The 144179-nt window shown below is 34.3% G+C and overlaps 8 protein-coding genes across 25 annotated transcripts; 2 read left to right on the top strand and 6 right to left on the bottom strand.

Moving 5' to 3' along the window:
• Window positions 1–5918: 5918 nt before the first annotated feature.
• Window positions 5919–14097, bottom strand: LOC132279422 (plasma membrane ATPase 4). Its single transcript, XM_059781395.1, has 16 exons — window positions 13733–14097; window positions 10551–10670; window positions 10214–10450; window positions 9204–9965; window positions 8968–9090; window positions 8752–8856; window positions 8520–8664; window positions 8258–8422; window positions 7910–8148; window positions 7789–7821; window positions 7616–7697; window positions 7310–7470; window positions 7044–7214; window positions 6670–6852; window positions 6396–6577; window positions 5919–6317 (listed from the first exon to the last, which is right to left on the bottom strand). The coding sequence occupies exons 1-16, from the start codon at window positions 13787–13789 to the stop codon at window positions 6221–6223; spliced, it is 2862 nt and encodes a 953-aa protein (XP_059637378.1). The 5' UTR covers window positions 13790–14097; the 3' UTR covers window positions 5919–6220.
• A 31950-nt stretch (window positions 14098–46047) lies between these two features.
• On the bottom strand, window positions 46048–57174 carry LOC132279417 (lysine--tRNA ligase). The gene is made up of 17 exons (XM_059781384.1): window positions 56940–57174; window positions 56750–56825; window positions 55810–55881; window positions 55526–55691; window positions 55334–55427; window positions 50364–50449; window positions 49005–49117; window positions 48856–48918; window positions 48640–48765; window positions 48240–48522; window positions 48063–48159; window positions 47786–47942; window positions 47096–47239; window positions 46927–46995; window positions 46692–46835; window positions 46468–46519; window positions 46048–46298 (listed from the first exon to the last, which is right to left on the bottom strand). Exons 1-17 carry the CDS (start codon window positions 57029–57031, stop codon window positions 46285–46287), a joined length of 1848 nt encoding a protein of 615 aa, XP_059637367.1. The 5' UTR covers window positions 57032–57174; the 3' UTR covers window positions 46048–46284.
• A 1620-nt stretch (window positions 57175–58794) lies between these two features.
• LOC132279418 (homogentisate phytyltransferase 1, chloroplastic-like) lies at window positions 58795–72596 on the bottom strand. 9 transcript variants are annotated; one of them, XM_059781388.1, is made up of 12 exons: window positions 72216–72590; window positions 68600–68886; window positions 68399–68482; window positions 68209–68283; window positions 67310–67393; window positions 66305–66394; window positions 62189–62314; window positions 61249–61344; window positions 60555–60626; window positions 60227–60322; window positions 59868–59972; window positions 58795–59054 (listed from the first exon to the last, which is right to left on the bottom strand). In XM_059781388.1, exons 1-12 carry the CDS (start codon window positions 72295–72297, stop codon window positions 59010–59012), a joined length of 1242 nt encoding a protein of 413 aa, XP_059637371.1. In that variant the 5' UTR covers window positions 72298–72590; the 3' UTR covers window positions 58795–59009. The 9 variants fall into 9 exon arrangements, 8 of the variants coding, with proteins under 8 accessions (XP_059637371.1, XP_059637373.1, XP_059637372.1 ...); XM_059781390.1 differs by having other exon boundaries at window positions 62213–62314; window positions 72216–72589; XM_059781385.1 differs by lacking the exon at window positions 58795–59054 and adding an exon at window positions 59079–59414 and having other exon boundaries at window positions 72216–72593.
• A 2418-nt stretch (window positions 72597–75014) lies between these two features.
• On the top strand, window positions 75015–85435 carry LOC132279416 (adagio protein 1). The gene is made up of 3 exons (XM_059781383.1): window positions 75015–75235; window positions 75351–75604; window positions 82913–85435. The coding sequence occupies exons 2-3, from the start codon at window positions 75384–75386 to the stop codon at window positions 84519–84521; spliced, it is 1830 nt and encodes a 609-aa protein (XP_059637366.1). The 5' UTR covers window positions 75015–75235; window positions 75351–75383; the 3' UTR covers window positions 84522–85435.
• A 3622-nt stretch (window positions 85436–89057) lies between these two features.
• Window positions 89058–95331, top strand: LOC132279414 (pollen-specific leucine-rich repeat extensin-like protein 3). 2 transcript variants are annotated; one of them, XM_059781381.1, is made up of 4 exons: window positions 89058–89605; window positions 90035–90132; window positions 94728–94788; window positions 94989–95331. In XM_059781381.1, exons 1-3 carry the CDS (start codon window positions 89329–89331, stop codon window positions 94770–94772), a joined length of 420 nt encoding a protein of 139 aa, XP_059637364.1. In that variant the 5' UTR covers window positions 89058–89328; the 3' UTR covers window positions 94773–94788; window positions 94989–95331. The 2 variants fall into 2 exon arrangements, with proteins under 2 accessions (XP_059637364.1, XP_059637363.1); XM_059781380.1 differs by having other exon boundaries at window positions 89059–89605; window positions 94872–95331.
• A 1396-nt stretch (window positions 95332–96727) lies between these two features.
• On the bottom strand, window positions 96728–110955 carry LOC132279413 (uncharacterized). Of its 3 annotated transcripts, none has more exons than XM_059781377.1 (9): window positions 110705–110955; window positions 110538–110604; window positions 108714–108781; window positions 107639–107711; window positions 106576–106733; window positions 105927–106498; window positions 105763–105841; window positions 97714–97832; window positions 96728–97627 (listed from the first exon to the last, which is right to left on the bottom strand). In XM_059781377.1, the coding sequence occupies exons 2-9, from the start codon at window positions 110548–110550 to the stop codon at window positions 97399–97401; spliced, it is 1311 nt and encodes a 436-aa protein (XP_059637360.1). In that variant the 5' UTR covers window positions 110551–110604; window positions 110705–110955; the 3' UTR covers window positions 96728–97398. The 3 variants fall into 3 exon arrangements, with proteins under 3 accessions (XP_059637360.1, XP_059637362.1, XP_059637361.1); XM_059781378.1 differs by having other exon boundaries at window positions 97427–97620; XM_059781379.1 differs by lacking the exons at window positions 105763–105841; window positions 105927–106498; window positions 106576–106733; ... (2 more) ...; window positions 110538–110604; window positions 110705–110955 and adding exons at window positions 98363–98520; window positions 99426–99498; window positions 100500–100567; window positions 102321–102387; window positions 102488–102739 and having other exon boundaries at window positions 97714–98285.
• A 2329-nt stretch (window positions 110956–113284) lies between these two features.
• Window positions 113285–119282, bottom strand: LOC132279412 (uncharacterized). 5 transcript variants are annotated; one of them, XM_059781374.1, is made up of 7 exons: window positions 119032–119282; window positions 118865–118931; window positions 117023–117090; window positions 115948–116020; window positions 114885–115042; window positions 114236–114807; window positions 113285–114143 (listed from the first exon to the last, which is right to left on the bottom strand). In XM_059781374.1, exons 2-7 carry the CDS (start codon window positions 118875–118877, stop codon window positions 114089–114091), a joined length of 939 nt encoding a protein of 312 aa, XP_059637357.1. In that variant the 5' UTR covers window positions 118878–118931; window positions 119032–119282; the 3' UTR covers window positions 113285–114088. The 5 variants fall into 5 exon arrangements, with proteins under 5 accessions (XP_059637357.1, XP_059637354.1, XP_059637355.1 ...); XM_059781371.1 differs by having other exon boundaries at window positions 113285–114150; window positions 119032–119281; XM_059781372.1 differs by lacking the exon at window positions 119032–119282 and having other exon boundaries at window positions 113285–114150; window positions 115948–116018; window positions 118865–118930.
• A 2237-nt stretch (window positions 119283–121519) lies between these two features.
• On the bottom strand, window positions 121520–128423 carry LOC132279410 (uncharacterized). Of its 3 annotated transcripts, none has more exons than XM_059781368.1 (9): window positions 128149–128423; window positions 127982–128048; window positions 126117–126184; window positions 125043–125115; window positions 123914–124071; window positions 123263–123836; window positions 123113–123174; window positions 122412–123035; window positions 121520–122320 (listed from the first exon to the last, which is right to left on the bottom strand). In XM_059781368.1, the coding sequence occupies exons 2-8, from the start codon at window positions 127992–127994 to the stop codon at window positions 122919–122921; spliced, it is 1065 nt and encodes a 354-aa protein (XP_059637351.1). In that variant the 5' UTR covers window positions 127995–128048; window positions 128149–128423; the 3' UTR covers window positions 121520–122320; window positions 122412–122918. The 3 variants fall into 3 exon arrangements, with proteins under 3 accessions (XP_059637351.1, XP_059637352.1, XP_059637353.1); XM_059781369.1 differs by having other exon boundaries at window positions 123113–123155; window positions 123262–123836; window positions 128149–128422; XM_059781370.1 differs by lacking the exons at window positions 125043–125115; window positions 126117–126184; window positions 127982–128048; window positions 128149–128423 and adding an exon at window positions 124430–125002.
• Between the last annotated feature and the right edge of the window lie 15756 nt (window positions 128424–144179).

The raw sequence follows: 144179 nt of genomic DNA, 5'->3' as shown, positions 1-144179 counted from the left end.
TTTTTAAATTAGTACAAAGATGTCGTGAGCATGAAGAAGTGAATCTGATTGTTAGTAAAACAATCTCTTTTAAGAATGAATGAGTCCATTTTTGATGCATAATCAACTCCTTCCTAATCTAGTTTTCCAATTTCTGTTCTCTTGTGGACGTTGGACAATTCATTTTTTACTCTGGATTAATTGGATGTAATACCTTCTCTGGCCACCTACTCCACTATGTAGATATTGTTGACTTTGTATATTTTTCGTACTCACAATTTGCATATTGAGAGACATTAAAACTCACGAGTGTCAATAACTCCTCCCCAAGCGATATGAGACGTGGTCACGTACACTAGGTGTCTTATGAAAGGCTATATGTATTATTTGGTGTCTTGGCCGGTGGAATGGTTTCTGCTTTCCTAGACATAGATATTGGTCTTTGCTGTGGGATTATTTGGAGTCTTGTTGAAGTTGTGGTCCTCCTTGTAGGCCTCTGTGTTCTCCTTTTAGCGTTTTGTTTGTTTGGCCTCCTTTTGGATGCTTTTTACTTGGTGGCATTGGAGATTCCATATGACTTCTTTAACTTAAGAGGGGTATGTATGTCTCTCTTGTTTCTCTATAATTTGCCTCTATGATCTTATATTGGAATTGTTTTGACTTTCAAAAAGTAGTGAGGCTGCATCAGCCATGATAGAGACCAACACTAGTAAAAAATTGCCATTTGATGAGAAGATTCTAAGCTTCATTCTTAAAAATGGAAATCACTTTGGTTTCATTCAGTTCCCACATTCAATGCATCAGATTCGGTGTATGATTAAGACTTTCTCAAACAAATTAAAATAGGGTTTTTTTAAGAAAGGATTGGGTTTTAGAGGACCAAAGGAATCTCTCATTCCTTGGGCCAAACCTCACTTTCTCTTGATCCAAGACACTCCCCATTTTACAATCATATCCACAAAGCACGTTGTTCTATTCCTTCTTTTATATACAACATATATAATATTATACATACAATATTGTATACATAAACTATATCTGTATCTTCAATTATTGTTCTTAGTGTTAATTTTTAAATCCAAAGTGAAAGCCAGTGAATCAACATTTAACAGATCGGTTATGGTGGAATTTGGAGTCATTAAGACACAAAACGTATAGCTTGTGATTTAGTACTAGTAGTAATTATTATGCAATTAAATGCATTAGTTTTATTCAGTCTTTTATTATATGACGATTTGTGAATAACTGAGATCAAATTATTTCAACCATCTAATAATTTCTGAAGTAATTAAGACGAGCTAAGTTGTTCTTAGAGGGACAGCATGTTGTGGGAGTTTATTGATTGATTTCGCATGATTTGATAATTAATTCAAATTATCAAATATTATAAACATAATCGCATTGCTTACAAATCTATATTATAAGGGATTATTTTATGAAGCAGAGTTTGGTAGCAATCCTCGTATGATCTATTTACCTCGAGCAGATGCACCAGCATTATATACCTATTATATATATATATATATATATATATATATATATATAGAGGTCATTCGTTGATGGGTTCCAGCTTCCAATTTTCAATTAATAGAAAGTGCAATTGCATAATAAAGACAAGTTGTAATTCAACCATGACATCTCTGCTTCTTAAAATAATTAAAAAAAAAAAAAAAATCAAGAATTAAAATTCTCAACAAGAAAAAGTGAGTGTGTTATTTGTCACTTTAAAAAAATTACCAGCTTCTTAGGAGTAAAATTGACAAATGTTTGGAAAAACTCTCTCTCCTTCACACACACAAATGCAAGTCCTTGTGTAGTTACTTCGGAATTATCTTTCTAAATATTATCATTACACATAGTCATCGTTTCGATTTCATTCCAAAATTTTGGTAATGGATCTTGAAATAATATCCTAAGCCGTATGAAAATTCAAACGTGATAGCAATTATGAACAAAGATTGAATTTTTTTTATTGTGATACAAAATAAAATAGCTCTAATCTAATGCGTGTGTTTCAAATGAATTTTTTATTCTGATCACTTCAATTGTGACCAAATAAGGAATTTATTTAAGCACAATGCAAATTCATATGTGTAGGCTCTAGCTCAACTCAAAAGCCCAAAATATGTTGGCAAAGTCCATTATTAGACATGACTTGGGCTTTGGAGAACATGGGTTTGATATTAATTAATTTAAGTATTTTGTGGGCTGTGTCAATCTTAGCCCAGCCCAACCTCAACCTACACCCCAACTTACACGCTCGCCAATCAAACAAGAAAGTGAGCTCACATGATTAAAACCATATTTTTATGCTAATGAGAAAAGAGCTTTTTATTTTTTTTTCCTTTTTTTTTTTTTGACCTTTTTTTGATGGCATATGTGAAATAAATAAGTGACCTATTTTTATGAGCCTTGATATCTATAGAAGCTAGTCCAAGTACAAAAGATATGTAGTGCAATGAAAAGTTTGGTATTGGGATGGAAAGTTACTTTCACTGTAACTAGGAAGAAAAAAAAAAAATGGTGGTTACTTTCACTGTTCTCGATTTGTTTGAACATAAAATATTTTTTATGTTGTGAATATTTGATTGTCGTAAAATATTTAGAAAGAAAAAAATATAAAAATTTAATAAAAATTAAAATAAAACTATAATTGAACCAAAATTACTTGTTTTAATTTAGCTGAGGAAAATTTTGGATTACCTCATGCTGCCCTGCCCACTTAAATTGGGTTTGATCGGAATTATTGAAGGATGTGTTTCTTATCTTTAGGAAGATACTTTTGTCATAACATGGGACGTGTGCAAGTTGGGCTGGCCCAACTCAGCCCGGTCCCAACCCAACCTCAACCCGAATTTGGGTTAGATTGGGTCAACCCGAATTGTATCCAACATGAGTTGGGTTATAATCCGAACCAAATATTTTCGGACCGGTTTGGTCGGGTTCACGGGTTGATTTATTTTTTATTTTTTTCTTTTTTCTTTTCTTTTCTTTTCGTCTTTTTTTTTTTTTTTTTTTTTTTTTCACACCTTATAATTTTTTCTACCATTTCTTCTAAAAAGTATTTATCCCCAATAATTATTGAAATTTGAAAAAATAAATTTATTGATTTAGTCTCTGATTGGTATAATAATTGAAAAGTTGAAGCATGGAAGAAGTTTTCAGTACTTCTTGAATTAACAAAAGTCATTAGTATTACTATTATATGTCTCCCGAATTAAATAAATAAATAATATTAATAATTAAACTGAAAATTATTAATAAGAACCAGTAATTAATTTGAAACAAAAGAGGCATAACCGGGTTTGCAAAATACCCAAACTCAGAACAAAAAAAATCTCAGTGTGTGTGTTCTTGTTGATCGCTCTGGTCCTTTCCTTACTCTTTCGCTGGCTGTGACTTGGTCCGACCTAGAAACCATGGACGATCTGGGAGCACTTGTTCTTGATCCAACGAAACCCATCTCTCAAAGAAGCCTTTACTCTGCCTTCAACAGTATAAACTTTGTATTTCGCTATTCGCCTCCTCCTCTTCATCTTTGGATCACAAAAAAAGGATCTTGTCGTTCCGTCCGAGTCCCTCCGGTTTAAGCTCAGATCTCGCCGGCTTCTATGGATGGTTTAAGCTCAGATCTCGCCGGAGTTGCATTTTGTTCGTCAATATGAACTGGGTTTCACAAGGTAGCAGTTCTTGATTTCTTAATTCAAGTCTTGTGGAAGCTTGTTCCTGCCTTGTGAATTGAGGCTTTCAGCTGTTTTTTATTCTAAAAATGGTGGCCATATATTAATTGAAATCTAGATATAGAGAGAGAAGAGAAGGATGAGGAGAGAGAAAGCTAGGGTTTCGTTTATCATGAATTTTTTTTTTTTTTTTTTTTTTTTTTAATGAAATGTTTAATTTGGGTTTTCGGGTTGGGTTCGGGTTGAACCCAGCCCAAACCGAATAAGGTTGGGTTTTGAAAAAACTCAACCGATTGAAACCCGAATTGTGAATTTATATGTTCAGATTTTAAAATTTATGGGCTGGACTCGGGTTGGGCTGGGCATGCCCGCCCAAGTTGCACCCCTAGACGTGTATTATCGCACGAGGCCTTTGGATTTCTCAAACAATGATGGAACTTTATTTGCTATTTTCTGCAATTTAAAGGAGCAAATATATAGGTACGCCATATTTTACAATATTCCTCAATTTTGTGATGGAGCAGTATCTTGCTTGGACAGCCTTGTTTCACCCAAATATTTCCTTTAACCAAAAACTATAATTTTACTATTTTGTTGCTGCCGTTTTTGTTATTGAATTTTTATATCATATGTGCCTACTTCATGTTCTTATCGATTACTTTATTTTCCTCATTCTCAACGGTATATGTATATATATATATATGTTTGCTTTGTACCATATCTTTCAGCAGATGAAGAAACTATCAACTTGCTTTTTGGTTGCTTTATTTTTCCATGTAATTGAATGCAGATTTTTTTTTTTTTTTTCATAATGTTGTTTTTGTCATTAAATTTTCATACCATAATGATCTTTCATTGAGGCCCTTGTAAATCCTAAACACTTGGGTTGTCCCGATCTAAGTCACACAATTTTTCTCAATAGGTGTCGTTCTCACGCTTCAAGCGCGCTCCCGCTCTCATGCTTCACGCGCGCTTTCGCTCAAATTCTCACTATTTATAACATAATTTTGCCGCTCTAACACTCTCGCTCTCAAATTTGCCCTCGCTCCCGCTTCCACTTTATGTAACTTAGGCCCCGACCCTACATACTCGTCACCCTAAGCCTACAATGTCCCAAAAGTAATCCTATGAAACCTAAACATCCTGAAACACATTTCCCCATATCATAAAACACATAATGCACGTGGAAAAATGAAGGGTAAAAACAAAAAAAGAAAACCGGTCCTTACTATTCTAGTAGACCTCACAGATCGTTTTGGTTCCAAATTTTGTGGTTGTGTTAGGACCAGTTTGGTCCCAAAAAACTCACAAATCGGTCCGAATCGAACCACCTCCACCTCCACCTCCACCTCCACCTCCACCTCCACCACTACCACCATTGACCACCGATTTCTACCACTGCCACTGTCTTCCACCACTACCACCTTTGACTACAGCCACCTCCATTGCCTTCTACCACCGTCACCATTACCGCCACCACTGCCACCATCGCCACTTCCATTGCCTTCTACCACCGCCACCTACACCACTGCCTTCCACTATCATCATTGTCATCGCCATCACTATCGCCGCCTTTAACCATCACCACACCGACACCACCTCCTCTGCATTTCACAACCGCCACCTCCACCTCCACCTCCACTGCCACCACCACCACCACCACCACCACCACAGCCGCCGCCTTCTACCACCGCCACCTTCATTGCCTTCCACTACTATCACGATTACCCCCACCATTGCCACCTTTCACTGCCGCCACCTACACCACTATCTCTTTCCACTGCCAACATACTACTGTCACTGCCATTGTCTTCCACCATCATCACCTACACCACTAATGCCTTCCACCACTACTTCCACCACCCTTCGACCAACACAATTATGGCCTTCCGCCATCGCCGCCTTCCAACACCGCCACTTACACTGCTGTCGTCTTCCACCTCCACCACCATCATCACCACCATCCACCATCGCCACCATTTCTTTTTAAAAAATTATAGAAGAATGCTATATTTTTGTTAATTTAATTTACTTCTCCCTAAGTGTTGTATTTTGGATAATTCAATATTAAATTCATTCCGTTCTAAATTTTAAATTGGTCCAACCAAACACTAGAATGGATTGTTTCATTCCCTGCACATTTCATATTTGTAACCAAATAATAGAATGAGAATGGCCACTCCATTCCATTTTCACTCTCACTCGCATATCATTCCATTACTGCATATCAAATGCACCATAAGGGTTAAGAAATGGAGATAAATTAAAGTAGGAACCATTATAAGAAAGCAAGGAAATTATAGTGTGGATGAAGTGGAAAATCCGTTATACAAGAGAAGTTACTTCGGCTTGCATTAGATCGCGAAGAAACCAAACACAACTTTCTTCTGGCAATTGAAATTCATAAGAAAGAAAAGTAAACAGATGGGAACTTATATAGCACAGAAATGTTCCCAGTGTCTTAATAGTGTAGTCTAGTTAGGCCTTCTTTCCCTTCCTCATTTGGTATATTTGTTGAACCATGGCCCTTTCCCTCTCAAGTTATATAATCTTCTGCTCCTTCACACAGTATAATGCTGTTGGATAGTGTCGATGTCCAGCCCTTTCAGCTTCACCACTGACTCGACATGACCCTTGAGAGTGTGCAGCTCCCGAAGCCTACAACAATGGATGAATTTGTAAAAACAACAATAACTTATAAACAACATTGAAAGGCCAAAGAAAGTATCTGTATACCTTGCAACTTCGGCTCGTCTCTTAGCCTGCTCAGCAATTTCAGAGAGCTCTCTGTAGCTGCTCTTGTCATTGAAGATGGTAGATGGTTCAGCTGGTTGAAGCCCATGTAAAGTCCTTTGAGCAAGAGCCCATTGTGCCTCCCTCTCCTCTTTGCCATAATCTTTCTTAGTGGTGAAAGCAGTCTGTCGTCAAAAGAAGAAATGATGGATGAGTAAATAAAAACTAAGAGAGCAATTCTAGTGTTTGGCAAAATTCAGCTTGGAAATAAATATACCTTGTTGTCTAACAAATTATGCCAAGCCTTTCCACTTAATATGTAACGAATGGAGAATTTCATTATGTCGAGTGGGAAATAGAAGACAATGCTGTATATCCAGATGACACCAGCCCATCCCCAGCCAATTCCTTTTATTCTTGCGAAACCCCAATTAGCGTATACAGCTATCAGAGTAGCCACCTGTGAAACATCGGAATTGTTTTAGCAATTTAGACCGAACTTTTCTTAGCTTTTCAACTACGTGGTAACAAAATTTGTCATCAAGTCGGGAAGAAAGAGAGCTGTGATTAGCCTAAGATGGAGAAAATGTGGGCGATGTTAAGGTCAAAGTGAATGTTCTGAAGTGAATAAACACACAGTATAATTCTTACCAGCTGTGCAATACAGAAAGCACTCATTAGTAACAATCCAGGGCGTTCGACGAAGGACCAGCTGCGTGATCGAGTGACAAAAATCAGAGCCTGGCTTACAATACTCACTTGAAGGTATAATGCAGCCATCAACTCTTTCTCGTCCGTTAGATGTTTTACACCAAATTTATCCTGCGTCATCAGGAAAAGAATGAGAAAATTTGAAAACAAAAGAGAAATATAAGAAATGGTTACTCCGTAAATATGCAAGAAATAAGACTTCTTACAGAGAAGAAGTGTGTGTCCTTCATAATCCAGAAGAATATGACAGTCAACAATGCCAAATAACCTCCAAGCGCAACACCAGTAGCAAAGATCTCTTTCAATTTCCAGCTATCAGGCAATGGAGATGGCTTCACTCGATCTTTCGAAATTGTCATAATGGTTCCTTAAATTCATAATATTTCATTTTGTCAATACTCGGTAAACATTAAACATGAATTAGAAGACGAGGAACAAAAAAAGTGTGTTTGAACTATTTAAAAGAACGAGAAGAGAAAAAAATAAATAAATAAATAAAATGGAAAGCTTACCATCATTTAAGATGGCAATGATCAAAACCATGAATGGAGAAAAGTCGAACTTCCATATCAAAGCAATAAGCATGAAACCAAACTACATAATGGGAAATGAACAGGAAAACAAATTAGTCAAGAGCTGCACATATTATAACCATGGCACTTTCTAACTGCGACATTTAACTTACCACAATACGGATTGTGATGGAGACTGCATATATCTGCAAAAATAAAGAGGCATATAAGTCGTAGGTTAGTTTCAATCAAACACACAGGTCTTACTCAAAGTAGAATAAAAGAGAAACTAACCGTGTAATTTTTCATCCTCTGAAAAATAGCTCTACTAGTCAGCACCGCGCTGATGATGACACTAAGCCCGGGTTCTGTGAGCACAATGTCAGAAGCACCTCTTGCAGCATCTGTTGCATCAGCAACTGCAATTCCAATATCTGCCTTCTTCAAAGCAGGGGCATCATTCACACCATCTCCCGTCATTCCACAAATGTGCTTCCTCTCCTGCAACTTCTTGACGATTTCGTATTTATGCTCTACACAATGAGGATAAAGAACCAAATGTTAGGACTATTGTAATTAAAACAAATTATTGAAGGTCATTTAACATATTTCTCTTTAGCAAGCACAAACACAAACACCCACCTGGAAATACACCAGCAAACCCATCTGCCTTCTCAATCAACTCTTCAACGGGAAGGGCAGCTATGGATGCATCCTTGTCTTGGCCGAGTAAAGTAGAAGATGGATACATGTTTGTTCCCATTCCAAGTCTTCGACCAGTCTCCTTTGCAATGGCAAGTTGATCACCTAGACATTGAAACAGCAGTGAGAGATTAACCAAAGAAAAAGAAAAAAGAGTACGACAATTGCATATCCAAGGAAAACAAAAGACTAAATTAAATACCAGTGATCATCTTGACATTTACACCAAGATTTAGAGCCCTGCGGATGGTCTCTGCACTATCATGCCTGGGAGGATCGAAAAGTGGCAACAATCCAACAAACTGCCAAGGACTTCCCAGACTTTCTTTTGATTTCTCAGGAACTTCCTGCAAACACAAAAAATATATGTATACATAAATAAACACAAAATTGCAGCTCACATCTACATAATGCATCAAGAATAATATTCATACTTGTCTTCCAACGGCCAGTGACCGCAGCCCACGTTCAGCAAACTTATCAATAACAGAATGAGCCTTTCTCTTAACATCTTCCTTGCAATTGCAAAGAGTCAAGATCTGATGCACAAAATTAGTGAGTAATTACATAAATAATCAATCTCTGCTACTTCATGCAGCTCTAATTCAAGAAAATAAAAAGTAAATAAATAACAAAAATAAAATGATTACCTGTTCAGGGGCACCTTTGCTAGCTCGATGCCAGTTGCCCTGACCATCGATGTAAGTCAAAGCAGTCCTCTTGTCCACGGGATTGAATGGGAAGAAATGCACCTCTCTAATGCCAGCTCGTGCCTAAAATTGAATAATTTATCTTAGCTGAGCCCTCATTCATGATTTTCATTTTTTTTTGTCCAGAATAAATTAATAAAGAACTAAAAGGAAATAGGATGAAAAGAGAGTTATACCTCTTTTGGATCTGCAAGCATCCCAACAATGGCAGCATCAATGGCATCCTGATTTTCAGTCCTAGAAGCCCTCGCAGCAAGCAGTAGCACGTGTTCCTTATCAACACCCTTTGCAAAAACCTCAACCAAGTTCCTATCAACACTCAATTTGTTAAGGGTCAATGTCCCCGTCTTATCACTGCAAAGGACATCCATTCCGGCCATCTCCTCAATAGCTGTCATTCTCTTGGTGATGGCACCTTGTTGCGACAGTCTGTGTGATCCAATAGCCATTGTCACGGACAAAACAGTGGGCATAGCAATGGGAATGCCTCCAATCAAGAGAACTAGGAGATTGTCAATTCCATCCCTGTACTTCCTGTGTTGAATCGGGTACATGACAACCACCTCGACCAACATTCCAACAGCAATGGAACAAATACAGAAGTTCCCGATTGCAGTGAGCACCTTTTGGAAGTGTCCAACATTGTTGGTGCTGTCCACAAGATGTGCAGCCTTCCCAAAGAAGGTATGAACACCGGTGGCAATTACAACAGCTTCTATCTCACCTTGTTTGCAAGTTGAACCGGAGAAAACTTCATCGTGTGGATTCTTGGTTACTGGGAGGGATTCTCCTGTAAGAGCAGATTGATCAATCTTTAACGGATCACCCTCAAGAAGACGAGCATCAGCAGGAACGATATCTCCCAATTTGATACTGATGATGTCTCCTGGAACCAAAATCGCAGCTTCCTGCTCACTCCATCGACCACTCCTAAGAACCTACAGATACACAATCATGAAACATAAGCAAAACAAGCTCATATATAAATTTTGGCATTTAAAGCCACAGCATGGATTCACTACATTCATTATTAAGCTCAAGTTATAAACCTACTAATTTTGAACAGTAACACTTTTTTTTTTCCCTATCTTTTGCTCTATATATGTGCATTATATTTGCCTTGTTAGCTAGTAAACTTAAAAATACGAAGCCCCTGTAGGTGCTGTGACATGTATGATTCTTGTACCTTTGTTTTGGGAGCAAGGCCAGCCATAAGAGCTGCAGCGGCATTTCCAGCATTGTTTTCTTCAATGAAACTGATGGTGGAGTTAATTACGAGCAAACAAATGATACCAACAAAATCTTGCCAATCCGGGGGCTTTCCATCGCCATTGGCCAGTGCAATTGCCATAACAGCTGCAGCTTCCATGACCCATGAGAGTGGATTCCACATAAACCCAAGAAACTTGAGAAATTTGCTTTCCTGTTTGATAGAAGAAAATGAAATTAACCATTGCAACCTAGGTGTTATGGTTGTTTATACACACACACAAAAACCATTGATCATGAAGTAAAAAAAAAACCTTTTTCTCTTCCAATTTGTTGGGTCCAAAGATTTCTAGCCTGTTGGTTCCTTCTGCGTCGGATAAACCTTCCCTGGAACATTTCAGCTGCTCAAACACTTCCTCAATAGGAACTTTTTCCTGTAAAATAGAGTAAAACCACAATTGACTAGCTCAGTACCAATGTACATTTTTATCTTCAAACTTTTAAATAAATGCACCATAGAAGTAACAAAAATATGGATTCAAAGAAACTATTGAAATTTGTACATGAATAGTTATACTAACTGGAGTTGGAAATTAGTTACTCAACACTCGTGATTATTACAGAAACTACTTTTTGTATCTTTTATATAAACCTTCTAAAATTTCATCAACCTTAAGTATAACTCAATCCGTGAGTTGTTTGGTCCCAAGATATCATGTTAAATTAACAATGAAGATAGGTACTATTTAGACCCCATAACTACTGGTTGCTGGTTAACTAATCAATTTACAAGATAAATGGACCATTCAAAGTATTTAATGAACCTGTATCCTCTCCCCTACTGGAAAGTTCCCGTGCACAATCAATGGTGGTGATTGGCGCTATAAAGTGGGACCTATCACTATGTATAACGTGGTTTGCCAATCACCACCATTGGTTAGTGCACCGGACATCTCCACTAAAAGAGAGGATTTTAATTCTTATTTATTCGATAAATTCAAGCAAATACATTGAATCCTGAAATATTTCAGATTGCATTTACAAACATATGGTCAATTGTACTAAAATCAAATCAAATAATGTCACGGTCACTCAAACTCTCATCATTTACTATTGATCCCAGAGTAGTGTAATAAAATGTTTTATTTACTAAATTTTGGATTGAAGGGATGAGAAACTCGGCCCTCCATTTGGATGTGATGTAAGACAGTAGTAGGTTTTATATTACTTTTATTTTGATTTTCACTTTTATCCCTTCGCTACATTAGGATTAGCCTAAGCTGCTCAAAGAGGCCTAGTGAGTTTTGAAAGTCTATTGAATATATTGTAGTAATATTTAATGACTTTCAAAGCATCCCTAAATATAATTATTACACCTGACTTGCAAGTAAATATTTTAAAATTCTTTGTTTACATGTTAAATGATAAGATGTAATAATTTATAGCCCACTCATGGACAGAGCCACTAGTCCCACTGAATTTTTTCTTGTTTTTTTCCAACTATATACCATTAATTTTTTATTTTAAATTATATACCTATAAAATTTTCAATTTGCCCCACTTAAAATTACAAAAAAAAAAAAAAAAAAAAAAAAAAAAACTAAATTCATTTCCCCCTCTTTCCTGGATCCGTCCCGGCCCACTTCACCGATCCGGCTTTAAAATTATTTTCATATATATACCTAAGAAACCAATCAAGCTTACGGTTATACAGAATTTTCAAACTGGTCGAACTATGGCTATTGGCTATTGAATACATCGTTGTTGAGCCCACACAAACACGTCCAACGGTTTTAACTGAGTCCGTATATGGTGGTTGAGCCAACACAAATACATCCAAGGGGTCTGAGTCCGTACAACTTTATTTTCTTGTTCGAAATATTTTTATTCCATAATTTAAAAAGAATAAAAAAAAGAAAATTTCACTCCACTCAGAAGTTGTGAAGTTGACCATCCCCACTCAGTAAGTGGACCCCATGAGGAGAGTGGTGCATGTGAGTGCCATCAGATCCTAAAGCCTAACTGTGGCGATAGGAAAGTGCTATACATTTTTCAGGTGGTGAAATCGTGCGTGCAAATCACGCGACACAAATAGTTAACCTTACATATTACCTGCCTTATATATGCGTGTCACACACATATATGTAGTACACTATGCAATTGTGTATTAGAGGGGTATATTGAGGAATTAAACAAACGAAATGTGTGACTTGTCACAACCGGTCAGACCATCATTACCCAAATTAAATTAGGACAACGAGCAATCCCGCACACAAAGGTGAAGGTACCACGGAAAGTACGCTATATTTTCCAAACTACCCAGACAGACGTTAAAAATAAAAAGACACAATTAATCTTAATAAGAATCATTTTACCCTCAATTAACTAATTATTTTGTGTTTCAACTTTTCAGTTTTCAAGCGTAACCTTGTCTCATGCGTAAAACAAAAGATCAAAAAATTGAAAAAAAAAAAGAAAAAAAAAAAAAAAAACCGATGACTTTTAATTATAATATATATTGTCAAGTTGATTTGATGTAATTATATGAGCATGACATATGAATGGAAAAGATGGAGCTAAATAATAAAGGCGTATTTAATTAGTTATGGACAATTTTTTAAAAAAATTAAAAATAAATATTAATATTTTTTGTAGAAGATAGCTTTACTTTTTTAATCGCTATTTGTACCCGAATTAATTTTTTTATATATTTTATGTAAAAAGGTCGCGTTTATGGAATAGTGGAATATGAAAATCTTTCAAATGTGAGGAGGAGAAAATTTGAGAATATAAAGCTTAGTTAAAATAATTGAGAATATGAACAATATAGTGTGCAACTATAAATATATATATATATATATATATGAGAATATGAACAAAATTAGAGTCACGGGACAGTATGATTATACACAAATGTTTCTTAAATATTACTTAACCCACTATAAAGGAAGTGGGAGAAAACCAGAAAAGTCATTATACAATACTAGGGAATAAAAATAAATAAATTTAAAACTCCTTTTTTTTTCTTTTTTCTTTTTTTCTTTTTTTGGGTGTCTGATCTGAAGTGGTTGATTTAAGAAACAAGTTTGAGTGATGAAACAATGCTCCTCTGATCAATAGACCACATGACTTTTTGTGTGCAATTTGTTGGTTCATAACTGTTTGGTTACGAGATTAAAGCAAAAAAAGAGACACAGAACTTCAGAAATACTATGAAAGTGGAAAGCAAAGCATCTTCACATGCACGGAAATGAAAAAGTTATCCTACCAAACACCCAAAAGAGACACATAGTCTACAGATGATTCCCAGAAAATTAAAGAAATGAAACATATATAAGTGAGCTAAATTTAATTTACACAAACATAGTCCATATGGATCTCATTTTCTGAATGCATTTTCCGGGAAAATCAAAAGGAAAAAAACCAACAAGATTCCAAAATAGATGAACAAAACAAAAGACATAAACGATTGACAAGAGTACGTAGGATTGATTACCAGATCAACAGTCTCATTTTTGATCTCTTCAAGACTCAGAGCCTTATCACCACCCATCTTAACCAACTCAGAAGCAGAGCAAACAACACACGGATTTGAGTTTATATACCCAAGTAGATCACCAGCATCGAGGAAAGAAAAGAGCTATATATATATTATATATATATATATATATGTAGAGAGAGAGAGAGAGAGAAAGATACAGAGATGTATTAGTGATTCATTGAATGAATCTCTTCTCTATCCCCAAGGAAACTAATGAGGAGCTTCTCAGCTTACCCTCTGTGCCACTTTTTATACCTCACCACACCTCTCGTTGATACCCGTCCTCAACCCACTCCCTCAACTTGCTCTCTCTTTCTCTCTCTATACATACACTTTCTCTCTCTCTATCTCTATCTCTATCTCTATCTCTATCTCTATCTCTATAATCTGCATTTTCTCTCTCCTCCTACCGGTGACTTGTCGGTTGCATGAGCCTTCCTCCCTTGGGGTGCCAACCTTTCCCCTTCACACGCCGTCCAAAATGCGGTGTCCGGAGGGTCCCACACCAAAAAAAAAAAAAAACACTTATGCTGGTCAACTGAGCAACGATTAATGTAACAGTTACTACCTCAATTCAACTATTCAAGTAATATATATATATATATATCTGTGCACACATGTTGGGCTATATTAATAATTTAATGTATATTAACGAATTAGATGTTTATACTGCTCTCCCAGATGTTATTGACAAATTATTAAATATATTTCATACAATGAATCTTATGCATAATACATTAAAAAAATAATAATAATAATTTAACGTCATTTAATTATTAGCACGATAATTTTCTCTTTAATTCCAGGTAGGTAATTAATAATTTTTCACATTCAATCAAAGAAAGAAAAAAAAGTTGTAAATAAATTTGATATATGCTTTTTTTTACTAATTTTTTTCTGTGTGACCGAAAAAAAATTAACTGCATAAAAATTCTTAATTTTTATTTTCAGGCAATGTTCTTTATATTATAATGCGGAAAATGATCCTTGTTTCTTGTTTTAAATGTCCATAATAGATGTCACTCATTTTTCTTTACAAAGGAAAACAGTTTAGTGGTTGCTGTAAATATTGTAGGTACATATCCCCTTCGTATAGTTAAAATGTCATAACCAATAGGATCATAATTTGAAATTTAAAAGTTGAACAAGTCCTATAGAATCATGTGTGTTGTGTTGACGTTATTATTGACATTATAATTACATCAGTCTCTATTCACATAAAAATTAATCGAATTTGTTTGACTGTCGGACTCATCCAAATCGTATTATTAATCTATTTAATATAATTACAATAAGTAATAATGAGTTAATCGGATATTATTTATCTTTCTTTTTATTTTATTTAAAAAATAAAATAAAATAAATAAATAAAAACCTAGATTTATATTGGTCTGAAGGCTCGATGGAAATGAAAATATATTTAAATAATATTTAATGATACATATTATATATACTATTATATTATGATACAAATTATATATAATATTATAATGATGGGTAAATAAAATAAGTTGAACAAGAAGAAGAGTACATGCTGTTGCAATGATTTTTTTTCTAATATAAATCTAGGTTTTTTTTCTTGAAATTTATTTGCTATATATATATATATATATTTGAGAATTATATTGTGCATTCATTTATTTGGTTTTAATTTTCATTTTATATATATTTTGAGAATTAAATCAACCCCTTTAATAATTAATTCACGAAAGTTAGTTAAATCACCCCGCTCTAATAGTTAAGGGGGGATTTTTGACAAAAAAATAAAAATAAAAAAGGGAAATTTAATGAAAAATACAGATAGAAAAGGTAAATTTATTGTAGTTCACCCTTTAATAAACAAAGGACCAAAAGTATATAAATGGATGTGTGAGTATATTTGTTGTAAACTTAAAATAAAGATAAATAAAATTTAAAGATAACGTGACATTAAATGCAAGAAAAATTTACCTCCTTACATTAATTGTATAAGGAAAATAATAAAGTCGGCCGCGCATGCACTCCATGATAATTATCCATGAAAGACGTATCTAAACTTTTAACTAAAACATCAACTCATTAAAATTCATAATCTTAGTAAACCATAGTTGAACTGTTTTATTTATTTATTTTGACAAAAGAAGTACGATGTTTATTTAAAATGTTTCACTCCACCAACTACGCCCTAAAAAGGCATACTCATACACTATGCATACCGGGCAGAGCTGACCTACACCAGTGTGACATTTGAATACTAACCAACATGCCTATCCACCGTTGAAAAAAATCTGATGTTGTGATTATCCATTGAAGCCGCTCTGATTGGGGCCCACTTCTGTACTATATAAATATTTTATTAATTTAATTTAAATTTTTTGGGTTAGACTGTAGCATATTATAAACATATGGTCAGTGTACATACGACGTTTGCGTTCGATCTAATTGATTGAAAAAGAGGTGGAAGTGGTAGTGTTTATTTTTGAGAGGGAGAGAGAGATTGACTTTAATCCAGTGGGGCCCGCAATCAATCCAAAAGTCGTCGCTCCTCGGCAGCCTAAACGAACAGCCACGATTAGATTTTAAGCAAATAATAGAGGATAGAGAGAGGGGTTGGTGGGCCCGACTAATGGACCACTCGCATAAAGGGAATGCAACTTGCCCTAGCTCACCTCCTGGCCGTTTGATCTCTTAAAAGCCATACAATGGGATAAAGGGAAGATAAGGGGGCAAAGCATAAATAGCCCATCAAAGAGTTATAGAAGTTTGATTTTGTTTTTGTTTTTTATTTTTATATGTTTTTTTTTTTTTTTTTTATTTAATTTGAAAAGAATTTGGCTGTACACGATGCGAGTGTAAAAACACTCATTTGTGCACAAGCAATATGAAAATCTAACCTTTTGAAGTGCACAAGCAATATGAAAAACGTTTTCAATGATTTGAAGTCATGTCAAGAATGTGTAAAGTGGTAAAATATAATATTGGTGCAAATTTCCTTTCAATGATTTAAAGTATTTAAAGGGGTAAAACAATAATATTGGTGTAAAATCAAATTATATAAATTTTATATCCATGTTCCACTTAATCAATTCACGTTCTATCGTATTTTTCTTTATTACTTGTACTTAAGTTAATTTTTGTTTTTCTATTTTCCTAGTATTACCCCCTAACATGGACTATCTTATTTTTTCTAACTTGATACACTTAAAAGTCTTCTTTGTCCATATCCAAACCATCTCAACTTATTTATCTTCAATTGGTGCTATTCCAACCATTTCATAAATGTGAGTATTTTTAATTCTATCATTTTTAGTATCACCATCAATCTTAACATTTGCATTTATGCTATACTCAATTTATGCAAATGTTATTTCCTAACTGTCTAACGGGTACCATATAGTATGACTAATCTAATAACCATTCGATAGAAATCCCCTTTCAATCATACGGTATAGTTATCGTAGAATATAATAGATGCACACCTCCATTTATCTACCCAATCTTGATTTTTTTATTAACGTCATCTCCAATCTCCCCTTCATTATGAATAATTAAGTCACAATACTAGTACGAACTTAATGTTGAGTCTGCTGACTCTTGATATAATCTTACAATAATTAAGAATTCGCTTAAAAAAAATCCAAAAATTATGAAATTAATTAGAGATATTTATTAAAATTTAGACTGACTTGTGGTAACAAAATTTTATAAAACTGATTTGGTCCTTACAATTGAAAATTTGGCCACCTCTTATTTTTGATGAAAGGGCAAGATAAGGCAATTCCTCCTTCGGTCTCGATTGAAGAGTTTGGTTTTTCGGTAAATACGTTGGATTGAAGAATTTGTAAGATTTATTTATTTATTATTATTATTATTATTGTTTTTTTGGTTCCAGCTTTGAGAATTGTTAAACTGATTTTTAATAATTTAATCCCCGACTCGTTTTTTTCTTATTTTTTTGTGATTTAAAAACGAAATAAACAGTTATCCTCTTCTCTGTTTTGCATTCAATCAACAAAGTCAACCAACTGAACTTAATTAATTTTCTCTGATTTTATCAATCGACAAGTTAGCCCATTAAAGTAATATTCAATCTCGTGAAAAGGACTAAAACCCAAATATGGCATGACATGACTATTATAAACAAATAATTTGGGGCTCTGGCTACGAATTGCATGTGATCATCAATTATATATAATTATATAGTATGATTAAAAATTAAAATATTTATACCACCTACTCGACAGTTAGAAGCAATGACACAAACCCATGGTGCACAAATTAATAGAATAAAACAGTAAACGCCAAGTATAATACAAGATTTCGAACAATTTTGAATTCTCCTCAAATAAAAAAATACTAAACCTCTTGTTTCAAGAATAATTCCTAATTATTAAGGTTAAATTTTGATCTAAAAGAATACAATTTTTGTTTGGTCAATAACTACAAATTCAAATATACATATATTGTGGGGTGGATATACATACTCTAATATATATATAGTTTTTGATATATTACAAAACATAGATTTATAAAATCAGCTCTCATTTATTTATTTTTTTTTATTTTTTATTTTTTTTGAAAATTGACTACAGTATGAAATTTCCAAATTATTTATATTTTTAGTTAATTAGATTAAAAAAAATTTCTAAAGTGTTATTTAATAAAATTGAAATTTCCCGAGTTATAATTTATGGATAAATGATCTCTTCCTCACCTGTGGTGAGCAGGAAACTCGTCCACACTGAGTATAGTGATTATGATTGCAATGTATTTTTTGGTAATTATTTTTTGAACAAGATTTGTCTAGTCACCGGTAAGTAGGTCATTCATGCTGATGATTGATGTAGTCCAATAAATAATCTGTAATTACAAAATCTAAAAAGTAATAAATAAAGAAATTAGAAAGAGTGATTGAATTTTTTCTAAAAAAAAAATTATTATCCTTATTTATCATTTTGTAGATTTTGTAATTACCAATTATTTGTACATTTGTGATTAGATCACATTAGCTATGAGTATGAATGACCTACTCACATTTAGGTGGTCAAGTCTTGACCCTAGTATTTTTGTACTTACATCACATCCAACATCATTATGCTTTATGCCGAGAAAATCTCTTGCTCGTTAGTGAGTAAGAATATTTTTTAAAAAAATATTTTAAGTATTGAAATTTTTTTATGTGTTTTACAAATTTAGAATTTTTTTGATACTTTTGAAATTTTACGTAAAGAGTGATAACTAGCCATGGTCCTCTCCTACAAGAACACAAGTAAATTTAGAATGCCAACACTTTTATGTATTTTTTGATATTCACTACTTAATTTTAAATAGATTTAATAGTTATTTAAATTTTGAATAGATTTAACACTTATTTAATTAAGTGCTCATAACAATATCATTTTAAAGAGTAAGTTGTTGTTTGATAACTTAATCTAGTATTAAATTTTTAACGAATTAATCACTTATATAAAAATGATACAAATCTTGGATAAGAATCTACAATGCATTAGAACACCTTATTGATGATCCTTTACTCCAACAGCATCTAAGGTTCCTCGAACAATGTGATATCTCACACCCGGTAAATCCTAAACCCTTCCCCCTCTTACTAAGACTACATTATGTTCTTGTGAATTATGGTCAATACCAGGTATATAAGCAGTGATTTTAAATCCAGAGGTTAGTCGTACTCTAGCAACTTTACGTAAGATAGAGTTTGATTTTTTTTGGGGTAAAAGTGAAAAAGTTGACATATAAGCAGTGACGGACCCAGAAAATTTGGTGAGGGGGGGCGAATTTTTAATTTGTGGGTACAAAATTATATGATGGGTTTATTTTTGTAATTTTAGTAGGGTTTTTTTCATAAATTTTAAAAAAAATTTAAGTATAAAATGAAAAAAAAAAAATCAGTGGGGCAAATTATAATTATAGTGGGGCATCTTCATAAATTATCAAAATTTGAAGTATAAAATGCTAAAAAAAAAAAGAATCCAGTGGGGGCGAATTGTAATTTTAGGGGGGGTCATTTTCATAAATTTTAAAAACATTAGGGTATAAAATGAAAATATTAAAAATTCAGGGGGGGCATCTGCCCCCCCTAGTCCCCTGCTGGGTCCGTATATAAGTCTTCACTATTTGAATATTTCTGAAAATGGTAAACATCACCTAAAATAAGATAAAATTTTAAGTGATAAAGAAATCACTTATCAATAAATGCTAAACCGTCACAATTAAAAAAGATATCAAAAAAATATTTATTTTTAATTACCCCCTTAAATACTTCAACACCTAAAATACAACTCTTTAATTTTTTAATACTTAATTTTAAATTTTATCAAACACCACAATACTCTTTAAAGTAGGATAAATTTTGAAATGATGGCAACTTCACTTGTCTGATTGCTGACTTAAAAACATGATAGTTTTATAAATAGTTGCTTGACACATGCAATGGTTATTAAATTTGAACACTCAAAGATTTTGTAAAACCTTAAAAATATATCCTTCCTATAAATAATGTGGTTGACAAGATAAAATTAAAAATAAAACATGGCACTAAAATTTTATAAAACCCTAATATTGTGGCTTTTCTGTAAATAAGTTAACAATGTCCTTTTCAATACCACCTTAATTTGAACTTTTACGCTTTACCTACTGTTAGAGAATAGAGTCCACGTTTGGTGGGAAAAAAAGGTCTACAAAATTTATGCACTCAATAAGTTATAATCTTTTTTATTTTCTTTGGTGAGGGCAATTTAATCTACTATCACAAAGTATTATTAACACTTCTTCTGTCTTTTTTTTTTTGCAAATATATCTTTTTTTAAGAGAAAGATTTTTATTATGTCAATAGTGATTATATTATTAAATTTATTCCTAATAGGCCTACAATGATGTGATGATTTATGTTTTATAAGTTCAATGTAAGAAGGTTATATCGGTAATATTAAAATTAAAAAAAAAATAATACTTTAACTTTCAAATATTATACTTCTTTAAGATGAATAAAAATATAAAAATGGACGCCTTATTTTGGGACGAGTATAATAATAAGAAATAAATTTATAATCAATCTCGACATCTAATTTCTTCCTCTACACTTATTCTCTCCTCATAACAAGTATAACTCCTCAATCAATCTAAAAAAATCTCAAATTTTGAGATAGACATTCCAAAACTTCTAAACAAATATCTAATCACTCCAACTAAACAAAATTATATTAAGTCCATAATGAGCCGAATTAGGAGTCTCCAAGCTCAAACACCAGTTTAGACCTTTTTGTCCCGGGAAATTTGCAGGAACACTGCTCAACTTTTGCACCAATTAGTCAACTCATTCACCCAATATAGTATATATAACTGTGTGTGTGTATATATATATATTCAATCATTCAATCAATTGGGAGTAATTTTAGATACAATCAATCCGTTTTTCACTCCCTAAAATATTAAATTGTTTTTGGTAGTTTTCAAAGTTTCAGACATTGCGTGAGCCGTACGAGTGCAAACACAAACACATGCTCCATTTTTATTCTATATTTCTTTTTTTTATATAAGACATGATGGTATCATTACTTACTTTGAATTTGTAACTCAATTATTTCTCACTACTACTTTTATTTTAGTCCTTCATATTTATGTATTTGTAAATTTTATATTCTAAATTCTTACGTTTTACTTCTTATTAAATGGTATAAGCATGATGTTTACATTTTGTGCACGAGAAGTAAAAAAATAAAATAATTTTTTTTTTTTTGGTCAAATGACATGAACCGTGACTTAATGGGGTTAATTATTGGACAAAAATGAAGTCACGAAATAACAAGAGAAACCATATTGGGCACGCATTGCTTTTAATTAACAATATCATTAATAATGGGGTTGATATATATGACTATATGTATATGTATATATATATATATATAGGATCATTATTTTTTCACCACAGTGGAATGACGAAACGTGTTTGAGAGGACACTTCACCTTATGACATATGGTTTTACTAATGTAATGGCGTATGATGTTGCGTACAAATTTTTGTTACCATTAGCATGATTAAGTGCGGCTTAGTGATGTGAATTGACATGCCTAAGGACTTCAAATAAATTGGAGTTCAACTCTTAAAAAATATGGAAATACCTACCAAAACAGTGAATGTACCCGTTTCCATTATATCTCTATATATACATATAAATAATGATTTATTCAAATGAGGTTGAATAATTTATCCTTAAAACATAATTTCTTATAACTTTCTCAATAGGACACCTAAAAGCATTTCATACTTGGCATACTTGCAAATTAGATCATGTAATTCTCTTATCCCAAAATAGTTTTCATAAACAATGAAAATTGCAATATAGGTTTTTTTCAGAAATTATTTAAAAGAATAGAAAGTAAAAGAAAAGAAACTCAACTAAGTAGGAACGTAGTCAAGATACTAAGTGAGGGGGGCAAAAGTAATTTTTTTTTGTTTTTTTAAATAATTTGAAGGTAAAATTTTAAAGGTATATAACTGAAAATAAGAAAAATTACAACTGAGCAATGGTAAAATTTCAAAGGTATATAACTAAAAATAAAAAAAATTACAACTACCTAATGCTAAAAACAAAAATCCCCCCACCTCCTCATTCCTCTTTAGGTCCATCCTTACAACCAAGTAAAAATTTGGTGTGATATGGGCGGTGCAAAGGTGGTTAAGTTAATTTAGTGAAAGACAAGCGACGGGTGGAAAATAGGTCTTCCTACTTGATTTTTGTGATTAATTAATTATCATGATGAATTATAATTAAATATTCAGTCAATAACAAAATAAAACAATAAAATCAAGCGGAAATCCGCAAGACAAAATTAAGTAGACTAGTTGTATCAAGCGAAACAATCCATTATCTCGAAGCAAAATATAAAAGGCTCACACCTACTCTACTTTGCCAAATGCCAATTATTAGTAGTTAAACATCTCATACTTGTTCCTTCAACTTATCGTCCATTGCTGGAGACTTCAAGCCAATTCCTCAATCCTTGCATAAGAACACAATCATTCCACAAACAATTTGTCCCCTTCATAGCGATTGATTCACTTCCTTTCAAAAGTACGAAGAAATTCATTGTTTCTAAAAATCTTTCTGATCTGATAAAGAGCATCGCCCTAAAACACTCATTTGAAGTTTACCAAAACATGAAACCCACGGAAAAGTGTAACCAATTGGATTTTCAGGATTTGGAATTTTTTTCAAGAAAATCATACTTTTCGTATGTCTTAACTACCAAATTTGAAACATCAAGTGTCCTCATTCACATACCTGGTGTGAGTGATATTTCATCTAACTGCAGTGTATTGAGGCACTTTCAATTCAACTCCAAATAACAAGACTCAAATAAATCAAAAATTACAAGTTGATCAACAAATTTTGACAACAAAATTTGCCAACATAAAATTAAATATATCACATTTGGAATATTGGTTTGCACTTCACAAAAGTACTGTCACACTTTACTTAAAATAACACAATTGTCTTTAAAATTGAGTGAAAATAAAAGAAGAGTTAAGTACCAAAAAAACCATTCACTATCAATATAGTGTAGAAAACCTCCTGTGGTATAAAACAACACCACACTTTTAACTTGGTGCAAATATTCCTTTAAGGCTTAAAATGACAATAACGCCTTCATGTCAATAGAATAAAATAATTATTAAAAATGCAAGTCATGGGAAATGATTGTTTTATCCAATTTTCAAAGAACAATTTAAGGACCAAGCTTAAAAGAGCTAGTTGCTTAATTCACAAAAACAAAAACAATAAAAATATATATATTGGGAGGAAGGGGTTTTATACACATAATGTGAGGGGGGCGAAATGGGAAGGGAAAAGAGCAAAATCGGGTTTATACACATTTATTTTTCGTCAAAAAAGTGGTCAAATGTGGTTATTTGTACTTTTTTTTTGAAATATAGGGACTCACATACATTTTATTCAAAAATTAGTGACGGATAAAGCTAACTTTTGAAAACGAATGAGTCATTGTATACAAAACCTACAGTGTACGAAGGGTTTTTTTGACTTAATAAGAATGCAAAGTGTGAGAGTGATTTTTAATCCATCCTGAAAAAACAAGAGTGATAAATGAGATCAGGTGGTAAGATTAATCCATTTGGTTAAATGGAGATATTGATGACGATTTGATAACTATTTCTTCTTGAAATCTCTCCCAATCTCATGGCGGGTAGATTTTCATCTGATTGTACTTTATTGATACCGTACCGATGCTAATCTCATTTGTCAAATGTTTTTTTTCAGGAAAATTGTACTTATTTGACTACAAAAAAAAATAATAATAATAATAAAAAATAATAATAATAAAAATAAAGAAGAAGAAGAAGAAGAAGAAAAAATAATGTATAATAATAAAGTGGGAGAATAAATCTCTAAAGTGCAAATGTTATTTTTCATAAATCTTAGGGTTAAATCCAGAAAATCCCACTATTCTTAAATTTTGATCATAAAACGCTAATCTGTTTCTGAAAACTCCTACAATTTTAAAAAGTGATCACATTGCCCTAATATCGGTGTCCGACCCGTTAACCGGATTATAAAATGAAAAATTTAACCTTAATATTTAATGTTAAATTAAAAATAAAAAATTATTTTTAAAAAATAAAAAAATACCCTTTAATCTTTTTTCACCCCCTTCCTCTCAAAAAATTCCCCTGAATCCCTCTCTCTCTCTCTCTCTCTCTAAAACATATATTGCTTTAATTTTCAAAAAAAAAAAAGAAAAAAACATATATATTTTTTTAATTTTAAAAGTTATTTTTGTAATTTTGAAAAATAATTTTTAAAATTATTGTAGAATCATTTGACATAATGTTGCTTTAAAATAAAATAAAATAAAAAAATTGACCTAAATTAGAACATTGAAGTTAGAGCAAAACAAAAAAAAGTTGGAGCAAACACTATTATTATTTTTTATATTTTTGGTGGGTATCTTTTTTACTCAAGTAAAATAATGTCAAGAGGAAAATTATCACCTTAATAAAGCAGTATCATAAGAATTACATATAACATTTTTCGCACAAGTTATATAACTAAAAATTTAAACGACTCTATTGGTCTCAAATTAAACGTTCTTTTTGAGAATTTAATTTTTTAAGAGAATGAGTTTTAGTTTTTTTATATATATATATTATTATTGTAGTAGTAATGTGTGAACTACTAAGGCTGCGTTTAGTAATGAGAAACGTTTCTTGTTTTTTGTTGTCAACTTCTAAAAAGGTAAAACGAAAACAAAAATTGCGTTCATTAATATGTTTTTGTATTTCATTAATAAAAAACGTTTTCACTTTTTGTGAAGAAAAGAAGAAAAATAAAAAAAAAATGTTTCTTATATTTTCGGCATTATAGCACAAAAACGTATTCACTATTGTTACTACACAGACACTATTCAGTTAAAAAAAAAAAAAAAAAAAAAAATCATATTATTTGTGTTATATACTAAGTTGCATATTAAATGTTAATAAAAATATATATTTTTAATATAAAATATATTAATATTGTACATTATTTTTTATTTGATAAAAATATATTTTAATATATTATATATTAAATAATAATGTAAATTATTTTTTGTGACAAAATAATTTTTGATATAGAATATAATGTTATTAAATTATTATGCAGTAGATATTTTGTATTATTATATACCATATCTATATTATATTATATGTAAATATTAAATTACAATTAATTTACAATATTATAACACAATATATATTTTATTACATATAAAATATATTATTTAACATTTTTTATTCATAATAAATTATCATATGCTAAATATATTATATACCACATAATAAAAGTATACATCATGCATATACATATATTATATACATAATTGGTGAGAGAGTTTGTGTGATACCCCCGAATTTCTGAATGCGGGTTGGCCAGGCCCACGCCCGAATACCCGAGGATATCAAAACAAATTGATAATAAACGAACACAGAGTACAAAAGAATAAGGAAGAATAAATAAAATGCTGACAAGAAACTAAAATGATAACCTACTAATAAACCTCATAATATATTTCCATTAATTAATAAACTCTTCTGATACAACTGATCCTCCAAAATACAACTCGGGAATCCATACTGTGTGGACCCCTAGAAAATCCAAACTAAACAAATGACAGTAATCTAAAACAGGAAACTGAATCATAAAGGAACTCCTATGTAGCATCGGAAGAATGAAGTAGACTAATCCCCGCTCAGCACGAACAACCTCTACTCGTGACGAACACCTGAAAAATAATGGTGGGTCAGGCCCACAAACAAGTTTTACTCTACTACAGTCCAAACAGAGATCCGATACACGTATACATCCTAGTCAATCCAACAGTAACTAGTAGTCTGTATATATATATATACACACTAAAGGAACCTCATTAGACTATAGGGTTGTCACAACCTGAATAGTAGGCAACATGCAAAACGCACATATAGTGGGCATGAGTACCTAGACCTACCAGGGTACACAATTACACTATATCTAGCTACACATCCCTGGCGATATACGCGCCCTAATCATTGATCCTGAGACTCAAGCTCATATCATGGCACCATACTTATATATATATAATCTAGTAACCATCCTATCCAGTATAAATTATGTCACACCCCCAACATTTTTCACGCATAAGTTGATCAGGCTTATACACGAAAAACGAGGGATATCAAAAACAATTGGCAATATACAAGCATGGAATACAAAATGATGATAATAAAAGAATTTAGACAGGAAAGGAACACTAAATAATACAACATCCATCCATCCTTTATTTAATACCGTACTTCATTACAACTTGGAAATCCTATGTCAAGGATCCCTAAATATAACCCTGAGAGTTCAACGTCAAAAGTAAATAAAAAACTGAAACTGAAGTAATATATAAAACTTCTACCCTGAACTGGATCGTAAGAGTAGATGAGTTCGGATGGTGGTCCCACACTGCTAACCTTAACCTTGGAACGGGTACTGACCGTATCCTGAAATAACAACAATGGTGGGTCAACCCCACGAGCAAGTCCTCTCTACTATGACCCAAATCAGAGAATCAAATAAATTAATCATTATGAATCGGATGAGTACTATATCTGTATACATCCTAAGGGAACTATCCAATGTATAACATGACCTCAACCAGAATAGACGGTGATCACTTAGACTCACACTAGGTGGTTAAGTGTCGCCTTTCCCTACCCGGGAAATCAGCTATTATACATGGTGCACGGTACTGACAACACAGACTATAACGAACTACACAGTGATAACACCTCTCAAAGTACTGATGAATATACTGAGCATATCAATTAGGCAACACATGCCAACAATATTAATAAATATACCGAGTATGTCAATTAGGCAACACATGCCAATAATATTAAACCACATACCCCGACAGCCACACATCTATTTATCGCAACGAATGCATAAGGTATAAATGAGTCTAAACTTATTAGCCAGCTCATATGGTTCTATATGGCAACACATCCATATAATATAAATGCGACATAATTAAACAGTCCATTTATTTCCTGAAATGCACACAGCATAATAATCATGGTTTATATATCATTTAACAGTATAAACATCCCATAAGATATCATGGATAATTTATCTGACGAAAACCATGGCATTATTTAATTTAACAGTAATGTTTGATACCATTTAATAAGATAATAACACTATTTATATTTAACAATGTCGTTAAATAAATCACATTAGTATCCGTACTGTGAACGAGCCAATAAATGCTTAGAAAAGATTAATCGGTCATAAGAATAAGTAACGGGTATTAAAATAATAATTTTGTGGCCCGTTAAACCCGTAAATACCAACACAGTACCTAAAAATCCAAGTTTAAGGTTCTGGAATTTACAAAACAGGCCTTAGGGGTATTCTGGAAATTTTCAGCAGCTGTAGAGACCCCACACGCGCCCTCACGCGCCTCCCAGAGCCTCCCCACGCGCAGCCCAACCTTCCCCACTCTCCCACACGCCTCCACGCGCGTCTGGCATCAGCCACGCGCGCGCACGCGCTCCCACGCGCATCTGGAGAGTTCCACGCGCGCGCACGCTCTCCCACGCGCGCGTTGATGGCTTCCTGCTGACGTGGCGTCCTCCGGTTGGTTGGCTGCATCAGGTTTCCTACATGCGCGCCACACAGGATCAATCCACCTACCTTCCCTCCATCCAACGCTCATGGATCCGAGTGTACCGCGGTAACATGGACCGCGGTGCACCGGATCAATCGCTACTGTTTAATGGTCCAGATGCGCGCGCATACCCTCCTATGGTGCGCCGCATCACACCGGATCACTCCGGTCATCTCCCCCATTGCCGGCGACCGGAAAACTCGTCGGAAGGTCGCCGGAAATTGCAGAAAAGCCCCGGAAAAATCTAGAAAATTCTAGAAAAAAATCCCTAAAGCTTTATTTAATTATTTTCGGCCATTATTAATTTCATAGGATAATAAATAAATATATATCATCCTATATAATTAAAATTTCATTAATTTAATAAGATAAAATTTATAATATAATAATCTACTAACCTTGGCTCTATGCATACAAATAAACTAAACAATTAATTTATTAATTCAAAGGGGAAAAGTAGATAATAACTTGCCTTTTTGGATTTAAAATAAATCCGCCGGTTGCGCGTAGTCGGGTAAATTTTTCCTACACCAGTCCAAGCTCCTTTCTTTCTTTCTCTTCCTTTCCACACTTTTACAATGGCTCACAAGAATTTATAATTTGTTTCTAACTCCCTTTCTTTCCTTCTAAGGTAGGCTAGCTAATTTATATACAAATTATATAATATAAATATTACAAATATCTATTTTTGTATTTAATTAACCACATTCCCAACCATAAGGCTTTAAGTCTACCCATATACATTAATGAAATCATATCCTAATCTCTAATTTCATCATGACATTGTGATTTAATACTATTATTATTATTATAACTATTATTATTATTATTACTAATATTATTATTAATAAACTTTTATAATTATTATTATTATTATATTATTATTATTATTATTAAACTATTATAATTATTATTATTATTATTACATAATAATACATTATATCATCATAATACTTTATAACACAAATATAATACTTTAATTAACTAATATTGCTTAATTAAACATAATCAACAAATAAAATTAATTATAATAATACATGCACAATTAAATGAATAAATTTACTATTTTAACATACACAATTAATTTACATGCACCATTAAATAAACTTAATATAACAATGTAGCATGCACAATAATAGGTAAAGGAATCCACACATAATTGAATTTAAATAAACTAAACTCTTTAATAAAATACGGGGTATTAAAATTAATCCTCCATAAGTCATTCAACTTGTTCAGCTGACCTGACTTGAATATAAGTAGGACTTAACATTTTAGTTAATCCATTCCCTTATATAATAAATTAATCATCCATAAGTCATTCAACTTGTTCAGCTGACCTAACTTAAATATAAGTAGGACTTAACATTTTAGTTAATCCATTCCCTTATATAAAATAAGTAGGACTTAACTAATAAGTTAATCCATCCCTAGAATGCCACCGTCCCATACCGGTACATTAAACCACACAATCCAACAATTGATGTAACAATTAAGGAAATACATCAAACATTCCATAAATAACTATGATAAATATGATATCAAGTTATCACATAATAGGAATGACTTATTATTCCTTTAAACTTCCTATATCATATGTCCTACACAAACTGAATCTTATACATGATGATATTTTATTATACCGTTAAATAAGGATTCTCCATATCCAATTCATCCTACACATTTAATCTCAATTGCTAAAATATTTTAAAAGATTAAATCCATTCATTTGTTTAAAACATTGAAATAGCAAGCATCATTATGATTGAGTTTATTTAAATTATTAAAACCCAAACCTAATCCCAATTTAATGTTCAGGAATCTTAGGCATGTTTCTACGTTCCATCTTTCCACAGATATGAAAAATATATAATTTAAACATGTAAAAATTCACATAAAAAATCAAATTAAAATCATGCATTTTATCAATTCATAACACAAGAACAGATATGAACCAATTTTATAAAAACCTATATTTTAATCCAATTAAACATAAATAATTATTTAATTTTATGTGTTTAATAAATCCTGAAATTTCCTAAGCATATACAGAAACACGAATCAAAGGGAAAGAGATAGAAGAAGAACTTGCCTTAAACTTTCGGACTGAAAGTTAAACTTCTTCTTCCTTGATCTTCTCTCTAAATGGTTTTCTCCTCATTCCTTCCTCTTTCTCTTTCTCTCTCTAACTCTCTCTCTCTATAGAATATATTACGTGATATATTTTCACTCCTTTTTCAACCTACAGTTGTGTATTTATAGGCTAAATAATAACCATATTCATTTTCCCAATCCAAGTCAACTTAATAAAGAAAAATATATATATATATTAAAAAGGTAACTTAAAATATGTTACGTATATAATCTATGTATATCCTTATTAATTAAATAAAATATATACATTAGATTATTTAGTAATACTAAAGTTACTATAATATTAAAAGGTAACTTAAAACATGTTACGTATATAATCTATCTATATCCTCATTAAATAAATAAAATATATACATCAGATTATTTATTTATACTAAAGTTACCATAATATTAAAAAGTAACTTAAAACATATTACGTATATAATCTATCTGTATCCTCATTAAATAAATAAAATATATATATCAGATTATTTATTTATACTAAAGTTACCATAATATTAAAAAGGTAACTTAAAACATGTTATGTATAAAATATATGTATATCCTTATTATATAAATATATAAAATATATACATCAGATTATTTATTAATACTAAAGTTACCATAATATTAATATATTACTTTCCTTTTTATATATATATATATACATATATATCTATATATATACATATACAACTATCCATGGGTAATTATCCATACCCATCCAACCTCCTATCCAAGTAGTCCATGGGACCCAATTAGTTAACCCATTACCACTAACCATAACCATAAAATAAAATAAAATAAAATATTTAATCATTTAATTTACAATTAATCAAATACATTATTTAAGCACACAATCTAATTAAACAAATAATACAAATAACACCTAGACAAAATACAAATAACACATAGATAAGTAGCCAATTAATCAAGTAACACTTAATTCAATTACACACATAAACAATTAGTCAAATAATCAATTAAATAATTAAAAAAATACAATAAAAATAAAAAAATAAATACCGAGACTATCCTTTTAAAATTAGGGGTATTACATTCTTCCCCCCTAACAAAAGGAATTCCGTCCTCGGAATTCGCCCTTACTTCCTTCCATTATTCTTCCATTATGCTTGGAAACTGTGAGCGAAAAACATCCTCCTATTCCCAAGTAGACGCAACCTCACTTATAAGGGCTCCACTTAACTCCAATATATCAAGTGGTAGACAAGGTTCCTATATTTTAAGAAACACAATAATCATACGATGCGTAGGTTGTATCAAATAACAACGTAATCCTCCCATGTCGACAAGGGAATGATCTACATACCTCCAAGTGCCATAGAATATACACACAAACTCCTATGCACCCAGAGCTAATAATTTGGTAACGCTAATTCAGAAGCGACTGCCTCAATTGCGAAACACAATCTTCTAAAAATCAATGTAATAAGTAAAATTTACCTTTCTCCAAAAATCGACTTCTTCCTACATAGAAAACAGAACGAGCAAACTACTCCTTGATAGAAAAACTTTAGTATACGAGTTCAACTATTTACAACATCCTGCTGTTGCCTCCCAACCGCGCGCAGTTCAATATAAAGGGAAGTATCTATTTCCGACATATTTTTAAATGAAGTCGAGGTCTGATTGTATAACCCTTACTTTCATTTCCAACCAACAAATGAGAGGTATGCATTGTGAAAGATACAAAACCTCCAAAGTTGTCACACTAACCTCCTTGTGCCAACAATATCACAGACAAAATTTCGACAAGTGAAGTAAACACTTCCAACAGTCCATGGAAATCTAGGATATACGCCTCAAACATATCCTTTATGGTCTAATTTAATCTCTCAATTAATTCCTCCGTCTATATATATGAAGTAGAGCTGCTGCTCCAAAATCTTCATAAAGCTCCTTCGAAATAGCACTTTGCATCCACTAATATGGACATCCACATGCTATAACACCACTATCACTGAACTATATAATTACTATGAAGTTCTAAAATAAGCATCACTCAAATTTATATCCTCAAGCGATCTTTCTCAATCCACCACTCGGATTCTATATGGAAAATTAAAATTCCAAATCAATGTCGATCCTTCCCACCAACTATCACTCCTGTTTAGTTCAACTTCCATATTTGTTATAGGAAGTGGCTAAAGATTCCTATGATATCTAATGATCAACTTTCTACCTTTATAGCAGGTTTTACACTTAGGGCAATTATATACACGTCCCTATCCGTACCTGTTCACCAAAACTGACATTTGATGTCGTGATGTACCTTCTAACCGTCTGGGTGTACCAAGAAAAATTATAAATTTCCATCTCAGTCGCCCGACAGTCATATCACTATTTATGGAAACTACGAACTCCTCCTTCAATACCTTAAACTCCATCTGAGTAAGGTAACACCTTCTCTAGGGTCAGCTCCGATATTCAAAATTGACCTCCTAAACTACCTTGGTAATAACAAGTGTTATTATTCACACTGTGCATCCATCTAAGCCGTCTCGTGATCCGTTATATTCGTATGAACTGATATCTTACCAGCTCGATCAAAATAGACAAAATGAAACTGATTTAATTTTATCAGTCAACCAATATCCCATCTAGAATCCTAACCCTTGTGTAAAATCAGAAATCCCGCAACTAAATTCGTAAAATGCTCTCTCATTTCCACTTTAGTATAGGAAATGGCTACAAAGGATCTAGTGATTTTTGATGATCCATCTCTACTATCTAATAAATATTAGACTTGGAGATAAATTACTATGTCCATTCTCCTGCCTATCATGAAGCATCATGTTTCCACCAGGATGAAGAACTAAAAGTTGTGAAACTCAGTCCGTGCATCCTCCATCCAATTTGTCTATAGAAAGTACCGTTAGTCTGGTACCACCATCTTTCGTATGTACCCAACTTTTAAATTCGAGTATCTTCAAAAGCGAATTCTGTAACTAAATCTATCCACTACTAATTCGTGATAAACTTGCCGATATTGAAAATCAATCGGTTATTCCATTTATCAATAGTCAACTATGACTTTAACTAAACAAAAGTCAACAAGCTACGACATTTCCATACATACCATGCACCTCATCTTTATATAAGTATTTGGTCTCACCATCTTGTCTTTGACACACCCTGCTTCTTTAAGGCAAGTTAATGACAATCCGACTTCTTTGTCTAACGTCAAAAGAATATGAAATCTTCCCATCCTCTACATAAGTCATCAATTTCCTTGCAACAGCTAATTGTTGCAAATTGTGACTAAAAAAAATAATTCCATTTTATTTATGGAAATGAAGAGACTTAGTTTCCTCCTCCATGTGCAACACCGGCAAATTCCTCCCAATGACACACCCTCTTGAATAAATTCTTGATTAAGAATTTACTGATGAATATTTATTCAGTCTCCTATCCTCACTCGGTGTCATTCCAATAAGTACTTAATCCAGTACTAAATCCTCCTTCTGACTTGGTAACAACTTCTGAAATTTTCAAGAAGATGTTCAGCAAATCCAGCACCTCTGATATATCATCATGGCATTTTAGTGATCTTTATTTACCACTACCTCACGCATACCGAAACATTAACAATCACCAATATCATAACGTTGTAATATGATACGAATCCATACCTAACGTAAAGTATATCAAATTAATCGTTCTAGATTGTTAGACTCGTAGTGATGGTTTAATTATCCCATCCCAAAATACACCATAATGACACATGTCCAGGTCCAATAGATTGGTTAGATTTATGTGTATCTACCAAATCCTATGACCGTATGCTCACAAATTTAGCGTAAATAGCGCTATGACTCCATGTTATTAAAACAATAATTGGTTGATCACACACTTATATCCCCAACTAAACCACATACCAAATCCTGAGTAATTAACAAAAAATAAAATAAAACACGTATGATAAATACAATAGAACAAAATATACTCTTACTTATGATATCGTTCTTTCTAGAAAAGAAAGTCTCCTTTGAAATCAACCTTACTAGATTGTTTCAAAATTTCCTTTTATAGTTTCGTAAATAATCATTCAACATCGAAACATATTCTTTAAAACATCGCTTAAAAGTACAAATGTTTTCCTAAGCAAATACTAAGGGCTTAACCCTCATCCTCCTTATATACGGAATGTAAACTGTCTTACTTGACTTTATAAATCGAATTAGAACGTCACAACATAATACCAATGCCTTTTTTGTATGTGATTTAAAAATTATGTATTTTGTTCTGATAAGAACACATCCGATCCCCAAACTCCTGAACAATACTTCTTATATATCTCTTTTAGAGATGATAAGAAAGATTTAATTATTTGTAGATTGATCAACCCCAATTCTACTAATAACATTCGCTATACTACTAGCAACTTAGATCACCTCGCGCAATCATCCCTCTTCAAGATTTAGTACCCTCTATATTGGATACACATAAATCTCCTTCATTAGGATCATCTTCGGCTCTTACTCCTTGCTTGTCTCCTTTTTGAGATCAACTGAAGTCGTGTTGGTCCCAATATGCGGTGACCTATCACGTACACCTAAATCCTTCCTTGGTTTATACTTTTAAAGTAACGCCAAACGAACCTAAACCGTCAATCCTTAACTCTGCCTTCTGGCAACGAAATCGATAACATACTCCTCTACTCCTTTGGGTCTTTATTACTTTCGCCTTGAACCCATCCTTTTTCTAGTGCCAACCATTCTATGACTACAGAATATAATTGACATCAGCTCCTCCAAACAAACCGTAAATAAAGTACAACGAATCCTAATATGGGCTCTAAGTTTTAAGAGACGCAACGCGGAAATCACATAACGAAAGACACTCCTAAGGACACTTGAACCTGGAGTGCTCTGATACCAACTGTGATACCCCCGAATTTCTGAATCCGGGTTGGCCAGGCCCACGCCCGAATACCCGAGGATATCAAAACAAATTGATAATAAACGAACACAGAGTACAAAAGAATAAAGAAGAATAAATAAAATGCTGACAAGAAACTAAAATGATAATCTACTAATAAACCTCATAATATATTTCCATTAATTAATAAACTCTTCTGATACAACTGATCCTCCAAAATACAACTCGGGAATTCATACTGTGTGGACCCCTAGAAAATCCAAACTAAACAAATGACAGTAATCTAAAACAGGAAACTGAATCATAAAGGAACTCCTATGTAGCATCGGAAGAATGAAGTAGACTAATCCCCGCTCAGCACGAACAACCTCTACTCGTGACGAACACCTAAAAAATAATGGTGGGTCAGGCCCACAAACAAGTTTTACTCTACTACAGTCCAAGCAGAGATCCAATACACGTATACATCCTAGTCAATCCAACAGTAACTAGTAGTCCGTATATATATATATATATACACACTAAAGGAACCTCATTAGACTATAGGGTTGTCTCAACCTGAATAGTAGGCAACATGCAAAACGCACATATAGTGGGCATGAGTACCTAGACCTACCAGGGTATACAACTACACTATATCTAGCTACACATCCCTGGCGATATACGCGCCCTAACCATTGATCCTGAGACTCAAGCTCATATCATGGCACCATACTTATATATATAAAATCTAGTAACCATCCTATCCAGTATAAATTAATCCTCCATAAGTCATTCAACTTGTTCAGCTGACCTGACTTGAATATAAGTAGGACTTAACATTTTAGTTAATCCATTCCCTTATATAATAAATTAATCATCCATAAGTCATTCAACTTGTTCAGCTGACCTAACTTAAATATAAGTAGGACTTAACATTTTAGTTAATCCATTCCCTTATATAAAATAAGTAGGACTTAACTAATAAGTTAATCCATCCCTAGAATGCCACCGTCCCATACCGGTACATTAAACCACACAATCCAACAATTGATGTAACAATTAAGGAAATACATCAAACATTCCATAAATAACTATGATAAATATGATATCAAGTTATCACATAATAGGAATGACTTATTATTCCTTTAAACTTCCTATATCATATGTCATACACAAACTGAATCTTATACATGATGATATTTTATTGTACCGTTAAATAAGGATTCTCCATATCCAATTTATCCTACACATTTAATCTCAATTGCTAAAATATTTTAAAAGATTAAATCCATTCGTTTGTTTAAAATATTCAAATAGCAAGCATCATTATGATTGAGTCTATTTAAATTATTAAAACCTAAACCTAATTCCAATTTAATGTTCAGGAATCTTAGGCATGTTTCTACGTTCCATCTTTCCACAGATATGAAAAATACATAATTTAAACATGTAAAAATTCACATAAGAAATCAAATTAAAATCATGCATTTTATCAATTCATAACACAAGAACAGATATAAACCCAATTTTATAAAACCTATATTTTAATCTAATTAAACATGCATAATTATTTAATTTTATGTGTTTAATAAATCCTGAAATTTCCTAGGCATGTACAGAAACACGAATCAAAGGGAAAGAGATAGAAGAAGAACTTGCCTTAAACTTTCGGACTGAAAGTTAAACTTCTTCTTCCTTGATCTTCTCTCTAAATGATTTTCTCCTCATTCCTTCCTCTTTCTCTTTCTCTCTCTCTATAGAATATATTACGTGATATATTTTCACTCCTTTTTCAACCTACAGTTGTGTATTTATAGGCTAAATAATAACCATATTCCTTTTCCCAATCCAAGTCAACTTAATAAAGAAAATATATATATATATATATATTAAAAAGGTAACTTAAAATATGCTACGTATATAATCTATGTATATCCTTATTAATTAAATAACATATATACATTAGATTATTTAGTAATACTAAAGTTACTATAATATTAAAAGGTAACTTAAAACATGTTACGTATATAATCTATCTATATCCTCATTAAATAAATAAAATATATACATCAGATTATTTATTTATACTAAAGTTACCATAATATTAAAAAAGTAACTTAAAACATGTTACGTATAAATATATGTATATCCTTATTATATATATATATATAAAATATATACATCAGATTATTTATTAATACTAAAGTTACTATAATATTAATAAATTACTTTCCTTTATATATATATGTATATACATATATATCTATATATATACATATACAACTATCCATGGGTAATTATCCATACCCATCCAACCTCCTATCCAAGTAATCCATGGGACCCAATTAGTTAGCCCATTACCACTAACCATAACCATAAAATAAAATAAAATATTTAATCATTTAATTTACAATTAATTACAATTAATCAAATACATTATTTAAGCACACAATCTAATTAAACAAATAATATAAATAACACCTAGACAAAATACAAATAACACATAAATAAGTAGCCAATTAATCAAGTAACACTTAATTCAATTAAACACATAAACAATTAGTCAAATAATCAATTAAATAATTAAAAAAATACAATAAAAATAAATAAATAAATACCGAGACTATTCTTTTAAAATTAGGGGTATTACAGTTTGTGTCTTAGTATATCAAATTTTGTATTTACGATGTATTGGGTATTATTAATATTTGTAATTTTAAATTGAATTTTATAGATTTATGGCTTTTTTATATTAATGGTTGGGTTGAGTGGTTAGTTGTTCCATGTGTTTAAGACTCTGTGCTCAAGTCATTTATCCTCCCCTCCCCTTTAATCACTAACTCCTAAAATTCTTGCTAAGAAAGTAAAATCATATTTCTATTTTATTAAAATTGCAAAAAAAAAAAAAAAAAAAAAAGACGGAAACGTTAGTAAAAACACTCTAAAATATTTTTAGAGATAAATAATTTTTTTTTTTTTTTTTGGGAGGGCATAAGGAGTATTTTTCACCAAACATAAAAAAGAAGAGAAAAAACCTCACTGAGAGGCATTAAAATCCGACTGATTTAAGGCTGACTGAGAAAATTTATTTTGGGCTTGATGGGGCCCACTTGCAGGTAACTATATTTACCGGATTCCAAGTTTATCGATCCATTTGCCCAGGCCACTGTCTCAGCCTGGCCCAGCTTTTGAGTGAACTTAACGGCCGTTATTCAAGACCGTTAGGTGGGTTGTCCACCTCTCAGTGACAGCCTAACAGCTCTGTTCCTATGTATGTATGACCTTCACCATCCGACACGTGTCACAAACAAACGTTGTATTCAGTCCCTACCCAGACAGTTATAAAATACTGTATCAAAATGGAAAAGCCATCCAAACAGTCCCCAATTTACAGTTTGTACGTGAAAACTCAAAATTCAAAACTTAATCGATTAATTACTTATTTAATGAAGTTCATAATCTGATTATTATTTTAAAAAGTAAAGTGTCACTTCAAACAAAGTAAAATTTTAAGTAACAGAATCTTCAGATTTATTACTAAATATTGAATACTTAAATTTTAAAAATATATATTTAAAAAAAAACTAATTTTAATTACCACTTAAAAACATTCTTAAAATTCAACTTTTAAATTTTTTATTACTTAATTTTGTGCTAATCACATAAATTCTTGGAAAATTACCATCAAGTCTTTTTTTTTTTTTTTTTTTTTTTTTTTTTCATTTTAAGACATTTGAGGACCAATAGGTCTTAATTTTGAAATTTTTTCTATTTAAGTTCTAAATCACTAAGTTTTCCATTTAAATCTTGCTAAAAGAAGTGAAATATTCTAATTATAAATTAATTCAAAATTAATTTATAATCTATTTTTTTAAAATATATTCTTTTAAGTTTTAATGAATTAATGAATATTGCATTATGAGTTTAAATAGTAATTAACTAAGTTTAAATACAATTTTATAAAATCTGGTGTAAGACTTATGACTTTAGTACAAAAAAATAAATTAATATTTTATAAAAGAAGTTATTTGCTCTTTGTCAAAATAAAAATAAAAAAGAAGCATTTTTGGTTTTCTTTTTGGGTCCAAATAAGGGGTAACTTAGAAGTATTCTTTAAATATTATTAACAATAAGGAAATTGAAAAATTATCAAAATCATTCCAAACACGGTTGGTTCTAGTCTCTATAAATTTTTATTTTTTGAGGGCAGAAATATTATATTAGAAAATAGAATTGCTAATGGTCGAAATTGAACTCCTAAAGAAAACAAAAAGCAACGCAGTCGCTAGGCGACGAAGGCATTCACCTCCTATAGTAATGGTTAATAGTACTATTTTAAAAATTGCAACCCTTTATGCTACTAAATATAGTAATAAACCATAAAATTATTAGATAATTTATGCTTTAGCCTCTTATTGATCTCATTATAGCAAAACATTTATTGTAAAAAATATAGAGAGTTGAAACCAATATTGTCCTGTTCTTTGGGCCCTTTTAAAAAGCTAACACAAGTAGTGGTGTTTGCCTTCTCACCATTGACGTACAAAACACTTGTTTTATTATTTGACATTTATTTTTAAAATGCCTTCTTGGCATAGCCCTTATAGCATTCGACATTAAATATTCAAAATAAAAAATAAAATTGGATTTTTTTTTTTTTTTTAAAAAAAGAGAGTCCATAATTTGAAAAGAACATCTATTATTTTGTTTTAAAAAGAGGATCCATAATTTGAACATAAGTGGTGGGGAATCTTTCACACTACAATGATACCAAAAATGTAGGACCATTTTCTCTCTTAATGTCAACCAGGTTGCAAGTACATGTGCTTAGGGAAACTAAATATTTAGGGGAAAAAAAAAGTTGTTTGGCATGTGAATAGAAACTTTTATGTATGGACAAGAAATGCCACAATATATATATATATATAGAGAGAGAGAGAGAGAGAGAGAGAGAGATTTGTAGGGTTAGAAATAAGTAAGATAACATAAGCATGTTGATTTATTAAGGGTAAAGTATGAAAAAGTCAGTTTGAAGACGAAAAATGTTTTTTTTTTTTTTTTAAGTTAAAGGGTTAGCTGCTAAATAAAAATACTCTTAGAACAAAATAAAAATAAAAAATATGGATTTCATAAAACACTGATTATTAAGATTATTTTAGAGTTTTTATATAATAAAAAATTGATTAAAATTATCAGTCTGAGGGACAATTTGCACATATTTTAAAATCTTAGGAATTATTTATCTGCACATACTAAATTAGAAGGGTATTTTTTTACACATTTTTTATATAGCATGGTTTTATTTACACTTTAATCATTGTTTTAATTATAACATACATCAAAGACAAAGTGTATTTTTATTTACAAAGTTTCTTTGATTTATTATATATACAAAATCTTACCCTTTTCCGCAAAAAAACAAAGTGCATTTTTCTAGCATTATCACATGTACTGGAAATATATATATATATATATATATATATATTTTCTATAGCTGCTAAATACAACTTTACCATGTTTTTAATAAAGTCCAAATTATTTTGTCATTAAATTAAATCATCAACGAAGATTGACACTAATGAAAATGAAATAACAACAACATCCATGTGACTAATGAGTTCCGTAGGAGATCGAAAAACCGTCTTGTCCCCCAAGATGTGTCTCTTTTGCATTGTCATTTAACTCAAATTGTTTTTATTTTTTTATTATTATTATTTTTTTTGGTACTGTTAAAGTACCTCTTGATAACAACAATCATAATAAAAATGTAACAAAACTAATATCTTTTGATTACACCAATGGATTACTCGACCTCAGTGGCACGCGCCCGCTAACTATTGCTTTCACAATTATTTATTTATTAATTCTTATTATTATTATTTTATATATGCGCATAATTTAAAGTTGAATAAAGATTTTTTTTTTTTTTAAAAGGGCCCATTGATTTAAATCAGAAGCATGAATATCCAGACAATTAACAGCACTAAAAAATAAAACAAGTGATGGGGTTCGACAAACTAACATGTCAACACGTGATATTATTGATTTCATGTTAGCAGCATCTTACCTTAATGTTCACCTAGCTGTTTGTGTGTGTATGTGAAGCCTGTGAAGGGTTGGACGATATGCAAGGACAATTAGACAGTACTGCTATTATTTCTCTGAAGAACCACACCAACCACAAACTAGATCGGACCTACCTGCAACCCAAACATCCCTTTTAATCATTCTTCTACTACTTTAGAGAAGACGACTTGCAGTCTTACATTGCTATTATATATATATATATATATGTGTGAGTATATATATATATATATATATATATATAGTCCTGATCTCTTACTTTTCATGGAACAAGAAAATTAATCCATACTTGTTATATCTACGTATGGCCTTTCTTTTTAATAGAAAACCACTTTCACCTAATTTTTAATTTCTATATTTAATTTTATCGTTACCACTTACTATAACAATAAAAAATAATTATCAACCATCTCTCAATTTCTTCGTGCATGGCTAAATTTGAATCCATGGACAAAAGTAACAAATGATTTCTCTCTATGGATAAGGTTGTGAGAAAAGTTTCACCCATTTTTTTTTGAGTTACCTTGTTATTTCTGAGGTGGATTCTAGCCTCAGTACATCATCATCATCTAATAATCAAACTCACATATTCAGAGATTCAATAATGAATTTCACCAAATGCCCAACTTCAAATTGAAATATAAAGAATTTTTGTTCAAACTTTAAATGAAATTTTCTTCAATTTCAATCCCAATTAATCAATTCGATATTCCAAAATGCAATATTACCGTATATTTGTTGGTAAATTTATTTATACTAGAGAAATATATTATAGTTGCAAAATTGATATATCTTAAGAAAATGCTATAATATCATACTGCTGTTGCAAAATTGATGTTTCTTAGAAAATTGCTATAATATCATACTATTGTTGCAAAATTGAAAGATACGGATAATAAAAACAAATTTTTAGTAAAATATACTGATATTATTTTTTTTTCAAAGGTTTATATTTTTATTTTGATAATTATCTTTTATTATTATAGTATGTGGTAATAGTAAAATTAAATATAGAAACTAAAAATAGGGTGAGAGTGATTTTGTGTTAAAAGGAAATGTTATAGATGAGTTTGAAAATTGACCGTTAGATTTAATCTAACAGTCTATTATAAAAGTGTGGATTAATTTTTTTGCTTTACAAAGAGTAAGAGATCAAGACTATATATATATATATATATATATTGCCCCAATGTTAATTCACATTACCCCAATTGTCTACTGCCCCAGCACCCCCCGCCATTTTGTTACCCAAAATTCAATTTCATTTTCCTTAAATGCTAGCATGCCATGTTTAAGTGACGCTGTGATGTTATAGTTTGAATTTTGTTTTGGTCATTAATTACTGAATTATTATTTTTTTATTTTTATTTTTATTTTTTGGACATTGTGTTCATGTTATGTAATTCTTATATTTTTATGGACAGTCCACCTGACTCTAGCATATAAGAGTGTTTAGGATTTAAAGTATGTTACGAGAGAACACTAGTAGCTGTAGGAGAGAGAGAGAAAGAGAGGGTTTGGAGCATGGTTCGCCGTATTGACAGGTTCGTAATCCTTTTTTAAAGGTTCGATACCTTTGCACACCCCCATAAATTGCTCGATTTACATTGTTATTCGCCGAATCCATTACACTGTGACCACGAACTATGATTTAGAGTTGAAACGTATAATCTTTTCTAAATTTTACATCAAACCACTTAAATTTTTATATTCGGATGAAGTGTGAGTTTGCTTTTCTATCGATTCCCTGATTTGTCATGATTTGCGGTGTAAGCATCGACAAATGAGTGGATGAGGGTGAGCCGGTGAGGGATGGGAGTAAAGAGTCGAAGCCTAGAAAAAAGAGAGAGAATAAATACTCGTTGCACTTTTGATAAAGTTGTTCTCGGTATACTGTTAACTGTTATAATTGTTTAGTTCCTCAAAATTCACAAGAGCAAATAATTATTAACCTTTTTGAAGAGAATTAGATTAAAAAACATCAAATTCATTTATTTATTTTCGTTTCCTTCGTTATTCATTGCATAACATTGGAGAAGTTGGAATTTGGAAGGCTAAAGATGTTTCCATTTCATAATAAATAAAAATAATAAATAAAAAAAAAGTATGAAAGGGAAAAGTGAAACCAACAAGAGTAAGAAAAATTACATGAAAACAATTTGGAGATGATTAGGTTTTCTGTTTCGAATACATGACCTCATAATAAATTAAGAGAATGATCAAGGTAGATTGAGACGACACTTTCCTAGTGGGAGACAACCCCATGAGTTTGGTTCAATTATTTTTGCAATCTTATGCTTTGTTGACAAAAAGGTTGCCTATGAGACAATTTTACTGCTGAGAATTTGTGTATTGGAACTTTGAGGCGTCCATAATTCGTTGTCCATAAAACATTAGGGCTATATATATATATATATATATATATATACATACACATATATATATAAGAAAAAGTGTTTGGAGTGAATGATTACCACTAAAGAAACCATACCAACCCTTCTAGGGTTTGTATAGGTGCTTGCACCCACCCTTTGATGTCCAATGCTTTTATGGTTGTGTGCTTCTATTACTCTTGTGCCATGATGGAGATTCTTGAAAATGGGCAATACCTTTTTTTGAAGAATTTTGGTGAGAAGACAGATAGGGAGAGAGAACAAAAAGAAATTGCCAAATTCTTCAGAATCGTTTGGTTGGATTCTTTGTATCAAGTGTATATATCCTTAAGTCATATAAATCTCATGGAGAGTGGAAAGTGTACAAGGTCCACTTATTCACTGTGACTTGGTCGTTTTGGTGGATATTGTTATCTATTGGCCGTGGCCACTTCTTTTTTGTCATTCTTATGCAGCTCCTCTCTCTCTGTCTCTCTCTCTATATATATATATATGTAGATATACATACATATATCTATCATTTATGTATTTCTTTGATGTAGTATGATCCTAAGAGTCACTAGTATGGTTTGGAGACACAGCAAGTGGTACCACCGAAAGGAGAATCAAAAATTGCTTTTGACATACTAGGCCAGAGGCTCTAACTGCAGTCACTAGTACGTTTGGACATATATATAGCAAGTGGTATCACCAAAGGAGAATCAATAATTATTGCTTCTACAAATACATTCATGTTGCTTTTGGAGAACTGAATTGGCGCTTTAGAATCGAAATTAGAAAAAAAAAAAAAATTAATTAATTAATTCAAATTCTTGAACTAAATTTCCTCGAATTTCAATTTTAAAGAGTCGATTTGGTGTGCTCCAAATGCATGCAGAATGATAATCCATTTCAATGCAGTAACCGGGTGGAAGATGCCCTACCAGATTCTTAGTTCATTTGATGAAAATAAAGTGAGTGAAGAGTTGAAATTTAGAACATCATGTATGGCCAATGGCTTATGGCTATGGGGCTCTCATTTGTAATCTAATAGTAAAGGTCAACTCTTGTTCATAAATTCAAAGAAGCATAACAGAGTAACTATTATACAAGATGAAACCAAAAAGACAAACTATCCGTTAAATTAGACATCATGGTATCAATTTCGATATACTGTGCTTCCAGGAAGCACTCAGATGTATTTTGATCTTCGAAATCGGGTCGTCGTATCAAAAGGTTAAGGTTGAGCATCAGATACACCAGTACGCTGCAGCCCCTATCTAATTCTTGTGTGAAAAGTGGAGCCATGGTTATTGTTGATAGGTTCATCATCTACAGAAGAGTCTCAGAGAGGACAATCTAGATTGTAGAAGATATGCCGAGAACTTGTATGATAGACTTTAATTAGAGGCTGCCCATAATAGAATTTTGATAAAAAGAGGCGGCAATTTTATTCCCGACATATTTTTTTGGGTATAAACAAACTTTATATGATTCTCATATTACAAGCTTCACTGTTATTAAATTGATCATGATGTTCTTAAAAGGAAATGTACTGCAGTTGCTTTAATTGTTTATAATTGAAAGAGAGTCCATTCTGTATCTTTCAACATGTTTGTTGAGTAAAAGATTGTAACTTCGTAACATTCTGGAATCTGCATGTACTTCGAGTTCTATAATATTCTTTATCTTTATATTATATAAGATTTTGAGGTTCTACAATACTCGATCTCGTCAACCTCGACTTTAAAGGACCTACTCGTCCTCATCTCTGGGTTCATAGGCTGAGACATCCCGGTAGTGTCTTTATGATTTATTCTCTTCAAGAGAATAAGAGCAAGAAGCTCAATAAGAGAATAGAGAATGACAAAAGATACTTTGACAAGAGCAGGAACTGAACTTTACAGTGGCAAAAGCAAAACCACTCCTCTCATCGAGGACTTCCTCTCTTCGGTTCCAGTTCCCATTAGTCGTCACAGAGCTTATAATAACGTATCAGATGGATCTAAGGGAGTAAAACATGGGAAGAAAATGATGAACATAAAACCACTCGATCAACACTCGCGGCCAGAACTACAAATGGTGTTGAACAATAATACTAAAACCGGTTGGCACATCCTATTGAAGTTTAAACTATTCACACTTCTATTGGGTAAAGCTATCAAATAGCGAACCATGTCTTTCCCCAACCTCGATGTCAAGAGAGCCTAATAAGATCAGTAATTGGAGAAGAATATAAAATGTATCGAGGAATAAGTGTCCCAGCTTATTCACGTTTCAATCAAAGTTTTCTCAAAATTACTTTTTTTCATTTGGTTTTATATTTATAAAGCATGCTTTTTCCTCCTACGCGTTCAGGAAAAGTTGACAACAATCCCTTGATGACATTTCAATCATAAGCTTACCTTTCCACATTTTAAAATTGCTTGGCAAAATTATCTATTTAATTACAACTCTCCTGAGAGTGTCCAAGCCCAAGACTCTATCCTAAAGGAGGTAGGGGCACCCTCCATTACCTAAAAATATAAGTAATTACAACTATTGCATGCACACACATGCACAGAGAGAGGGAGAGAGAATCTGCTTCGAACAATTGTCCCAACCGCATTTCAAATAAAAGAGAACTCCATTGCAAAGAATATTGTGGCGAATATTAAATTTAACATGGCACTGAACCCATGAGAAAGAGTCGATTCATCAAACCCAATTATGGGTTGGTATAATTAGTTTATGCCCAAATAATTAACATTAACTTTCATAACAAAAAGCTTTTTGACTAGAAATGAACAGCGGTCCAACCTTTCTTTCAAAGTCGAAGTTGCATGATTTGAACTTCCAATATTATTAAGCTGTTGCAGCTGCCAAAGAATGTAAATTAGATGAATTACAGTCAAATTCATCTAAGCAGAAGGAAAACAGAAATGTCAAAGAGAAATAATTTGGGGCACAAATTCTATAAATTTTGTATACTGCTCATGGCCAAATTCTAGCATCATTAAAACGAAGCAGGGCACATTGAATACATACCTTTAATGGGAGGTTCATCCTGTGGTCTCATAGCTGGAAATAGTAGAACTTCCTGTTCCCCAACAACAAACGAAAAGATGAGTGGCAGCTACAGTGGAATATTGAATAGAGAAATAGAATATACACATTCCAAAACAAAACTTCTCACTGAAAATGGAACCCAAAAGACGGAAAAATTGTAAAACACACACGACATACACAAACCATACATGTAACCCACAAACCTTAATGTTCTGAGAATCTGTCAACAACATTGTAAGTCGATCAACACCCAGACCCCAACCACCAGTTGGAGGCAACCCATACTCAAGAGCCGTACAGAATGTTTCATCCAAAGCCATTGCTTCATCATCGCCTGATTGTCGGTCCTGAAAATTTTAAAACAGAACCTTTCATCAAAATTCCCACCCATCATAACAGAGATGCCAAAACAACGCACTTCCCCATGATGTGTGATACCTTGAGTTGATCAGCAAAACGCTGACGTTGTACAACAGGATCATTCAATTCTGTGTACGCATTGCAAAGCTGAGAAGTTACAGAAAAAGCATGCATTAGAAAAACATAACTCACACACACGCTCAGAGAGAGAAATAAATAAAGAGGACATCCTTAGACAGTCACATACTTCATGCTTGTTGACAAACAACTCAAAACGTTCAGTCAGGCCTGGTTTTGACCTATGCCACTTTGCCAATGGACTCATTATTTCTGGATGATTAATAATGAAAGCAGGGTTGACACATGTCTCTTCCAGAAAGTGCCCCACAAGCTGCAATTACACAAATGTAATAATGATCATAAAAACTGTAAAAACAGGACAACAACTTATGAACTGCAACAAAAATCACTCACAAAATACAATTCTTTTATGAATTGAGAACCTATACAAGAGGCACCAAGGAGTACAACAAAGTAGACAAGTACATAGGACTGAAAACAGAAAAGGCCAAAGAAGCCCCCTAAGCATAAAAAAACCTACATCTAATAACAATCCATCTCGCTGAAAAGTGACAAAAAAGCACCAGGAGTTCTCCTTCTCAAATACCTTGAAACAGTGATACTAACATACCAAATAGGACTTCAAAAATAATATCAAATGGAAGAGATACAAAAATCCTAATTAATTTCATTTATCCTCTTGGTAAACTTAAAACTAAGAGCCTAAGTTCCCACCTGATCTCTCATTCTGCTTGGGAAGTTTTTTTTCCTAGTTGATACGCAACCCAAAACGCAGGCTATTAAATATTTTATAGTCATGAAATATTACAATGGGAGAATTATTTCACAAAGATATTTAAAAAAGAAAAGGATTTACTTTGTCCAACAGACGAGTAGTTGTTTGGGGAGGGGGACATTTGATATCAAACTTCATGCATGCATCTGCCAAATATTTGTTAGCCTCATCACTCGAAAAATCCTTGGGTATGGTGAGATTCGCCATCTTCTCCAACTCCTCAACCATATCAATAATTCTGCAAAGAATAACAACCAGATGAGTTTTTCTAAATGACAATTTATTTTTATTTTTTTGACAAGTAAATGACATTTCCACAGAGGTGTAGGGGTAACAGGGTGATATTATTTACAGAGACCTGAAAGGAGGAGTGAAGTCAATCTCAATTGGATCATTGTCTAACCCATTGGAATGGTATTTAATTTTATAGCCACCAGTGAGTTCCAAAACCATCCCTGTTTCAATTTAACTTTGTCAGTAAAAATACAGAAGATAAAATACATTAGAATGTTAGCATCCAAAATATCATACTTACCACTCAACATTTCCTCTGTAAGTTTCATCAAGTCATTGTAGTCTGCAAAAGCCATATAAAATTCACATGTAGTGAATTCGGGATTATGTGTCAAGTCAATTCCCTCATTCCGGAATTGTTTTCCTATCTCATAGACACGGTCCAGCCCACCAACAACTAGCTCCTTAAGGAAAAGTTCAGGTGCAATGCGCATGAAAAGCCTCATGTTCAGGTCATTATGATGAGTCACAAATGGACGAGCAGCTGCTCCACCAGCAATCATATTCATCATGGGCGTTTCAACCTTAAGGTGAGGAAATTACAAAATGAAACAGAGGAAGAAAATAAGCTGAGGTCATCAAAAGGATTAATACCATGAAAACAATGAGAAATAATTAGTATAACTAGCCAAATGACTTACCTCCAAGAAATCACGACTGTCCAGAAAGTTTCTAATATATGAAATAATTTTTGATCGGGTCTTAAATATTTGTTGAACCTCTACATTCAACATCAAATCCAAATAACGCTGACGATATCGTGTTTCCTAACATGAGAGAGAATAATATAATCCCCACATTTAGAGAAAAAGAGATAGAGAGAAGACATAACAAAACTAATCGCAGTTATTCAATACCTGATCCTTCAAAATGTAACTTTCAGGATTCCTGGCACTTCCTGGGACCCATACATCAGTTCTCTGTATAATAGAAGGAGTATTCATGTCAATAAAGAACCCAAAGAAGCATTAAATTTGTCAAAAAAATAAAATATGTTCACCCTCACGTTAGCATTCTCCGAAACAGTAGCAGCTTTTTGCCTTGGCATCATATGTAGACAATGAGATAACACCATAAAAGATTTTGGAAAGATACTCAGCTCTCCCCTTTTACTCTTCCCTAAAAGCAAGTACAGAAGAGACTTACATATGCACATGTATAAGTAAAGAACTCTTAAAATAGATTGAGAACAAGTCTAAAACACACACACACACACACACACAAAAAAAAAAAAATAGAAATATTATTACAATTTACAAACAGTTAACAAAATGCATGAATGCACAAATACGCACATATAAATTTGATAATGCAACTCAGAAGGTAGAACCCTAATGCCGTGCAAATTACAAGGAAGTTTGTACATTGGAAATTTAAGGTTTAGAACCTTCTACAGTCATTTTTTGCTATAAATTGTTCTATAATACCAAATTTACTTTTCAAGCCAGCCAAGAAAATTCTATAACACTGTCTACCATATTACCAATTAAATACACCATAACAACAATTTTTTTTGACATTAGGATTAAAATCAGTCCAATTCACAAAAAAATTGAAGTATGAAAAAAGAAAGAACAAATTATCAGAATTTCTGTATACCTGAATGATCAGCTGGCACAATGCTACAACAATCCTACAGTGGATCCTACAATCCTATGGTAGTCATACCACAATCTTACCCCTCAGCGATTTTTAAAACAATCCAGGTCAATTTGGAAAGGTTAAATAGTAGGATCGTACGATCTGCATAGGCAATCGTTGATAACCATGAATAAAAGTAACAATGTGATAGGAAATGTTTCCATAAAATGAATTATATGCCCTTCCATCGTCATAGATAGCTAAACTAAAAAAGACCCTTTTGGGGGGGGGGGGGGGGGGGGGTTGGAAGACAAATTAGAATCCTCCCTAGTGCTCATTCACAAATCAGTACAAGCAGGGGGGATATTAGTTGTTTCCCATGTACTTTTTATTTATGGGACAATAAATACCAAAAAAATTTATACTAAGTAGAAATTTGTCATCAAGGTAGTAATTGAATTGAGTTTCAACCAGCAAAGGCAATGCACATTAATTTGGTTCAAATTCTTTGTTATCAATGAACATGGAAATTCAGGAAAAAATGATATCTGATATCCAGTTAACCAACACATATACACCAAAAGCTATATCCAAATACACCTCATATAATAGTCATTTTTTTGTTCAGAAGGGATTGTGCTATTTCTGTTACTGCAGAAACAGATTTGGAACTCAAATATAAATTGACAGACCCGGGTTTTGGATAAGCAATGCAGAATGTGTAAGATATTGACAATAAACAGGTAATATTGTGTAAATTAATTACATCCGAAACATCACAAACCTGGAAACCCAATGATACCAACAATATCTCCACGCTTCACGCCAGAATGGAACTTGGAAAATTCAGCTTCATCCAAATCTGATCTCCTGCAGTAAGAGGTGAAGTTAGTATTTGCAATTGACTGCAGACTTATATGAACTTTTCATTTTTAGATCTACTAACTGAAGCTTATGTATTCAATTTGTAAGTAAAAAAGGCCAAAGATGCCTGCAATGCCATGAATTAATATAGCAAAAACAGTGAGGCCCACTTCTAAATATCTGCAAAAGGATGCCTCAGTTTCCGTCCTCTTAATTAAGAGAATATTTTGATAATGAAATTAGATGTTTGGGAGGGTCTAAAAACGAGGTCAAAGCTTAAACAAAGCAACACACTTCGTGCAGTGGAGAGTTTGAGTCAATGCTTGAGTGTTGCTGAAAATGCCCAAAGAGTGGTAGAAGAATGCAACACACAACCAAAGCAAATTGAAAAGAGATGAATAAGCACAACATTACATGAGTATAAAAACAATTTGAGGCCAACACATGCACTTTTGAACACACAAATGATGTGCACGCAAATAAAAGAATATAAAAATACATTGTCTGTTCATTAGGAGATTCATAAAATACATTCTCATTATACTCATTAGTTACATGGATTTCCAAATGAGTGGAACATCCAGTGTTATTAAAGGCCCAAGGCGCTAGAGGTCCTTTGGAGCCTAGGCGCGAGGCACACGCTTGAGTGAATTGAGGCGCACAATTGAAAATTTAAACTACCACAATAACATTCATATCTCATAAGTCATATCAATATTCTAAAAATTAATATCAAATATAAAAAAGTAAATCCATCAACTATACAAGCACCCAACAACCATAAAACAGAGCCCAAATTTGTTTTCTTGAAAGGCAATGCAAAATGTGTTTTTCTGAATGGCAAAACAAAGCATAAAAAGAAATAAATCTGTTAACCAAAAAAAAAAAAAAAAGGATAAATAGAGCCAAAAAAAAAAAGAAAAAGATAGAGAGAGAGAGAGAGAGAGAGAGAGAGAAGAGAACTAGACGAAGAGAGAGATGTAAACAGAGATAAGAAGAGAGAAGTAGAGGAGAGAAAAAGAAAAAAAGAAATAATCGACGTGGCTTCATGTTCATCTCTTCAACTAGCCTACTAGGGCTTCATTTTCGTCTCACAATCTCATTCTATTGATGTTCGGTTAACACTTTGACTCTTGGGCATAGTTATTAAAGGCCCAAGGCGCACCAAGACGCTAGAGGTCCTTTGGAGCCTAAGCGAGAGGCGCACGGCGAGGCGCGCGCCTGAGTGAAGTGAGGTGCACAATCGAAAATTTAAACTACCATAATAACATTCATATCTCATAAGTAATATCAATATTCTAAAAATTAATATCAAATATAAAAAAGTAAATCCATCAACTATACAAGCATCCAACAACCATAAAACAGAGCACAAATTTGTTTTCTTGAAAGGCAAAGCAAAATGTGTTTTTTGAATGGCAAAACAAAGCACAAAAGAAAATAAATATGTTAACAAAAAAAAAAAATTCTTAACGAGAAAAAAAGAAAAGAAAAAACAGAGCAAAAAAAGAAGACAGAGAGATGAGAGAACTAAACGAAGAGAGAGATGTAAACAAAGATAAGAAGAGAGGAGAGATCTAGAGGAGAAGAGAGAAAAAAGAAAAGAAAAGAAAGAACTGACGTGGATTCGTCGTTCATCTCTGCAACTAGGGCTTCGTCTTCGTCTTATAATCTCATTCTATCGTTGTTTGGTTAACACTTTGATTCTTGGGCATTCTTATTTTTTTATTCTTTTGAACAAAAGTTCCTTATATCGTATAATTGAGCTCTCTTTTTTGTTTATTAAGTTGCCAAAAGTACCCATTTTGGCTTAAGAAATAGAACAATCGTATTTTTTTAAACAAATATCAATGAAGTGCGCCTCACAAACAGGACGAAACGCAACTGAGGCACGCGCCTGGTAAACATCAATAAGCCTGGGATGATAACAGGCACTAAACCTGAGTCTCAAGCCTAGGCGCGCCTTTAACAACACTGGGAACATCTATAACAAGTATACCATATTACACAAACTTCTTATTGTACCAATGAGAACAGACGCAGAATGGCAAACTTCAAAAATGCGACTGCGTTTTTTTCTTTCTTTATTTATTTATTACTATTATATTATTATTTTGGTAACTAGAGGGGTCCCACTCTTTGAGCCTATTGCAGGCCCAATGCCACAGGCCAATTTTAATCCATGGAAAATCCCTCAGAGTTTATCCTCAAGGGAGGGGAATTAGCTCAAGACATCCACAACGTGTAGTTCTTAAACAACTCTTCCATCACCTTAGGGTTAAAATGCAACCTTGTTCCTACACCATGATATATAAAAGGAGAGGTCACACATATAGAAATATGCACCCACACCCAACACACATGCCCAAATTCATGCAACAAAATTATCAATTGCCCTACAAAATATTATTACGCAACTTTTCTTTTCTTAATGAGTAGTGACTTTTTTGTCCGAGTTTTCGTCTGAATCCGACGTAGCAAGCCACATCATCCACACAAAACATCCTCTCTCTTCCATTTAAACTGTCTCCCAACTTTTCTGGGTGGTCTCTTCCTCTACGGTTTCAGCACTCCTTTCCTCTGGTTCAACGTTTCTCCATCTACTCATACCACAAGTTATTTCATTTTGATTTGACGCCCCCATCACTCAAAATATATTGGTTATTAATTAACATGAATGGATGAGTTTAGATTTGCAGGTTTCAAAACATTTATTTTAGCTTCTGATATTTTGTCAATCACCAAGAGAACGTGAATCAAACCCTAAAAATTGTAAACAAAAACAAATGCCCAACCTTCAAAAGGTATTTAATTTTCACGATGTCTTCACTGGTTCTACTCTAAAACCCTAAATATACATAAACAAATTCCCAGTTATTGGATTCATCCAACAAATCCTAGACAGAGAAAGCCAAGAACAATAAAAAAAAGCACAGACCCAGAATCTCAATTCAAGCCAACATCGAATATTGCTGTTTTTTTTTTCCCTTCTAGTACTTCACCACTGTTTCTTTACTCTTTCTCTTACTTCAAATCCCTAACTGCATACCAAATTTGCCTTCCTTTTTTAAAATACCCAAATTCATTTTCTTTCAATAATTTTGTGTATATGATTCGAACATTGAGTCCCAACTTGCCTTCTGATTTGCAAGGTTTTCAAAACTTTTCAAAAGAGAGAAAATCGATAAGAGAGAAGAAAAGCAAAGAGAGAGAAGACAATATTCATTTAATTACCGAAAAGAAAAAAAGCAAAGAGAGAAGGTTCAAGTTTATAAGTCTTTTACTACCTCTTACACAGTTACACGTAAAGGATTTGGATGACATGGCATAGCCACATCTGATTCAGACGAAAACTCGGACAAAACAATCGGGCAATCTATAATTATTCTTTATTAATTCCCTTTTTCTTTCTTTTTTTGCTGTGGTGGGACCCTGGGGGAGGATAAGTTCTAGTAAACTTTTTTTTTTTTTTGATAAGTTCTAGTAAACTTTTCCTGGATAGTTTCTTTTAGGTTCATCCATATTTCCAATACCTGATTCACACATATGGTATCCTGTGCCAAAATGGTTAACAATGGTGAAGAGCATCAAACTCGCCCAAGCTGCTCTTCATGGTCATACCATAGGACAAGAAACATTTTTTCATAATCTCCGCAGCAAATTAAATTAACAAAGAGATTTCATACAAAAGAACAAGATGGTCCTTGGATTTCACAAACAATAATAAGGTTTGGTCCCTCGCGTATAATTGATAAAGGGTAGGACCCTTTCTTTATTTGAAAGATCTACCCTTTATTTTCCTTCTAGAATGTGTTTTTTTCAAATGGGTTTTCTTAAATTCTATTTCTAACTAGTTTCACATGCTTCAGTTATAAAAAAAAATCAAAAAAAAAAAACTAGTTACAAATGCATCCCACCAGCTTTCTACCAGCATCTATGGTAAAAGGCTGCACCTCAAGGAAATATGCCTAATTGCCTATGTTACCGAGATCTGGGTAAGGATGTCACATAGGGTTGCATTGCTAAGCATCATAATCTTCTAATCACTAAAATTACTGACACAAGGACACTAATAAACTGCTCAAGGATCCATGTAATGTGTTATACTTGTTTAAAAAAGATAAATTAAGAGGAAGAGTGCAACTTATTTAAAATAAAAAAATTAATGATCTGGGTTTAGAATATATTAGTATATAACTACTAATAAGCCACTTTAAGAATTGTAAGAAAGTGGATAAAAATATAATTCGATTATTATTTTTTATTTTATTTTTAATAAGTAAAAATATAATTCTATTCTTTATAAACACAAAAATATGGATTGTGCCTCTTTTTTTATTGGGCAAATAGATGGTTTGTTGATTAATCTCTATCATGTCGACAATGAAGATCAATCACTACAATTAACCAATCTGCCAACATTTTCTGGCTTCAGTGGAAACAAATCATGATAGAACGACCATCAACAAACTATTTCAGATCTACTTTGACTTCGGCATAGCAAATCATGAGAGAAGGTTTGGAATTAGTTTTTTTTTTTCTTTCTTTCTTAACTTCTTTTTCCATTCACAGCAGCTGTGACCTGGCCATGTCCTGCACCGGTGTCCAGGTCGGATTGAGTCAACACTGGTACACTAGGGCAAAGTGGCAAGTCCAGGTAACGTAGGAATGTACCAAGGGTCAAGTTTAACTTGACTTCTTCTTTGCTTTCTTATTTCAATTCAAACAAGAGTTTTAAGAAATATTGCCATAATTTTATTTCTTGAATAATATTGCCATATTTCACTTACATAAAATGACATTTGTTTCCAGTGAACTTGCATGCCAAAAAAAGAATCCAAAAATAAGGCATGCATGAGTCTAACAAGGAAGGAAGTAATGATTGAATACCTTGCATCGGCCATAACTTGGACTTTAGCACCACCACCGTGTAAATCATAGAAGAAGAGCTTTGAAGAAGAAGATCGTTTGTTCATAATTCGCCCTTGCAAAAGAAAGACAACAAAAACATTAATTGAAAAAAATCATGATGATGGATAATACTAATAACATACACGAGTTGAAGTTTCCAATTTAAGATACCAGCCAAAGTTACTTCGACATCCTCAATATGAGCCCCATTACTTAAGCCTCCATATTTCTCTATATACTCAAGTATAGTCATTGAAACAAAGAATTTGTGAGGATATGGATTTTTCCCAGCTGTCTTCTGAGTTGCAATAGCTTTCAGCCTATTTTCAAAGTATTGCTGCAGGCAAAACAATACATAACAAACTCAACAAAAGGTAAAAGTTTTGTGTTATATCCAAGAGGAACAAAGAAAAGTTCATTCAGAACCATCAACAACAGAACTAAAATAAACATACCGTTGGGTCCATGTCTTCATCATCTGCTGCAGCTTGGGGCTTCTGAACCTGGGAGGTTGGCATGGCAGCACCCTTGAGAAGAATGTTGCCATCGTTAGAACACAGAATAAAACTGCAATGTACTTAAAGAGAATAAGGGAGTCTTCACTCCTAACATGGTGAACCAATGTATGATTATGTGGAAAAATGACGAGGTGATAAATTTCAAACTATATCTGCAAAACAGTAACTATGGCAATTATATTAGGAACCAGAATGAGACCTGATAACAATTTCTTGCTTGAAATACCTTATAAAAATTTCTTGCTTGAAATAGAATCATATCAAACAGTTCAACAAATCCAAACCATAATTAGATTATGAAACAAAGAAATATTAATACAAATATGCAGATTTTGTTCTTTCTTTACTCTCTCCCATTCTCAAAACCTTGACCTAGGACTTGAGAAATAAGACCCAAAGAGTAGACGAGTCAAACATGCAGATACATAAATTTACATATATTGCAATTTTAGGGAAAGTTCATAAAGAACCAACCATTTCCTACTTGGGTTATATGAAATTGTAGAGGCATCATTTTTTGTGCCCACAAAATATTAATATTATCAAAAGCTAGAACATTAGAAGTTTATAATGTCAAAGCAAGTGTGTAAATTTAGTTCTTTTCTGTGGTATGTAACCGAATATATACACACACACTACATACAGAGAGACCTAAATGATTATATGCTATATTTGGCTGCCAATAACTATTGATAACGAAATAAAATAAAAAGCTCTTTTATTTAAACCTCTGATTCATAATGTGGGCTTATTTAGTCAAAATTTCACATAGTATCGAAAACCCAATTTATGTTTTAATTTTCTTTCGTTTACCCCCGTTTTCTCGGCAAACAAACAGAATGCTTTTAAGGAAGCACGAACAGGTGAGTGAGTGTACCTTTTTCTCCTTTTCCTCCTCTTTACGCCGTCGTTCCTCTTCTCTCTGTTTGTTCTTCAGTTCTTTCTTGCGAGCGCTATTGGCAATTCACAATCGAAAAAATAAAGAACGAAATTCATCATCAGATAAAATCATTATAATACATACATACACAGAGAGAGAGTGTGTTGGTGGTGTTTGGAAAACTTACTTTTTGCTGATAACTTCTGGTTCAGATGGAGTAGAACCATCCAGAGATAGATCTGACACTTCTTTCAATGTTTTTTCATCAGAGCCCTCCATGTTTATCCGCAGAGAGAAAACGCAGAGAGGAGAGAGATGTGAAGAGTTGCGGGGTTATGAAGAAGGCGGTCGTCAGCCAAAAAGGAGTTGAAAACTGAGGTCGGAGTGTAGTAGGGTTTTTGAGACTTGAAACAACCAATGCGCTTAAGAAGGGAAAACAATTGAAATAAGAGAGAGAAAAAAATATTACCAGGTGTTTAAATTGTTATACATTTTTTACTTAAAAAATTTTTTTTTTAGGTGTTTAGGCTTGGTTTGGTTTGGGTAGATGGAAAAAAGTAAGAAATTTTTTTTAAAAAAAAAATTCTTACTTTCAAATTTTATTAAGTCACTCCAATCATAAAATGATACTTTCTCATAATTTCTTGAAAAAATTTCATGCTAAATATGCTATTAAAATTTTATTTATTTTTCTTTCAATTCAACTTTTTTTTTACTTTACTTTTTATTATTAATTTACATCTAACCAAATATTTATTTAAGAAGTTAAACATCATTTTTTATAATATTACTTTGAAGGTGAATACAGTTTTAATGTAAATTTTAAAATAATAAGTATTACAATTTTTTAATAATGGTATTATATTCCCAAAATTAAGTTATTTTATACACTATAAAATAAAATAAGGTGTTATGGAAAATGTTTTTTTTTTTAAAAAAAGAAACACACACCCTACTTATACACCCCCTTTGCCTCTTTCATGAACTAAAACTTCACCCACCTTGTTCCCTTTTATGGACTTGAACCTTATCATCCACTTCAAGAGGTAAAAAAGATATCATTAGATTACAAAGCCCTTGATTGGAAAAGTAAATAAAAAAATATAGTAATTATATATTTTTTTTATTTTTATTTTTATAATTATGAGTTTCAAATTTTGTCTTTTCAACTTAGGAATAATTTGTCTTTTCAACTAATGGAATAAAACATATCTTTTCTATCGATGCCTAGTTATATTCTCTTTTTACTGCTATGGAATAAACACACTCTTTATTTTTTATTGATGCTCAATGTTAGTATTTACTTTACTGTTTACCAATAAAAGAGAATATTCTGTACTTTTTTTACCCTTTCTGAACTCTCATAATATCTTCTTCTTCTTCTTTTTTCCACTCATTAAAATACCGTCAGGTACAATTTAAATGAATTACACACACACACACACACAATATACTTTATAATGACTGCATTAGGTTATTTAAATAACATGGACTCCGAGTGATTAGATTGTGAACAACATACTGAGAAGGGTAGATTGAATATAGAATTAAACAATGAACAAGACAATTCTTGTTTATAGCCTAATAAGAAAAACAATTCCCATTTTCACTTTTTCAGAATTCAATACAATAAATAATAATAATTATTATTATTTTATTGAACCATTTGCACCAAATTTTTGGAAGTACCTAAAAACATTTTGCTGAAAACATCATGCTTCTAAGAATTTTCCAAAAAGATTAAAAAAAGGCAAATAGAAATTGGACACACCATTTTCGCTCTCTTCTTCATTTTCATTTTGCAAAATAAACAAACAAATTATTGGATGTTTATATATATATATATTAAGTGTCAAAATGCAGCTCACTCTACACCAAATACGTCCGCTTTGCATTCTCTTTGTGCTCGCGATTTAAAAATGCTTATACATAGCATTCCTTCTCCTGACTTTGGTTCACTTGATATACATACATATATATATATATATATATATATATATATATTCTAAAATTTTATCCTTGAAGATGCAATATCAAGGGTGTAGTCAAGGTCCAAAGTCAATTTTTCACTGGAGAAACATAATTATGCAATAAGGATCACTCTCCACTCCATTCAAGGTTCAAAGTTTGGTAGAGATAAGGGATGGTGATGATAACAACCACAATCTTCACAACTCAACAAGAAATACATTGAATGAAACAAACCCCTGCCAAAGTGAGAAGAAAATTAAGAGGAGGCTCTTCTCAGTCAAGTTCTTCATAACCTTACAAGTGGTATGAGTAAATACTCAGCATAAAAGAGCTGCAAGAGGAGGGAAGTCAAAGATGAGTAATGAAATTAAATCATTCAATTCTGAATAAAAATAAAAATAGTTATTCTGCAGGTATAAACCATTCAGAACTTTAATAAATTCTATGTTAACAGGAGGACAGTTATAAATAGAATTGACAGCAGGTCATTTGCAGGGAGGTTTGGTCCCATTCGAACATGGATGATCAATACACTATTTCTTTTACTTTTTTCTTTTTCTTTTTAGCTAAAAAATTAACCCGATACAAAACTAGTATTGAAAATGCATATAAAAATATTAAAAGAAAAAAAATATACCATTCTTTCGAGACTATTAAACTGTAATATCATGTCTGGGACAAACTTGAGGTGCTGACACAGAAATTACAGAAAGTAAATCACTATCACTGACTAAAGTGATGCTTTAGGCATCCATCTTTGTGACAACACAACATTAAAATAGAGTTGGTTATTTTTTAAATTCATTTTTTTCCGAATGATAAAGCAAACACACACCCTTTTTTGCCCACGCCCAGACTCGAACACCTCCCCTCCCCTTTGAGGATGGGGAGGTTATACCAATGGGCCAAAGGCCCTTCGGTATAGTTGGGAGGTCCTAGTTAAACAGTGAATAATACATACATCCCTAAAGCAAGTGAAACGGAGGTGCCAAGAAAGACTTGCATGCACCAGGATGTGAACAAAAGCAAGTCTTTCTTGGCATTGGATCTTTTAACATGCTGAATTAAACGTTCTACTAGGGGATCAAATTTTGAACAGTCTTGGATCAGAAATTACATTCAATAAGTTTACAAAAATGGTTACCTTCCATATAAACATGTAGAATGTTGTTATTGCCGCTTTGCTCTTCAGATCAATAGATTTGGCACGGTTCCAAAGTATTGAAGCCAATAGTGCATGACCCAAAACCTATATACCAGTGCAAGAGAACAGAATTTTTGTGAACACGTTGTTTAAAGCCTACCTTTTTTCTTGACAGCAAGCCACTAAGAAAAACTCTAGTAAGTGCATGAAGATGAATATGGATCATGAATTATAAACCACCATGTCTTCCATCATATTATAGGCAGGAAATCTTGCAGTTTCAGCCATTTTTTCTGTTACTAAATCAAACCCCATCCAGCACAACAAGTGTAATTAAGGGAGAATAACTGGTAATGTACCGTTATGTATTTGCTCCAAAGGCAGGAAGAGGCTACCCCCACTAACACAGCAACACCATAGGCCATTTGAAGCAGTGAAATGCAGATCCAAAACACCTGCAGAAGTAAATAATAGGCTGAGACATGTTTTTTTTTTTTTTTTTTTTAGGTTATATGCAAGACACACACACTTTGTCCCAACCGGGACATAAATCCACAACCTCCTTGCCGGGAGGTGGAGGAGATGCCACAAAAGCTAATGCTAGGTCCTCTTGCTCAGCCAAATGAAACAAATACACAACTTAAAAGATTCTGGAGGATCCCAGATTTGTATATATCAGCGACTAACCCGCTCTTGACCCAATCTGACAGTAAAAGATCGAATTCCATAAATCTTGTCTCCATCAATATCAGGTATATCCTGCAAAAGGTCCAGCTAAAGTTAAAACCGAATATTAATTTCTTTCAATTAGAAGTATTGCGTATATTCAACCAACACCAAGCATAAGCATACTGCCGCCTACAAAAAGTTTTTATTTTTTTTTTCTTCTCATTTATGTGCATTAATTTTCAAGATCCATACGAAAACTTTTATCCTTAGGTTTTGAGGCAAAGATCACTCGAGGTTCATGCAGTCCACCAGGGAAAAATAAAAAAATAATTCTAGTTTGCCAGCATTTGGGTTTGGATGTGTACTCCCTGTAACTTTGCCTTTGACCAAAGGAGAAAAATTCAGAAGAGCTCCAACCTTGAAATTCAAATAAACACATAAACCTTGAAATTTAAATAAACACATAAACCTCCAACCATGAAATTCAAATAAACATAAAATAATATATGCCTAAATCAGATAAGACACTAGAAAATAATCATTATAGCAGGACAACTATAGAGCCACATAATCACACTTTTAGAGGCATATTACCAAAGGGTAGTGTCACTACTCAAAAGCTCAATACCATTAGTCAACAAACATGGGCCTCCACTTGTGTTTGAAGTAACTACACCAGCTATTTGTTTTATCTCTATGTATAAAGAGTTACCTTAAATAAAGCTATAACAACAGAGAAGAAGCTCATGAATGCAGTTGCAAAAATCAAAGGTCTTGAAAGCATGGCTCCTCTTCTGTAGACGTAGGTCTGGAAATTGTTAAATACATAAGTAATCAGACAATGAAATTGCATCATAGCATGAAGAAAGGCACTGCTAATTAGAATTTTGCAACACGAGACATGTCAATATCCATGCACTTTCAATACTATTTGGCACTGATAACAATGTCAGGGTATTATGTTTGAGGCTGCTATTTTGTTACATATTTGATTTGATAGAAAATAATCACACTTAATGAAAAGAGAGTTATATATTTGATTGGATATAAAATAATCACAATTAATGAAAAGAGACTTATCATGATATATAAGATACCATTTTCCTCCTTTATCTTTTTATGGCTACTGTTTGAATATAACAAATATTTGTCATGTTTGCATATAGGACATCAAGATTTGAAAACAAGCATTTGGACGCTGTTTCAAGCACTGACAACCACACTATATTGGAGTTTTTCTTTTAAGATTACTGCATCAGACATCAAAATCCATGTCAGTTTCCTTGTCACATAGCCACCGTGATTCACAAAAGATAAAAGAACAAGTAGTAGTTTCAAGTTACCATGATATACAAGATACCATTTTCTTCCTTTTTCTTTTTATGGCTGCTGTTTGAATACAACAAATATTTGTCATGTTTGCATATAGGAGATCAAGATTTGAAAACAAGCATTTGGACACTGTTTCAAGCACTGACAACCACACTAAATTGGAGTTTTTTACTGCATCAGACATCAAAATCCATGTCAGTTTCCTTGTCACATAGCCACCGTGATTCACAAAAGATAAAAGAACAAGAAGCAGTTTCAAGATAGTATATGAACCATGTATCTTAAAGCATTACGAACATAAGGAAAAATAACAGTTTTACTTGGGGAAGATGAAGGGGTGGAACCTGCATGTGGAGATAAAATGCAATTTGAACAATCACTGCTCGTACAGCCAGGATGCACATTGCTGCAACGAAAGCAAATCTCTTCCATCTCAATAGTGGTAACTGACACAATTAAATTTTTTAAGGATCATTATTTACCTGGGAATAAACTATTTATTATAAGGTCAATATGTCATATAAGTCAACCATCGCATTTACCTGGGAATAAACTATTTATTATAAGGTCATCCTTGATCTTATAAAAATTTATGAGCCGAACAGAGAAGTAAAATATACACATATCCATGTTCCCATGCACAGATACTATATCATGGATCTTGTGTAAGATGAACAAGAACAACACTGACACTCATAAACAGGCACGTAAGCTTTCCTTGAGCCCATGTGCACGCACAAAGATATAATATGTACATCTACATAGAAAGAGAGAGAGAGAAACTACTTGAGAAAATTTACTATCGGTTTAGTAGAAATACAATATAGAAGAAAAATGAGATAATTGTATAAAGACTTGAATGAGATGAATCACTCATTCACAGCTCTAGTAGTTATAGATAAAAAGAACACATGCTCATATTACAAGAAATAAAACTAAATCAAATCTAATTCAAATCACAACATTTTCTAAAGCATATTCTATGGCATATTCTATAGCATAATCAAATATCTGCTAATATGGTAAGTCATTTCATAAATCGTGGCTATCATATATGTTAACCCCCCCCCCCCCCCCCCCCCCCCCCCAAGTTGGTGCGTGGATATCTGAAATGCACTGCTTGGACAATGCATTCTCAAACACAATCAATACCTGCAAGCTGCTGAGAGCTTGTGACAAATGGATTGCAAATTTGACCAAAGATGGTCTTCTCTCGAATGAAGTGACGATCAACAAATAAAAAATGTCTCCTCAGACCATAAACAATTAACAATGTCTCCTCAGACCATAAACAACCAATCATGTCTCCTCAGACCATAAACAATCAACAATATCTCCTCAGACCATTTCCCTTCACATGTTTAAAACATGTAGATGGATGAATCAACAATGTCTCATCAGACCATTCCCCTTCACATGTTTAAAACATATACATGGAAGAATCAACAATGTCTCCTCAGACCATTCCCCTTCATACATATGCTTAATCAATGTAGAAGAAAGAATCAACAATGTCTCCTCAAACCAAAAAAGAAGAAACAACTATGTCTCCTCAGACCATTTCGAAATAGGTGGTGCCAAATTCGCAACGCTCTCATTGAGGTCGGACCACCCTGCCTACCTAACACCTCCCAAATAGGCGATGTCACCTTAGACCTGGTGCCGAACTTGCAATGCCCTCATTACAGTCGGACCACCCTGGCTCTGATACCAAGTACAAATATAAAAAGAAGAAAAATGAAAGAATTGTATAAAGGCTTGAATGAAATGAATCACTCATTCACAGCTCTAGTATTTATAGATAAAAAGAGCACATGCTTATATTACAAGAAAGCAGGGGCGGAGGGAGGGGGGCTGGAGGTGGCCATGGCCCCCCCAAAATTTTTGAAAATTGTTTTTAGTATAAGCTAAAACAAAAAATAGTATTGGTAACTAAGGTAAGTTTATACTTGGTGGCCCCCTTAGAAATTTTTGGCCTTTTACAAAAAATATGTATATATATATATATATATATATATATATAATTTACTCCATATCTATCTATCTACTCCAATACTTTCTCTCATTTAATATCTATTATATCTATTAATATATATTAATAATCTCTCTCCTTTTGAGGCCCTCTCTCCATTTCTCAAATTTTTTTTTTTTTTTCCAATTGAGGCTTCTTTCATTTTTTTTGTGCTTCACTTTTTCTTGTTTGTCGTTGTTTTTTCTAAAGCAAGTTTCCCACTTCCTTTTGTTCTCTCATTTTGCTTTGGCTTTTACACTAAATAAGGCGAGTGAAGCAATTTCAATTATATTGTTTTAATCTATTGAGAGATATCTTAAATATATATTTTGTTAGACTTCAATTTCTGTGGGTTCGCCATTTTCATCAGTTTTAAGTCATTTTACTTTTCTTTTGAGACTCAATTATAGCTAAAATCATGTTTTGATTTCTTCAAATTCTATTTTTTTCCCTTGCCAATAGATTTTTCAGATCCTAATATTTTCTGGAATTTTTATTTTGAAAGGTTATTTTCTGAAAATTTGCTTGAGCCATAGCATATACTACCTTCAAATTTGTTTGTTTAATTGAGAGTTCTTTAAATTTTCGCTTAATTTTATTTGTGTTTTGTTAGGGAAGTTTCATAAAAAGCTTCTTTAAATTACTATTTATTTTTTAAAAACAATTTGGTAAAATTTTGGGTAGATATATTTTTGTATGAATATAATCAGAAGTAAATTTTTTGTTTTTTTGGCTTAAAGTAGTCTTATATTAGATGTAATGTTCACTTTTAAGTTTGGCCCCCCCAACCATACAATCCTGGCTCCGCCCCTGCAAGAAAGGAAACCAAATCAAATCTAAATCAAATCACAATATATTCTAAAGCATATTCCATAGCATAATCAAATCTCAGCTAATATGGTAAGTCATTCCATAAATCGTGGCTATCATATATGCTAATAGGTTTCTTATCTATCAATGAAGGAAGACATGATTAAGGTCGTAAAAAGAAGGATAAAATAAAATGATTTCTTTACAATCATGAAGAAATGGCTATAGGAATTCTAAAAGGATTGAAAAAGTTTAAAATTTCAAAGCACCCTGGGACACTTTCTGGCCTGTGATTCTGTAAAATCTAAAGAGCTACCCCAGAATTATTCTGAGGTCCCTGGAAGCATAATCATAGTTGTAAATATCTGGTGTATTTTGCAGTTTTATAAGACTTGAGTGAATACCATATTTTCAATCGAATTTAAAAAGACTGGAAAGCCTACACTAAGAAGGGTACAACAAAATTTGAATTCATGGAGCAAACTTAGATAATCAGATTTACATTAATAGCCTTCCAAGGGAACCTTAGGCAACCTTCTTTCTCTAAGCACCCTATTAAAAGAAAGGCTAGCCCAGTGCACAAGGCTCCCGCGATTGCGGGGTTAGGGAGGATCAGATGTACACAGAGGTTGTATCCCGTTCGAATGCATGATCTCCAAGTCACAATGGAGCAACCTAACTGTTGTACCAAAACCAGTCCTCAAAGCACCCTATTAAAAGAGCACACCATAAATTTATCCCCTACACTAATAGCCTTCCAAGCAAATCCTAGAAGACCTACTTTGAGCTTTTTATATAGATATCACCTCAAAATTTACACTCCCTGTTCCCTTTTTTTCACACCTTCCAAAATCCTCTTCCATCTCAACAATATTTTGAGCATATAAAATACCAAAGGAGGAGGGCTCTATCTCATTCAGCTCCCAATCACACCATGGCCTGTGACAGTGATTGTCCCCCCATCCCCCCTCCTTAAACCCTTAGCCAATATTTACAACCATAACCTACAGGTCTATCACTACACTTATTTGCCACAATAACGAGTGGGTGAAACCAATCCATACTCTATATCAGCTACTTAGCATCAATATATAGAATGTGGGCAGAATGTAGTTTCATCTAAATATTTCTTCCTGTACCTTTGGAGGCTAGGAGTCTACCATACAAATTTAGATCAAGTAGCTATTCGAAATATATATTCTTTTGCAGGAGAATTATATATAGATAATTGTGCCCCATCCAACATCATACGTATATATATGGTACGACAAACGCAGGGAACCAAGAACAAAACAAGAATCTCAAGAGAAAAGTAAACATGCCACCCACAATGAACACAAAGATTTATGTGGTCTGGCACAAGTTATACCTACGTCCACAGTGAAGTTCCAAACACTAAACGCCCTTATGTACCGGGCTACAAGAGAGTACTAAACAGGGTCCACAACCCGCAAAAGAAAAACGGGTATAAAAATTTGGTCTTGGCCCACACAAAGCTCGTTAAGCCGAAACAACATTTGGTCCACAACATCACAAATGTATATATTTATTTGGGGAGGGATGGAGTAGAAAAATAACCAAAATGATGCATGTAAGAAATAAAAATAAAACTCACATTGATTGAATATGCAGTTCCAAGTACGAAACTAACAAAGAGAGCCCAAAATAAAGGCCATGAGCCAACAATCCATCCAAGGCAAAAACTCTGAAAAGAACAGAAATAGTCAAAATGATAGGTTTCTATACCAAGAAAAGAAGATGCTCCTCAAATGAATCAATAGCAAGAAGTGTAAAGTATTATAACATGTGACACACTGCGTGTGGTCCTCATTACATAGTCGACATTGGCCACCAAAACCTATTTCCATGATTTATTAAACAGAAGGCATTGTAGTTATAAGATAATGCAAGAGTAATCAACAAAGAAATTTGGAAAGATAACGATTTATTAGAAGGAAGATTGAGGAATATTTGGAAATAAGGACATTTAGAACTTTCAGTCCCACAAAGAAAGGTGACATAGCAACAACAAATGGTTTCCTTCACATCCCAATTTAAGTCACAGTTTCAATAAAGCCTGATAAATTTAATGAAGGTGAAAAGTAGGTTGCACAATAAATGAAAAAAAGAAGCAAAGTAGTTTACTATGCTCAGTGCGTGAATCTGCAAGTTTGTGTATAAAAATATAATGGAATTTTACAGTTTGGAGATGAGGAAGCAGCAGATCTTTGCTCTTCTTGATTATTATCACTTATATAACGATAATTTACTGTAATTTTTCTTTTCCAGTCATATAAGGAATAATCCAACGGTTGCCTTTCTTGGTACCTCATATGCTAAGAAAATAAGACAGAAGTGATCATAGTTAGAATACAACACCACAAATATAACTATCAAAACAAGTTATTGATCTTGATTAGACAAAATTAACCAGAGTATATAAAAGGCATATCTTCCATGGGATTAAACTTCTAGTGTTATAAAGGAACCAAACGAGCTGAAAATATGTAGTCTCAAAGTGAAAATTGAAACATGAAGAATAACTCTTATAACACCACCACAAGTTAAAAACTGAATTTAACCATATACTTTTATTCAAATATTTTGAAATTTTCAGTACCATAATAGCAAAAGATGAAACAATCAAGACACCAGTTTTGACGGAATATTCCCCTGATGCTAATGGAAGATACGGCTTGTTAACCTGAAATAGAAAATGCATCACACATTTACCATAGACTTCCAAAATGCAATTCAAAGATAAGAGGTGCAAAATGTTTGTGAGCGCTTCAAAGTTGAAGTATTTTACTACAGTCAAACTAACTGTTTGATCTCATAAATCCCAAGCGGGTGGAAGATTTTGTTGCCTATAAGATCTTGAGTTCAATTACCCTCCCTTGAGGCCTCACAAGGATTTCCCCTGAACTAAAACTGGCATGTGCATCAGGGCCTACCATGTGTCCGGAGGGGATTAGTCTCACCCAAAGGTGGGACACCCCTCTAGTCACAAATAAAATAAATTAAAAATTGTTCGATCTCAAAAGTGGACATGTATATACTGTGCCTATATGTTCCATCACAACAAGATAGCCTAACAGATGCTACCTGCCACCATCCAAATCATAAGTTCAGCCCAAAGTAGTCCTGGCCAGATAAAAAGGATTTTTAATAATACCAGTCATCATTTACTAAAAACAATATGTGCTTGTGACTGTACAATAAAAGGAGAAACTGAAAAAATGGATAGATGGACACCTAAACCACTCAATGTGTTAAATTATGGGTCCAGAAAAATATTACCAGCAAGAAAATATTATGATTGTTCCCTTCTTGATAATGTTACATTCATACCTTATAAGGAGGCACTTAGAATTTCCTCACCTTCCAAAGTAGAAAGTCAATGGGTTCAAGTCCCCATAGGGGCAAATAATGGGGGTGTGAGTTTAAGGAGGACACAATTAGAATTATTTATTTATTTAATTATTATGATGTAATCAGTAAAGGTCGTACAGGAGTTACCTTGTCTATTTCTATGTCAGACAATTGATTCAAACCAACAATATAGATATTCATCAAAAGGGCAGCGACAATGGCCTGAAAAAAATAAAAAAAAATAAAAAAATTAACAACAGTCATCAGAACTTGGTAAGGAATCATAATTATCAGGTTTAATAAAATACAACAACAGTGATCAGAACTTGTGAAGTACCTCCAACACCCCAGTGAAAAATAACGGTGAAAAATCTGATAGATTCTCCACTGCAAGGAGAGAAACTGAAAGTATGCTCAATGCCTGCTCGGAGAAAAGTAAAGCAAGTCCTTTTAAACTTGGAGAGAAGGAAAGAAAATAATCCTAATAAATAAGAGTCATTAAGATCCACTGATAAATAATATTGAATTTGAACCTAACTGTTCCTATGACCGTGTGAGGTCGCGAAAACCTGTAGAAAGCATCTAATGCATCCTGCAACGATTTCCAAGGTTTTCTGGAATGATAAGCTTCAGGCTCAGATTCTAGAGGGTGTCCAGAGGCTGCTTTCACCAGATACCTTGTATTACGTCTCTGGTAAAATGCAGATTGTTCATCAGTCCTTTCAACATAATGCATCACAACCTGCCGATGGAACCTCAGCACATTGTATTTTCCTAGGATATTCACAGCTCTGCACCTTGAAACATGTACTGCTACATGAGAACCTATCAATTACAAAGAATAGGAATGATAAGAATTGTGGCCATCAAAGATTTAAGTAGAATTTACAGATTATAATTTTCAAGAAAAACAATAATGCATTGCAGCAACAACCTAAGTTCAGTCCAATTGGAGCATATGAAAAATCTACTGATAATAATGGCACACAGTTTCAAGTCTGTCCATGCTTTTAGAAATGCATTACTTAATTGTCCAACCAAGAGATTCTTTATTGCTTGACAATTTAAAACAAAAAATAAAAAATGAAAAATAAAAAGAAGAAAAAAATACATTAAAAGAAGACATTCAATTATTTGCAGCAATTTCCAGAAAGCTTCCCACACTTCATCACCCAAAAAAGAAAAGAAAAGGAATAAAGAAAAAAGGAGCAGGAGAAAAAAGTTAATAAAGCAAAGAAAAAAATACAGAATAGAAACAGAAAAGGCTTATATTATGTCACTTGGATCTTGAGTTACTCTCTTATACAGTCCAATCCTTTTCAAGTAGCAAGCATACAGCGCCAACTAGCACCGCACCTTGTAGCAGCAAAAAATGTACTGAAACAAAAAGATGAACAAAAATGTCACATGTCCCACTCCTTGAGACTATATCTTCTGAAAGAATAGTTTCTCCTCCCGCAATCAGGTCATACATAACAAAAATTCGAAGCCTCCAGCTCCCTAATGTGACCTAACCTAGCAGGACATGTGAGGTAGTGAAGCCGAGACCTTCGCATACCTAACTACTTCATCATGAGGTTACATCTTTCTCACTCTTATAAGTCTCAAGACATAACCACCACATAAACTAGGTATCTATATAAAGAGTTTTAAAACTAACTTCTCGTTGGACAAGTATTACAATTCCTTAGACCCAAAGTATACTTCCAACAAGAATATTCCTAAATAAAATAAACTCTTAAATAGAAAATTAGAAACCTCTCATTATAATAGGAATTTGATGTCTCAAATCGAACAATCTTCACCTTGGCTCAAAGTTCATCAAGTCAAACTTCGCTTCCCATGGCCATTGATTCAGACAATTTATTGCAAGTTTAATCTTGCAATTATTGCACACAAACTGGATCACCGTTCAGAGACTTCAATCTACGGTCTTTTCGTAAGACCCACTCTAATTTAGAGCCTTTCACCTAAGGATTCGGTCCTTCCAAGCTCTTTGGATTGCAAGCTTAGCGTCGTGATCCTCTACGCAACTCTTATTATCCCTATTGTATGCTGCTTGGTCACTCAAACCTCCACCTTAACAGGCTGAGCTCCATGTCAGTATCCTATCACGATTTTCTGACAATTGTGACCAAGCAAGGTGATTGACCTACATCTGAAATTATTTCACCACCTGTTGAGACTTTTTGTGCTTTCTGAATCTCCTTCAAATAACAGGTGAACTCCCCAAGACAAACTTCCGACTCTGATACCACTTCTTAGGGCAGCAGAAACATAAACACATGGAGATCTAATCACAAGCAATAAAGCAATCACACAAGATTTAACGTGATTCGGCACAACCTTGTCTATGTTTACAAATAAAAAAGATTTTACTATATTCCAACAGTAAAGATTATCGCGTGCACAATTTCCGCTCTAGTTTATGGTGGTTGATACCCAAGCCTTTCACATGTACCACTCCCATGAGACTTCCTCTGCGCCATAGATGTCCTCTCCATCCATTAATCACGTCTCATAGGGACGTGTGAGGTAGAGGATTCTCCTCGCAAACCTATCTCCTCGACTCTATACATCTCTCCCATTCCCATTCTCTACCTCTAAAGTTTCACTATAGCCTAGATATCTTTTTGTATAGTTCTAAGCTTAATTCCTTATTGTCAAGGATTACAATTCCTTCATCTTGGAGCCCAAGTATGCCAACAACAAGAATTTTCCTAAAAATTAAAATACAACTCCCAAATAGAAACCGAGTTACTACATGAATTTGAGACACAATTCCTAACACTTGTGGTCATGTGGTGTCTTCGTTCTCTTATGTGAACATGATTGTCATAAAATTCTCCCAAATCCAGCCTAATTTTTTCTTAAATATCTTATAATTTCTCAAATTTTCCCTTGACAACTGATAATTATTAATTTTTTTTTTGGGGCAAGGATATATTATAATGATGGCTTTGTTACCTTAAATTCAAACATACTCTGTGAAAGAAATTCTTTATGTTTAATTACATTCTCTGCATCTATCCCTGCTTCCTTCTTTATTTTTATTTTTTAACTTTTTGTTATTTTGCACAATAGAGGAATTTTGTAATATACTATCTTGCTTTTTATTTTGGGAGCAATAAGTTTCATCAAATGATACTTACTTGTATTCCACATGGCTGGACCATTATTCAAAGTATTTCCAAGAAAAAAGAGTCATTTCCAAGAAATTTTATATTTTGTCATATATTGTCAGTGAAGGTACCACATAATAAAATCTTGGGGAAGGAAAGTATAACAAAAGAAAAGTAAATAAGATGAAGTGATGAAATCATTCTAAAGCATACTACTAGAAACCAATGGTTCCCAGAATTCTACAGTTCCACTGTCATAATTGTAAATTCAGGGAACAATTCAACTCCATCGACAAATACCACATAAATTTAAAAAATTAGATGAAAAGCATGAACTAAAATCCATCATATCTGGCATCTGAATTAATCAAGCCAATGTTAAATATCTTATCAAAAAAAAAAAAAAAGCACACATGTTATATCGGAATAAACAGAGAAAACTCAAAAGTAACCAAAACTTGGGGAAATGACGTGTCTTGAAATTGTCACTCCAACAAACATTCCCACCCATCAATCAATGCAAAACAGCTGGTGAAAACATATCATAACCATTCAGGAAAAAAAAAATAAAAAATAAAAAAATAAAACATGTGGACTAATGGAAATTATAGTTTCCAAGAAAAAACACCTAATATGAATAAATTAGAAACAAGTAAAGTTAAAAAAAAAGGAGAGTATCAATTAGCAGGAGATCGAATACGCTAAAAAAACAAAAACCCAGTTGCAGAAATTTAGAAGTTGTGAAGAGAGAGAGGGAAAAAAAATAATAGTAATAAAACCATCCCAGAGGAGTCAAATGCCCAAAATGAACATGCAACAATAAACCGTGTGCCATTAACCTGCATATTTTAAAATTAGTCTTAATCTGAACATAAAAGCCAATTTATAAATGAGAGAATGAATTAAAAAAAATACCCAGAGATACAAATTTACAAAACCAAAGCCCTAAAGAATCATAAGCAAAACCCAGTAACCAAATTGGTTGAGAAATGTAAAGATATCACCGCTATTGGAATGAAGAATTACTAGTACCAGTTGTGAGTGATGACAACCCAGCAGTAGGAAATGAAAGTGGAGAGGGTTTGGGAAATGACCCAAAAAGCAGAGACTCCATTTGGTTCCTTCAATCAAGAAAACAGTCCGCACCAGTTCATGAACAAGTGATTTCAGGTGCCTATATGGCAATATATATATATACTACTATATATATATATATATATATATATATAAGCAGATACAAACTCTCCCCCTCTCACAGGAGGGTCAAGACTCAAAGAACAGTGTTCGGTGTTTTCAAGCAATATTGTACTCTTGTTTATTACTGTATTTGACAAGTACTGACTGCTGAGTCAGGAGAGTGTTTGGCTAGTGTGAGCCGCCTCCGATGCCCGTGTACGTTTTGTTTGTGGTTGATTTGCACGTGCATGTAAATATAACACACACATACACGCACACGCATATATATACACGCGCGCGCGCACATATATATACACGTGGATTAATTTTACAACTTTCCTAAAAATTTTGCAAGTCACATGATTTAGGATATTAAAAAACTATAACTCACCCATTAAAAATACATATATTTTTTTTCAGAAATTTAAGAATTAAATGAGATTTGTATGGAAAGAAAAATGATACTCATTAGTTGTCATCTTTACTTTTTAGGTATCTCAAAATACTTGTCAAAAGTTGAAAAGTCAAAAGCAAAATAAAAATATTTGTTCATAAATAACCTTGAAATTAAAAAAAAAAAATTAAGCCTTATTATTATGCATATTTGAAACTTGAAATGATAATTTGATAAATTTAAAAAGTTAAATTCTTCAAATGTGACTACTAATATGAGATACTGACCCAATAAAACTTAATTATATTTATACCAATTCACTTACAAACTTATTCGACTTGTGAGAGAGTCAATATAACATTTTACGTATAGCACAGTTTATATTTTTAAATATATAAATTTATATGAGGGAAAATTACAAATTTTTTATAATTCTGAAAAAAGTTGGGTTATTAACCTAAACGCAATTCAGTATTTAAAGAAAAAAAAAAAAAAAAGGAAAAGAAAAATTCATTGTTATGATTCAAGGGATTTTGTACTACAAAGGCAAGTTTAGGAAAAGCCATTGCCAAGATGAAGACAAATTGGCTTAGTGAACCACATAATCGGTGGTTAGGTATGATTTTATTGTGATACTTCTCAAATGTCAAGCTTGATTGGACCGCACATGGGAAGTCTTGTTCAAGGGCCCGACCATTAAAAGCGAACTGACCTATTGGACAGATGTATTTTTGGGTCTGTTCTAGGTGAATTATTCTATTACATAAATCAATAATAATTTGAATTTCGAGAGAGTGAGATGGTTTAAATGTCACTTTCAAAAATTGTGATTTATAAATACGTGAGTCACGATCCGGCAATATTTAAAGTGAGGTGAAGATAATAGTAGTTTTTTCTTCTTCTGTAAAATATTAGAATAAACATCCAAATGGACTGGTCCAATCTGCTTTGGTGTATGATTGAGGCCCGTGTCCGAACCAGGCTCAAGCCCATGAGGTGTGGCCAGGAGGTCCAACGTGAAATTTTTTTGACAACTCTAGCCCAACAACATGTGATCAGAATTGAAAATCAAGCTACTGGTCTCTTTGTTTTGGGCCTAATAGTCAATCTTTTTCTCCACGCACTTCACATCATGCATTCTTGTAAAAAATTAGTATTAACCAACATATTCAACCATTCTTATTAGGAACTGGACAAGCTGAGTTATCCATTTTTTTTTTTGTATAAAAAAATTTCAAGTACTATATAATTAAAAATGTATTTACAAAATTTAAAATCTATACAATTACAATAATAATAATAATATATGCATATATAAGGAAAAACAAATTCTACACAGATTTGTAAGTAGTATAGATATAGATTTTTTTTTTTTTAAAAAAAAAACAACAACAACGTTGTTATTGCTTTCTTATTCTAGAAACTATTTTTGGATCCGGTCACCAAATGCCTTTTTGGACATTAGATTGTTATATGAAAGCACAAATTGTGTATCAAAACTCAATATGTTTCAAATATATATATTTTTAAATTTATTTTAGAAAATTATAAAGTTTTCTTAAAATACTTTTTTTAAAAATAAAATTGACAATTAAAAAAGTTGTTGCAAAACTTTTAAATTGTAAATAAAATTTTTGATTCAAAATTATTTTTCGTAAATCGAATATCAATCAAGAACTAAACGTAACTTATCAATCGTTGTTGGTATACATTGTTATTTAAAATCAACCAAAAACTTAATAGTGTAATTGAGTGTGTTTTTAATAATTTGATGTGTACGTTTAAATTCAATCGAACCAAATAGACACTAAATGTGTTTTTATCTATTTACTATTTAAAACAAACCAAATAATTGGATCCCACAAACATAAATCACATGGGCAAAAAAACATAAGTTTGGTCTTCTTTTTTTTTTATAAGTAATTTTGGTCTATTAGACTTTGAAATCAAAATAGCCAAACTTGAGTGTGTTTATAGCTGTGTACTATTTAAAACCAACCAAACAACTTGTCTGTAATTTTAGCCTTTTGATATTTAAAAACCAAACAACCGGGTCAGAGACCAAGCATTAGAAGGCTAAAACCAAATAGGATTTGGTCTTTCAGTTTCTGAAGTCACTTCAAAAATCATTTAATGTGTGTGTGTGTGTGTGTGTATAATACATGCATAGATGCCAAGTTCGCGTTGGGCCAAAGCGCTATCCATAGCCAGCACCCAACCGACCCGTCCCTAACCAAGCCCTAGATATTTCCATTCGCAAGACGGTGTGATATTATCGAACATGTGAACGAGTCACTCCTCTTTGTCTCTCTGGAACGGTCTGTGTTAAACCAAATCACCAAGTTTCGCCAACCACTCATTTTCGCACTCCACCCTCTCACATCATCTCCATCTTCCCCATCCCAAAATCCAACAAAAACAACCTCCAGAAAGCAAAAACTCTCTAACCTCTTTGTGTATTCTCTCTCTCTAAACACCTGAGGTCTGTGTTGATTTAATGGGCGATTTTTAGGGCTTTTTTTTGTTTTTGTTTTTGTTTTTGGGTTTTAGTGGCTATAGGTATTGACTCTCTCTCTCACTGTTGATTTGGATTTGAGGTCATGGGTTGAAGAAGAAGTTTGGAGCAATTAATGGAGTGGGACAGCAATTCTGATCTGAGCGGTGACGAGGAAGGGTTCCTCTTGACCGATGGCGGGCCGTTGCCGTTCCCGGTGGAGAGTTTGCTTCATCCGGCGCCGTGCGGGTTCGTCGTCACGGACGCGTTAGAGCCGGACCATCCGATTATATATGTAAATTCTGTGTTCGAGATGGTCACGGGTTATCGAGCTGAAGAGGTACTTGGGCGTAACTGGTAAGTTCTGTCGATTAAAATTTTCGTTAGTTAATTACTTATGTTTGTGTGGAATTTTTGTTCTGGAAATGTAGTTTCTTTATATGGATTCAAGTTATTTGTGCTCTTGTAGTTTTCAGACTCTGTTTATCGTTTAAACGGGCTATTGTGATCAAATTTTGGTGATAGACCATGCAATTGTCAGATTTGGGATTTTTTTTGCCTTTCATTCCCTAAATGTGAGGAAATTGATGTTATTATAATATGCTGCTTCCTTTATAAACCAACAGGGGGTAGTTCAAAAACTAAACTTTTTCTATGATTATTATGCGTCTTCTAGACTTCTCGAAGTGCTAGTATGCTGTCACAGCATCTTAGGTCAATTGGACTCCGCACGAACTTAACACTCAGCTCTCTTCTAGTGTGCTAAAACCCTATAAAAGGCCAATTTTAAATGAAGACACGATGCCCAATGAGTTGAGAAAAAGCAGTATAGTTCCAATTTTAAAAAAAAATAAATAAAATATAAAGAAAATATTCAAAATTGCAGCAATTTTTGGGGAATTAAACTAGGGAGTCATGTTATAAAACTATGAAAACGGGTAATAGAACAAAATTAAGGAAATAGTACAGTGTCCAATATTCAGTTTGGATTTGTCTGGATGATTAAATTTGAATTATTTCGTAGGGTTTTGGGATTATCTTCCGACTTAATGTTAGAGCTTTTTCATCTTGATAACATTCCTACTTGAGATTATCAATACTTTTAGAAGGAAGTGAATGATTTGACAAAGTAATTGAAGTTTCAAATTTTTATTAGCATATGAAGCATGTAAGGAATTGGAGCTTTTCCATCAAGAAGTCCATTATTCTTATTACATATTGTAAATTTTTCAACGCAAACTTATATCATCTTTAGTCATTCAAAAAGTTTGAATTTTTTACCTTCAGTGAACTTGATGGTTGAATGTCTTAAGATATTTTGGGGTAAGTATTCTTTTGAGGTAAACCCACATTGACCAATCGCAGTTATTGTTTCACAATTGTACCTTTTCTTCAGTAGTGGTGCACTACCTTGATTATTAAGATATCTGCTCAAAAGGAGTGTCAGGCTTTCGTTAAAGGATATATCGGGTTGTGACTCCAAAAAATGTGCTTAAGTAGTTAAGCTTTAATTCATCGTACTTAAACCTGTTCTATAAGCACTCGTGGACATGCGCTGGGTGCTAGTGAGATGTCAAGTTCATCTAATCCGTAGAAACATTTTTGATTTGGTTAATTTATCTATACGTGTGATGTATGAGAGGAGATCACACCTAAGACAATGAGGCCTAGTTGGTGTTGGATAAATGGAGAAAAAATAAATTTCAGGGGATAAGGTTGGTAATTGGTGAATCACTTGGGCTTGGCAAGGGGCCTTTTCTCATACATGTCAATGAAGTCTAGAATGGTTTTTGTTCAATCTTGAATGTTACCACCCCTACATATAGTGTTACAGAAGGGTCTTTTGCCTGCTAGTCATAGTCTGCTAGGGGCTCTTTCTTGTGATTCAAGAGACCTAGTTTTGTGGGAGTCCAATCTCCCCTCCCAAGGTAGTTGGCTAATTAATTTGCCCGCTTGGCTATTAAAAGCCTGTATTTGGCTTATTAACGTGGTTGTTGAGAGGTGAACATGGAAAGTTATTCTCCTAGGTTTTTTAGTTCTTGCCATTGCACACATATTTTTATCTTTTTGCCTTGCCTCGAATCTAATTAAAGCTTCTACCTAAGCGAACACTTTAATGAGCCTTGATTTTCATTTTCCAATCCGAAATCTTACCAAGTTACCATAGGATTCAGAACCACAAATAAGTCCTCCCATCTTAATAGACTTCGTTCCCGATTTAATAGACTTTGTGCTCTTTACTATATAGAGGCTGAGAGTTTCTTGAGATAATTGTCACCGGCTTAATCTGTGCGATGAACTCATCAAACTGTTTTTCGTACTTTGAGGTTAATCTATGTGGGAAATTCCTTAAAGAGAGCATTTTGCGGTTTATTCGTGGGAGAGAACCCCTTGAAATATTTTGTTTCCCTCGAGTCTATGGGGAAGAGTACTTTGAGAAGCACTCCTCGACAAACTGTCAATAGACTTTATGCTCTTTACTATATAAAGCTTGAGAGTTCCTTGAGATAATTGCCACCAGCTTTATCTGTGGGGATGAACTCCTCAAAGCTTTTGTCATACTCTGAGGTTTATCTATGTGGAAAATTCCTTATAGAGTATTTTTGCGGTTTATTCATCCTAGGGAACCCCTTGGAATATTTTATTTCCCTCAAGTCCATGGGAAGAGTTCTTTGAGAATGCCTCCTTGACCAACCTAATAGACTTGTGATCTTTACTATATAGAGGTCGAGTGATCCTTGAGATAATTGTCACCACCCTTATCTGTGGGGATGAACTCCTCAAAACGTTTGTCATACCCCGAGGTTTATCTATGTGGAAAAGTCCTTGGAGTATTTTCGCGGTTTATTCGTGGGAGAGAACCCCTCAAAATATTTTATTTCCCTAGTCTGTGAGGAAGAGTTCGTTTTTTTTTTTTTTTTTTTTTTTGATAAGTAAAATTGTATAGAAAAGCGCTCGAAAGGGGAGCGAAACCCAAGAAAGTACAAAGGGCCACAAAGCTTTGTTTTTTAGGGTGCTCTTGGACTTTTCAACTATTCAAGGTGATGTCAGACATGACTTGGAGCGAGGAATTTCAGTTGAGCTATGAATGTGTTGGTATTGAGTTTTGTTCCTACATGAGTATTTGCTCATTTTGGAATGTCCAAGTGACATTGTGTTGAATACTAAAAATTCTTTGAATCATTTGCCTAAGTCAGTCATTATTTCCTTATACGGAACATCTTCTGCAAGGCATTGACACCTTGATGGTATGCTTTTGTTAAAAATATCTGTATAACTACGAGGTTACCTGTAATAAAATAATGGCCAATAAGCTTTTTTAACAAGTCTTTTTGGAAACAGACAGAATAACTTTATCTGATGGCTCGGCCAAAAAGCTCTTAGGATATTCCTTGGTGGAGGTCTAGAATTTAAACCAATGTCTGCTACTGAGATTTATTGCACAATACGTGTGTCTGTGGAGCAAATCCTTGACCACTTTGAACTGGTGTTCCTGTTTGAAGATAATTGCGAAAATGTGTTATTTATATTTGTACTAGTTGTGAAGTCCTGGCAATTTTTGTGGAGTGTAGACAAATCATGGTTGTAATGCTTGGTCACTTTTATGGATTTGGGTATGCCATTGGTCTGTCTGTCTAAATGATTTGCTTGTTAATGTCTTAAAGAGCAACCCAACAGATTTTGGTGAAGATAGCATTGCATGGGGACTAACTTTGACAATCTTGATCAGTTTGAAATTCTTATTAGGAAAGTTAAATTGAACTTAAGTGGATACATGATAAGATTTGATATTCTTAAGTGACTTTAATTGCCAAAAGGTGATGTATTTGGATTAGAATTCCTTAAAACAAGTTTAGATGGACTTAGAATTTATACCTACACTGGAGATGCTCAAAATTTGACCCATCTGCTTGTTTTTTGTCGTAATTTTTTTTATACTTGGAACCTTTCCAGAAATTAGATCCAATAAACTTTCGAACAATATGTTATTTGCCTATTTTGAGTTTGTTTGGTCTCTCAACTAAGCCTTGAAATTTTGGCTTTTAATACTAGCCTTGATTGGCTGGAATTATCGATCACTTGATGGAGGATCAATCCCGATTATTAAAGATTGAAGAGGAGAATCCTTTGACGTCCTTTTGTGAGTTTTGGAGTACAAAAAAGTTTCTAAAATGCATTTTTGAACTCGCTTGGGACCCTAAAACTCTATATAAAGGCTTTGTCCCTTTTGATATCTGGTGACATTTTTAAAGAGTCTCCCACCTTCCCTCTCCCAATCCATAATAAGGATCATATCATGAGAAGGATTGCGGCCATGACATTGGTGTTTGAGATTCTAATTTTTTTTAAGAAGGCAAAGTGGATTTTAAAAATTAACCATATCAGTTAGATAATGATTCTAGATTATATAATAGAGCCAACCAAATCCAGAATGAAGGGTAAGAATATAAGAACCCTGTATGGTTAGGCGGAGTGGTGAGAGTCTGGCAATCTGTCAGTCAGCTCACTAGCTGAAAAACAGACTTGAGCAGGACAAGAATACAGAATGGAGGCTAAGAATATGAGCTATAAAGAAAATTTTGAAGTATCCGGGATCTGTTTGCATGGATGCAGAAGCCTGGATATCGGTTAATACCTGAGCTTGTAATTGCCTCTGTCATGACCTAGTACCATTTTTAGGAAGGTGTAACTGTTGAACTGACATCAGGCTTAACAGTATAATGAATGAAGAAGTCGGGAGTTCTTGGAGGCATGATAGAGGTTTATTGTTGTTGACACAATTTCTTAGCTAGTTGAGAGTATGTTGATAGCATGTCCTGGGCACCAGAACAAGCATAAAAACTAGCAATTCCTCTGTACTTTTGATATATAAATCAGCAGAAATTGCCATATGAAAGCATGAGACCTGATTCATTACATGAACTTCCGTATTTTTATGCAATGTTTGATGTTTTTAAGCCTTTTGATTTTTGGGGCATTATTTTGGAGGAGTTGTGGAAGGATTTATTGCTTGTTATCGCCCCATCCGTCTAGGGCATTCTTTGGTGGAACTTAAATGCAAAACTTAAGTTCCTTGGGCACTTAAAGTGGTGAAGAGTAATAATAATTATAACTCTTTTCAGTGGTACATTAATAAAATATTTGTATCCAATAATTTTTTATCTCAACAATAATACTGATCTTTCTTAGTTAGTTTGATAAAACATGAGGCAAATCTATCATATGCATAGGGGCCTTAGAGGTTTCTGCAGTTGGATATGAAGTATATATATTATTTGGTTAAGAGAGAAATTAGAATGGTGCCAATTAATGAGAAATAAGGGAAAATAGACTTTAGATGCTATGGACATATTCGATGTAGACCTCAAGATGCAACGATGAGAAAGGGAAGATTGGTTTCTGTAGGGGGTAACAAGCAAAGAGGTCGACCAAGACTAACATGGAATGAAAAAAGAGGAAATGATTTAAAAAAATTTAAATTTAATAGGAAAAATGACTTGTGATAGAGAGAATAATATTTTTGTGGTGGGATTTCATTTATTAATATTTATTTGATAAAAACATGATTGTATTATTTAAATAAATGTGGTAATTGGGACGCGTTCCCTTCTTGAACGCCTTTTTTTAATGTTATTTTTACTTATAAAAAAAAAAATTATTTAAATAAATGTGCTTTTTTTACACGTGCACGTGCGCGCGCACCTGCACAATCAAAGACGCATGGAACTGTCAATTGACTGACTCTTTGGAGCCGGACTGCTGCTGCTTGTTCTTTTTGCTGACAAATTTTTGGAATCTAGATGTAATAACCAGTTCGGCGACTGCATGCAAAGAAGATGGGAGTATTTTCAATTACCGTGTTATTTTTTATTCTTATGCATTTTGTATTTGCATCATTATTTAGGAGTTATTCTTATGCATTTTGTATTTTCATCATTATTTAGGAGTTATTCTTATGCATTTGGTATTTTCATCATGGTTTTTTTGTTGGAAAAAAAATCAGAACAGTTTGCTTAAGCTTCTTCCATGCGCAATCAGTAATGGTAGACAAACTTCATGAACGAGAACCTAATTTGATAGATGCTGGGAAATATTGATATTCAAATTTTAAAGGCTTTAAAGTATGAACTAGAAAATCAAATTTTTTAGAGGCATTAAATCCATATTGATGTGATCATCTTGGAAATATTTAACCTGTAGTCATGCATATTTTTCATTTTCCCTGTTTTAATTTTCTTTTTCGGTTTATTGTTAAAACTTTTTTAAAATTAAAGAAACATCACTTACGAATAAATTAAGACTCTGTATTACAGGTAGGATTATGAAAGCCAGACATAACATTATATTGCCCAAGTGATTGGATACTTGAGATCAGTCTACTACTTTCCCCAACTTGGCGCGAGCGGTGTTATTAAAGGCTCAAGGCGCTAGAGGTCCTTTGGAGCCTAGGTACACGGCGAGGTGCGCGCTTGAGTGATGTGAGGCGCACAATTGAATATTTAAACTACCATAAAAACATTCATATCTCATAAGTCATATCAATATATCAATATTCTAAAAACTAATGTCAAATATAAAAAAGTAAATCCATCAACTATACAAGCATTCAACAACCTTAAAACAGAGCACAAATTTGTTTTCTTGAAAGGCAAAACAAAATTTGTTTTTTCGAAAAGCAAAACAGAGCACAAAAAGAAACAAATTTGTTAACCAAAAAAAAAAAAATCCTCTTAACAAGAAAACAAAAGAAAAGAACAAATCCAAAAAAAGACACAGAAGAGAATTAGACGAAGAGAGAGATGTAAACAAAGATTTGAAAAGATGAGTAGAGGAGAAGAGAGGAGAGAGAAGTAGAGGAGAAGAAGAAAGAGCTGATGTGGCTTCGTCGTTCGTCTCACAGACTCACCCTTTCTCTGTTCGGTTGACACTTTCACTCTTCGACTTTCTTGTTTGTTTATTCTTTTGAACAAAAGTTCCTTCTCTTGCACGCTTTGGCTTTCTTATCTGTTTATTAAGTTGCCAAAAGTACCCTCTTTGGCTTAAGAATTAGATTAATCATTTTTTTGGAAAAAAAAATCAGCGCGCCTGACAAACAAAACGAGGTGCAACCAAGGCGCGCGCCTAGTAAACATTAGTGTGCCTGGGATGACAACAGCCGCTAGACCTGCGCCTCGAGCCTAGGCGCGCCTTTAACAACACTGGGCGCGAGGGAGTAGAGTGAGCAACTGGCTGAGGGAGGTGGAACTTTTCTTTATTAGAACATTATTATGACTAAGCTTGCTCAGTTTAACATGTCTGTTTTAGTGATAAATGTTGACCATAGCCAAGTGGTAGACACGACTCCCATGGATTTGTCTTGGCGTTGATAAAAACATGGGATGGGGATCTCCTTCCTTGTGTGTGGTTTTTGTGTGGCTTTATTCCATTGGCAATATTATGTGTTGCTTTATGCCCTTTGGCAATGATATTATTAGTCGGTTTTTTGTCTTAAAAGTATTACACTTTCTATTTTACTTCACTTTAGGAACAAAGTTTGAATTACTGCTTGTACTTTTATGCGGCTATGATAAATTTTATGATTTTGCTATGTTGCATTCACTTTGTAGTTACATAGTATTTGTTGTAAGTAATATTTTGTTCTGATTTTGTGGGCTTTTATTTCAGTCGTTTCCTGCAATGTAGAGGCCCATTTGCAAAAAGAAGGCATCAACTGGTAGATTCCACAGTAATTTCAGAAATACGAAGATGTCTTGAGGAGGGGGTTGAATTCCAAGGCGATTTGTTGAACTTTAGGAAAGATGGATCCCCGTTGATGAATAGGTTGAGGCTGACCCCTATATATGGAGACGACGAAACAATAACTCATGTTATTGGAATCCAGTTCTTCACAGAAGTAAATCTTGATCTGGGTCCTCTTCCAGGAGCTTTTACAAAGGAGTCTGCAAAATCATCTGATAGGTTTCGTTCCAGTCTCTCCTCTTACCGACCAGTTCTAGATGGGGACCGAAATATCAGTCGTGGCATTTGTGGGATACTGCAATTGAGCGATGAGGTCCTGTCTCTCAAGATTCTTTCACGGTTGACGCCAAGAGATATTGCATCTGTTGGCTCTGTCTCTAGGAGGCTCTATGAACTAACGAAGAACGAGGATCTTTGGAGAATGGTCTGCCAAAATGCATGGGGTTGTGAAACTACCAGGGTTTTAGAGACCGTGCCTGGGGCAAAGAGGCTTGGGTGGGGTCGGCTGGCAAGGGAATTGACCACTCTTGAAGCAGCAGCATGGAGAAAGCTAACTGTTGGGGGTGCTGTTGAACCCTCTCGTTGCAACTTCAGTGCATGTGCAGTTGGGAATCGGGTGGTGCTTTTTGGTGGGGAGGGGGTCAACATGCAACCAATGAATGATACATTTGTTTTGGACTTGAACTCCAGCAATCCAGAGTGGCAACATGTCAAGGTGAGCTCCCCACCTCCTGGTCGTTGGGGTCACACACTTTCTTGTGTAAATGGATCTAACTTGGTCCTGTTTGGAGGCTGTGGAAGGCAAGGCTTACTCAATGACGTCTTTGTGTTGGACTTGGATGCAAAGCATCCAACTTGGCGTGAAATTTCTAGTTTAGCCCCTCCACTTCCACGATCATGGCATAGCTCCTGCACTCTTGATGGTACAAAGTTGATTGTTTCTGGTGGCTGTGCTGATTCTGGGGTGCTTCTTAGTGACACTTTCCTGCTTGATCTCTCAATGGAGAAACCTGTTTGGAGAGAGATACCTGTAACATGGACCCCACCTTCTCGTTTGGGTCATACTCTCTCTGTATATGGTGGTAGGAAAATTTTGATGTTTGGGGGTCTTGCCAAGAGCGGACCTCTCCGATTCCGCTCTAGTGACGTGTTCACAATGGATCTGAGTGAGGAGGAACCCTGTTGGAGGTGTGTAACTGGGAGTGGAATGCCTGGTGCTGGAAATCCGGGTGGCATAGCTCCTCCTCCAAGGCTTGATCACGTGGCTGTGAGCCTCCCAGGTGGCAGAATCCTCGTCTTTGGTGGGTCTGTAGCAGGCCTTCACTCAGCGTCACAGCTTTATATCCTGGATCCAACTGATGAGAAGCCTACGTGGAGGATATTAAATGTACCTGGGAGGCCTCCAAGATTTGCTTGGGGTCACAGTACATGTGTTGTTGGAGGGACGAGGGCTATAGTCCTCGGCGGTCAAACTGGAGATGAGTGGATGTTGAGTGACCTTCATGAACTATCTTTGGCGAGTTCTGTCATCTAATTTGGAAGAAATGGAATGGGAAGCTGTATGTAGTCTGTAGCATAGGAATCAAAAGGAGTCCTCAACCTCGTGGGATAAGATCGTCTCAAATAATCATTTTGTGGAGATGATGTTGGATTTGCTAAAAATGGTTGATCAATTTGGCCGTGGGTCAGCAATCTTCTATCAGCATTTGCGCTTTTGTGCATTTTCTTGTATGAGGTATTTCTGGCTCGTAATGGAATAATTCTCTGGGTGACTTGAATGCAGGTCTAATGTTGTGAGGTTTTTATGAAACTGTGTTCTGTACTTCGACTGATATTGGTAGGTATCGTATATGTAGGTTTAGTTTCTACGCTAGTATGCACATGTGTTGTGGTTCAAGCTATGTATGTAATTTGAACCCCTAGGTAAAAAAAGAAAAGTGTGTGTATATAGCAAGTGACATATGCTCCTTGCGTCTTTTATATTAGCTGAAACAATGTTTCATATGTTATCTTAAACATCTCATTTGGGTTCTCTCCCCTCTGGAAGCAAAGCAAAGCTCAGACTGTCTGTGTCACACCCCTGCTTCTTTGGCCTGGATCCAGTCTCTCTGACATGCGAACGTTGGTGGGACCACTTGAAATTGTTGTTAATTGATAGAAAAAGGCTGCTGCTTCGTTGCGTATTTAACCTACAACCGATAAAGGGTAGAGAAGACCAGCGGGTTCACTCCTCGTCAGACTTCTTTTTTCTGTGCTGGTTCATTTGTAAGAGTTACTGCCCAAATGTATACACGTGTTACGGGTTGATTTTTATTTTAGTTTTCGGATGATGTTATCAGAGCCAAATTGATTTTGGTGTTTTATAGCATTTTGAACAAATAGTATAATAATATGTTGTATGGAATCATTGCTTAAATTCCCAAAAATGGTATAAACCTAATTGAAGTATGCCACTTATTGTAATATCATTCTCAATGGGATGTCCTATGTGTGCATTTAGAATATATGCATTTTGTGATTTATTGTTGTTCAACATTGGATACATTTGCCATGTTGATTGGTTCAAAATCTATTTAGATGATACATTTTATCTAGATTCCTGCTTCTAATACATTTTATCTACATTCCTAACTTGTGCTATTAATTACTTATTTATTTTCCCTAGCAAGAAGCGAAGATATTTAGAAGATCGAGGAAGTATAATTAGATTAGTAATATAATAATATGAAGATTAAAGTATAATTATTTACTAAATGATATTTTGTACCTTATTAGTGTAACAGAGTAGATGCTTGTCATCAAAAAGTTTTTGGTAACCCTTCTAAGCCCCGCCCAATATCCATCAAAAAGTTTAAGGTGCGGTGTAGGCGTGTTAAAAATAATAATAATAAATGTTGGGGTGTGTGGGCCATGCTTACACATAAAGGCCGAAAAAGAGTTGCGTAGAGTTGCTTCTTCCGCCCAATTGGAAAAAGAGAAGAAATGCTTTCCAGGGGTGGGGGCAGTTTGGCGGGCCGGGCTACGCAGTGGGCCCTATGTCCAAACCCTACACACCCCTTGAGGGACAGGTTGGGCTGGCCTGTCAAGGGGCTCGGCTTGAGATTCTGAGGGGATTCGGATAAGGACACATTTGTTTCGGGAGTTTGACCTTTGATTAATTAGACAACTGGTTGAGTACTACTGTTTATTTGAATTAGCTTTTTAAGAGCTATTTTTGGCTTTTTCAACTCAAAACAAAATGTATGTGTGTGTGTGTGTATATATATATATTTATAAATAAGATATGTTAAAAAAATTTAGATTACTTATCTTTAACTCCAATAACATTATTTTATAATTTTTGTGTAAAAATATATCTGTCAATCACAACTAACATGTGTTCTTACATAACTTGTACAAACTTGTCCCCACATAACTTGTACAAATCTATTTAATATATAGTTGATTCGTTAATGGAATGGAAAAGAAGGAGAAAGGAAATATGCTAATGTAACTGTGTAAAAAGCTGGTGTAAAATATACAATAATTTTACACATTTTTGTATCTTAATAGACAGCTGAAAATAAATAAATATATATACATTATACGTGTCAATGTATATTTTACACAAAATGGTGTTTTAATATATCGCTGGGGAGCATCTGCAACCGTTAGGTATAGATATATATATATTATAAATCTGAGTGTCATGATAGATTTATACAAAGATTTTGAATTATTTTATTTTTAACTCTGTTTTATATTTTTTGTATAAAAATATATCTCCCAATAACAACCAAATACGTGTCATGTCAGGACCCACATAACTTTTACAAACTTATTTAATATATGGTTGATTCGTTAATGGAATGAGAAAGAAAGAAGAGAAATAAAATATGTTTTTGTGATTGTGTAAAATATACAACAATTTTAGACGTTAGTGACGTGATAATGTACCTTAACAGATTACTAAAGATAAAAAAATTTAAACACTTATTTTATACAAAAAAATATATATATTTTAACATGTTGCTAAAAATGCTCTTATTGAGATTAGTATAAAAAATATATTTTAATAGTCTATAGAAAAAAATAAGAAAAAAAATTGTATATGAAAATATAGGTATAAATAAAAACAAACCTTATTAAATTAAATACTTATTGAAATGAGTAAATAGAGCCGTAATATTAATAATAATTTTAAGCTACTTATCGAACGATCTTTTCAGGACTTGGTTTCATAATTAAGCTTAAGAAACTTGCTTGACGTGCTGTCCACGCACTTATTAATTGGAGTATTTTACATTTGAGAAAATGGAGTCCAACTTACTCTCACTCAAAGAATAAGCTTTGTATGTGAAGTGGGATCACACGGTGCAAAGGTATTGAGTTGTGATATTGACTTTACAACCCATATGAAAGAGTACAAATTACTTTTATCACTCCATCTAAAGGAAATACTAAACTAGTACTATTGGTTATGGAAATGAAAAACACTCAACTGGTGGCACTAATGGTAATTTATGGTAGGTTTGGATATGATAAATTAGCACAAAATAAAAAATAAAAAAAACAAAACAAAAGGAGGGAAAAGATAGCATTGAACTAATATTTTTATAATTTTGAAACTACTCTCAATAATTAAAATGAAGAAATTATTATTCCACTCATATTTCATTTATTTAGAAAGGCATGATAGTAATTTGATTGTTATCATATTTTTTCTTTTCTCTCACTCTATCATATCAAAATAAGAATACAATAAATTTTTTTTTTTCCCCTTCTATCTATCCAAATATAAATAGAGATTATTGTTATTATTATTTTTATTTTTTTCTCGTAATTAATATTATCATTTCTTTTCTTTTCTTTCATAACTAATGGTTTCATTTAATATAAATTACTCCAAATAAAAACTTTTTCGATTCTTTTGAAACTTTTCTTGAATCAATGGAACTACCTTGCTTTGAATTGGATCATGAATAACTCTTGATGCCCTTATTCCATAATTCATTCTTTGTCTATATATAGTCACACCTTGCTTTGAATTGGATCATGAATAACTCTTGATGCCCTTATTCCATAATTCATTCTTTGTCTATATATAGTCACACCTTGCTTTGAATTGGATCATGAATAACTCTTGATGCCCTTATTCCATAATTCATTCTTTGTCTATATATAGTCACACCGCTTAGGTCAAGTGATGGATAGATTTGCAAATGAAATGAATTGTTCTAAATAATTCGAATCTACTTCAATAATCTTGAGTAAAGAAAGAGTTTAATTATGATCTGTATTATTACGAGTCTATTTATTAAAATGGTCAGTTTGATTAATTGTAAAATCACATATTACACATATATCAATAGTGTAACTTTTTCACCTCGTAATTTGAATCAAAACTCTTAACTAAATTGTCAAAAGTTGAACCATTTTTTAAAAAATAAAATAATATATTATATTTAAATGTGCTTGGTAAAAAAAAAAAAAAAAAAATTAAATGATAGAAATTTTAGCTTACTAGAGCTTTAAACGAAGTTAAAATTTCTCACTTTTAAAACTACGTTTTTGAGTAGAAATTCAATATTTTGGGTAACTATTTTTTATATAAAAGAACAATTTATTAAAAGACATCATTTTTATTATTCTTGCCTTACTTTTAAAGAGATTAGAACAAGTTATTGTAAAATTAGTAAAAAATTGCTAAAATAATCAAAGCTTAACATGATTTTTACAAACAATAAGTTTTAAAATGTTTATTTATGTTTCAATGTAACATCAACTTTCAACACCCCTCAACTTAGTTCATTTTCCAAAAAGAACAAAGTTGAGATAAATGTGGACTTTAAGTGGGAGGATATATGCGTACATAAAAAGAACCAGAGAAAAAGGAAAAAGGAGAAACAAAGTCGCCAAAAAGTAATAAAAATAAAAAATAAAAATCTCCAAGAATGGCAATTCTGTTGTTTATTTGAAAAACAAGTGCCAAAATTACATTCTCTTTCTACAATTATACTACCAACAGTAAAACACAGTCAACACGGTATAAGAAAGACAAAGATCCACCCACATTAAAACGCGTGTTCTACTCTCTCTCTCTCTCTCTCTCTCTCACACAAACACACACACCCACACACTAACATCGCCCTCGGCCCTCCCGTTACCCAAAGTTAACTGTTCCAGTTTCACACAGCATCTCTCTCCAAGTCTCCAACTTGCTTTCACTTCTCATCTCTCACTCCTCAGCACTTCTTGATATCTCTCACACTACGACTACATTTGTTGGTTCTACAGGCATCGTTCACATCTCTTTCTCTCTCTACATATATATATATATATATATATATATATATATCAAAATGCCGATTAACACAGAATCTACACCCCCACCACTGATCGGAAAGATCGGACCCTACACTGTCTTTGTCACTCCTCCGGCGACTCCTAAACCCTCCGAACCTGTCCACGTGTCGCCCAAAAAGGCCGCTGATCCGCCGCCGTCGCCGCCGGTTCAGCCTCGGACGCCGCCGGTGCAGCCTCCGCCGCAGCAGTTTTATAAGCCCACTGCTGTACGGTCTCCATCCGACGCCTCGAAGTTCGGGTTCTTCTGGAACGCTGTAGCTAAAGTCCAAAATGGTACAGTCTTCCATTGATCTCTCTTTACAATGCGTGTGGTGGCTGAAGGAATCTTCTTATTTTTAGTTTGGTTCTTGAGAAAATCAACGCAGAGGAAAGAAAATCTCCAGTCTTTTTCGTTTTCCCTTTGTCTTGTTTTTATTTAATGAAAAACTCGGAGAGTGAGCCTCTGATTCCCACCTAAATCTTGAACAATTTAAAACAATTTTCTCCACACAATTTTCTTGGCAACCAAACGGCGTCAAGGTCCTTTTTTTAGAAAGTCAATTTCAGCACATTAGGGTTTAGATCAGTATTCGTAGAACTGGTGTCGATTGCTGAGGAAGCAGAATGAATAGCCTGAAAACATCATAAAAATTTAACCTTTAAAATGGATGCTTTATTTTTCAAAATCTTAAATCTTACATTAATTTTTTTTTTTTTTTGTAGCGCATTCGAGTTTGGATGAGCATGTGGCGCATTGGTTTGGGTTGAATCAATCGAAGTATCAGTGGGCATTGGATGGTTATTACGAAAGCAAAGGAATGGTAATGTTATGATCAAATAAGTTTCTCAGTCTTTTGCCTTTAATTTGAAATTGTTTATTATTGTCACATTGTTTACTTTGCTATTCTGCTTTATAATGAAATTTGATCTTCAATTTTGTTTGGTTTTTATTCAAAAACCCTTTCCATAAACCATGTAGTATCTGGATATTTTATTTCTGTTGCTCTAGTTTGTGTTTATTGTTCGGTGTTGATGGGATAAATTGTGTGGCTATGAACATTTGTTAGAGCCTAGAGATACAATTGATATAGCTTGTAAGTGATCTCTTATTTAGTTTTTTACTTCTCAACAAAGAATTTTCTCAATTACCCTTTGTGTTTGTCCTTCTTTTGAACAACGGCCAAACAATTTTCCCCCTCCTTTTTTGTACTTAGAATCTCGAAGCCGTAAGCTTTGCCCATCCTTACCTGATGCTGTGCAAGACTGACTGATCTTCAAATACACTCAACCAAGGTCTTATTTGAAGTTTTTCCCTATTTGATTTGTTGATCTATGCATACCGCATATTGTGCACGCGGAAGCCAATTACTCACAATTAACAATTAAAAAAATATTTGGCAGGCTTGCCTACGGTTTTTGATAAAAGAGATAATCCAATTTATATTTTATAGTGAGTAATAAAGATAGAGAATACACAACGATCTACTACCTGAATTTGTGCTAGTGTATATAGCGGTCAAAATGATAGACTGCACATAACAACTCAAGGATACTTGAGTTATGATTATGAATCAATTGGATGGTTATCCCTGTTCTTGAATCTTGTGAAGTAATGGGATTGTAACTCTCAGGTACCTAACTATCTCTTCCAATTTGAATTCTCATAAATCTCAACCTGCATCCTCCTTCACTTTCTGCTATAGGCTAGGGCCAAAAGAAATGGCTTCAAATAGAATCAAGACAGGTTTCGAGAGAGAGCCCAGCCCAATACGAGCTCGGGTATCACCGTATCACATGTAGTATCGGGGTATCGCAGGTAGTCCGTATCTTCACGTCTATTTCACGGAGCCTCTCATATACCTGGGATAAGCATCTACTTTTAGAGTCTTGTCCCAAGTTACTTATTGCATTGTAATTTACAATTCCAAGAGTTTTCTAACAAAAACATTCTTAAAAGAAATATAATTCTAAACTAGAAGCCTAAAAGAAATATATTAGCCTAGATGGTATAAGCTCTCCTCCAAAGGGAAGATTGAATGTTCGAGCCCCGGTGGGGGCAAAATATATAGTGGATGTGTGTATTTGCTTGAACTTTCAAAAAAAATAAAAATAAAAATAAAAATATCAAATTACGAATTTGAGACATATCTCAACATGAACCTTGTAATACAAGTTTATTACATTTCTATGTGTTATAGGTTTGTCAAGATCCAAGCTTGACCCAATAATGTGGATCAGTAGGAGGAATATGATCCCTTAACACTAACCGTCCAAATCCAGCTGACCTGCTAATTAATGATCAATCTCTAATTTTGTTTGATCTGATCTGAGCTGATTGGAAAATTATTTATATATAAATCAGTGATAATATAATAATCTAATAAGACCGTTATATCATTAACGGTTGTATTTAATTTCTTGAAAATATTTTTATCTTATTTCTTTTCAGATTCCAATTTCCAGATCAGATGTTCAATTATCAACTGATTTGGATTCAGATTAGTGCCGTGATGAATGGTTGGATTCTTGGATCAGATCAGACTTTCTTATCTCATCAGTTCTGGATCACTCTTTTTCCAGTTGCAATTGACCCTTTTACAAGCCTAATGTGATGGTTTCCACATTGGATTGGAATCAATTGGGTTGCAGGCCTAACGTGACATCATTTTTTTCATATCATGTTAGAATAGGATGTTCTAGGGCTAAAATATTGGTTGACACAGGTTTATCATGTATCTAGTGTAAAAAAATAATGGAAAGAAGAAAAATGTAGGATCACTCTTAGAACCTCTTAGGCAGCATACTTGTGCTGTGGACGGAGGCTCATGGGGCCACTGGGGTCAGGCCCCTCTTTTACTTCAGTTTTGTTACATTTTACAATAATTGCACTTTTTCCCCATAAGGTTTTTCTTCCCCCACCAAAAAAAAGAAAAGAAAAAAGTCTTCCACTTTTTACCTTGATGGGATATGAACACCATACAAACACGATATGATAATATGCTAAATCTTAAACAAGTAGGATAAGCACATGGTATGGACAATTTCCTGGAAAAAATACATGGAATGGACACGGAAATATACAATGTAATTGTTTTGTATTATTTGTTATATAAGATAATATGATTTCTCTCTCTCTCTCTCTCTCTCCCTCTCTCTCTCTCTCTCTCTCTCCTTCCCTCCCTCCCTAATTTTATAATAACAATTGCATAGTGTGAAAGAAGAAGAAACTGGAGGTATGATAAGATATATCATTTTATATGTGCACTGTTGCTTTGCAATTATATTTGTATTCTTTGTGTATTTAACTGTGTCTGTTGGATGTGTATCTTGTGTTGGCCTGTGTACAATGTCAAAATATATTTTAAAAGAAAGTTTAGACACTTCCTGTGTATTTATCGTGTTCCCAAGATTTCTTGTCATGATTAGCTTTAAGATGTATTTGTACTACTCGTCATTTGTTGTTGGAAGTGTCTAAGGTGTGTCTACTAAATGTTTAAAATGAATAATGATGAAATTTATTTGAAATGATGGAGACTCACATAAGGTGTTGGACACATGTTTGGAGTACAGAGTTGGGACCTTTTTATAATGTTGCGTTTGGTGTGTAGAAATAGAATGGAATGCAAGTGAGAATGGAATGAGAATGAGAATGGAATGCAATGGCCATTCTCATTCTATTGTTTGATTGCAAATATGAAACATATAGGAATGGAATGATAATTACCATTCTATTTTTGGTTGGACCAATTTAAAATTTAGAATGGAATGAATTTCAAATGGAATTCTCCAAAATACCATATTACTGACAAATAAATTAAATTAATAAAATAACATTCTTTTATAATTTTTTTAAAAGAAATTGCGGCGGTGGTAGATGTTGGTGGAGGTAGAAAGGGGTAGTGGTGTAGGTGGTGGTGTTGGTAGGCGGCGGTGGTGGCAGAAGGTGATAATGATGTTTGTGGAAGGCGGTGGTGGTGGAAGTACTGGTGGTAGTGGTGTCAGGTGTCCATGGTGTAAGCGATGATGGTGGAAGGCAATGGCGGTGGTAGTGGTGGTGGAAGGCAGCAGTGGTGTAGGTGGTGGTGGTGGAAGGCGGTGTAGGTGATGATGGTGGTGATGTTGGTGGAAGGCACTGAAGCTGGCGGCGGTGGTGGAAGACGGTGGCAATAGAGGTGGCCGTGGTGGAAGACAGTGGCAGTGGCGGTGGTAGAGGTCGGTGGTGGAAGGCAATGGAAATGGTGGTGGCGGTGGCAGTGGCGGTGGCAGTGACAACAGTGGTAGCAGTGGCGGTAATGGTGATGGTTGTGGTAGCAATGACAGTGGTGGAAGGCAATGGAAGTGGCGGTGGTCGGTTATAGTGGTGGAAGTCGGTGGTGGCGGCGGAAATGTGGTGGTTGAAGGTGGCAACAATGGTGGCGATAGCTGTGGCGGTGGTGGAAGGCAATGGAGGTGACGGTTGCGATGGCGGTTGTGGTGGAAATCAGCATTGGTGGTGGTGGTGGTGGTAGCGGTGAAAGGCAGTGGTGGTGGCAGCGGCGGCGGTGACAGTAGTGGTGTTGGAAGGCAATAGTAGTGGCGGCGGCGGTGGAAAGCAGTGGTGGTGTTGGTGGTTTTTGGACTTGGAACATAAGGTTTTTTTGGGAATTTAATTTTTTTAAAACAAAAATTACTTGGGAATGGAATGGTCATTTCATGGGTTTAGTTGTGAAATAGATTTTCATTCACAGGAATGGATTTTCATTCCAATGGAATGCTCATTCTCACTTTAAATTGCATACCAAACAAAGGAATAGTTGGAATGAGCATTCCATTCCATTCCATTATTGCATACTAAACACAGCACAAGTGTCCTTGCTTCTTAACATATACCAATGATAGAGCTACACTCATTTCCATGAAAGTTTGGAACCAAAATACTGCCACTGCTGTCTCTGTCTATCGGTCTGTACATGACACTAGGACATATGCAAACAGCTCTCTATGGTGTAAAAGTATAAATTAACAGAAACTAAGTAAAACCTGAATGCATTCATGTATCCTCTTCACAAGCTAGGTACGCCTTTACGGCAAATATGTGCTGGCCTTAAATTGTACTCGTTCAGTTTCTTCCCATACTTCGTTTTTTCGTTTGTTGTATGTCATCATTTTGTGTGTAGAAGATTATATTTCTTTCCAGATAAAGGTGAGAGAGGTTTGAGGTAGATGTAACATGAAGTTTTTTTAATAATATATGTCAAGCTGGTTATAGTACATGTGCGGTTGGTGAACTTACAAAATTATGGAGATTTTGGTTTGAACCGTACATCTGATCAGTTTAACACTGAGTTAATGTTTTGGTGTTTATTTTAGTTAACGTAAATTGACTTTCATGCCTCTCTACCCTCGGTTTAATATTTGTGAAATTTGTCAACTGCAGGATCCTTTAAATGCCAAAGTAGAAGATAAATCCAGCAACGTGTAATATGCTTGTTGGGCAGGTAACAGAATGCTTGAAATTTGTATTGTCTTTCCTAAAATGATATACTGGAGTTTCTTAAACTCGGAGATTATGGTTTCGCAGCATTTATGTCAAGCAAAGGACACCTGCATACCCTCTTTTCAGACACTATTTTACTACATACATTTAAACAGCAGAATTTATTATTGATGCGTGAAGTCTTTGATATGATTGTTGCAGTTCTCTTGCTGTCCTCCTGAAGCAGCTAAAACTTCACTTGTATGATAGGCCTTGTGCTCTATAATAGTGACAATTACCCTCTTTTGTGCCAAGTTTTTTGTTCGTGTCCTCAGCCTAGCAACCTCCCAATATTGATTAGAGTAACTGTCTCTGTGTAATGTACCTTTAAACTTATATGATCGACAATGTATTTTTGTAATTTTAATCTCAGTAAAGGCAGCAGCTTGCAAGATGAGAAGAGATAATGCACTGTTGAACTGTTGTTAATTTTTAACTGGATTTGTTGCTGGCTGTTATTTACATTATTGCAGAAGTTGAGTTGTCTCTCCGGATTTAATAGTAATTGCCTACATCTGTTACTTGTTCTGTAGTAAAGTATATAATTTGTTGTTCGTCAATGGTTGCTTGGGTTAAGTACAGAGAAGGCAGGGAGGATGGCAATGGTTGCTTTGTGGAATGCTCAAGTTTTGGCCAGAATGATGCAACCATGGATGAGTTACATGTTGAAGATGCTGGACTGAGCGGTTGAGATTTCAGCACCCAAAAACCTATTTGCAGGGTCACCCTTTCCAGTTGCCGAATTGATTAAAGGATCATGCATTTGTTCTATACTTTCCATTATCACACAAAAGGTGTGCTTAGTTTTGTCAATGTTATAACCCAAATGGTCTTTCTTTAGATCTTTTGTGCATACTGCAGCCAGATTTTGAATCAACTGTGCACGGGTAGAGATGGCAATTTTTACCGACCCGTTAATAGTGGATATGAAAAACATTTTTATATCGTTGGGACGGGTATGGATTAAACTTTGAGACCTGTCACGGGTCACAGGGTCGGGATTGGTTCTAAAAATTATCCGTCCAGACGGGTATGTATTTAACTTTGAGATCTGTCATGGGTCACGGGCCGAAAACGGGTTCTAAAAATTATCCACTAAAAATTATCCACCCCGCCGTATATACTATATTAAAATTATATATATTATAACTCATAACCCTAATTCCTAATGACTAAAGCATCCCAGTCTAACATCCAAAACGCAACAAAATATGTTCATCCAACGCTCTCACCACAAAGTCATCATTCCACAATCTATCACAGTCGCTGCCATTACCACTCTTTAACAATCAATAAGAGCTAAGAGCCCTCATACTTTCAGACCCATTACCATTTGTTATGAGGTTTTTGTTGTAATTTTGATATCTAATTTTCTTGTTTGGATTCCCCTGAGAATTTCAGGCCTCAACTATCTAGTGATCAAACCCAACAAGATAATCAAACAAAAAATTCCCAGAATTCCTGCTTTCTTAATTTATTTCGCCAACAACCGCCATTGTCAAATCCCTCTATTTTTTAGAGGGCATGATTTTCAGATGGATCATCTACTCCCCACCTTCTTTGTCGATTCTATTGCTTGTTAGCGCTTGCCTCCTTCCTCGTAAGACATGCCCTTCGACTTAGGTCTGACTCTTACAACACCGAATATGATAAAGAGTAGTTCTTTGTCTATTATTCTTAGAACTTTTTCCCTTTCTTGGTAGTCTTAGGGCAAAATAGGATTGCTTCTAAAATTTCTATGGATCTTGCCTTGCTGAGCAAAGTAGCAAAGGATCACCCAAGTGCACCTGTGGTTGTTGCATCGGCCGCTATAGTAACATTCCTGACTGGTTGGATATCAAACTACTTATTCATTATACATGAATTAACAAAATCTTCTTTTGATTAATGCTACACGATACTTATAGAAAAATAAATAGATTAATGCTTCACGATATTTATAGAAAAACCCCAAGACACATGTAGTCCAATATTATATAATGCTACACGATATTTATAGAAAAACAAATAGATTAATGCTTCACGATATTTATAGAAAAACCCCGACACTTGTAGGCCAATATTATATAAGATCCCAATAAAGCTTTTAATAAAAAGAGAGTTTTGACAAAATAAAGTATGCTACAATTTGCTGCTCATTTCCTGCTCCCTCCTCCAAAATTTAGCTGTTTCATCCTCCAAAATTTAACTGTCTCATTTCCTGCGGATCATTTTCGTCTTTCTCAAGATCGAAAAGCTACTCCACAGAATTTTTTCAGAAAACAGCAGCGACTAATTGATTTTTTGAAGAAGAGGAAGGATGAGACAGCTAAATTTTGGACGAGGGAGCAGGTTGACAAAATAAGAGTATGCTACAATTTGCTACTCATTTCCTGCTCCCCCTCCAAAATTTAGCTGTTTCATCATCCAAAATTTAACTGTCTCATTTCCTGCTCTCTCATCCAAAATTTAGCTGTCTCATCCTTCCTCCTCTTCAAAAAATCAGTTAGTCGCCGCTGCTTTCTGAAAAAATTCTGTAGAATAGCTTTTCGATCTTGAAAAAGACGAAAATGATCCGCAGGAAATAAGACAGCTAAATTTTGGAAGATGAAACAGCTAAATTTTGGAGGAGGGAGCAGGAAATGAGCAGCAAATTGTAGCATACTCTATTTTGTCTCAACCGCCTTAACCGCCCTGGGACCATACTTGCGCGAATTTGTGAAATTCTGGACAAGAAATCTGCAACAGCATTCACCTCCCTCAAAACGAACACGACTTTAAGATTAATACCAAACTTTTCTTTACCCAATTTCCTCTGCACACTGCCAAAAAGAATTAAAAAAAAAACTCTTAATAAACAAGATATAAATTGCATTGTTACATAAATAAAATAAAATAAACTACTTACCGGCAGTTAATGAATTCCAGGTCATCCTCCTCGGTTTTAAATTTGCCACGCATACCATTGACGTAATCTCCCGAGTCGCTTCTTATCTCAAGAGAATCATACCCCAACTCGGAAGCCACTAAAATAGCCAGTTCGCCGCTTTTTACTTCCGCAGAACGGCTAGACATTTTCCCCTCCAGTGACATGAAAAAGGTGTTCTCTATCACACCATTAGGACTCCTAATGACAACAGCAACACTTGCATTGCCATATTCATCTACTGATGCATCCACATTTGCCACAGGGTAAAAATTACAGGGATTATGCCACAAAAATCTATTCATAGCATGCTTCAAAAAACTCTCATCATTTCCCTCCACCACATATATGAGATCTTTTCGTAAAAAGTGAACAAAAGAATGCCACTGATCGGTATTTGAAAGCCTCCCGACACAATTCATATAGTCAATTTCGGTTAGAAATTTTGTTTCCCGAGGAAGCTGAAGATTTTCAGTCGACATCCATTTTGGCAACAGACAACCATTTTTAAAAAGTGCCTGCTTGTGCCCATCTTCAATAAACCTCATTTTCAACTGGAAATTAACAACTACACAATTATCAATCTATAAAGAAATTCATGGAAAATTAACAATTAGATTGAAACACTTACCATTTCTACGATTTCTACATCAGCATCATATGTAGAGAACCATCTAGATCCATTTGTCAATCCGAAGTGCAAATCAAAAAATATAGTCTTGCAAAATAGAATACGCATTTCCCCAAATGACGCAAGATGTGCACAAGATTTCTGCTCAATAGAAACATCTGCACACAAATAAAAAGTTAGGGATGACACAAATTAAAGAAGTCATTTACATCACATATAACATGTTTGAAGATATAAAAGCTCTCACACATAGCATATGAATTTCACATAGCATTCAAAAACATAGTCAGTCACATATAGCATAATAATTGCAGTAACAATTATGCATATGTAACCCTATGAGGCAACAACTATTCAATTAAGCATCAATTTAACATGTTAGGTGGGGAAAAACATTGCAATTAACTACCAAACCTAAGGAGTTCAACAATTAAACAACTCTACCTTGAATTGAAGTAAAACCCCCCAAAATTCCCCAAAATCACCCAAATTGAACTTTGCTCCAATCAATTCGAAGCTTAGGTTTCAGCAAGGTTGATTGTGATGAACTGATGGTTATCTACAGATGTCAAGAGTGGTGAGTATTAGTGGAGTTGCTAGCAGACAATTAGAATGGTGGATGGTGACCATGGTGATGGGGTTTCAACCAGAAATGGAGAAACAACACACATTGGAAATATGATAAAATAAAATTAAAAAAATGATTTAGATGGTTAACAATAACTACATATGCAACTAGGAAAAAAAAAATATACATCCGTGACAAAAGTGACATGGTCCACATTGAAGACAATGCAAAGGGAAGGACAAGATAAAACTTAACATGGATTGGCATAGTAACAAAGGAAAGCAAAGCAAAGCAAAGTCACAACACATATTCTGCTACACATATGCAGGCTTTAGAGTGTGATGACACACGCAAACAAAGAAATACAAATTATTAGCTGACGGTGGGCTTCTTCAAGATTCAAGAGTCAAAAAAACAAAAACAAAAACAAAATACAAATTATTAGCTGAAGAGACGAATTACCCATAAATCAAAATGGGAAAAATTATAACTCACCGAAATACGGGACTCTGAATGGGCTGGAAACAACCCCAGGAATTTTTCTTAAAACTCCTTGATACATCTCTCTCTGTAAAATTCAAGTACATCAAAATAAACTATCCATGCATAATTTCAACCAAAGAAGACATGGATGAAAGTAAAGTTACACCAGCCCAATTATTCACAAAACATTTTATTTGAATGGAGAGGCTTTAACAAAAACTATAGATATATATTAGATAAAGTAGTTGTCGAGAGCAAGAACACGTGATATACATATTGCATCACTTGGTCTCATAATGTGCACTTGTCGCCCATATTATTGTTTTAGAAATTTGAATTATGTTTTATCAACTCATTTCACGAAATGATTCAAGCAATAGATATAAAAGCAAAAAAAAGGTAAGTTCATTAAAAAAAAATTCAACTCATAACGTGGGTGGGAAAAGTGTTTGAACAATTTAATTCAATCACTGCCAGTAGTGTCAAGCATACTAAGGTGTTGACCAATTTAAATAGAAAGGAGAAATGACTTTATAAACAAAAAGCCGTTTTGGTGAATCTCATTTTTCAAAGTAACCATTTAATCATAATTAGTGAAAATTTCAATTATAATTAGTGAAAATGTGTTTTAACTTCCAGGATGAAAAAGAAAGCAGATATACCTTGTTCGAAACATTCCAAAATTTCATTACCAATATAATTTTTAATTATACTAAATAGACTTTGAAACGGAAACGAAAGACAAATCCTGAATTAAAATATTAGATTAATAGGCAACTAATTCTTCATTAGTTAAAAGTATCATTATTCAAAACAAGACATGTGAGACTGTTATCAAATTTTCATTCCAAACAAAAATCAGTTGTTATAATTCTTAGGTGGAATGTATCATGATTGTCATCTAATATGCCAACATAACAAATTAAAAAGATCACGAATGCAACCAAAATAGTCTAATACAAAAAATTATTGTTATCATCAATACATACATGTTATTTACCCAAAAAAGAAAAAAAATAGTCTAAAAAAGAGAATTAACATCATCAAAACTTTATACAAGTTAGATGCAGATTCTGAAAGCCATACCAGAGTCATTGACATTAGAGCAGAGTCAATGAGCATGACGCCATTCAGCACATTATCCTTCCCATCATCTGTCACCAATCAAAACATTTACTAAAACATGAAGATTTAAAGATCGTTATCACTTTAATTAAACATGTTCACATCATCCTATTTAGTTAATTAACATTAATCAAAAATAACTTTCTTTGTTGATTTACCCCATGTGTGGCAGCATTCTTGTCTCAGTGGTAGAAAAAAATGAATTCTTCCTGACCCAAAATACCCTCAATAATTGAAGCCCTTATTACAAATCTTGCCTTATAAAGCCTCGAGCACCTTTAGACCTGGACTCTATTTCTGCCTGCCTTCTTTGTATATTAGTTTTTAACAACGTTAAGGGAAGGGGGACTGATCACCATTCCTTTTCCACTTAGCTAATACTATATTTTGATCAAATAAGAAAGCCCCCAAAAAAGAGGCAGATTTCAAAATCCAGCTGTGTGAGGGACTGGGAAGGAAATACAGGCTTCAAAACAAAAACAATTGCCATTCCCTCTTACCCTTTTAGATAATACATTAAACAAGTTCCCTTTCATCTGATGAACGTATGGGGCTTCTTTTTTTTAATAAGTGGCTGTATGGGGCTTCTTGCCATTCCCTCTTTACCCTTTTATATAGTACTAACGGGACGATGCCATTCCTTCCATCCCACCTAACAGAGAAAGCAAGTTATTTTCATTTAACAGAGCCACTTTACCTTCACCATCCACTTTTGGCATGTCATTTCCGCTTAGAACCCATAATAATAGGGATGCGGTGGCCGTCAAGGATCTTACAACCCGACATTAAAAAGATCCAAGAAGCCAGCCTGGAATGTGAGCAGAGGAAATCCCAACAAGAGAGTACTCCTCTGTTATCTTGTTTATGACTACTTATCATGCCTTGAGCCACCAACTTGAGATTATTCCAACTCAAGCAGCTTGATAAAAAAAGCAACTCATCAGTAAGGTTGCTGATGTAATGGCTGGGCCGATTAAGGGCCAGTATTTATCATTGGGGGAGCACAAAGTGGTGGGAGTAGCAGGGGGGATCCAGGCCTAAGATCTCCGATCGTTAGAGCACAGGCAGACTTGCCATTAAGCTTGTAACGAAGTGCTCTGGTCGCTCTAGCTATTCCTTATTGATAAGGTTCCTCTGGGATCCAAGATTACAGAGTTATCCAATTCCAAACCTCATCTAAAAAATGACAAAAAGAAAAAGAAAAAAGATTTTGGACTATTTTGTGAAGCCAGGCCATCCCATTCTCCAAGGTGGTTCACATAGATAGAGAATAATTAAAGACCATTTGTCCAACAACACATCCTGAGCCAAAAGAAACTAAAACACAGAATCAATCACCCTCCAGAACAAACCCTAAACTCATTATTTGTCCCCAGTTTCTTTCTTTAAGCATTTCCAAAATTGTGAAGCAAAAGAATAAACAGAAATCAATAACTCGAGAAGTTCTCAAAAAGATTTTTCAATTTTCAAAAAACAAAAAATGTTCAATAACTAGAATATGGTAGATGAATATGTTAGATGTGAGTGACATAGAAAACAGGATGAAATTAAAAAAATAAAAATAAAGAAAACACAGAATCAATCACCTCCAGAACAAACCCTAACCTCATTATTTGTCTCTGGTTTCTTTCTTTAAGCATTGTGAAGCGAAAATAAACATAAATCAATGACTAGAAAAATTCTCAAAAAGATTTTTCAATTTTCAAAAAACAAAAAATGTTTATGTGAGTGACATAGAAAACAGGATGAAATAGTGAAAAACAATGAAGTGAAAGAACTTACGTCTTGCCAACATGACGCGGGGTAGAAATTCTTGTCGCTTAATGTTAGCCCCTTTGTACTCTACGTACTGCAAAGAAATTCAGCATATATAAATTCACCATATAGATTAATGGCATCTAGAAAAAACATTAAATTGTAAAGAAATTCATTATAGAAGAAAAACTTGCCTCTTTTGTTACTATATTAAAGTTGCGAACAAAAAACTTGGAAATACACCCATTGATGCGAATACTTCGGAACCCTAGAAGCTGAGCACTCTCTCAGAACCCTAAGAATGATTAGAGACTATATATCGTGGTTCTCAGTTTCGCCCTAGAATTTTAGATATACAAGAGGAGGAGGAGATGGGGAAGAGAGTCCAACTAGATGATGTAGGGTAAAAAGATGAGTATCTACTTTCTCAATGGTACAAGTCTCTATATAGACAATAATAATATTAATATATATATAATAATATTAACATTTTTAAAATATATATATATATACCTGCACTAGGTAATGTAAATATACCATTTTTAATTTTTTTTTGAAAATTGGGTTGTCATTCACTACTGCCAACATAAATACTCTAGATACATAAATGTTTCATCGACCAAAGTCTCCACTACGTGGCAGAATATTAGTGATTCGGACCACAAACGAGGTGATGGGTACCGGCCACCTAATCATCTCTTCTCCATCAATACAGCTGTAAATCACCAATGGTATAGTCTTTTCACATTTATGACATGACAGGGTGAACAGTTATCATATTCAATGCTTTGGCATGATGCATCATTGACTGTGGGAAACGCAGTTCTTTTAATTTATTATTATTATTATTTTTTTTTTTCGAAAGTAACGCAGTTCCTTGTTACAGAGTCAGTGGGCTGTGGACATACAAAACACAGATCAAACAAATTTTTATTTACGATGCCAAAAAAACATCAATGAATTTTTCTGATTACGAATCGAAGATGATAAATCAGAATTTCAAGATAGTTTAAAATGAGTAAATCTAAAATAAAAATAAAAATTAGTAATGATTAGAGTAACTGTCTCTGTGTAATGTACCTTTAAACTTATATGATCGACAATGTATTTTTGTAATTTTAATCTCAGTAAAGGCAGCAGCTTGCAAGATGAGAAGAGATAATGCACTGTTGAACTGTTGTTAATTTTTAACTGGATTTGTTGCTGGCTGTTATTTACATTATTGCAGAAGTTGAGTTGTCTCTCCGGATTTAATAGTAATTGCCTACATCTGTTGCTTGTTCTGTAGTAAAGTATATAATTTGTTGTTCGTCAATGGTTGCTTGGGTTAAGTACAGAGAAGGCAGGGAGGATGGCAATGGTTGCTTTGTGGAATGCTCAAGTTTTGGCCAGAATGATGCAACCATGGATGAGTTACATGTTGAAGATGCTGGACTGAGCGGTTGAGATTTCAGCACCCAAAAACCTATTTGCAGGGTCACCCTTTCCAGTTGCCGAATTGATTAAAGGATCATGCATTTGTTCTATACTTTCCATTATCACACAGAAGGTGTGCTTAGTTTTGTCAATGTTATAACCCAAATGGTCTTTCTTTAGATCTTTTGTGCATACTGCAGCCAGATTTTGAATCAACTGTGCACGGGTAGAGATGGCAATTTTTACCGACCCGTTAATAGTGGATATGAAAAACATTTTTATATCGTTGGGGCGGGTATGGATTAAACTTTGAGACCTGTCACGGGTCACAGGGTCGGGATTGGTCCTAAAAATTATCCGTCCAGACGGGTATGTATTTAACTTTGAGATCTGTCATGGATCACGGGCCGAAAACGGGTTCTAAAAATTATCCACCCCGCCGTATATACTATATTAAAATTATATATATTATAACTCATAACCCTAATTCCTAATGACTAAAGCATCCCAGTCTCACATCCAAAACGCAACAAAATATGTTCATCCAACGCTCTCACCACAAAGTCATCATTCCACAATCTATCACAGTCGCTGCCATTACCACTCTTCAACAATCAATAAGAGCTAAGAGCCCTCATACTTTCAGACCCATTACCATTTGTTATGAGGTTTTTGTTGTAATTTTGATATCTAATTTTCTTGTTTGGATTCCCCTGAGAATTTCAGGCCTCAACTATCTAGTGATCAAACCCAACAAGATAATGAAACAAAAAATTCCCAGAATTCCTGCTTTCTTAATTTATTTCGCCAACAACCGCCATTGTCAAATCCCTCTATTTTTTAGAGGGCATGATTTTCAGCTGGATCATCTACTCCCCACCTTCTTTGTCGATTCTATTGCTTGTTAGCGCTTGCCTCCTTCCTCGTAAGACATGACATGCCCTTCGACTTAGGTCTGACTCTTACAACACCGAATATGATAAAGAGTAGTTCTTTGTCTATTATTCTTGGAACTTTTTCCCTTTCTTGGTAGTCTTAGGGCAAAATAGGATTGCTTCTAAAATTTCTATGGATCTTGCCTTGCTGAGCAAAGTAGCAAAGGATCACCCAAGTGCACCTGTGGTTGTTGCATCGGCCGCTATAGTAACATTCCTGACTGGTTGGATATCAAACTACTTATTCATTATACATGAATTAACAAAATCTTCTTTTGATTAATGCTACACGATACTTATAGAAAAATAAATAGATTAATGCTTCACGATATTTATAGAAAAACCCCAAGACACATGTAGTCCAATATTATATAATGCTACACGATATTTATAGAAAAACAAATAGATTAATGCTTCACGATATTTATAGAAAAACCCCGACACTTGTAGGCCAATATTATATAAGATCCCAATAAAGCTTTTAATAAAAAGAGAGTTTTGACAAAATAGAGTATGCTACAATTTGCTGCTCATTTCCTGCTCCCTCCTCCAAAATTTAGCTGTTTCATCCTCCAAAATTTAACTGTCTCATTTCCTGCGGATCATTTTCGTCTTTCTCAAGATCGAAAAACTACTCCACAGAATTTTTTCAGAAAGCAGCGGCGACTAACTGATTTTTTGAAGAGGAGGAAGGATGAGACAGCTAAATTTTGGACGAGGGAGCAGGTTGACAAAATAAGGGTATGCTACAATTTGCTACTCATTTCCTGCTCCCTCCTCCAAAATTTAGCTGTTTCATCATCCAAAATTTAGCTGTCTCATTTCCTGCTCTCTCATCCAAAATTTAGCTGTCTCATCCTTCCTCCTCTTCAAAAAATCAGTTAGTCGCCGCTGCTTTCTGAAAAAATTCTGTAGAATAGCTTTTCGATCTTGAAAAAGACGAAAATGATCCGCAGAAATAAGACAGCTAAATTTTGGAGGATGAAACAGCTAAATTTTGGAGGAGGGAGCAGGAAATGAGCAGCAAATTGTAGCATACTCTATTTTGTCTCAACCGCCTTAACCGCCCTGGAACCATACTTGGCGCGAATTTGTGGAATTCTGGACAAGAAATCTGCAACAGCATTCACCTCCCTCAAAACGAACACGACTTTAAGATTAATACCAAACTTTTCTTTACCCAATTTCCTCTGCACACTGCCAAAAAGAATTAAAAAAAAACTCTTAATAAACAAGATATAAATTGCATTGTTACATAAATAAAATAAAATAAACTACTTACCGGCAGTTAATGAATTCCAGGTCATCCTCCTCGGTTTTAAATTTGCCACGCATACCATTGACGTAATCTCCCGAGTCGCTTCTTATCTCAAGAGAATCATACCCCAACTCGAAAGCCACTAAAATAGCCAGTTCGCCGCTTTTTACTTCCGCAGAACGGCTAGACATTTTCCCCTCCAGTGACATGAAAAAGGTGTTCTCTATCACACCATTAGGACTCCTAATGACAACAGCAACACTTGCATTGCCATATTCATCTACTGATGCATCCACATTTGCCACAGGGTAAAAATTACAGGGATTATGCCACAAAAATCTATTCATAGCATGCTTCAAAAAACTCTCATCATTTCCCTCCACCACATATATGAGATCTTTTCGTAAAAAGTGAACAAAAGAATGCCACTGATCGGTATTTGAAAGCCTCCCGACACAATTCATATAGTCAATTTCGGTTAGAAATTTTGTTTGCCGAGGAAGCTGAAGATTTTCAGTCGACATCCATTTTGGCAACAGACAACCATTTTTAAAAAGTGCCTTCTTGTGCCCATCTTCAATAAACCTCATTTTCAACTGGAAATTAACAACTACACAATTATCAATCTATAAAGAAATTCATGGAAAATTAACAATTAGATTGAAACACTTACCATTTCTACGATTTCTACATCAGCATCATATGTAGAGAACCATCTAGATCCATTTGTCAATCCGAAGTGCAAATCAAAAAATATAGTCTTGCAAAATAGAATACGCATTTCCCCAAATGACGCAAGATGTGCACAAGATTTCTGCTCAATAGAAACATCTGCACACAAATAAAAAGTTAGGGATGACACAAATTAAAGAAGTCATTTACATCACATATAACATGTTTGAAGATATAAAAGCTCTCACACATAGCATATGAATTTCACATAGCATTCAAAAACATAGTCAGTCACATATAGCATAATAATTGCAGTAACAATTATGCATATGTAACCCTATGAGGCAACAACTATTCAATTAAGCATCAATTTAACATGTTAGGTGGGGAAAAACATTGCAATTAACTACCAAACCTAAGGAGTTCAACAATTAAACAACTCTACCTTGAATTGAAGTAAAACCCCCCAAAATTCCCCAAAATCACCCAAATTGAACTTTGCTCCAATCAATTCGAAGCTTAGGTTTCAGCAAGGTTGATTGTGATGAACTGATGGTTATCTACAGATGTCAAGAGTGGTGAGTATTAGTGGAGTTGCTAGCAGACAATTAGAATGGTGGATGGTGACCATGGTGATGGGGTTTCAACCAGAAATGGAGAAACAACACACATTGGAAATATGATAAAATAAAATTAAAAAAATGATTTAGATGGTTAACAATAACTACATATGCAACTAGGAAAAAAAAAATATACATCCGTGACAAAAGTGACATGGTCCACATTGAAGACAATGCAAAGGGAAGGACAAGATAAAACTTAACATGGATTGGCATAGTAACAAAGGAAAGCAAAGCAAAGCAAAGTCACAACACATATTCTGCTACACATATGCAGGCTTTAGAGTGTGATGACACACGCAAACAAAGAAATACAAATTATTAGCTGACGGTGGGCTTCTTCAAGATTCAAGAGTCAAAAAAACAAAAACAAAAACAAAATACAAATTATTAGCTGAAGAGACGAATTACCCATAAATCAAAATGGGAAAAATTATAACTCACCGAAATACGGGACTCTGAATGGGCTGGAAACAACCCCAGGAATTTTTCTTAAAACTCCTTGATACATCTCTCTCTGTAAAATTCAAGTACATCAAAATAAACTATCCATGCATAATTTCAACCAAAGAAGACATGGATGAAAGTAAAGTTACACCAGCCCAATTATTCACAAAACATTTTATTTGAATGGAGAGGCTTTAACAAAAACTATAGATATATATTAGATAAAGTAGTTGTCGAGAGCAAGAACACGTGATATACATATTGCATCACTTGGTCTCATAATGTGCACTTGTCGCCCATATTATTGTTTTAGAAATTTGAATTATGTTTTATCAACTCATTTCACGAAATGATTCAAGCAATAGATATAAAAGCAAAAAAAAGGTAAGTTCATTAAAAAAAAATTCAACTCATAACGTGGGTGGGAAAAGTGTTTGAACAATTTAATTCAATCACTGCCAGTAGTGTCAAGCATGCTAAGGTGTTGACCAATTTAAATAGAAAGGAGAAATGACTTTATAAACAAAAAGCCGTTTTGGTGAATCTCATTTTTCAAAGTAACCATTTAATCATAATTAGTGAAAATTTCAATTATAATTAGTGAAAATGTGTTTTAACTTCCAGGATGAAAAAGAAAGCAGATATACCTTGTTCGAAACATTCCAAAATTTCATTACCAATATAATTTTTAATTATACTAAATAGACTTTGAAACGGAAACGAAAGACAAATCCTGAATTAAAATATTAGATTAATAGGCAACTAATTCTTCATTAGTTAAAAGTATCATTATTCAAAACAAGACATGTGAGACTGTTATCAAATTTTCATTCCAAACAAAAATCAGTTGTTATAATTCTTAGGTGGAATGTATCATGATTGTCATCTAATATGCCAACATAACAAATTAAAAAGATCACGAATGCAACCAAAATAGTCTAATACAAAAAATTATTGTTATCATCAATACATACATGTTATTTACCCAAAAAAGAAAAAAAAATAGTCTAAAAAAGAGAATTAACATCATCAAAACTTTATACAAGTTAGATGCAGATTCTGAAAGCCATACCAGAGTCATTGACATTAGAGCAGAGTCAATGAGCATGACGCCATTCAGCACATTATCCTTCCCATCATCTGTCACCAATCAAAACATTTACTAAAACATGAAGATTTAAAGATCGTTATCACTTTAATTAAACATGTTCACATCATCCTATTTAGTTAATTAACATTAATCAAAAATAACTTTCTTTGTTGATTTACCCCATGTGTGGCAGCATTCTTGTCTCAGTGGTAGAAAAAAATGAATTCTTCCTGACCCAAAATACCCTCAATAATTGAAGCCCTTATTACAAATCTTGCCTTATAAAGCCTCGAGCACCTTTAGACCTGGACTCTATTTCTGCCTGCCTTCTTTGTATATTAGTTTTTAACAACGTTAAGGGAAGGGGGACTGATCACCATTCCTTTTCCACTTAGCTAATACTATATTTTGATCAAATAAGAAAGCCCCCAAAAAAGAGGCAGATTTCAAAATCCAGCTGTGTGAGGGACTGGGAAGGAAATACAGGCTTCAAAACAAAAACAATTGCCATTCCCTCTTACCCTTTTAGATAATACATTAAACAAGTTCCCTTTCATCTGATGAACGTATGGGGCTTCTTCTTTTTTTTAATAAGTGGCTGTATGGGGCTTCTTGCCATTCCCTCTTTACCCTTTTATATAGTACTAACGGGACGATGCCATTCCTTCCATCCCACCTAACAGAGAAAGCAAGTTATTTTCATTTAACAGAGCCACTTTACCTTCACCATCCACTTTTGGCATGTCATTTCCGCTTAGAACCCATAATAATAGGGATGCGGTGGCCGTCAAGGATCTTACAACCCGACATTAAAAAGATCCAAGAAGCCAGCCTGGAATGTGAGCAGAGGAAATCCCAACAAGAGAGTACTCCTCTGTTATCTTGTTTATGACTACTTATCATGCCTTGAGCCACCAACTTGAGATTATTCCAACTCAAGCAGCTTGATAAAAAAAGCAACTCATCAGTAAGGTTGCTGATGTAATGGCTGGGCCGATTAAGGGCCAGTATTTATCATTGGGGGAGCACAAAGTGGTGGGAGTAGCAGGGGGGATCCAGGCCTAAGATCTCCGATCGTTAGAGCACAGGCAGACTTGCCATTAAGCTTGTAACGAAGTGCTCTGGTCGCTCTAGCTATTCCTTATTGATAAGGTTCCTCTGGGATCCAAGATTACAGAGTTATCCAATTCCAAACCTCATCTAAAAAATGACAAAAAGAAAAAGAAAAAAGATTTTGGACTATTTTGTGAAGCCAGGCCATCACATTCTCCAAGGTGGTTCACATAGATAGAGAATAATTAAAGACCATTTGTCCAACAACACATCCTGAGCCAAAAGAAACTAAAACACAGAATCAATCACCCTCCAGAACAAACCCTAAACTCATTATTTGTCCCCAGTTTCTTTCTTTAAGCATTTCCAAAATTGTGAAGCAAAAGAATAAACAGAAATCAATAACTCGAGAAGTTCTCAAAAAGATTTTTCAATTTTCAAAAAACAAAAAATGTTCAATAACTAGAATATGGTAGATGAATATGTTAGATGTGAGTGACATAGAAAACAGGATGAAATTAAAAAAATAAAAATAAAGAAAACACAGAATCAATCACCTCCAGAACAAACCCTAACCTCATTATTTGTCTCTGGTTTCTTTCTTTAAGCATTGTGAAGCGAAAATAAACATAAATCAATGACTAGAAAAATTCTCAAAAAGATTTTTCAATTTTCAAAAAACAAAAAATGTTTATGTGAGTGACATAGAAAACAGGATGAAATAGTGAAAAACAATGAAGTGAAAGAACTTACGTCTTGCCAACATGACGCGGGGTAGAAATTCTTGTCGCTTAATGTTAGCCCCTTTGTACTCTACGTACTGCAAAGAAATTCAGCATATATAAATTCACCATATAGATTAATGGCATCTAGAAAAAACATTAAATTGTAAAGAAATTCATTATAGAAGAAAAACTTGCCTCTTTTGTTACTATATTAAAGTTGCGAACAAAAAACTTGGAAATACACCCATTGATGCGAATACTTCGGAACCCTAGAAGCTGAGCACTCTCTCAGAACCCTAAGAATGATTAGAGACTATATATCGTGGTTCTCAGTTTCGCCCTAGAATTTTAGATATACAAGAGGAGGAGGAGATGGGGAAGAGAGTCCAACTAGATGATGTAGGGTAAAAAGATGAGTATCTACTTTCTCAATGGTACAAGTCTCTATATAGACAATAATAATATTAATATATATATAATAATATTAACATTTTTAAAATATATATATATATACCTGCACTAGGTAATGTAAATATACCATTTTTAATTTTTTTTTGAAAATTGGGTTGTCATTCACTACTGCCAACATAAATACTCTAGATACATAAATGTTTCATCGACCAAAGTCTCCACTACGTGGCAGAATATTAGTGATTCGGACCACAAACGAGGTGATGGGTACCGGCCACCTAATCATCTCTTCTCCATCAATACAGCTGTAAATCACCAATGGTATAGTCTTTTCACATTTATGACATGACAGGGTGAACAGTTATCATATTCAATGCTTTGGCATGATGCATCATTGACTGTGGGAAACGCAGTTCTTTTAATTTATTATTATTATTATTTTTTTTTTTCGAAAGTAACGCAGTTCCTTGTTACAGAGTCAGTGGGCTGTGGACATACAAAACACAGATCAAACAAATTTTTATTTACGATGCCAAAAAAACATCAATGAATTTTTCTGATTACGAATCGAAGATGATAAATCAGAATTTCAAGATAGTTTAAAATGAGTAAATCTAAAATAAAAATAAAAATTAGTAATGATTAGAGTAACTGTCTCTGTGTAATGTACCTTTAAACTTATATGATCGACAATGTATTTTTGTAATTTTAATCTCAGTAAAGGCAGCAGCTTGCAAGATGAGAAGAGATAATGCACTGTTGAACTGTTGTTAATTTTTAACTGGATTTGTTGCTGGCTGTTATTTACATTATTGCAGAAGTTGAGTTGTCTCTCCGGATTTAATAGTAATTGCCTACATCTGTTGCTTGTTCTGTAGTAAAGTATATAATTTGTTGTTCGTCAATGGTTGCTTGGGTTAAGTACAGAGAAGGCAGGGAGGATGGCAATGGTTGCTTTGTGGAATGCTCAAGTTTTGGCCAGAATGATGCAACCATGGATGAGTTACATGTTGAAGATGCTGGACTGAGCGGTTGAGATTTCAGCACCCAAAAACCTATTTGCAGGGTCACCCTTTCCAGTTGCCGAATTGATTAAAGGATCATGCATTTGTTCTATACTTTCCATTATCACACAGAAGGTGTGCTTAGTTTTGTCAATGTTATAACCCAAATGGTCTTTCTTTAGATCTTTTGTGCATACTGCAGCCAGATTTTGAATCAACTGTGCACGGGTAGAGATGGCAATTTTTACCGACCCGTTAATAGTGGATATGAAAAACATTTTTATATCGTTGGGGCAGGTATGGATTAAACTTTGAGACCTGTCACGGGTCACAGGGTCGGGATTGGTCCTAAAAATTATCCGTCCAGACGGGTATGTATTTAACTTTGAGATCTGTCATGGATCACGGGCCGAAAACGGGTTCTAAAAATTATCCACCCCGCCGTATATACTATATTAAAATTATATATATTATAACTCATAACCCTAATTCCTAATGACTAAATCATCCCAGTCTCACATCCAAAACGCAACAAAATATGTTCATCCAACGCTCTCACCACAAAGTCATCATTCCACAATCTATCACAGTCGCTGCCATTACCACTCTTCAACAATCAATAAGAGCTAAGAGCCCTCATACTTTCAGACCCATTACCATTTGTTATGAGGTTTTTGTTGTAATTTTGATATCTAATTTTCTTGTTTGGATTCCCCTGAGAATTTCAGGCCTCAACTATCTAGTGATCAAACCCAACAAGATAATGAAACAAAAAATTCCCAGAATTCCTGCTTTCTTAATTTATTTCGCCAACAACCGCCATTGTCAAATCCCTCTATTTTTTAGAGGGCATGATTTTCAGCTGGATCATCTACTCCCCACCTTCTTTGTCGATTCTATTGCTTGTTAGCGCTTGCCTCCTTCCTCGTAAGACATGACATGCCCTTCGACTTAGGTCTGACTCTTACAACACCGAATATGATAAAGAGTAGTTCTTTGTCTATTATTCTTGGAACTTTTTCCCTTTCTTGGTAGTCTTAGGGCAAAATAGGATTGCTTCTAAAATTTCTATGGATCTTGCCTTGCTGAGCAAAGTAGCAAAGGATCACCCAAGTGCACCTGTGGTTGTTGCATCGGCCGCTATAGTAACATTCCTGACTGGTTGGATATCAAACTACTTATTCATTATACATGAATTAACAAAATCTTCTTTTGATTAATGCTACACGATACTTATAGAAAAATAAATAGATTAATGCTTCACGATATTTATAGAAAAACCCCAAGACACATGTAGTCCAATATTATATAATGCTACACGATATTTATAAAAAAACAAATAGATTAATGCTTCACGATATTTATAGAAAAACCCCGACACTTGTAGGCCAATATTATATAAGATCCCAATAAAGCTTTTAATAAAAAGAGAGTTTTGACAAAATAGAGTATGCTACAATTTGCTGCTCATTTCCTGCTCCCTCCTCCAAAATTTAGCTGTTTCATCCTCCAAAATTTAACTGTCTCATTTCCTGCGGATCATTTTCGTCTTTCTCAAGATCGAAAAACTACTCCACAGAATTTTTTCAGAAAGCAGCGGCGACTAACTGATTTTTTGAAGAGTAGGAAGGATGAGACAGCTAAATTTTGGATCGAAAAACTACTCCACAGAATTTTTTCAGAAAGCAGCGGCGACTAACTGATTTTTTGAAGAGGAGGAAGGATGAGACAGCTAAATTTTGGACGAGGGAGCAGGTTGACAAAATAAGGGTATGCTACAATTTGCTACTCATTTCCTGCTCCCTCCTCCAAAATTTAGCTGTTTCATCATCCAAAATTTAGCTGTCTCATTTCCTGCTCTCTCATCCAAAATTTAGCTGTCTCATCCTTCCTCCTCTTCAAAAAATCAGTTAGTCGCCGCTGCTTTCTGAAAAAATTCTGTAGAATAGCTTTTCGATCTTGAAAAAGACGAAAATGATCCGCAGAAATAAGACAGCTAAATTTTGGAGGATGAAACAGCTAAATTTTGGAGGAGGGAGCAGGAAATGAGCAGCAAATTGTAGCATACTCTATTTTGTCTCAACCGCCTTAACCGCCCTGGAACCATACTTGGCGCGAATTTGTGGAATTCTGGACAAGAAATCTGCAACAGCATTCACCTCCCTCAAAACGAACACGACTTTAAGATTAATACCAAACTTTTCTTTACCCAATTTCCTCTGCACACTGCCAAAAAGAATTAAAAAAAAACTCTTAATAAACAAGATATAAATTGCATTGTTACATAAATAAAATAAAATAAACTACTTACCGGCAGTTAATGAATTCCAGGTCATCCTCCTCGGTTTTAAATTTGCCACGCATACCATTGACGTAATCTCCCGAGTCGCTTCTTATCTCAAGAGAATCATACCCCAACTCGGAAGTCACTAAAATAGCCAGTTCGCCGCTTTTTACTTCCGCCGAACGGCTAGACATTTTCCCCTCCAGTGACATGAAAAAGGTGTTCTCTATCACACCATTAGGACTCCTAATGACAACAGCAACACTTGCATTGCCATATTCATCTACTGATGCATCCACATTTGCCACAGGGTAAAAATTACAGGGATTATGCCACAAAAATCTATTCATAGCATGCTTCAAAAAACTCTCATCATTTCCCTCCACCACATATATGAGATCTTTTCGTAAAAAGTGAACAAAAGAATGCCACTGATCGGTATTTGAAAGCCTCCCGACACAATTCATATAGTCAATTTCGGTTAGAAATTTTGTTTCCCGAGGAAGCTGAAGATTTTCAGTCGACATCCATTTTGGCAACAGACAACCATTTTTAAAAAGTGCCTTCTTGTGCCCATCTTCAATAAACCTCATTTTCAACTGGAAATTAACAACTACACAATTATCAATCTATAAAGAAATTCATGGAAAATTAACAATTAGATTGAAACACTTACCATTTCTACGATTTCTACATCAGCATCATATGTAGAGAACCATCTAGATCCATTTGTCAATCCGAAGTGCAAATCAAAAAATATAGTCTTGCAAAATAGAATACGCATTTCCCCAAATGACGCAAGATGTGCACAAGATTTCTGCTCAATAGAAACATCTGCACACAAATAAAAAGTTAGGGATGACACAAATTAAAGAAGTCATTTACATCACATATAACATGTTTGAAGATATAAAAGCTCTCACACATAGCATATGAATTTCACATAGCATTCAAAAACATAGTCAGTCACATATAGCATAATAATTGCAGTAACAATTATGCATATGTAACCCTATGAGGCAACAACTATTCAATTAAGCATCAATTTAACATGTTAGGTGGGGAAAAACATTGCAATTAACTACCAAACCTAAGGAGTTCAACAATTAAACAACTCTACCTTGAATTGAAGTAAAACCCCCCAAAATTCCCCAAAATCACCCAAATTGAACTTTGCTCCAATCAATTCGAAGCTTAGGTTTCAGCAAGGTTGATTGTGATGAACTGATGGTTATCTACAGATGTCAAGAGTGGTGAGTATTAGTGGAGTTGCTAGCAGACAATTAGAATGGTGGATGGTGACCATGGTGATGGGGTTTCAACCAGAAATGGAGAAACAACACACATTGGAAATATGATAAAATAAAATTAAAAAAATGATTTAGATGGTTAACAATAACTACATATGCAACTAGGAAAAAAAAAATATACATCCGTGACAAAAGTGACATGGTCCACATTGAAGACAATGCAAAGGGAAGGACAAGATAAAACTTAACATGGATTGGCATAGTAACAAAGGAAAGCAAAGCAAAGCAAAGTCACAACACATATTCTGCTACACATATGCAGGCTTTAGAGTGTGATGACACACGCAAACAAAGAAATACAAATTATTAGCTGACGGTGGGCTTCTTCAAGATTCAAGAGTCAAAAAAACAAAAACAAAAACAAAATACAAATTATTAGCTGAAGAGACGAATTACCCATAAATCAAAATGGGAAAAATTATAACTCACCGAAATACGGGACTCTGAATGGGCTGGAAACAACCCCAGGAATTTTTCTTAAAACTCCTTGATACATCTCTCTCTGTAAAATTCAAGTACATCAAAATAAACTATCCATGCATAATTTCAACCAAAGAAGACATGGATGAAAGTAAAGTTACACCAGCCCAATTATTCACAAAACATTTTATTTGAATGGAGAGGCTTTAACAAAAACTATAGATATATATTAGATAAAGTAGTTGTCGAGAGCAAGAACACGTGATATACATATTGCATCACTTGGTCTCATAATGTGCACTTGTCGCCCATATTATTGTTTTAGAAATTTGAATTATGTTTTATCAACTCATTTCACGAAATGATTCAAGCAATAGATATAAAAGCAAAAAAAAGGTAAGTTCATTAAAAAAAAATTCAACTCATAACGTGGGTGGGAAAAGTGTTTGAACAATTTAATTCAATCACTGCCAGTAGTGTCAAGCATGCTAAGGTGTTGACCAATTTAAATAGAAAGGAGAAATGACTTTATAAACAAAAAGCCGTTTTGGTGAATCTCATTTTTCAAAGTAACCATTTAATCATAATTAGTGAAAATTTCAATTATAATTAGTGAAAATGTGTTTTAACTTCCAGGATGAAAAAGAAAGCAGATATACCTTGTTCGAAACATTCCAAAATTTCATTACCAATATAATTTTTAATTATACTAAATAGACTTTGAAACGGAAACGAAAGACAAATCCTGAATTAAAATATTAGATTAATAGGCAACTAATTCTTCATTAGTTAAAAGTATCATTATTCAAAACAAGACATGTGAGACTGTTATCAAATTTTCATTCCAAACAAAAATCAGTTGTTATAATTCTTAGGTGGAATGTATCATGATTGTCATCTAATATGCCAACATAACAAATTAAAAAGATCACGAATGCAACCAAAATAGTCTAATACAAAAAATTATTGTTATCATCAATACATACATGTTATTTACCCAAAAAAGAAAAAAAAATAGTCTAAAAAAGAGAATTAACATCATCAAAACTTTATACAAGTTAGATGCAGATTCTGAAAGCCATACCAGAGTCATTGACATTAGAGCAGAGTCAATGAGCATGACGCCATTCAGCACATTATCCTTCCCATCATCTGTCACCAATCAAAACATTTACTAAAACATGAAGATTTAAAGATCGTTATCACTTTAATTAAACATGTTCACATCATCCTATTTAGTTAATTAACATTAATCAAAAATAACTTTCTTTGTTGATTTACCCCATGTGTGGCAGCATTCTTGTCTCAGTGGTAGAAAAAAATGAATTCTTCCTGACCCAAAATACCCTCAATAATTGAAGCCCTTATTACAAATCTTGCCTTATAAAGCCTCGAGCACCTTTAGACCTGGACTCTATTTCTGCCTGCCTTCTTTGTATATTAGTTTTTAACAACGTTAAGGGAAGGGGGACTGATCACCATTCCTTTTCCACTTAGCTAATACTATATTTTGATCAAATAAGAAAGCCCCCAAAAAAGAGGCAGATTTCAAAATCCAGCTGTGTGAGGGACTGGGAAGGAAATACAGGCTTCAAAACAAAAACAATTGCCATTCCCTCTTACCCTTTTAGATAATACATTAAACAAGTTCCCTTTCATCTGATGAACGTATGGGGCTTCTTTTTTTTAATAAGTGGCTGTATGGGGCTTCTTGCCATTCCCTCTTTACCCTTTTATATAGTACTAACGGGACGATGCCATTCCTTCCATCCCACCTAACAGAGAAAGCAAGTTATTTTCATTTAACAGAGCCACTTTACCTTCACCATCCACTTTTGGCATGTCATTTCCGCTTAGAACCCATAATAATAGGGATGCGGTGGCCGTCAAGGATCTTACAAGAAATGGAGCTCAAAGAACAACCCGACATTAAAAAGATCGAAGAAGCCAGCCTGGAATGTGAGCAGAGGAAATCCCAACAAGAGAGTACTCCTCTGTTATCTTGTTTATGACTACTTATCATGCCTTGAGCCACCAACTTGAGATTATTCCAACTCAAGCAGCTTGATAAAAAAAGCAACTCATCAGTAAGGTTGCTGATGTAATGGCTGGGCCGATTAAGGGCCAGTATTTATCATTGGGGGAGCACAAAGTGGTGGGAGTAGCAGGGGGGATCCAGGCCTAAGATCTCCGATCGTTAGAGCACAGGCAGACTTGCCATTAAGCTTGTAACGAAGTGCTCTGGTCGCTCTAGCTATTCCTTATTGATAAGGTTCCTCTGGGATCCAAGATTACAGAGTTATCCAATTCCAAACCTCATCTAAAAAATGACAAAAAGAAAAAGAAAAAAGATTTTGGACTATTTTGTGAAGCCAGGCCATCCCATTCTCCAAGGTGGTTCACATAGATAGAGAATAATTAAAGACCATTTGTCCAACAACACATCCTGAGCCAAAAGAAACTAAAACACAGAATCAATCACCCTCCAGAACAAACCCTAAACTCATTATTTGTCCCCAGTTTCTTTCTTTAAGCATTTCCAAAATTGTGAAGCAAAAGAATAAACAGAAATCAATAACTCGAGAAGTTCTCAAAAAGATTTTTCAATTTTCAAAAAACAAAAAATGTTCAATAACTAGAATATGGTAGATGAATATGTTAGATGTGAGTGACATAGAAAACAGGATGAAATTAAAAAAATAAAAATAAAGAAAACACAGAATCAATCACCTCCAGAACAAACCCTAACCTCATTATTTGTCTCTGGTTTCTTTCTTTAAGCATTGTGAAGCGAAAATAAACATAAATCAATGACTAGAAAAATTCTCAAAAAGATTTTTCAATTTTCAAAAAACAAAAAATGTTTATGTGAGTGACATAGAAAACAGGATGAAATAGTGAAAAACAATGAAGTGAAAGAACTTACGTCTTGCCAACATGACGCGGGGTAGAAATTCTTGTCGCTTAATGTTAGCCCCTTTGTACTCTACGTACTGCAAAGAAATTCAGCATATATAAATTCACCATATAGATTAATGGCATCTAGAAAAAACATTAAATTGTAAAGAAATTCATTATAGAAGAAAAACTTGCCTCTTTTGTTACTATATTAAAGTTGCGAACAAAAAACTTGGAAATACACCCATTGATGCGAATACTTCGGAACCCTAGAAGCTGAGCACTCTCTCAGAACCCTAAGAATGATTAGAGACTATATATCGTGGTTCTCAGTTTCGCCCTAGAATTTTAGATATACAAGAGGAGGAGGAGATGGGGAAGAGAGTCCAACTAGATGATGTAGGGTAAAAAGATGAGTATCTACTTTCTCAATGGTACAAGTCTCTATATAGACAATAATAATATTAATATATATATAATAATATTAACATTTTTAATATATATATATATATATACCTGCACTAGGTAATGTAAATATACCATTTTTAATTTTTTTTTGAAAATTGGGTTGTCATTCACTACTGCCAACATAAATACTCTAGATACATAAATGTTTCATCGACCAAAGTCTCCACTACGTGGCAGAATATTAGTGATCCGGACCACAAACGAGGTGATGGGTACCGGCCACCTAATCATCTCTTCTCCATCAATATAGCTGTAAATCACCAATGGTATAGTCTTTTCACATTTATGACATGACAGGGTGAACAGTTATCATATTCAATGCTTTGGCATGATGCATCATTGACTGTGGGAAACGCAGTTCTTTTAATTTATTATTATTATTATTATTTTTTTTCGAAAGTAACGCAGTTCCTTGTTACAGAGTCAGTGGGCTGTGGACATACAAAACACAGATCAAACAAATTTTTATTTACGATGCCAAAAAAACATCAATGAATTTTTCTGATTACGAATCGAAGATGATAAATCAGAATTTCAAGATAGTTTAAAATGAGTAAATCTAAAATAAAAATAAAAATTAGTAATGATTAGAGTAACTGTCTCTGTGTAATGTACCTTTAAACTTATATGATCGACAATGTATTTTTGTAATTTTAATCTCAGTAAAGGCAGCAGCTTGCAAGATGAGAAGAGATAATGCACTGTTGAACTGTTGTTAATTTTTAACTGGATTTGTTGCTGGCTGTTATTTACATTATTGCAGAAGTTGAGTTGTCTCTCCGGATTTAATAGTAATTGCCTACATCTGTTGCTTGTTCTGTAGTAAAGTATATAATTTGTTGTTCGTCAATGGTTGCTTGGGTTAAGTACAGAGAAGGCAGGGAGGATGGCAATGGTTGCTTTGTGGAATGCTCAAGTTTTGGCCAGAATGATGCAACCATGGATGAGTTACATGTTGAAGATGCTGGACTGAGCGGTTGAGATTTCAGCACCCAAAAACCTATTTGCAGGGTCACCCTTTCCAGTTGCCGAATTGATTAAAGGATCATGCATTTGTTCTATACTTTCCATTATCACACAGAAGGTGTGCTTAGTTTTGTCAATGTTATAACCCAAATGGTCTTTCTTTAGATCTTTTGTGCATACTGCAGCCAGATTTTGAATCAACTGTGCACGGGTAGAGATGGCAATTTTTTACCGACCCGTTAATAGTGAATATGAAAAACATTTTTATATCGTTGGGGCGGGTATGGATTAAACTTTGAGACCTGTAACGGGTCACAGGGTCGGGATTGGTTCTAAAAATTATCCGTCCAGACAGGTATGTATTTAACTTTGAGATCTGTCATGGGTCACGGGCCGAAAACGAGTTCTAAAAATTATCCACCCCGCCGTATATACTATATTAAAATTATATATATTATAACTCATAACCCTAATTCCTAATGACTAAAGCATCCCAGTCTCACATCCAAAACGCAACAAAATATGTTCATCCAACGCTCTCACCACAAAGTCATCATTCCACAATCTATCACAGTCGCTGCCATTACCACTCTTTAACAATCAATAAGAGCTAAGAGTCCTCATACTTTCAGACCCACAACAATTACTCCTGGTCCCATTTGTTATAAGGTTTTTGTTGCAATTTTGATATCTAATTTTCTTGTTTGGATTCCCCTGAGAATTTCAGGCCTCAGCTATCTAGTGTTCCAACCCGACAAGAGAATGAAACAAAAAATTCCCAGAATTCCTGCTTTCTTAATTTATTTCGCCAACAACCGCCATCAAATCCCTCTATTTTTTAGAGGGCATGATTTTCAGCTGGATCATCTACTCCCCGCCTTCTTTGTCGATTCTATTGCTTGTTAGCGCTTGCCTCCTTCCGCATAAGACATGCCCTCTGACTCTTACAACACCGAATATGATAAAGAGTAGTTCTTTGTCTATCATTCTTAGAACTTTTTCCCTTTCTTGGTAGTCTTAGGGCAAAATAGGATTGCTTCTAAAATTTCTATGGATCTTGCCTTGCTGATCAAAGTAGCAAAGGATCATCCAAGTGCACCTGTGGTTGTTGCATCGGCCGCTATAGTAGCATTCCTGACTGGTTGGATATCAAACTACTTATTCATTATACATGAATTAACAAAATCTTCTATTTGATTAATGCTACACGATACTTATAGAAAAACAAATAGATTAATGCTACACGATATTTATAGAAAAACAAATAGATTAATGCTTCACGATATTTATAGAAAAACCCCAAGACACTTGTAGTCCAATATTATATAAGATCCCTACCAAGCTTTTAATAAAAAGAGAGTTGTGACAAAATAGAGTTTGCTACAATTTGCTACTCATTTCCTGCTCCTTCCTCCGAAATTTAGTTGTTTCATCCTCCAAAATTTAGCTGTCTCATCTCCTGCGGATCATTTTCGTCTTTTTCAAGATCGAAAAGCTATTCCACAGAATTTTTTCAGAAAGCAGCGACGACTAACTGATTTTTTGAAGAGGAGGAAGAATGAGACAGCTAAATTTTGAACGAGGGAGCAGGTTGACAAAATAGAGTATGCTACAATTTGCTGCTCATTTCCTGCTTCCTCCTCCAAAATTTAACTGTTTCATCTTCCAAAATTAAACTGTCTCATTTCCTGCTCCCTCGTCCAAAATTTAGCTGTCTCATCCTTCCTCCTCTTCAAAAAATCAGTTAGTCGCCGCTGCTTTCTGAAAAAATTCTGTAAAATAGCTTTTCGATCTTGAAAAAGACGAAAATGATGATCCGCAGGAAATGAGACAACTAAATTTTGGAAGATGAAATAGCTAAATTTTGGAGGAGGGAGCAGGAAATGAACAGCAAATTGTAGCATACTCTATTTTGTCCGCCCTGGGACCATACTTGGCGTGAATTTGTAGAATTCTGGACAAGAAATCTGCAACAACATTCACCTCCCTCAAAACGAACACGACTTTAAGATTAATACCAAACTTTTCTTTACCCAATTTCCTCTGCACACTGCCAAAAGGAATTAAAAAAAAAACTCTTAATAAACAAGATATAAATTGCATTGTTACATAAATAAAATAAAATAAAATAAACTACTTACCGGCAGTTCTTAATGAATTCCAGGTCATCCTCCTCGGTTTTAAATTTGCCACGCATACCATTGACGTAATCTCCCGAGTCGCTTCTTATCTCAAGATAATCATACCCCAACTCGGAAGCCACTAAAATAGCCAGTTCGCCGCTTTTTACTTCCGCAGAACGGCTAGACATTTTCCCCAGTTCGCCGCTTTTTACTTCCGCAGAACGGCTAGACATTTTCCCCTCCAGTGACATGAAAAAGGTGTTCTTTATCACACCTTTAGGACTCCTAATGACAACAGCAACACTTGCATTGCCATATTCATCTACTGATGCATCCACATTTGCCACAGGGTAAAAATTACAGGGATTATACCACAAAAATCTATTCATAGCATGCATCAAAAGACTCATCATCATTTCCCTCCACCACATATATGAGATCTTTTCGTAAAAAGTGAACAAAAGAATGCCACTGATCGGTATTTGAAAGCCTCCCGACACACACAATTCATATAGTCAATTTCGATTAGAAATTTTGTTTGCCGAGGAAGCTGAAGATTCTCAGTCGACATCCATTTTGGCAACAGACAACCATTTTTATAAAGTGCCTTCCTGTGCCATCTTCAATAAACCTCATTTTCAACTGGAAATTAACAACTACACAATTATCAATCTATAAAGAAATTCATGGAAAATTAACAATTAGATTGAAACACTTACCATTTCTACGATTTCTACATCAGCATCATATGTAGAGAACCATCTAGATCCATTTGTCAATCCGAAGTGCAAAATTAAAAAAAAAAAACTCTTAATAAACAAGATATAAATTGCATTGTTACATAAATAAAATAAAATAAACTACTTACCGGCAGTTCTTAATGAATTCCAGGTCATCCTCCTCGGTTTTAAATTTGCCACGCATACCATTGACGTAATCTCCCGAGTCGCTTCTTATCTCAAGAGAATCATACCCCAACTCGGAAGCCACTAAAATAGCCAGTTCGCCGCTTTTTACTTCCGCAGAATGGCTAGACATTTTCCCCTCCAGTGACATGAAAAAGGTGTTCTTTATCACACCTTTAGGACTCCTAATGACAACAGCAACACTTGCATTGCCATATTCATCTACTGATGCATCCACATTTGCCACAGGGTAAAAATTACAGGGATTATACCACGAAAATCTGTTCATAGCATGCTTGAAAAAACTCTTATCATTTCCCTCCACCACATATATGAGATCTTTTCGTAAAAAGTGAACAAAAGAATGACACTGATCGGTATTTGAAAGCCTCCCGACACAATTCATATAGTCAATTTCGGTTAGAAATTTTGTTTGCCGAGGAAGCTGAAGATTTTCAGTCGACATCCATTTTGGCAACAGACAACCATTTTTATAAAGTGCCTTCCTGTGCCCATCTTCAATAAACCTCATTTTCAACTGGAAATTAACAACTACACAATTATCAATCTATAAAGAAATTCATGGAAAATTAACAATTAGATTGAAACACTTACCATTTCTACGATTTCTACATCAGCATCATATGTAGAGAACCATCTAGATCCATTTGTCAATCCGAAGTGCAAATCAAAAAATATAGTCTTGCAAAATAGACTACGCATTTCCCCAAATGACGCAAGATGTGCACAAGATTTCTGCTCAATAGAAACATCTGCACACAAATAAAAAGTTAGGGATGACACAAATTAAAGAAGTCATTTATATCACATATAGCATGTTTGAAGATATAAAAGCTCTCACACATAGCATATGAATTTCACATAGCATTCAAAAACATAGTCAGTCACATACAGCATAATAATTGCAGTAACAATTATGCATATGTAACCCTATGAGGCAACAACTATTCAATTAAGCACATACAGCATAATAATTGCAGTAACAATTATGCATATGTAACCCTATGAGGCAACAACTATTCAATTAAGCATCAATTTAACATGTTAGGTGGGGAAAAACATTGCAATTAACTAGCAAACCTAAGGAGTTCAACAATTAAAAAACTCTACCTTGAATTGAAGTAAAACCCCCCAAAATTCCCCAAAATCACCCAAATTGAACTTTGCTCCAATCAATTCGAAGCTTAGGTTTCAGTAAGGTTGATTGTGATGAACTGATGGTAATCTACAGATGTCAAGAGTGGTGAGTATTAGTGGAGTTGCTAGCAGACAATTAGAATGGTTGATGGTGGCCATGGTGATGGGGTTTCAACCAGAAATGGAGAAACAACACACATTGGAAATATGATAAAATAAAATTAAAAAAATGATTAAGATGGTTAACAATAACTACATATGCAACTAGGAAAAAAAAAATATACATCCGCGACAAAAGTGACATGGTCCACATTGAAGACAATGCAAAGGGAAGGACAAGATAAAACTTAACATGGATTGACATAGTAACAAAGGAAAGGAAAGGAAAGCAAAGTCACAACACATATTCTGCTACAGATATGCAGGCTTTAGAGTGTGATGACACACGCAAACAAAGATATACAAATTATTAGCTGACGGTGGGCTTCTTCAAGATTCAAGAGTCAAAAAAACAAAAACAAAATACAAATTATTAGCTGAAGAGACGAATTACCCATAAATCAAAATGGGAAAAATTATAACTCACCGAAATACGGGACTCCGAATGGGCAGGAAACAACCCCGGGAATTTTTCTTAAAACTCCTTGATACATCTCTCTCTGTAAAATTCAAGTACATCAAAATAAACCATCCATGCATAATTTCAACCAAAGAAGACATGGATGAAAGTAAAGTTACACCAGCCCAATTATTCACAAAACATTTTATTTGAATGGAGAGGCTTTAACAAAAACTATAGATATATATTAGATAAAGTAGTTGTCGAGAGCGAGAACACGTGATATACATATTGCATCACTTGGTCTCATAATGTGCACTTGTCGCCCATATTATTGTTTTAGAAATTTGAACTATGTTTTATCAACTCATTTCACGAAATGATTCAAGCAATAGATATAAAAGCAAAAAACAGGTAAGTTCATTAAAAAAAATTTCAACTCATAACTTGGGTGGGAAAAGTGTTTGAGCAATTTAATTAAATCACTGCCAGTAGTGTCAAGCATACTAAGGTGTTGACCAATTTAAATAGAAAGGAGAAATGACTTTATAAACAAAAAGCCATTTTGGTGAATCTCATTTTTCAAAGTAACCATTTAATCATAATTAGTGAAAATTTCAATTAAAATTAGTGAAAATGTGTTTTAACTTCCAGGATGAAAAAGAAAGCAGATATACCTTGTTCGAAACATTCCAAAATTTCATTACCAATATAATTTTTAATTATACTAAATAGACTTTGAAACAGAAACAAAATACAAATCCTGAATTAAAATATTAGATTAATAGGCAACTAATTCTTCATTAGTTAAAAGTATCATTATTCAAAACAAGACATGTGAGACTGTTATCAAATTTTCATTCCAAACAAAAATCAGTTGTTATAATTCTTAGGTGGAATGTATCTTGATTGTCATCTAATATGCCAACATAACAAATTAAAAGATCACGAATGCAACCAAAATAGTCTAATACAAAAAATTATTGTTATCATCAATACATACATGTTATTTACCCAAAAAAGAAAAAAAAATAGTCTAAAAAAGAGAATTAACATCATCAAAACTTTATACAAGTTAGATGCAGATTCTGAAAGCCATACCAGAGTCATTGACCTTAGAGCAGAGTCAATGAGCATGACGCCATTCAGCACATTATCCTTCCCATCATCTGTCACCAATCAAAACATTTACTAAAACATGAAGATTTAAAGATCGTTATCACTTTAATTAAACATGTTCACATCATCCTATTTAGTTAATTAACTTTAATCAAAAATAACTTTCTTTGTTGATTTACCCCATGTGTGGCAGCATTCTTGTCTCAGTGGTAGAAAAAAATGAATTCTTCCTGACCCAAAATACCCTCAATAATTGAAGCCCTTATTACAAATCTTGCCTTATAAAGCCTCGAGCACCTTTAGACCTGGACTATATTTCTGCCTTCCTTCTTTGTATATTAGTTTTTAACAACGTTAAGGGAAGGGGGACTGATCACCATTCCTTTTCCACTTAGCTAATACTATATTTTGATCAAATAAGAAAGCCCCCAAAAAAGAGGCAGATTTCAAAATCCAGCTGTGTGAGGGACCGGGAAGGAAATACAGGCTTCAAAACAAAAACAATTGCCATTCCCTCTTACCCTTTTAGATAATACATTAAACAAGTTCTCTTTCATCTGATGAACGTATGGGGCTTCTTTTTTTTCTTTTTTTTTAAAAGTGGCTGTATGGGGCTTCTTGCCATTCCCTCTTTACCCTTTTATATAGTACTAACGGGACGATGCCATTCCTTCCATCCCACCTAACAGAGAAAGCAAGTTATTTTCATTTAACAGAGCCACTTTACCTTCACCATCCACTTTTGGCGTGTCATTCCGCTTAGAACCCATAATAATAGGAATGCGGTGGCCGTCAAGGATCTTACAAGAAATGGAGCTCAAAGAACAACCCGACATTAAAAAGATCGAAGAAGCAAGCCTGGAATGTGAGCAGAGGAAATCCCAACAAGAGAGTACTCCTCTGTTATCTTGTTTATGACTACTTGTTTATGACTACTTATCATGCCTTGAGCCACCAACCTGAGATTATTCCAACTCAAGCAGCTTGATAAAAAAAAGCAACTCATCAGTAAGGTTGTTGATGTAATGGCTGGGCCGATTAAGGGCCGGTATTTATCATTGGGGGAGCACAAAGTGGTGGGAGTAGCAGGGTGGATCCAGGCCTAAGATCTCCGATCGTTAGAGCACAGGCAGACTTGCCATTAAGCTTGTAACGAAGTGCTCTGGTCGCTCTAGCTATTCCTTATTGATAAGGTTCCTCTGGGATCCAAGATTACAGAGTTATCCAATTCCAAACCTCATCTAAAAAATGACAAAAAGAAAAAGAAAAAAGATTTTGGACTATTTTGTGAAGCCAGGCCATCCCATTCTCCAAGGTGGTTCACATAGATAGAGAATAATTAAAGACCATTTGTCCAACAACACATCCTGAGCCAAAAGAAACTAAAACACAGAATCAATCACCCTCCGGAACAAACCCTAAACTCATTATTTGTCCCCAGTTTCTTTCTTTAAGCATTTCCAAAATTGTGAAGCAAAAGAATAAACAGAAATCAATAACTCGAGAAGTTCTCAAAAAGATTTTTCAATTTTCAAAAAACAAAAAATGTTCAATGACTAGAATATGGTAGATGAATATGTTAGATGTGAGTGACATAGAAAACAGGATGAAATTAAAAAAATAAAAATAAAGAAAACACAGAATCAATCACCTCCAGAACAAACCCTAACCTCATTATTTGTCTCTGGTTTCTTTCTTTAAGCATTGTGAAGCGAAAATAAACATAAATCAATGACTAGAAAAATTCTCAAAAAGATTTTTCAATTTTCAAAAAACAAAAAATGTTTATGTGAGTGACATAGAAAACAGGATGAAATAGTGAAAAACAATGAAGTGAAAGAACTTACGTCTTGCCAACATGACGCGGGGTAGAAATTCTTGTCGCTGAATGTTAGCCCCTTTGTACTCTACGTACTGCAAAGAAATTCAGCATATATAAATTCACCATATAGATTAATGGCATCTAGAAAAAACATTAAATTGTAAAGAAATTCATTATAGAAGAAAAACTTGCCTCTTTTGTTACTATATTAAAGTTGCGAACAAAAAACTTGGAAATACACCCATTGATGCGAATACTTCGGAACCCTAGAAGCTGAGCACTCTCTCAGAACCCTAAGAATGATTAGAGACTATATATCGTGGTTCTCAGTTTCGCCCTAGAATTTTAGATATACAAGAGGAGGAGGAGATGGGGAAGAGAGTCCAACTAGATGATGTAGGGTAAAAAGATGAGTATCTACTTTCTCAATGGTACAAGTCTCTATATAGACAATAATAATATTAATATATATATAATAATATTAACATTTTTAAAATATATATATATATACCTGCACTAGGTAATGTAAATATACCATTTTTAATTTTTTTTTGAAAATTGGGTTGTCATTCACTACTGCCAACATAAATACTCTAGATACATAAATACTCTAGATACATAAATGTTTCATCGACCAAAGTCTCCACTACGTGGCAGAATATTAGTGATCCGGACCACAAACGAGGTGATGGGTACCGGCCACCTAATCATCTCTTCTCCATCAATACAGCTGTAAATCACCAATGGTATAGTCTTTTCACATTTATGACATAACAGGGTGAACAGTTATCATATTCAATGCTTTGGCATGATGCATTATTGACTGTGGGAAACGCAGTTCTTTTAATTTATTATTATTATTATTTTCTTTTTTCGAAAGTAACGCAGTTCCTTGTTACAGTGTCAGTGGGCTGTGGAGTAAGTGGGCTGTGGACATACAAAACACAGATCAAACAAATTTTTATTTACGATGCCAAAAAAACATCAATGAATTTTCCTGATTACGAATCGAAGATGATAAATCAGAATTTCAAGATAGTTTAAAATGAGTAAATCTAAAATAAAAATAAAAATTAGTAAAATAGAGAGAGGTAAAGAAAAAGAGTGAAGGAGAGTACATCTGCAGGTTCAGAGGTTCAGTCGGTTTGGGGGACTCAAAGTGCATTCAGAAATATTTAGGTGGTTGTGGAAGTGCGTGGGATAGTTCTCTGAGTCAAGCTTACGTGTAGGAGGTGCTGCATTGGCACGGCGTCGTATGGGTGTCTATTTGTATTTTATGTTTTTTCAATAAGTGCAAAAAAAAACTCAGGCCCGTTTAGTTAGACGGAAATTTATGATGGAAAGTGAAAGTGAAAGTGAAAGTGAAAAAAAGTAAGTAAAAAAAAAGGAAAATCAAATTTCCTACGTGCATTTGATTAGCAACAAAAATTTTCAAAAAAATTATGAAAAAATATTATTTTATTAGCTTGTATAGAAAGGGAAAAGAAAATGATTTACTTACCAAAACTACCCTCATGATTTCAAATATTAAAAAATAAATTAATTTTGTATTGAATGAATCATCTTTATACCCAATTATTTATATTAATTTTTAGCCATTAAATAGTAAAATAATGGATTAATAATAATAATTATTATTATTATTATTTATATTCATATTTAAATTAGACAAACTAACGAGGACTACATTTTAGTTGTCAAATTCTTTTTATTTTCTGTTTCCAATAATATTTATTTATATTTATATGTAGAATATAATTTATTTATCATAACATACTCATGTTTTATCATAAAATAGTGGATTAATAATAATAATAATAATAATTATTATTATTATTATTATTATTATTATTATTATTCATATTTAAATTAGAAAAACTAAGAGGACTGCATTTTAGTTGCTAGATTTTTTTATTTTGTGTTTTCAATAATAATTATTTATATTTATATGTAGAATATAGTTCATTTATGATAACATACTCATATTTTATTGAATTATTAAATATATCTTTTTTTAAGCCCCCTCGAAGAAACATTAAATGCAACTCTAGGATAAAAATTGTCATGCAAAAGTAACATATTTTATAATTCATGCATAATAATTTTATAGTTCATGCATAATTTATCAGTCCCTTTTCATATTTTTTATGAATATGAACCACTTCTATGCAAATTTTTCTTTACAAAAATCACACAATATAAAACTCAATTCAGTTCAAAGCTGTATAGATAGTAAAAAATAAATATTATATGAATTTCCATCCATGTGAAATTGTTATGTCATATAAATAATATGATGACTTAAATTAATCTCTTCCCATATTTCTATTGAGATATTGATAAAAATTAAAAGTTATATTATTTAATATTCTACCATTCCACTCTTAATTTATTTTCAAAAATTTTAGGTAACGACGTATTGGATATAATCAAATTATGTGTCCCAATATATAATAGTTGTTGGAATATTTTCTAAGTCTGAGTTTAATAACTAGTGAAAAAAAAAAAAAAAAAATGGAGAAACAACTAGGCATAATAGGAATTTTGGAAATAAAATGATAGTTTGGTACGAGAAAGTAAACTTTCTTGTGTTTTATGCGGGGAAATATTTTGGGAAAATTTATCGATGCGGAATCCCACTTTTCCAAAAATTTTCCCTTCCAAGTAACCAAACTCCAAAAAATTAATTTTATTTTCCGTTTCTTTTCCTTTCTACCTACTTCACGCTAACCAAACGAACCCTTAAGAAAAAAAAAAAAAATTTAAATCTCTCACTGTATAAAAAAAATGCATAAAAATCCCCCTTATTAAAAAAAAAATTGCATATAATTTCTTGTATTATCTATCTTTTGAGCAAAAATTGTTCCCTATTAAATAAATCTTCTGAAAAATAATAATTTATTTTAAAAATAATTTAAATGTACATTTTTTTTATGTAACAAGAAGGCCCCTACCAATTATATATATATTTGAACAGTGAATAGGTTTGTTTGAATGCACTTAAAAACCTATACATGAAAATATGTCTAATATTTTTTTTTTCCCTCTAAAATATCTCTATATTGTTGTTTACCAATTTGTTATCAAGTTGACATCATTTTTATTTTTATTTTATTTTTTTATGATATTATATTTCATTTAATTTGTCAAATCCAAGTGAGATTCACGAATAGTACATCATTTTAATTTTTTTATTTTTTTAAAAATTATTTATTTCAAAATATATATAAACATAATCTTTCTTACAAATATTCTGTTCTAATTCTATAAATGGATAATTCTATAAAAATAAAGTTTTGGGGGTCAAAGGACAAAAGAATGAGGTCAAAATTAAAATTTCCAAATTAAAGGAATTTTATGAAAGTCTGACGTGGACATGGAAAATTACTATACATCATCTTTTTATTCTCAAAATACCCTTCTATAGTTGTTATGAAATTATACTATTACCCATCTCATATCTAGAGGGAGAAACCCATCTATGTCAATCCTCTCAAACTTTCCTTCTCGGGTAGCTTATCCTTCCTTAAACTCCCAAAGCACACTGTCAAAATCACTAACGTCGCCAAGTCTAACCAAACCCTAGAAATTAAGAAATATTTGTTATTATTATTTTTAAAAAAAAAAAGTTAGATATTTGCTACTTTGATACTGTAAACCTTCCAGGAAAATGAAGAAAGGCCTGGTTCTCATTTGTGAATATTCCAATTTTTATGGCATGACTTGGATTTCACAGACCCACTTGAAGATTTCTTGTGGATTCACAAGCATTTGCATCAACTTTTTGTATTGCCGAGCCATGGATCGACCATTACAGAAGATTGTGTTGGTTTTTTTTATGATGTTTTGTGTTGGGTTTAATCTCAGCTTGGATCTTGATTTTTCTTTTGTATGATATGGATTTTGAGTTAGATCGGGTTTGGAGGAAAAGATGTTTTTGGAGGAACGTGAGAGGAAGAACAAAGATTTACAATTTTTTTTTTTAAATGGGTTTGTTAGTAAGGTGGGTGAAAGAGAGAGATGACAGATAGGATTGTTGGTTGTTCGTTTGGGAAGAACGGTTGCTATAGATGGGTTTTTATCTCTAGATATGAGATAATGGTGTTTTGGGAATAAAAAGATGATATATAATAAATTTTCATGTCCACGTCAAACTTTTACAAAATTTCATTAATTTGGAAAACTTACTTTTGACTCCATTCTTTTGTCATTTGACCCCAAAAACTCCATTTTTATGAAATTATCCCTTCTATAAATTCTATATATTTTCCTTCCATTACTAGAATTCTCCTTCGGTAAGAAAGTAAAATATATCTCTCTTTAAAATTTATATGTCATTGATTGTATCTTTCTAAAATAAATCATCCGCAACAGCATAATCCAGGAAGATGTTACTTGAAATAGAGCATCCGCAACAGCACAATCCAAGAAGAAGTTACTTGACCCGCTTCAAACAAATCATCAATCCAATTCCAATCTTTTCAAAAAGATTAAGAGAAAAACTTAATAATCAGTTACAAATTTTCAGTATAAATAGATAGAAATCATAAAAAAGTAATATACGAAAAATAGATTAAAAAAAATTAAGTTTTGTATTCAGCGGAGGTGGCAACAAATTTAAGAAGTATGGATCAATGAGTATTTTTATTTGTGTGGACTTGTTTATAAATTGTTGGATTTATTCTACGAAATAAAAGATAAGGCGGATAGGTGCATGAATGATGGGAGAAGGAAAATCATATATGAATTTAAGAGTATCTTAGCAGTCTTAATGATGTGTAAAAGCATATTTCATTTCTCATTTCTCTTTCTCATTCCATTAACGAATCAATCATATACAAGTAAGTTTATAAAAATTATGTGAAGTTCAGGCATGTTATTGGTTAGTTGTTATTGAAGGATATATTTTTAAACAAAAAGTATAAAACAACTGTTGAAACTAAAAATAAATAATCAAAAAAAATTGTGCAAATCTATTATAACACATCATATTTACACAAATATAACGGTTGGAGATGCTCCAATGATATATATATATATATTTATTTAGGGGGGAAGAATGTAATACCCCTAATTTTAAAAAGGATATTCCTGGTATTTAAGGGTATTTAATTTATTATTTAAGTGCATTTTATTTGATTATGTGTCATTATTTTTTTATTAGGTGCTTAATTGTTTTCTTTTGTGGTGATTTAATTTATTTAAATGATATTTATTTTTAGTTATTTGATTGGAATTACTTGTTAGTGTTTTAATTATTTAATTGGTATTAATGGTTTAAGTGTAATTGGTTTAATTATTTGATTGGAATTACTTGTTAGTGTTTTAATTATTTAATTGGCATTAATGATTTAAGTGTAATTGGTTTAATTATTCTATGTGTGTCTTATTTTATATGTATCTTATTTGGTTTAATTGGGTTTACTAATTATTATTTTGTTCAATTAGATTATTTGTTAAGTATTTAATGGTGAATAGGGTAATTAGGTAAATACATCTAACTAGGGTTTTAATTACAGTATAAATTAGGGTTTTATATTATAGCCGTCGTAGGTTTCTACGTTAATTGGATGGGGCGGTTAGGATTGTGAGTTGGACTTCAATGAACCTAGGGTTTAGGAAAACTCTATAAATATAAGGTAGACGTCTGTGTAGGGTTTTTTTAAATAAAGCACACGTTTTGTGAAAGTGGAGAAGGAAAAATGCAGTTTTTCACATTCTGCCCAGATTTCATCAAACATCTGTTCCTCCTTCGTCCGTGGTCCGATCGAGCTGAATTTTGGAGGAGAGGTTCAAGACTCAGTGACGCACAATCTGAACGGTGAAGATCAAAGTTTGACCTCGGGAACAGTGATTCGTACTCGTGAACAGTAACTAGGTCGCACAGGTTTTTTTCCATTCTGCCCAGATTTCATCAAACATCCGATCCCGCTTCGTCCGTGGTCCGATCGAGCTGAATTTTGGAGGAGAGGTTTATGACTCAGTGACGCACAATCTGAACGGTGGAGATTAGAGTTTGACCTCGGGAACAGTGATTCGTACTCATGAACAGTAACTGGGTCGCACAGGTTTTTTCCATTCTGCCTAGATTTCATCAAACATCCGATCCTGCTTCGTCCGTGGTCCGATCGGGCTGAACTTTGGAGGATAGGTTCATGACTCAGTGTCGCACAATCTGAACGATGGAGATCAGATTTTGAGTTCAAGAATAGTGTTTCGTACCCGTGAACAGTAACCGGGTTTTGGAAATCGCCGGGATTTTTTAAGAAGACGACGTTGAAACTTTGAACAAAAGTTTCTGAAGCAAGATTCTATCCTTACTCTTTCCCTTAGGCTTCATACTCTTTGCACTCTTAAATGATTACAGGATTAATGAAGATTAAACCAAACTAAAATGATATCTGTTTTGCTATGAAAGTGGTAGTTACAGTAGTGTTGTATGCTTGTTCAACCTAGACTAAGCATGTTTGTGGATGCATTGTGGTTCTGTGGTTCACGTTTTTCCTTACCACTGCTAGTATAAATTATTGGAAGGATGGGTCTAGATGATAGTTATCTTAACTTCTGTAATAGCAACTGTTGGAACTTAAATACTAGGAGGATTTGAGTTTAACACTAGATCGGTTTTGTGGAACACTATAACTTGAGCATGTCTACATACATACTGTGAATATTGTTTTGATGCTTACATTATCACAGTTAGTATCAACTGTGGAGGTTAGGATTTTGTGATACATACCCTACATATCTGTATGTCATTTGTAAGGTGTTAAATGGAAGTTTTAATTAATTCTGTCTTTATATCAGACTAAAGGGAACAACTTAAATTGGGCATGTATATGTTATTGTTGTGACCCTATTTATCAATGCTTATTTTATCACTGCTAACATTGAATGTTGGATGTTGGAATTTAGTTGATATATACTTGATTTATTGGTATTATTGACTACTGGAGGATTGGAAAGTAGGCACCGGTATGGGACGGTGGCATACTAAGGATGGGTTTGGTTTTTAAAACAATACCATTACCCACCTACTTGGAATAAGGATGGGATTAACTAAAAGTTAAGTCCCGTGGATTTGTATTGTCATGGCAACTACTTGTTGAGCGGCAATACCAGGGGTTTTGGATGGATTTTATATATGTACTGTTATGGTGCCTCGGTATGAGCTTGAGCCTCAGGACCGATGGCTAGGGAGCGTATATGCATCGGGATGCGTAGCTGGTGATCGACGGTCGAAATCAATTATAAATCAACCCTCTTCGCAATAGCACGAATCATTGTAAAATAGGGCTATTGGTCGGGTATGTCGAACCACTGGGACTGCGCTAGTCTAAGGCAACCTAAGTGTCTAGAGTCATTCTTAGGATGATGAAGGGGTGTTCATAGAGGTTTTGTTTGTTTGTCACTGAAACTACGAATTCAGAATGCATAAAACGATAAATTGAAGGAGATTAAAATGAGTGAAACTTAGGTGGAGAGGACTAGGGAAATGAATCCACCACATACCTCATAAACATGCTAGCTTGTGATTAACTTGGGGAACTACTTATGTAAATGACCATGATATATAGAGATGCATGATAACTACACTATCTTCAAGAAGTTCATACAATCAGAGCGAAGTATAAACCATCTAAGTATAATCCCCTAGGAATGGCCTACCAAATCCCTTACTTTGTATGGTAAATGCACATGTAATCAAAGACTAAGTATAATCCATCCACGGTTGGTATGAACCATCTGCCTAACTACATTAAACTAGGGGTGTAGTATGGTTCATTGTTCCTAGGAATGGACTATCAAAACCTTCACAAGACATGCCAAGAAAACCATTTCATATTCTCATCTCCATTCTCAGTATGAAGATATAAGCCCTATAATCATGAAAACATACAATCTAGGACAAGATGATACATTTAACACAATCATTTATTGAATTGAAGAACATTTACAACATGTGTAAGTCTCTAGAATATGAAAAGATCACAAATACACTTCATTCCCCAAATTAAAACAAGATTATAGCATGCTTACAAAGGAGGCTTCATCACCTCCCTAGATGGAGGTTTAGTTACCCATTGATGCACTAGAGGAAGGAGGAAGCAAAGCCTTGACCTCCATTTTCGAGCTCCCCTCTTCTAGCTCCAAGAACACACCTTTCTTGCTCTCTTCTCTCTCCTCTATCTTGTAAAAATGAAGCTTCCTAATTTTGTGTGGCTCTCCCCCCTTTATCTAGATAAGAAATCCACCCAAAAAGCCCTCTCTCTCCTCCAAGAAACATCCCCAACCAACTCATAAAGGAGAGCTTCCAAAGTAGGTAAAATCTGAGCACAAGTGGGCTGAGTCATGTAGAATTATGTCCTAATTTCGAGTGCTCGAAATAGGGCCTCGAGCACTCGAAAATTGGGCAGAATGCCCTATGCTTGGTTTGCTCTGCCCTGACCTACTTTGGTAAAATGGCCATAACTTTGTGCTCCAAACTCCGAATATTGAACTGTTTGAAGATTTGGAAAGCTGATTTAGAGCTCTAAAAACTTCATGTTTTGGTGGAGATCCAATTCTCAAGTCTGGTTGGTCGAAATTGAAGATCAAGGCAGAATTTCATTGCTGCCAGGCAGTTCTGCGCAGCTCTGGTAACAAGGCCATAACTCTCTGCTCCGAGCTCCGAATGACAAACCGTTCAAAGATTTAGAAAGCTAATTCAGAGCTCTAAATCTTTCATGTTATGATGGAAGTCCAGTTCTTGAGTTTGTAGGTCAAAATGGTGAACAAAGTTCGGGCTTCACTGCTACCAGAAATTCAGCTTTTGAGCACATTGTTGATCAAAAATCCACAAGGGCTTATTTTTGCTCCCTTTTTGCAATTAAACCTGAAAATGCATAAAAACACACAAATGAAGATAATCTATAGAATTAAACAAACAGCGGACTTAACTAATGCAATTTAGGGCGCTTGAATATACAGTATTCGGCGCTTATCACAGCCCCAAGCTTACATTTTGCTAGTCCCTTAGCAAAACTATAATGAAAAACTTAATAAAAAGACAACCATGGGCATGCTACTACAAAAATATCATCCATGGTAAAATGAGATATATACATAGCTCAAAAATAACTTGAAACAGAAAAAGAGCTGGGGATGGGGTCATTGGGAAAACTACCTTGCATATATAAAGCATTGATACTAAACACATTTCAACATGCATGTATCAACATCATAGTCCATATAAATAACTCAATTGTCATCTCTTAAATGGAAGTTAACTCTAACTTCAGTGAAAGTGGATTGGATTCTCAACATGCGGCTTTTACTTTCTTTTCCAATTTCCAAGCACAAGTTTTCAAATCATTGAATTCCCCTTTAAATGAGGTCCCTAAGGTATGATTTTATTTACAAGACAACTTTTGTTGCTTGTTGACAATTTATTGTAACTCATTAGCGAAACATAGAATGGTTGTGCAATGCTAAAGTCCCTTAAGCTTTTTAACCAACCTATGTAGCAAGCGTTAGGCCAACAACTCCCAAACCAGATGGCTTTAGGGTGTTAAGTGTAGAGACACTCCAAAGGGCTTAATAGCTCAAGCTGGAAAGGCTACGAACTCTAGCGAACCATGTTTATTACAATTTTTTTTTTTTTTTTTGAATGACCGTGCAATGTTTAAGTCCCTTAAGCTTTCTAACCAACCCTTGTAGCAAGCGTTAGGCCAACAACTCCCAAACCAGATGGCTTTAGGGTGCTAAGTGTAGAGACACTCCTAGGGCTTAATAGCTCGAGTTGGAAAGGCTACGAACGTCAACTGGTCATCTTTTCAATATATATATATATATATATATATATATATATATATATATATATATATATTAATAGATTCATGCCAAAGGTATCCATCTATCAGGTTCATCAAATCAGATTAACTAGGCCAAGGTCAAGGTCAATCAAGTTGCATGCCTCACAGTTAAGTTTCCAATGTGCATCTGTGCATTGTGAAGCTTATAAGAGTGTAAATCCAGCAAGAATCTAATTGAGGCATTTATACAGACTACATTGTATTTGCATGATCACTTCAATTTCAAATTTCTTTATTTTCAAAAATTTCTCAATTGCTTCTATACACAAGGTATTAAACATATGCTTTGTCTCCGACAAGTTCCAAGTTACACTATCATTGCTTTTCAAAAATATAATACCAAAACTATGCCAAGAATGCTTTGATGCACCCCCAAACTCAAACTACACAGTGTCCTCAATGTGGGACATGGATGTAAGTTAGAGACAAAAATGACAAAGAGTATAAAAAGGAACAAAAATACCCAGGGGGAGGAAACGGCATGGTGATACAAAACCCCCAAACTTGAATTGGACTGCGCAACCTGGAGAGTATCACGAAGAACAAAAAGAAACAACCACAAAAAGCATTAATAGCACAAGCATAAATATAGAAAAATAATGTACATAAAGTTAACAGAAAAGAGAGAATTTGCATTTCAAAAAGAGTTTTTACATGATTACAAAAGAGCTGTACATAGATCATGTCTACTAGAGCAACCTATACATAGCAAATTCCGGAAGTTCAAAAGGAAAACAAAAGATACAAGAGAAATATGTACATATGAAACAAAAAGATAAGGTCCAACACTCGCAACAAGTTATGGTCCAGAGGGTAAACGGGCGAGGATGGAATGGAGGAGAGATTGAGTCTTACGCCGTTCAGCGGAAGCCAAACGACGTTCCTCAGCTGCGACACGACGGTCTTCAGCAGCAAGACAACGATCTTCTTCGGCACGTGAAGAAGTCTCACATAGAGTCCGAGTGTACGCGGACAAAGAATTCTCAAAACGATCCAGTCGCTCATGAATACCGGCAATGCTAGCCCGGATGAAAGCCTGGTCCTGGTGAGAGTCGACCGGAGGCTCTACCCTTGCAGCGGCTGCTGCTGTGGAAGCATCCTCAGAAGGAGGAGGAGGTGGAGCTTGGATGAACAGGGGGGCAGCAGGCTGAGGGGTACTAGAATGGCTAAGAACATTGATCCAACGGCGCTTGGTAAAAATTTTAATCTTTTCGCCTTTTGGTTCATGGGGAGGAACAATGAAACCCTTGTGCTGAAGGAGCCGAGTGATGAAAAACGGCAAAGGCAATTTCCGATTTTCAACTCGCGGAACCCGTGCATTATGAGCGTCATGCCAAAACTTCATAAATGTGGTCCAAATGAGCTCTGGGATGGAGAACCATTGGCCTTGGTCCATGGCATATAAGGCTTGCAAAAGGAGGCCCCTACGCTCGGTGCTATGCACCAAAGGGCAGACATTGTGCTTGAAGACAGTGTCAATGAACCAGAGGCGTTCCGGAAGATTGGTTTTGCGGATAAAAGACAGGGGCCTAGTAGGATCGTCAACATTGCAAATGGCAGCGGCAATCTGCTCCACAGTTAATGTATCCGGCTCCTCATATAAAGGGAGATTCTCACGATTGACAATGTCATCGGGGCACTCAATGGGGCAACCAGAAACCTGAATGATGTCAGTCATAGTGAAAGCATAGGTGGTGCCATCAATGGATGTAGTGAGAGAAATGGGTGGCTCTTCAGGGCATTGGAGATTCTGGTAGAAGAGGCGTACTACACGGGGGTAGGCAACCCTGGCAAGGGGCGCGCAAATGTGCTGCAGACGCCGGTTAGTCAATTCGGCTACAGCCCACGAAGTTGTGGGTAGAATATCAAAGGCATTCGTGAGCGGAAAAGAAAGCTCATAGTTGAGTTGTTTGCGATCCCAAGGATCACGTGGTCGCTCACGATTGACAGCACGGGCACCCGCAGAGGGTCTAGGAGGGCGAGAAGGACCGGCACGAGACATTTAGAGAGGTGGACTTGGTTGAGGACTTTCAGCGAGCACCTGGCGTGCACCACAAAAAGGAGAAGGTGAAAGTGAGTGGGATGGAGGAGCAAACCCAAATTTTTTTTTGAAAGATTAACAAGCTCCAGCATAGAGCAATCACCAACAATCATCAACACAAGCATCAACAAAATCACCAACATGCAATCCCATCCTCCTTATGATGATTACTGTCAATGAAAAGAAGCAATTAAATTGTAGGGAGAAGAAACTGACCTTAAGAATGTTGAGAGAAAGGTGGGAGGAGGAGGGTGCTGTGATGGGGTGGAGAGAGAAAAGGTGGAGGTTGGTTGGTTTTGGGTTCATGCATGGGAGTTGCCGAGAGAGAGAGAAGGAATGTGATGAGGTTGGGAGGGTGTTAGGAGGATGCATGCATGAGAGGGTGGTTTGGTTGATGGGTGAGGCTCGGTTGGTTGTGTGGAGGGGTTGTGAGGTCGTAGGTGCATGGTGGCTGGGTTTATAGATGCTGAGAGGTAGAGTTGAGTTGGTGCTTGGTGCAGTTGAGAGTTGGGGTTGAGAGAGGAGGCAGATTCGAGTGAGATGGTGTTTTAAAAGAGGGAGGAAGTGGGTGTGGTCGAGTGCTCGAAGCTTCACTTCGAGCACTCGAAGTGAAGGCAGTGTGCTTGGCTGTTTGGTGTGTGAGAGCTTGAGCAGTGGTGAGCACTCGAAGCTTGGCTTCGAGTGCTCTAGAAACCGGCAGAGATTGAAAATGGAGCTTGCATGCATGGTTGGCATGATTGGTTGCAGTAGGGAGGTGGCTTGTGAGATGGTTGATCGTGGGGATGGGTTGATTGTTGGTTTTGGTTGTGGCGTGAAGGAGGGTGGTATGCATGAAGGCATGTATGGTGGGATGGTTTGTATGATGCTGTAGTTGTGGATTGGTGTTGGAGTTGGCTAGTGAGAGAGAGAGAAGTGAAGGTGGCCGAGAGGAGGTTGTTTGCATGGGTGGGGTTGGTTGTGTGGGGTTGAGGTGCATGGTGAGGTGGGTATTGTGAGATGCCGAGAGAGGGAAATGAGGGTGGCATGGTGGTTGGGTTTGTGAGAGAAGGTGGTTGGTTGCTAGGTTGGGTTTGATACTGAAGTTGCATGCATGCATGGAGCTTGCATGCATGCATGCATGTCTTGGGAATGGGTTGTGGGTTGAAGGAGAAGGGTGAGGGTGAGGGTTGGTTTGGTGAGATGCCGAGAGGGATGAGGTTGGTTGTGTGGGGTTGAGGTGCATGGTGTGAAGAGTGGTGGTGAGGTTGGTTGGTTTGGGTAGAGAGAGAAAGTTAGTTGCATGGTGGTGGAAGTTGAAGCCGAGAGGACTTGTGTTGGGGAAGTTGATGGTTAGGGAGTGTTCGAGCACTTGCAAGGGGAGTGAGAGAGAGAAGGAAGGTTGGTGGATGGAGAGAAGGTGCCGAGGGCTCGGTATGGTTGGCATGGTTTGGTGCAGCCGAGAGAGAGGGTGGGGATGATGGGTTGTGTCTGGAAGAGAGAGGAGAGATATGTGTGGAGTTAGTTATGGGTTTTTGGTTGGCCGAGAGGTGGAAGGTGATTGGAGGGTGGAGTTTGTGAGGTTGAGGTTAGTTTGTTTTGAAAGTGCATGCAGGGTGGAGTTCGAGCACTCTAAATAGGCTCGGCGAGTGCTCGAACTGAGAGCAGTGAGTTGGGTGTTGGGTGTAAGCAATGTCGAGCACTCTAAATGGTATTGCGAGTGCTCGAATTGAGAGCAGTAGGTTCAGTGGTTTAATGCATGGACCGCGAGCACTCCAAATTGGAGCTTAGATTGCTCGAAATGAAGCCAGAGAGGTCGGGGAAAAATGCAAGGAAGCTCGAGCACTCCAAATTGGAGTTTGAGTGCTCGAAAGTGGGTCAGTAGGCTCAGAATGTTGTGGTTTAAAAGAGGTTGTGCTTGAGCTTGATCTTGAAACCATGGAACCATCGATGAGCTTGCAGGGATGGAAGATGAGTGCATGGATGAGCCTGCATGGATGGATGGTAAGTGCATGGATTGGCATGGCTGGTGCAATGCCTGTGAGTTGCAGCCAAATTGAATGCAAGGAGCTTGCATGAGGATTTAAGCAACATTGACTGAGCTTGTGCACTCCAAAAATGAGGATTTAAGCAACATGGACACCTATGCATGCAATGCAGCAAGTTGTGAAGGCATGCAAGGATGCTGATGGATTGTGCCACGGTTTCAAAATGTTTCTATGCATGCAAATGTAGTGCCATACAATATTGAAGTTGGATCACGTGATGAAAGTTGAAAGCGTGAACTCATGAAAGAATGCATGAATGCAATACAGGCATGCATGCATGCAACATTGTAACCTATATATTGATCATTCTTATGCATGCATGATAAAATAAATAAAAATAATAATAATAAATAAATAAATAAAATAAAATAAAATAAACATAAAAATAAAAATAATAACAAAATAAAGTAAGATAAAATAAAATAAAATTAAATACTTCAATGAATGAAACCCCCCCCTCCCCCCCCCCCCCCCCCCTTTTTTTTTTTAAACTTTGTAATTTCTAATGCATGGAAAAATTGCCAACTTTCAGAACATCACACAAAGCATGATTGAAATTTCCGGAGAAAATTTTAAACTTGCAAATTCATTCCATTCCAATGCATGGGAAATTTTGAAAGTTTTGTTTTGAAACCTTGCAATTTTTTAACTTTTTAATCATCTCAAATGCATGAAGAATTTTGAGAAAATTTTCAGACTTTTCATAAAAAATGATAAAATATGCACATGAGTCGCATTTGAAAAATCTAATGAAATTGCTAGAAAGCGATGGAGACTTCCGGGAATGAAAATTAGAGTTGAGAAGGTCTAAGAAAAATCAAATTTTTGTCTTTTCTAAACCGTTTCCCAGAAAATTTTGCAAGGCACGAGCAATTTCAAAGAGAAGGAAGCTTGGAAATTGAAAGAATTGCTTCCCTTGCTTTGCTAAATTTTATGTCGATAGCTAGACAAAGCTGGAGCATGCACTAATCCTCATAAATTGGATCCGTCAAGGGGACTTCCTCAACTCTTCGGGTTAGGATTGTGCCGTCAATGCAAGGCTTAAGCCGTTGGCCATTTACCTTGAAGAGTGATCCACTTGCAGGATCACGAAGTTCGATTGCTCCATGAGGAAAGACGGTAGTGACAATGTATGGACCATCCCATCTTGACCGGAGTTTACCGGGAAAGAGTTTCAAGCGGGAATTGAAAAGCCAAACCTTTTGTCCGGGGGCAAAAGACTTCTTGACGATGTGTTTGTCATGAAAAGCTTTAGTCTTTGCCTTGTAGATTTTTGCGCTTTCATACGCGTCATTACGCAATTCCTCAAGTTCATTTAATTGCAACGCACGATTAAAGCTGGCTGGTTTAAGATCAAAATTAAACCTTTTTATGGCCCAATAAGCACGGTGCTCTAATTCTACCGGGAGATGACATGCTTTGCCAAAGACAAGTCGATATGGTGACATGCCAATGGGTGTCTTATAAGCTGTCCGGTAAGCCCAAAGCGCATCGTTTAGCCTTAATGACCAATCTTTATGGTCCGGTCTAACCGTTTTTTACAAAATGTGCTTAATCTCCCGGTTAGAAATCTCTACTTGACCACTCGTTTGAGGGTGGTAAGGTATAACAACCTTATGAATGACGAAGTACTTGGTAAGGACGGATTTGAGATAACGATTTCGGAAATGAGATCCGCCATCACTAATAATTGCTCGGGGCGTACCAAAACGACTAAAGATATGGGACTGAATGAATTGGATCACGACTTTATGATCATCGGTTTTGGTAGCCTCGGCTTCAACCCATTTAGACACATAATCCACCGCTACAAGGATGTACTCATAACCATAAGAAGATGGAAATGGTCCCATGAAGTCAATCCCCCATACATCAAAAATTTCAACAATCAAAATGTTAGTGAGGGGCATCATGTCTCTTCGGGACATGGATCCAAGTTTTTGACATCGTTCACACGATTTGCAAAAATTGTATGCATCCCGAAACAAGGTAGGCCAAAAGAATCCGCTTTGAAGAACTTTGTTAGCGGTCTTTTTGGCACTGAAATGGCCTCCACAAGCAAGAGTATGGCAAAAATTTAGAATGGTTGTGGCCTCGGTTTCAGGAATGCATCGCTGGATGACTTGGTCCGGGCAATACTTGAATAGTTCTGGATCTTCCCAAAAGAAATGCTTGACTTGGGAGAAAAACCGGTCCCTCTCTTGTTTGGACCAATGAGCTGGAATTTTGCCAACCGCAAGATAATTGACAATATCCGCAAACCATGGAAGAGTAGAATGTGAAACTTGAAGAAGTTGCTCATCC

Source organism: Cornus florida, unplaced genomic scaffold (genome assembly GCF_030987335.1).
Source record: "Cornus florida cultivar Cherokee Brave unplaced genomic scaffold, ASM3098733v1 CherokeeBrave_3.0.0_Hap2_Chr10, whole genome shotgun sequence".
NCBI classification, from domain to species: Eukaryota; Viridiplantae; Streptophyta; class Magnoliopsida; order Cornales; family Cornaceae; genus Cornus; species Cornus florida.
The sequence above is the reverse complement of the archived record's forward strand: the minus strand, read 5'-3'. Positions and strand labels throughout refer to the sequence as shown.

Coding starts and splice junctions, on each gene's coding strand:
- LOC132279422 (XM_059781395.1), bottom strand. CDS start 13,789: ATGGGTGGTGATAAGGCTCTGAGTCTTGAAGAGATCAAAAATGAGACT. Junction 9,966..10,213: donor GCCTTGCTCCCAAAACAAAG/GTACAAGAATCA, acceptor GTGTATCTGTAG/GTTCTTAGGAGTGGTCGATG. Junction 7,822..7,909: donor AGAGGATGAAAAATTACACG/GTTAGTTTCTCT, acceptor TTATTTTTGCAG/ATATATGCAGTCTCCATCAC.
- LOC132279417 (XM_059781384.1), bottom strand. CDS start 57,031: ATGGAGGGCTCTGATGAAAAAACATTGAAAGAAGTGTCAGATCTATCT. Junction 48,919..49,004: donor CTGTTTCGGAGAATGCTAAC/GTGAGGGTGAAC, acceptor TCTATTATACAG/AGAACTGATGTATGGGTCCC. Junction 48,160..48,239: donor TACAGAGGAAATGTTGAGTG/GTAAGTATGATA, acceptor AAATTGAAACAG/GGATGGTTTTGGAACTCACT.
- LOC132279418 (XM_059781385.1), bottom strand. CDS start 72,297: ATGGAGTCTCTGCTTTTTGGGTCATTTCCCAAACCCTCTCCACTTTCA. Junction 68,483..68,599: donor CTCACACGGTCATAGGAACA/GTTAGGTTCAAA, acceptor TTCTCCGAGCAG/GCATTGAGCATACTTTCAGT. Junction 66,395..67,309: donor TTTCATCTTTTGCTATTATG/GTACTGAAAATT, acceptor TGTTCTTTTCAG/AGTTTTTGCCTTGGATGGAT.
- LOC132279416 (XM_059781383.1), top strand. CDS start 75,384: ATGGAGTGGGACAGCAATTCTGATCTGAGCGGTGACGAGGAAGGGTTC. Junction 75,605..82,912: donor GAGGTACTTGGGCGTAACTG/GTAAGTTCTGTC, acceptor CTTTTATTTCAG/TCGTTTCCTGCAATGTAGAG.
- LOC132279414 (XM_059781381.1), top strand. CDS start 89,329: ATGCCGATTAACACAGAATCTACACCCCCACCACTGATCGGAAAGATC. Junction 89,606..90,034: donor TGTAGCTAAAGTCCAAAATG/GTACAGTCTTCC, acceptor TTTTTTTTGTAG/CGCATTCGAGTTTGGATGAG. Junction 90,133..94,727: donor ATTACGAAAGCAAAGGAATG/GTAATGTTATGA, acceptor TGTCAACTGCAG/GATCCTTTAAATGCCAAAGT.
- LOC132279413 (XM_059781377.1), bottom strand. Junction 106,734..107,638: donor ATTCAGAGTCCCGTATTTCG/GTGAGTTATAAT, acceptor ATTTGTGTGCAG/ATGTTTCTATTGAGCAGAAA. Junction 97,833..105,762: donor TGAGGGAGGTGAATGCTGTT/GCAGATTTCTTG, acceptor CTGGCTATTTTA/GTGGCTTCCGAGTTGGGGTA.
- LOC132279412 (XM_059781371.1), bottom strand. Junction 116,021..117,022: donor CTCTAATGTCAATGACTCTG/GTATGGCTTTCA, acceptor TGAATTTTACAG/AGAGAGATGTATCAAGGAGT. Junction 115,043..115,947: donor ATTCAGAGTCCCGTATTTCG/GTGAGTTATAAT, acceptor ATTTGTGTGCAG/ATGTTTCTATTGAGCAGAAA.
- LOC132279410 (XM_059781368.1), bottom strand. Junction 123,837..123,913: donor ATGTAGAAATCGTAGAAATG/GTAAGTGTTTCA, acceptor GTTAATTTCCAG/TTGAAAATGAGGTTTATTGA. Junction 123,175..123,262: donor GGAATTCATTAAGAACTGCC/GGTAAGTAGTTT, acceptor TTTTGCACTTCG/GATTGACAAATGGATCTAGA.